At 45.5% G+C, this 109,779-nt stretch overlaps 1 protein-coding gene across 2 annotated transcripts; it reads left to right on the top strand.

Moving 5' to 3' along the window:
• Positions 1-8,943: 8,943 nt before the first annotated feature.
• Positions 8,944-87,586, top strand: GNPDA1 (glucosamine-6-phosphate deaminase 1). Of its 2 annotated transcripts, none has more exons than XM_073582136.1 (7): positions 8,944-9,097; positions 56,930-57,059; positions 57,449-57,550; positions 72,720-72,902; positions 75,980-76,164; positions 77,793-77,967; positions 86,608-87,586. In XM_073582136.1, the coding sequence occupies exons 2-7, from the start codon at positions 56,936-56,938 to the stop codon at positions 86,706-86,708; spliced, it is 870 nt and encodes a 289-aa protein (XP_073438237.1). In that variant the 5' UTR covers positions 8,944-9,097; positions 56,930-56,935; the 3' UTR covers positions 86,709-87,586. The 2 variants fall into 2 exon arrangements, with proteins under 2 accessions (XP_073438237.1, XP_073438938.1); XM_073582837.1 differs by lacking the exon at positions 8,944-9,097 and adding an exon at positions 24,697-24,715.
• The last annotated feature ends 22,193 nt before the right edge of the window (positions 87,587-109,779 follow it).

Raw genomic sequence — 109,779 nt, 5'->3', positions numbered from 1 at the left:
AAGAATTATTGAAGTTTTGATGTGAAGTATTTTATAATGTGCCTTATGAAAGTGTTAATAGTTATAAAACAGCTTTTATATAGAATTTAATTGATAGTAATAACAATTAGGAATGTTTTAATAAAGAGATGAAGGATTTGAATAAAGATGAAAATTTGAATGAAGATTGAAAATGCAGGTGACGAACCAGGCCTCAGTGGTTGTCAACTAGGGTTTAGAAGTCTAGAAGTAATAGAAAATGTGTTAATGATGATACTTGAACTGGTAGTGAGCTTACTGCCAATAGCACTTTAATTAGGTACTATATTTCGACATAGATAGTTAGTTAAATTGTTTGCAACGTTTAAGAGTGAGTGCCTCCCACATTGGGAAGTTTAGATAAGAATTGCTTATCAGCATACAAAAACTTTTGTATGTTCCTTTGTTTGTCTAACTTTGTTTCACTTGCAGCCCGCGGATGTGCTGTGTTTAATGGAGGGGTATGTGGCGCCCCTGAGTGTTCAGTCGCCACAGAGGTACTGCACCTCCTCCTGAGGTGTGGTACCCCACCATTCAGGTAAGTTGGACACACCTGACCAGACTCCAACACCTGCATCCCACACAACATGAAGCGTGCTGGGAGGCGGGTGGAGTTTAGTTGGCACCAAAAGAGCGTGAAGAGTTTGGAATTTAGTCAGTCTGACAGAGTCAGTAGAGGAGTGAAGATCCCCTGAGTGGGATGGATAAAGGAAGTGCTGCAGCCGACCTCAGTGACCTGGGTCCGCTGGCACAGGAAAAGACATTGATGGAAAGCCTGACTCTCTCCATAAGAAGGAAGGATTAGTACGGAACGTACGGAGAGGAGGACTAAGGATTAGGGTTAGAGTAGAACCCTTCCCAAGTTCACAGCGCAAGGCCGGGGTCCGGTCCCCGAGGTTGTATGGACACTGATGGTCCTACAACAGAAACCGGAGGAATAGGAAGCTGTAAATGCTCTATTCCCACATAAGACTCGGAGGCACAACAGCGACGTGTGAGCCAGAAGAGAAAGGCTACAGCTGTCTGCCATACGAGGGAATTCTAAAAAGAATAAGCGAGTGGAACTTCAGTGTAACACAGTACTGCAAGTACCTAAAACTAAGCGCTAGGAAGGAGACTACACAACCCATCTACCTAGAGAGATTCCTAAGTTGCTTCCAGGCTAGCCAGCTCCTGTGCCATCTGTAATCTGGACCCTGGACTGCATTTGCCAAGCAAAGTAAAGGTAAAGAAACGGCACCCAGTTGTGTCCTTGCCTTCTTCCTGCAAACTCTCCAGCACTGCTCCATCTCTGTGCCAAACACTACACCCTCTTCCTAAACACCTACCTTCTCATCTACTCTGCCCTGGGACTACAGCCCTGCCTGTGGAGGGCTACAACATCATTGCTGCACCACACTATCTGTCCCAGAGGATCTGTCTGCAGCGTCGGCTTAACACCTTCATTGCCGAACACCACAGGTGGCGTCACGAATCATTCACTCATAAACTTTATTCCATCACTCTTAACCCCTTTTACATGGGCGCCCAGGGCCACGGACCGGGTCACCGCTGCTGTGACATTCCCCTCTGAGAGAACGGCCAGGTACCGAGTACCCCACAGCCCTGGGAGGGCGACCCACTGTCACACACAGCGATCTCGCTGGTGACATCGCTGTTGAGTCACAAAACTTGTGACTCAGCAGCGATCTCGCTAGCGAGATTGCTATGTGTGACGGGGCCTTAACAGTCAAGACCTATGCCCACACTGCCACTGGCTGGCTTTGTGAAAAGGAAAATTTTACAGTTAAAACAACATTTTTCAGGGAAAAGAAATAATTTGTAATTCTCAAGGCCCAATGTTTGAACATTTCAATAAAAATTTTAATTTTTTCCCTCCACATTGCTTTAATTCCAGTGAAACACCTGAAGGGTTAATAAACTTCCTGAATGCGGTTTTGAGCACCTTGAGGGGTGCAGTTTTTAGAATGGTGTCACTACAAAGTCACTTCAAGTGTGATGTAGTCCCTAAAAAAATGGTTTGGTAAATTTTGTTGGAAAAGTGAGAAATTGCTGGTCAACTTTTATCCCTTATAACTTCCTAACAAAAAAGAAAGATGTTTCCACAATTGTGGTGATGTAAAGTAGACATGTGGGAAATGTTATTAATCATGTTGTGTGACATATCTCTGTAATTCAAGGGCATGAAAATTCACATATAAACGCAAGTCATATTGAAGAAATGTTACCACTGACATGACAATATGTCCCGATAAAATAATCTCAGAATCACCAGGATTTGTTGACGCGTTCCAGAGTTATAACCTCATAAAGTGACACTGGTCATATTTTAAAAATTAGGCTTGGTTATTAATGTACAAAGTGGCTCGGTCACTAAGGGGTTATATCTGGAGTAGGATGCGCCGAATTCATTCAGTTGTACAGCACCTAATGAATTTGGTGCACCTTCTCGGTGACGTGCGCCTCGCTAGAAACGACAAATCAGTCAGTTACCATGCCACATTCCGCCTCCTCCCTAGTAGAGTTGAGCAAATTTCTATGGGTCTCTGCTTATTTGGCAAGCTATAGTGCTTACCGAATAAGCTGCAGAGGGAACTCGGATACCTGGAGCGCGCCGGCTGAACAGCTGATCGCCTCCACAGCTGCATGTGTCGCGGCTGTTTCACTGTCACAGCACATGCATGGAGAGCCTGTGTGTTGGGCTCTCCATGCATGTGTTATGACTGTCATATCTATAGATATATCCATAGATATATATCTAATATATAAAGCTCAATGTGGGTGTGTATGTATGTGTGTATGTATGTATGTATGTATGTATGTCCGGGATTGGCATCCGCATCGTCACAGCTACAGCCACAAAATTTTGCACAGTCACACGTCTGGACCCCGAGAGTGTCATAGGCTATGTTGTGAGGCAAAATTTTAACCCGGCGCGTTCCAATTCACCAAACAATTTTGCCCCTATCTACATAATGGCGAAAAAGTGAAAGGCAAAGTGTTGGAGGCAAATTGACAGCTGCCAGATGTGAACAAGGGGGACTTAAAGAATGAGAGCGATGGCGCCAAAGAGTATATACCATACAGTTGCTAAGGTGGGGCCCTGACATGGGATACTCACCACACACGGGGATATGAACACACACACAAAATGCACCACACACTACCACGTGCTTCAACACATAGACCACCCTCAGCACACATTTCACCACACATACACCAACCTCACCACATAAAAGTCGAAACACAAAAGTCGCCACTCAAGACTCGCCACACTGTCCCAGAACTGTTTAAAAGATGAAAAATGAGCTGTGATTGGTTGCGATCAGCAACAGTTTTCTTTTTAGACAGTTGTGGTAATTTAGGCCTATTATTCTTATCATTTCTATGGTGTTATCGTCCTGCTGTAAAGCTGGAAATAACACAATTTATTACCGTGCCAACACAGACCACCCTCTGACACAGACTGCAGGGGGAGCCTAGTATCACACAGGATAGGATTAGATACACGGCTCAGCAGTCAGTATCACACAGGATAGGATTAGATACACAGCTCAGCAGTCAGTATCACACAGGATAGGATTAGACACATGGCTCAGCAGTCAGTATCACACAGAATAGGATTAGATACACAGCTCAGCAGTAAGTGTGTGCCGGAGATGGCGGTACCGTACACACTGCATACCGCCATCTCCGACGCCATACTTACATACTTACCTGACCGGGAGGAGCGTTGCTGCGGCGCTTTTCTTTGGCCGGAGACCGGGGCTGGAGTGCGGTCGGAATCGCGCATGCGCATAGCGCGATCCAGCGCCATTTTACTGAAGACACATTTGCAGTGTGTCTTCAGCAAAATGGCGCCGGACAGCGCTAAGGGCATGCACGATTCCGGCCGCACCCCTGTCCTGGCCTACAGTAGAACGCGACAGCGCTGGAGCACAGGAAAGAAGGGTGAGTATAAATGTTTTTTCTTTCGTATGTGTGTAGTTTAATAGGGGTGAGGAGACCATGCATACTAGGATATGGGGGTGAGAGGACCATGCATACCAGGATTGGGGGGTGAGGGGACCATGCATACCAGGAAAGGGGGGGGGGGGGTGAGGGGGACTATGTATACCAGGATTGGGGGGTGAGGGGGAGCATGTATACTAGGATAGGGGGATGAGAGCACCATGCATACTAGGATTGGGGGGTGAGGGGGACCATGCATACCAGGATAGGGGGTGAGAGGACCATGCATACCAGAAGATAAAGGGGTGAGAGGGCCATGCATACCAGGATAGGGGGTGAGAGGGCCATGCATACCAGGAAAGTGGGATGAGGAGACCATGCATACCATGAAAAGGGGGGTGAGGGGACCATGCATACTAGGATATGGGGGTGAGAGGACCATGCATACCATGAAAGGAGGGTGAGGGGACCATGCATACCAGGATTGTGGGGTAAGGGGACCATGCATTCCAGGTTTGGGGGGTGAGAGGACGATGCATGCCATGATAGGGGGGTGAAGGGACCATGCATACCAGGATAGGTGGGTGAGGGGATCATGCATACCAGGATTGGGGGGTGAGGGGACACATGTATACCAGGATAGGGGGGTGAGAGCACATGCATACCAGGATTGGGGGGGTGAGAGGACCATGCATACCAGGATTGAGGGGTGAGAGGACTATGCATACCAGGATTGGGGGATGAGGGGTACCATGCATACCAGGATTGAGGGGTGAGAGGACTATGCATACCAGGATTGGGGGATGAGGGGTACCATGCATACCAGGATTGGGGGATGAGGGATACCATGCATAAAAGGATTAGGGGATGAAGGGTACCATGCATTCCAGGATAGGAATGAGCGGTGCCATGCATACCAGGATAGGAGGGTGGCAGCACATACCAGGATGGGAAACCATATACCAATAAAAATGCTCACCACCCGGGCATAGAATGGGTTCAAAGCTAGTATCTATATAAATATGGATAAATCCATAGATAAATCCATAGATATATCCATCTACTATATAGTTGTCTCATTCTGTCTGTCCGTCTGTCTGTAACGGAAATCCTGCGTCGCTGATTGGTCGCGGACGGTCGGGCACGACCAATCAGCGACAAGCGCAGTCTGGCCGCGAATTGGCGCGGCATTCGAACAACGCACGCCACCGCTACCGTCGGGAGATCTCGACGGCTGCTGCGGGTCATCTCCTGCCGCACGGAGGTCAGTGGCAACGCAGCCGGGAGATGACCGGCGCAGCGCTCAATGTGCGGCTGGTACCCAGAGTCTGGAGGAGAGGAGACTGTCCTCCAGGCCCTGAGTACCATAAACCTGCAAAAAATTGAATTAAAATAAAAAATAGTGATATACTCACCTTCCGACGGCCCCTGGACTCTTTCCCTCCTCTCACCACGCGCTCGGCATCTTCCGGTCCCAGTAATCCTTTGCGCGAAAGACCGCTGATGACGTCGCACTCTTGCGAGAGTGACGTCATCTCCGGTCCTTCGCACTAAGCATTACTGGGACCGGAAGATGTCGGGAGCGTGGAGAGGAGACCGGGGGCCGTTGGAAGGTGAGAATTAGGCCGGTTTCACATTAGCGCATTTTATGCGCACGCACGGCCGGGGGTAGCTCCGCCCCCGAGCCGGCTCTCTGCCCGGCGTGCCCGCCCCTTGCCTGTAGCGCCGCCTCCTAGCGGACGGCGGCGCCTGCGATCGGCGCACCCTATCTTTAGCATAGGGTGCGCCGATCGTGCGCTAGTTGCGCTTTGACCTGCGCTGCGCACTTTTGACGGTGCGCCGTGCGCGCCAAAAACGAACTTTTCGGATTTTGGCGCGCACGGCGCACCGTCAAAAGTGCGCAGCGCAGGTCAAAGCGCAACTAGCGCACGGCCTGCGCACGATCGGCGCACCCTATGCTAAAGATAGGGTGCGCCGATCGCAGGCGCCGCCGTCCGCTAGGAGGCGGCGCTACAGGCAAGGGGCGGGCACGCCGGGCAGAGAGCCGGCTCGGGGGCGGAGCTACCCCCGGCCGTGCGTGCGCATAAAATGCGCTAATGTGAAACCGGCCTAACCTTTTTTTTTTTTTTTAATTTTTTTACATTCTTTTACTATTGATGCCGCATAGGCGGCCTCAATAGTAAAAAGTTGGTCACACTTGTCAAACACTATGTTTGACGAGTGTAACCAACCTGTCAATCACTTTTCCAAGTGACTCTACAGATCGCTTGGAAAATTGCTAGCATTCTGCAAGCTAAGAACGCTTGTGTTTTGTGGGAAAACACATGCAAATTCCACATGCGTTTTACCTGAGGCGGGGATTTGCGGAAACGCTGTGGACAATTCCGCATTTCTGCAATGTGGGCACTTACAGCACATGCGCACACCAGCTTCCTCCAAGACACTTTGCCAATGCAAATGGCTGCCAGCAGGGGGCGCTCCCCACTGTCTGCTGAGAGGACAGAAGAGAATGTATTGGGCTCTACACTGTGGGACGCCGTAGAGACAGGCTGAGGAGGCGGCACTAAGCGGAGAAAGGAAAACAAGCTCCAGAGGGCAGAACTGAGGACAGGCTGAGTGAGGAGGAGGAGGACGGCAGTGAGGGGAGGAAAGAGCACAAGGGAGGGAGGGCGGTAGGATTACTGAGGACTGGAGAAGGGCGGTACTGAGGTGGGGAGGGCGGCGCTGAGGAGGGCGGTACTGAGAAGGGCGGTACTGAGGTGGGGAGGGCGGCGCTGAGGAGGGCGGTACTGAGGACTGGAGAAGGGCGGTACTGAGGTGGGGAGGGCGGTGCTGAAGAGGACACACTTAGGAGGGCGGTACTGAGGAGAAGGGCGGTACTGAGGTGGGGAGGGCGGCGCTGAAGAGGACACACTGAGGAGAAGGGCGGTACTGAGGTGGGGAGGGCGGTGCTGAAGAGGACACACTGAGGAGAAGGGCGGTACTGAGGTGGGGAGGGCGGTGCTGAAGAGGACACTGAGGAGGGCGGTACTGAGGAGAAGGGCGGTACTGAGGTGGGGAGGGTGGTGCTGAAGAGGACACACTGAGGAGGGCGGTACTGAGGAGAAGGGCGGTACTGAGGTGGGGAGGGTGGTGCTGAAGAGGACACTGAGGAGGGCGGTACTGAGGAGAAGGGCGGTACTGAGGTGGGGAGGGTGGTGCTGAAGAGGACACACTGAGGAGGGCGGTACTGAGGAGAAGGGCGGTACTGAGGTGGGGAGGGCGGTGCTGAAGAGGACACACTGAGGAGAAGGGCGGTACTGAGGAGAAGGGCGGTAATGAGGTGGGGAGGGCGATATTGAGTAGGACAGGCTGAGGAGGAGGGCGGCGCTGAGGAGGACGGCACTGACAGAAGGGCGCGGGGCGGTGCTGAGGAGGGCGGTACTGACAGAAGGAAGCGGGGCGGTGCTGAGGAGGAGGGCGGTACTGACAGAAGGGCGCGGGTCGGTGCTGAGGAGGAGGGCGGTTCTGACAGAAGGGAGCGGGGCGGTGCTGAGGAGGGCGGTTCTGACAGAAGGGCGCGGGTCGGTGCTGAGGAGGAGGGCGGTTCTAACAGAAGGGAGCGGGGCGGTGCTGAGGAGGGCGGTACTGACAGAAGGGAGCGGGGTGGTGCTGAGGAGGGCGGTACTGACAAGGGCGCGGGGCGGTGCTGAGGAGGGCGGTACTGATAGAAGTGAGCGGGGCGGTGCTGAGGAGGGCGGCACTGACAGAAGGGCGCGGGTCGGTGCTTAGGAGGAGGGCGGTTCTGACAGAAGGGAGCGGGGCGGTGCTGAGGAGGAGGGCGGTTCTGACAGAAGGGAGCAGGGCGGTGCTGAGGAGGGCGGTACTGACAGAAGGGCGCGGGGCGGTGCTGAGGAGGAGGGCGGTACTGACAGAAGGGCGCGGGGCGGTGCTGAGGAGGAGGGCGGTTCTGACAGAAGGGAGCGGGGCGGTGCTGAGGAGGGCGGCACTGACAGAAGGGAGCGGGGCGGTGCTGAGGAGGGCGGTACTGACAGAAGGGCGCGGGGCGGTGCTGAGGAGGAGGGCGGTTCTGACAGAAGGGAGCGGGGCGGTGCTGAGGAGGAGGGCGGTTCTGACAGAAGGGAGCAGGGCGGTGCTGAGGAGGGCGGTACTGACAGAAGGGCGCGGGGCGGTGCTGAGGAGGAGGGCGGTACTGACAGAAGGGCGCGGGGCGGTGCTGAGGAGGAGGGCGGTTCTGACAGAAGGGAGCGGGGCGGTGCTGAGGAGGGCGGCACTGACAGAAGGGAGCGGGGCGGTGCTGAGGAGGGCGGCACTGACAGAAGGGAGCGGGGCGGTGCTGAGGAGGGCGGCACTGACAGAAGGGAGCGGGGCGGTGCTGAGGAGGGCGGTACTGACAGAAGGGAGCGGGGCGGTGCTGAGGAGGGCGGCACTGACAGAAGGGAGCGGGGCGGTGCTGAGGAGGGCGGCACTGACAGAAGGGAGCGGGGCGGTGCTGAGGAGGAGGGCGGTTCTGACAGAAGGGAGCGGGGCGGTGCTGAGGAGGGCGGCACTGACAGAAGGGAGCGGGGCGGTGCTGAGGAGGGCGGCACTGACAGAAGGGCGCGGGGCGGTGCTGAGGAGGGCGGCACTGACAGAAGGGCGCGGGGCGGTGCTGAGGAGGGCGGTACTGACAGAAGGGAGCGGGGCGGTGCTGAGGAGGGCGGTACTGACAGAAGGGAGCGGGGCGGTGCTGAGGAGGGCGGCACTGACAGAAGGGCGCGGGGCGGTGCTGAGGAGGGCGGTACTGACAGAAGGGAGCGGGGCGGTGCTGAGGAGGGCGGTACTGACAGAAGGGCGCGGGGCGGTGCTGAGGAGGGCGGTACTGACAGAAGGGAGCGGGGCGGTGCTGAGGAGGGCGGCACTGACAGAAGGGCGCGGGGCGGTGCTGAGGAGGGCGGTACTGACAGAAGGGAGCGGGGCGGTGCTGAGGAGGGCGGTACTGACAGAAGGGAGCGGGGCGGTGCTGAGGCAAGAAGGCGGGCAGGCTGAGGAGGAGGGCGGCGCTGAGGCAGGAAGGCGGACAGGACAGACTGAGGAGCTCATCACCAGCGGCAGGCCATCTGAGGCTCCCATTGCCCCGCGCTCCCCTGTGAGTATGGCTGACCCGCGGCTGTGCTGCGCTCAGTGCGCGCTGTGTAGTGTATGTGATGCACTTTGCATTATGTCTGCGCTGCTTATTGCTGCTTGGGGTTCACTACATAAGACAAGGTGCTTCCCTCTTCCCTCCTCATTGTAAGGCTGCATTATAGCGCTCATATTCTTGTCACTTACTCTTTAGTGTAGTGTTGCTTAGTAACAGAAGACCAAGGGAACTACCGCACACTAAAGGGTTAATCTCGGCACTCCCTCGCTGATCGGGGCTCTGATTGCTGGGCCCTCACTGATCTTGAGGATGGGACTGTTCCTCTGTGCCGTGGCTCCATACATTGTCTATGGGACTGCTGTACTCTGCACATAACGGAGTGCAGCACTTTCTCCAGTAGTCCAGTAGCGAACAGAGCTCTGATTACTCACACGTGTGGCCAGTGCTCTGTTGTGAGAGGTCATATCTGAGCAAGGTCCGGATTGATCAGCAAGTGATCGTCTCTCCTGTGAGTAATTACTCGGGATATTAGGAGTAACCATTTTCAGGAGTTGACCCCTTCTGGCGGCAGATGTGGTAGACTACAGCTGGGTGTCGGCCTCCAGTTAGTGTGCCGGGTACCCTCCTGAGAATGATGCCTATCAGAGCACACATTCAGTCTGTCTGCATCATTAGTCTGTGGCCTCATTGGCTCATACAGTTGTGTGTTTGTTTAAAAAAAAAAAAAAAAAAAAAGTTGCCTCCTTCCTGATTTCCTACTCTTTTGCAAGTTTGTCAAACTTAAATGTTTCAGATCACCAAACAAGTGTAAATATAAGACAAAGACAACGCAAGTAAGCACAAAATGCAGTTTTTAAAGGGAATCTGTCACCCTTTTTTGGACTATGAGCTGCTGGCACTGACATCAGGGGCTTATCTACAGCATTTTGTAATGCTGTAGATAAGCCCCCATTGTAACCTGAAAGAGAAGAAAAGAGAGTTAGATTATACTCACTGGGGGTCCGGTTCGGTCTGATGGGTGTCGCGGATCGGTCCGGCACCTCCCATCTTCATACCATGCCGTCCTCTTCTTCCCTTCCTGTCGTGGCGCAGGCGCACTGCTGTGCCCTGTTGAGGGCAGAACAGAATACTGTAGTGCGCAGGCGCAAGACCTCTCCCAACGCCTGCGCACTGCAGGACTCTGCTCTGCCCTCAACAGGGCACAGCAGTGCGCCTGCGCCACGACAGGAAGGGAAGAAGAGGACGGCATCGTATGAAGATGGGAGGCGCCGGACCGCGACACCCATCGGACCAGACCCCCAGTGAGTATAATCTAACTCTTTTCTTATCTTTCAGGTTACATCGGGGGCTTATCTACAGCATTACAGAATGCTGTAGATAAGCCCCTGATGTCAGTGCCAGCAGCTCATAGTCCAAAAAAGGGTGACAGATTCCCTTTAACCCCTTCATGATCCAGCCTATTTTGACCTTAATGACAGGGCCATTTTTTGCAATTCTGACCAGTGTCCCTTTATGAGGTCAGGAACGGATCCTAGCGATTCTGAGATTTTTTTTTCTTGACATATTGGGCTTCATGATAGTGGTAAATTTAGGTCAATAATTTTTGCGTTTATTTGTGAAAAAAAACAGAAATTTGGCAAAAAATTTTAAAAATTTTGAATTTATATTGTTAAACCAGAGAGATATGTGACCCAAAATAGTTAATAAATAACATTTCCCACATGTTTACTTTACATCAGCACAATTTTGGAAACAAAATTTTTTTTGTTAGGAAGTTATAAGGGTTAAAAGTTGACCAGCAACTTCTCATTTTTACAACAAAATTTACAAAACCATTTTTTTAGGGACCACCTCACATTTGAAGCCACTTTGAGGGGTCTATATGGCAGAAAATACCCAAAAGTGACACCATTCTAAAATCTGCACCCCTCAAGCTACTCAAAACTACATTAAAGAAGTTATTAACCCTTCAGGTGCTTCACAGGAGCTAAAGCAACGTGGAAGGAAAAAATGGACATTTTAATTTTTCCAACAAAAATTTTCTTTTAGCATCAATTTTTTCATTTTCAAAAGATTAAACTAAAAACTCCCCCTGAAGTGTGTACCTTAAGGATTAAGCTCCACTAATTAACATATGTGTTAAGATTAAAGTCTCTATGTGGGACAGAAAAGGGTGTATTACCTTTTAGACAGACATTTGGATAATGGCGTTGAAGTCCCAGGAACGCTGTTTGGCAGACAGGAAATCCAGAGGAATAGCTCATAAACTTTCCAAAACGAAATAGTTGCTAAATTCTTGGCTCCAAATGAGCAGGATTACTGATAGGAGACGTTGTCCTGGCCGGTGACTAACGTCTATCTGTAGCTCTGAAGCGGCCCGCCTGTGTGGAATACTGACGCCGCGTTAGGGAAGCCTGCAAGGTGCAGAGACGCTGCAGGGCCTTGCGTGACGTCACAGTCACGTGATGAATCACATGACAGGCTAGGGAGCGCTCAGGGGACTTGTTTGATAATCCTACGCGTTTCAGAATCTCGGATTCCTTCCTCAGGGATAGCCCCATAGAGCACAGATCCTTCTTATATATCCTGCATCACTTTGAAGAGACTTTATACATTAAAAGCATATAATTCGATTTCACTATTCAGACCGTTCAGGATCAGAGTATCCAATTCAAATATCCAACGGCTGCCAGCATATCCGAGGTTTATCTTTAAAAGAGCTAATAATTTGGGCAATTTAGTAGCACCTTCGATTTTAAATCCTACAGCGATCTCGAGCCTCCATTCACAGCAACACCCACATGGTTTTCTTCCCTGTGGGAAATGTGCTCCTTGTAAGAAATTAGGCATGAGAAAGCAGTTCACCGTTTTTAATTGATCCATAGAAGTGACGATTAAGGATTTCATCACGTGCAATACAATGGGGGTGATATATTGCATTACATGCCCTTGCGGTAAACTACATATAGGGCGCACTAAACGTCCGCTCCATGTTAGGATTGGAGAACATTTGCGGAATATTTGCAAAAAGTTTACAGGTCACCCCCTCTCTAACCATTTTTTGTTACATCATGGAGGTTCCATAAAAGGTATTAAATTTACCGGGATCAGAGTGGTTAATAAAAGCTGGAGAAAAGGTAATTTCATACATCAGATGTCCAGAGAAGAGAGCCGTTGGATATTTGAATTGGATGCTCTGATCCCGAACGGTCTGAATAGTGAAATGGAATTATTTGCTTTTAATGTATAAAGTCTCTTCAAAGTGATGCAGGATATATAAGAAGGATCTGTGCTCTATGGGGCTATCCCTGAGGAAGGAATCCGAGATTCTGAAACGCGTAGGATTATCAAACAAGTCCCCTGAGCGCTCCATAGCGCTCCCTAGCCTGTCACGTGATTCATCACGTGACTGTGACGTCACGCAAGGCCCTGCAGCGTTTCTGCACCTTGCAGGCTTCCCTAACGCGGCGTCTGTATTCCACACAGGCGGCCGCATCAGAGCTACAGATAGACGTTAGTCACCGGCCGGGACAACGTCTCCTATCAGTAATCCTGCTCATTTGGAGCCAAGAATTTAGCAACTATTTCGTGTTGGAAAGTTTGAGCTATTCCTCTGGATTTCCTGTCTCCAAACAGCATTCCTGGGACTTCAACGCCATTATCCAAATGTCTGTCTAAAAGGTAATACACCCTTTTCAGTCCCGCATAGAGACTTTAATCTTAACACATATTTTAATTAATCCTTTGGAGTTTAATCCTTAAGGTACACACTTCAGTGCGAGTTTTTAGTTTAATCTTTTAATTTATTTTAGTGGACAGCTTGAGTGGTTTTGTCTTTAAAACTTGCTGCTTTTGTGATATATCTGCCACGCGCAGCGCCGATTGTCTTTTTTCTAAGTTTTTCATTTTCACATGGGTAACAGGATAAAATGGATCCTAAAATTTGTTGGGCAATTTCTCTTGAGTACACTGATACCTCATATGTGGTCATAAACCACTGTTTGGGCGCACGGCAGGGCTCAGAAGGAAAGAGCGCCATTTGACTTTTTGAATGGAAAATATGCTTGAATATTTGCCATGTCGTGTTTGGAGAGTCCCTGTGTGCCTAAACATTGGAGCTCCCCCACAAGTGACCCCATTTTGAAAATTAGACCCCCAAAGGAACTTATCTAGATGCGTGGTGAGCACTTTGAACCCCCAAGTGCTTCACAGAAGTTTATAACGCAGAGCAGTGAAAATAGAAAATCATTTTTTTTTCCTCAAAAATGATTTTTTAGCCCACTATTTTTTATTTTCACAAGGCTAACAGGAGAAATTGGACCACAAAAGTTGTTGTGCAATTTGTCCTGAGTATGCTGGTACCCCATATGTGGGGGGGAACAACTGTTTGGGTGCATGGGAGAGCTCAGAAGGGAAGGAGCGCCATTTTGGAATGCAGACTTTGATGGAATGTTCTGCAGGCGTCATGTTGCGTTTGCAGAGCCCCTGATGTTCCTAAACAGTAGAAACCCCCCCTCCACCCACAAGTGACCCCATTTTGGAAACTAGAACCCTCATGGAGCTTATCTAGATGTGTAGTGAGCACTTTGAACCCCCAAGTGCTTCACAGAAGTTTATAAACGCAGAGCCATGAAGAGAAAATAGCTATTTTTTATTTTCCCAAGGGTAACAGGATAAATTGGACCCCAAAAGTTGTTGTCCAGTTTGTCCTGAGTACGCTGGTACCCCATATGTGAGGGGGAACCACTGTTTGGGCGCACGGCAGGGCTCAGAAGAGAAGGAGCGTCATTTGACTTTTTGAATGGAAAATTAGCTCCAATCGTTAGCGGACACCATGTCGTGTTTGGAGAGTCCCTGTGTGCCTAAACTTTAGAGCTCCCCCACAAATGACCCCATTTTGGAAACTAGACCCCCTATGGAACTTATCTAGATGCATGGTGAGCACTTTGAACCCCCAGGTGCTTCACAGAAGTTTATAACGCAGAGCCGTGAAAATAAAAATATATATTTTTTTCTTAAAAAAATGATTCTTTAGCCCGCAATTGTTTATTTTCACAAGGGTAACAGGAGAAATTGGACCCCAAAAGTTGTCCAGTTTGTCCTGAGTACACTGGTACCCCATATGTGGGGGGGTGAACGTCGGGGCTTGGAAGGGAAGTAGTGACGTTTTGAAATGCCGACTTGATGGAATGGTCTCCGGGCGTCATGTTGCGTTTGCAGAGCCCCTGATGTGCCTAAGCAGTGGAAACCCCCCACAAGTGACCCCATTTTGGAAACCATACCGCCCAAGGAACTTATCTAGATGTGTGGTGAGCAATTTGAACCCCCAAGTGCTTCACGGCAGAAGTTTATAACGCAGAGCCGTGAAAATAAAAAATCATATTTTTTCCACAAAAATAATTTTTTTAACCCCCAATTTTTATTTTCCCAAGGGTAACAGGAGACATTAGACCCCCAACATTGTTGTGCAATTTTTCCTGAGTACGCTGATACCCCATATGTGGGAGTAAACCACTGTTTGGGCACACGTCGGGGCTCAGAATGGAGGGTGCACTGTTTGACTTTTTGAACGCAAAAATTGGCTGGAATAAATGGTGGCGCCATGTCGCGTTTGGAGACCCTGTGATGTGCCTAAACAGTGGAAACCCCTCAATTCTAACTCCATCCCTAACCCTAATCCCAACACACCCCCAACGCTAATTCCAACGCTAATTCCAACCCTAATGGAAAAATAAAAATATTTTCTTTATTTTATTATTTGTCCCTACCTATGGGGGTGATAAAGGGGGGTTATTTATTTATTTTTTTTATTTTGATCACTGTGAGAGTACATCACAGTGATCAAAATAAATGAATCTGCAGCCTGCAGATTCTGGCAGGCGCACTGCGCATACGCCCGCCACTTTCCAAGATGGCGGCGCCCATGATCCGGGACAGCCAGAGGGACATAGGAGGTTCCCGGGGGATCGGAAGGCAGGCGGGAGCGTTGGGAAGGGGAGGGGGAGCAGATGATGATCGGCGCCAGAAAAGGTGCAATCCTCCCTAGGGTTAATACTGGACTCTGAGCGACAGCTCTGCCTCCTGCCAGAGAGCAAAATACTCAAGATAAGGGTCCTGGCTCATACAGCAGCCAGCAATGACACTGAGGAATGCAATGTCCCTGCTAGGCTCATTAACGTCATGTATACCAGCAGTAGGGTGGGCAGATTCACCTAAGACCTGTTTCACATTTCAGTTATTTGACGTCAGTCAAAATCCGCCAGGTTGTGAAAAAACGGATCCGTTTCCGTTGTTGGCACAAACGGATGGCACTGGATCCGTTTTTTGACGGATCCGCTTTTGCAGCTAGTTTCTGAAATTTTAAAGAACACGAGTCTGGGGAAAAATGGAGAGAGAGAGAAGATAGTCTTCCGGGCATGCTCAGTGTCAAAAGGCGGATCCATTGCCGGATTCCGTCAAACGGTTGGCAACGGATCCGCCGCCCATAGGCGACCATTATAGCGAATGGCGGATAGCGGCGGATCTGTTGCTATCCGCTATTTTGTTGACGATGACAAACGTTTCATTGTCCGTCCTCTGAAGTCAGTGGACGCCAACATTTTGGCGGATCCGTCAAAAAACATCCAACGAATGACCATCCATCAAAATCCGCCGCTAATGCAAGTCAATGGGAAAAAAAACAGATCCGCCAAAATAATGGCGGATCCGTTTTTTTTTTTTTTTGTAAAACGGCGGATTTTGACTGATATCAACAAATGGAAATGTGAAACAAGCCTAAGACTGCTGCAGTGGGAAGTTTTGTCGGCACAGAAATCATTGAAAGGACATTTGGAAGGAAAACTATATCTTTCCTTGGCCGTAAGAGATTCCCTAATCTGATGGACTGTAAAGAATCATCTGACATCAGGGGTCCTGTGGCAAAAACCAGTCGAGGACATTATCACAACCGACGTGAGTGGTACAGGTTGGGGAGCACACCTGAGATCCTACTCACTACAAAGAACCTGGTCCTCGCTAGAAAAGAATCACGGTTCGAATGTAAAAGAACTGTGGACAGTGGAAAAGGCCTTAAGACATTTTGTCCCCTTGCTTCGGGGCCACCATACCCGGGACATGATGGACAGTCGAGCAGTGGTAGCTTTTATCAACCACGGGGGGGACGAGATCCTGGGGCCTCATGGAGGTATCAGATCTACTATTCCAGTTAGCAGAACAACACCTGTTAACTCTCACGGCACTACATATAAGAGGCATCGAAAATATACAAGCAGACTTCTGAGTCGCAGAGAGTTGAGACGGGGGGAATGGTCCTTAAACCCTCAGGTCTTCCAACAAATAGTGCAGGCTTGGGGCAAACCAGAGAAAGACCTGTTTGCCACCTCACACAACAGGAAAGTCAGGAAGTTCTGCTCTCTAAATCCAAGGGAACATCCATTTGTGGTAGATGCCCTACAAATACCCTGGAAGTCATCCCTCGCCTACATGTCCAAGATGGCAATGATTCTGACAGTAATCCGGAAGATCAAAGAGGATCAAGCGAGAGTAATTCTCATAGCTCCGTTTTGGCCAAGAAGGCCATGGTTCTCCCTTTTAAGGTGATGTCACTTACAGATCCATGGATCTTGCCAGAGATTCTGGACCTGCTTATCCAAGGACCAGTGGGACACTCTCAGGTAAAGGGCTTCCATCTGGCAGCCTGGAATTTGAGAGGGAGCTACTGAGTCTCCAGGGATTCTCACCAAGTTTAGTCACCCTGTTGAAGAGTAGAAAACATATCACGTCCAGAATCTATGGTAGAACATGGAAAAAGTTTCTGGGGGAACCTTTAGGGGATGTAGCTCCGGTGGGACCTATCCTAGAATTTCTACTGGCGGGGTTGCAACTCGGGTTAGCAACTAGCACACTCAAAGATCAAATTTCAGCCTTGGGGGGGGGGGGGGCCCTATATAACTGCAATCTAGCATCCAATAGGTGGGTGTCCCGGTTCATAAAGTCTTGTAGTAGGTCTAAGCCGGTCATTGTCCCGAAGATCCCTCCCTGGGACTTGAATCTAGTCCTGGAGGCTTTAACCAGAGACCTGTTATGATTGAGTCACTGTAGGAGGCAAAAACAGGAATGCTAGCTAAGTCCAGAAAACCAGAGAAGTTGGCAACTATCAGATTGCAGACCCCTGAACCTATCAACACAACTAGCAGTAGCCGTGGGGGGTTCCTACGATGACCTAGACACCTCGATCACAGCCGGAGAGATACATAGGCCTAAAGAAGGAAAGGGGAAAATCTAACTGCCCCAGAGCAGACCCCAAAACAACAGGCAGCCCCCCACATATAATGACGGTGAAGCAAGATGAAAACACTTAGGCCGGTTTCACATTCGCGCTTTTGAGCGCAGCGATGGCCTGCGCACGGCCGCCGCTAAGCCCCGCCCCCTGCCCCGCCTCCACCGGTATCTCCGCCTCCGGGTGCATGACGTTGCATGCGTCGTGCGTCCCCTATCTTCATCACAGAGGGCGCAGGCCGTGCGCAGTCTGCGCACAGTCTGCGTTTGGCGGCGCATGCGTCCTTTTGACGGTGCGCCGAGCACAACCAAAATGCAACAGGTTGCGTTTGCACAAGGAAAGACTAGAAGCAATGGGATGAAGCTGAATGGGAGGAGACACAGATTAGATATTAGAAAAAACTTTTTGACAGTTAGAGTGATCAATGAGTGGAACAGGCTGCCACGAGAAGTGGTGAGTTCTCCTTCCATGGAAGTCTTCAAACAGAGGCTGGACAGACATCTAACTGGGATGATTTAGCGAATCCTGCTTTGAGCAGGGGGTTGGACCAGATGGCCCAGGAGGTCCCTTCCAACTCTACGATTCTATGATTCTATGATTCTTAAATACTGGAGTCTCCGTCTAGCCAGACGGGAATCCAGAATTTTCTCTACCTCATATTCCAAGTTACCTTCAACCAATACAGGGTCCGGAGGTGCCACTTCAGGCACAACTGGCTCAACAAACCTCTTCAACAAGGACTTATGGAACACATTATGGATCTTAAATGTGACAGGAAGAGCCAAACGAAAAGAGATCGGATTAATAATCTCCAAAATCTTGTAAGGTTCAATAAATCTAGGCTTAAACTTAGGAGAAGCCACCTTCATAGCAATATTTTTTGATGATAACCACACCATATCACCAATCTTAAACTGGGGACCAATGGTCCTATGTCGATTGGAAAACCGCTGGGCCTTTTCCTGGGAGAGAGATAACTTATCCACCACTTGGTCCCAGATCTGGTGCATTCTCTCCACCACAGTGTCAACACCTGGGCAGGCAGAGGGCTCCACCTGCCCTGAAGGAAATCGAGGATGAAACCCAAAGTTACAAAAAAAAGGTGACATCAAAGTGGCAGAACTAGCTCTATTATTTAAAGCAAATTCGGCCAAGGGCAAAAATGAAACCCAATCATCCTGATCAGCGGAAATAAAACATCTAAAATACGACTCCAAGGTCTGGTTTGTTCTCTCTGTCTGCCCATTGGTCTGAGGGTGAAAAGCAGAGGAGAAGGACAACTGAATTCCCAACTTGGAACAGAACGTCCTCCAAAATTTAGACACAAATTGAACTCCTCTGTCAGATACAATGTTCTCAGGAATCCCGTGCAAGCGAACCACCTGTTGCAAAAACAGGGGCACCAACTCAGAGGAAGATGGCAACTTAGGGAGTGGTACAAGATGAACCATCTTAGAGAACCTATCACAAATCACCCAAATAACAGTCATTCTTTGAGAGACCGGCATATCAGAGATGAAATCCATTGAAATATGGGTCCATGGCCTCCTGGGGACCGGCAAAGGCATCAACAACCCACTAGAGCGAGAACAAGATTTAGACCGGGAGCAAGTCCCACAGGACTGCACAAAATTCCTGACATCATGAGACAAGGTGGGCCACCAAAAAGAGCGACTCACCAGATCTCTAGTACCAAAAATACCCGGATGACCAGCCAATGCAGAGCAATGAACTTCAGACATCACTCTCTTCTTCCACTGGTCAGGAACATACAACTTTCCACTGGGGCAACGCTCAGGTTTGTCCTCCTGGAACTCTTGCAGAGCAAGTCTCAAATCGGGCGAGATGGCAGAAAGAACTACCCCTTCTCCTAAGATGGTAGCAGGCTTGGTCACCACAGGAGAATCGGCAAAGAAACTCCTAGAGAGGGCGTCTGCCTTGACATTCTTAGTTCCAGGAAGGAAAGAGACCACAAAATCAAAACGTGTAAAAAACAAGGCCCACCTAGCCTGTCTAGGGTTCAAGCGTTTAGCCGACTCTAGGTAAATCAAACTTTTGTGGTCAGTGAGGACCACAACTTGATGTTTGGCTCCCTCCAACCAATGTCTCCACTCCTCAAATGCCCATTTCATGGCCAACAGTTCCCGATTCCCCACATCATAGTTACGTTCAGATGGAGAGAACTTTCGGGAAAAGAAAGCACAGGGATTCATTTTAGATGTTACCGGATCCTTTTGGGACAACACTGCTCCTGCACCAATCTCAGAAGCATCCACCTCTACCTGAAACGGGAGTGAGAGATCAGGTTGCCGCAGAACCGGGGCGGAGGTAAATCTACGCTTCAGCTCCTGAAAGGAAGCAACTGCCTCCGGAGACCATTTCAACACATCCGCACCCTTCCTGGTCAGGTCAGTCAATGGTTTGGCAATACTAGAAAATTTTGCTATAAATTTCCAATAAAAATTGGCAAAACCCAAAAACTTCTGGAGGGCCTTCAAAGAAGTGGGCTGAACCCAATCATGAATGGCCTGTACCTTGGCCGGGTCCATTTCAATAGTTGACGGAGACAAAATAAATCCCAAAAAAGAAATCCTCTGTACTCCAAAAAGGCATTTTGATCCTTTGACATACAGAGAATTCTCTCTCAAGATCCGGAACACAGTCCGAATATGTTCCACATGAGCATCCCAATCCTTGGAGAAGATCAAAATAGATAGATAATCAAAAATTTATTGACAAAGTCTTGGAAAATATCGTTCATGAAGCACTGGAAGACAGAAGGGGCATTAGTGAGCCCAAAAGGCATCACCAGGTACTCAAAATGTCCCTCCGGAGTATTAAATGCCATCTTCCATTCATCCCCCTGCTTAATGCGGATAAGATTATACGCCCCCTGAGGTCAAGCTTGGTAAACCAGCAAGCACCTCTGACTCTAGAGAATAGATCCGAAATCAGGGGTAACGGATACTGATATTTAATAGTAATTTTATTGAGGGCACGATAATCAATACAAGGCCTTAAAGAACCATCCTTCTTGGCCACAAAAAAAAACCCGGCACCTAAGGGTGAAGAGGATGGTCTAATATGACCCTTCTCCAACGCCTCCTTAATATAGGACCGCATAGCCTCGTGCTCGGGTACAGATAAATTGAAGAGCCGACCCTTAGGAAATTTACACCCCGGGCTTAGTTCAATTGCACAGTCATAACTCCTATGAGGAGGCAAGGACGCAGACTCATTCTCACTAAATACATCATAGAAGTCCGCCAAATAGTCAGGAACCTCATGCGACTGAGGAGAGGTGGAAAAAACCGGAGCCTCACTAAAGGTACACTGGCAACCCCAACTCACCACAGACACAGACTTCCAATCCAAAACTGGATTATGAATCTGCAACCAGGGAAACCCCAGAACAATGGCATCATGCAGACCATGCAACACCAAAAATCTGCAATTTTCTTGATGGTCTGGGGCGACCCGCATGACCAACTGGGTCCAAAACTGAGGTTTATTTTTAGCCAGAGGGGTAGCATCAATCCCCCTCAAAGGGATAGGCGTCTGCAGAGGTGACAACGGAAATCCACAACGTTTAGCAAAATCCAAGTCCATTAGGTTTAGCGCTGCTCCCGAATCCACAAAAGCCTTGGCGGAAAATGTGGACAGGGAACAGATCAGAGTAATCGCCAAAAGAAACTTAGGCTGAACCCCACCAACAGAAAACGTGTGTGCAAAGCGTTTCTCACGTTTAGGACAAACAGAAATAATATGTGAGGCATCTCCACCGAAAAAACACAGCTTATTGCGCCTTCTGAATTCCTGACGTTGCGCCTTAGACAAAACTCTATCACATTGCATAGGTTCAGACGTCTGTTCAACCGGTGGCAACACCTCTCGTGTAATCCTGCGTTCACGTAAACGCCGATCAACCTGAATGGCTAAAGACATAGAATCGTCCAGACCAGAGGGAACAGGAAATCCCACCATAGTATCTTTTACGGCTTCTGACAAACCCTTCTGAGTAGTAAGGACCGCCCACTTTCGGAACTTTGACAGTACAACTCTGCAGATTCTCGACCCTGGTTCAGCGCTAACAGGGTCTTTTCAGCCTGATCAATAGCATTAGGTTCGTCGTACAGCAACCCCAAGGCTTGAAAAAATGCGTTCACATTAGTCAGAATAGGGTCATCTGGTTTCAAAGAAAACGCCCAATCCTGGGGATCGCCGCGCAGCAAAGAGATGACAATTTTAACCTGCTGCGCGGGGCTCCCTGACGAGTTAGGCTTCAAAGCAAAAAATAATTTACAATTATTTTTGAAACTCAAAAATTTAGATCGATCCCCAAAAAATACATCAGGTGTGGGGATCTTTGGTTCAACAGCATGTGAACGAGCAAGATAGGCGGAAATTCCTCGCACTTCAGCAGCGAGCTGCTCCACACGATCAGACACTTGCTTTATCTCCATTGAGAGAAAAAAAAAAAATTCCCCCTACGGCCTCAGAGATATAGAGGAAAGAATATACAAACTCCTTTTTTTTTTTTTTTTAAACAATTCTTTCCTGCTATTGAGTACCCCAGGATCTGCGGTTTGGGCGGGTGACTCTGTTATGATTGAGTCACCGTAGGAGGCAAAAACAGGAATGCTAGCTATCAGATTGCAGACCCCTGAACCTATCAACACAACTAGCAGTAGCCGTGGGGGGTTCCTACGATGACCTAGACCCCTCGATCACAGCCAGAGAGATACATAGGCCTAAAGAAGGAAAGGGGAAAATCTAACTGCCCCAGAGCAGACCCCAAAGCAATAGGCAGCCCCCCACATATAATGACGGTGAAGCAAGATGAAAACACTTACACAAACAGAAAGACAGGCTGAGCAAAGACGGGGCCCAGAAACTACCTAGATAGGAACGGATAGGAAGGCTTCTGTCTGCAATCTGCCAAAACCCTATCAGAGAAAAAAGCCAACAAGCTGATATAAAAATGGCCCTGAAGCAACTAAGCTTCAAAAACTAAATCAGCACTCAGGTACTTTCAGAAGACAGAGCTAACGGAACACTGCACACTCCAGCAGGGAGTGGCAGAATCCAAAAAGCAAGAAAAACAAATCTTAAATGCAAAAATGCAAAACAGAAAACTTAGCTTTAGGAGAGCAGGAATCAGACTGGAGTCCAAGAGTCCACAAAGAAATCACCCGCAGGGCAGAAAGGGCGTAGGCTGCCTTAAATCCAGTCAGTGACTCCACTCAGCCAATCGTCTTCATTAGTCCCAGGTGCCTGATAATCAGGCTCACTACCTTCCTTCACTAGAATAGGGAGTTCACCAGGCCTCAGTGACGGAGGGGAGAATGAACTCACAACAGAGACCCCTTTGAGCCATTGCAGGAGTTATCACCAAAGTTACTCACACTCAAAACAGTTTTGCTGGTAGCTTTACCATCGGCCCGTAGGGTGAGCGACTTACAGGCCCTGTCTATATGCCCTTCATATACTCAAATTTTTGAGGACAGGATAGTTCTAAAACCAGATTTGGCCTATCTCCCCAAGGTAGTCCTTAAGTTCCATAGGAGTCAAGAGATTACCTTGCCATCATTTTCTAATAATCCTAGGAATCCAGGGGGAGCATAAGTTCCATAGGTTAGATGTGAGGAGGTCCATGCTGCAATACATGTCCATGACTAGTCACTGGAAGAAAGATCAGTCCCTATTTGTAGCCTTCCAGGGTAGCAGAAAATGTTACCGGGTAGCTAAAAGTACCATTGCCAGATGTATCAGGGAGGCCATTAGTTTATTCTACTCTGCGAGTGGCGCTCCGGTTCCTGATAGCATCAAGGCTCACTCCACCAGAGCCGTGGCTACCTCCTGGGCAGAAAAGGCTGAGGTATCGATTAATCAGATTTGTAAAGCCGCTACCTGGTCCTCACCTTCGACCTTTTTCAAACACTACCGGCTAGATCTATCCTCTGCTGACCTAACCTATGGTAGAAGGGTGGTGCAAGCGGTGGTCCCTCCCTAAGGTGTTTCATTCTACAAAAGTCTCTCAGATGTGCTGTCATGGGGGGAAGGGAAAACGCCATCTTTACTTACCGGTAACCGGTTTTTCCGAAACCCATCACAGCACCCGTATATTCCCCCCCCTTATCACTCCTTTGGTGTGCGCTATAGTTTGTGTGTCTTAGTTGATATAATGTGGTGATGGTTTTCCCATGTGTACTAACCAGAGGGGCCTCTCATGCTTTGTAAACCAACTGAAGCGAGGGAGAGGTACCGCTCTTTTATCTTCAGTAGGGTTCCTGTCCTGACTGGACGGATCACCTCTCTCAGGTGTGCTGTCCTGGGTTCCGGAAAAACCGGCTACCGGTAAGTAACCTTGGTGTTTTTATTACGTTTTTTTTTTTTTTTTTTTTTTTTGGACTACCTCACATTTGAAGTGCGTTTAGTAGATTAATATAACAGAAAATACCCAGAAGTGACACCATTCTAAAAAAAAAACTGCACCCCTAAAGTCACCTTATACTGTTAATAACGGCGATCGCAACACTGAGGTCGGTAAAACTGACCCGAATCATGTTCTCTGGGGTCTCCGCTACCACCGGTACCTGAGACCCTGGAGAAATTCTGATGCTGGGGGGGCGCTACAACCTTAATTCTCGGCACCGTTAAAAAGCATTGCTGTGGTTTAAGTAGTACCCTTAACTGCCGCCGTTAAAAGGTGTATTAGCGGTCGTTAACTCAGGCTGGTTTCACATTAGCATTCGGCTGCGCTGTGTCCTGCGTACCCAATGTTAAAGATGGGTATGCAGGATGCATGCAGAAGTAGGTGGAGCTAAACGGAAGAAGTGCGCAGCTCAGCCGAACACTAATGTGAACCTAGCCTCACTTGGTGATCTGAAACATTTAAGAGTGACAAACATGCAAAAGAATAGGAAATAGGGGGAGCGATGGAAACACTTTTTCACACATCTGTACGTCCAGACCCCATTTTGTGGGAGATTTCGAACCTATACCCCAACAGGGACACAGAATGCTATGTGAAAGCACCCTAAGACTCATTCAAATGAGTGGGACAGTCATTGATATGTCTGCAGTGGATAAAGCTAATGCGGTTCCTTTAAAACAGGGGTGGGGCGCGCAGCTACTTTGCCTGTTTTTTGGCCGTGGGCCCTTTAATTCTTCAGAGGTGCGCACGGTATTGTGTCCGATCTGTGTGTCATAGAAGAATGACACCGCAGAGACTGCAATTCCTGGCATGCCACACTCCGGAAAGGCTTGGCTTGGTGAAAGGCTGTATGCTGCTGTAGGAGGAGCCGGCAAGAGAGCTAGCAAGATGGAGAGTAGAAAGTCTGCAGGTATGCTGCTAGGCTAGGAGGGCAGCCGGACTACTAGCCGAGCACAATCGGTGCCCTGCAGCGTGTAATGGAGCCGAGCCCCCGGTTCTGTAGCATGTGCTGAGGTAATTGTGGCAGTGACTGCTCGGAGCGGAGAGTGGCTGATCCACAGAAGAAGGGATCATCTGTACTCGGCACCTCCTTGCATCCCTGCTATCACTAAGGTCCTCCAGGGAAGGTCACGCTCCTGGTAGTAATTGGGGGGCACCTTATACTGCAGAGGAAATGGTGGTGGTGGTGATGATGGTGGAGGTCCTGCTGTAGCCACTGCATGGTCTCTAGTACAGCAATTCAGCTGCTCAGGTGTAATATTTACAAATGTGTTGGAAGCAAGCTACTAATATACAGGGATGTACCCTGCTACTGTGCAGGGATGTACCACCCTTGTGCTGTATACCTCAGGCCCTGTGTACCACCCATGTGCTTTATACCTCAGGTCCTGTGTACCATTCATGTGCTGTATACCTCAGGCACCGTGTACCACCCACATGCTGCATACCTCAGGTCCCCTGTACTTCCCATGTGCTGTATACCTCAGACCCCAGAAATTGGTTTAATCTGCAGGTTAGTAGTGTTCTGAACCTGCCTGGCTCCTGCATATAAAACCCCACAGCTGGAAGGAAATTAACTCTAATCCTCCCGGCAGTGTTCAGTCACGGCTTTGTAAATCTAGAGCAGCGGCTGTAACTGGGCCCCCCCCCACATACGGTTTCCAATGCAGAGCAGCTGTCAGTCAGTGTGGAAGGCTGCAGTTACAGCCACTGCTCTCATACACAGATGGTGACTGAATCCGAACGGCGCCACCTCCATGACATAAACCATAATGCTGCTGGGAAAATTAAAGTTTAGTGGGGTTCAGTGTGCAGGCGCCGGGCAGGATTCGCTCATGACTGACTGATGCAAACTTAGGCCTCTTTCACACTTCAGTTTTTTGCATCAGTTATAATCCGCCAAAAGGACGGATGGCGGATCCGTTGTAGTACTGATGACAACGGATGCCACCCGTCCGTTTTTTTGACGGATCCGACAAATGAAGAATTTTAAAGGAATCGCAGCCTGGAAAAGGAGAGAGAGAGAGAGAGACCCCCAGATTTCGGGTTAAAACTGTCTGGAGGATCCGCCACAGAAAAAAACGTTGCAAGGTCCGTTTTCAAATGTTTGAGGATGGTGACGGACAGCAACTTTTGGCGGATCCGCAAAAAAACGGATGCAACGGACGGCAATCCGTCACAATCCGCCAATAATGGAAGTCAATGGGGAAAAAAACGGATCCTCAAAAAATAATTGAGGATCCGTTTTTTTCAAAACCTGGCAGATTGTGACTGATTGTAAAAAACTGAAGTGTGAAAGAGGCCTTAGAAAACCAGTTGCGAGTAGCAACATCATCAATACCTCCCAACATTGCATGCCTCACCAAAGAAGTAATTCCAGCCATCACATTAGGTGGGAGTTATTTAAATGTTTGAATAAATATAGTTGGCTAATGTTTAAGTTGATGATTTTGTACGGCCCCCGAACGCTATTATAAAATTCCAAATGGCCCTTGGCAGAAAAAAGGTTACCCACCCCTGCTTTAAAAAATATACATTAAAGGATGGGGAGTGGGGTGTAAGAAAACACACATCTACACTTTCCTCCAACAGCATTCCTTCGCGATTGCTGCTGCATCCTCCACGTGCCTCTGGCATCAACATTTGACAGGGGACCACTATGGGACTGCTGCAACCAATCAGTTGCTCATCTGCTTTTGCCTTCACATTCTGGGCCAATTTCTGTTTGAATGAAAGGCTGCAGTCAATCAGTGGCTGTAGTGAGCGGAGTGAGGGTGAGTATAGGCATGGATCCCTCAATCAAATGCTGTCAAAATCCAATGACGTTCCTACAAAAATATGGGTGAATCCAAGCAGATCTTTAAAATGCAATATTTGGGGCTGAATATACAGTGTGTACTATTAGGAAAACTGTCTAGTGCAGACCTGGAAAAACTGCAGTCCACATCTAGCCATCTGGCCTGTGGACCGAGACAGCCAATGGGCTGAAACAATGGCCTATGTGCCGCACCGTGCTATCCGCTGTCACCGCTATCCGCATTCTCAGGATGCAGACGGTTGTGAATACATTGGTAGCGGATGGGGTTGCTGGCTCCATCTTCCACCAAAAGGCGTGTGAGGCAGCAGATGTGATGTGATTTCATCACGCTGCTGTTGACTTGGCGTGCAATAGCGGAGAAACTGAGGAACAGGGGAGAACTGAATATGGGGTGTGTGTGTGTTTTGTCCCCCACCCCCGCATGTGTATGGGATATTTGTATGTATATAGTAGGCTATGAGTGGGCACACACAGTATACAGTATGTGGGGAATCAACGTTAATATAAATAATTATGGTAATAATATTGTGAAGAATTAATTTGACTACTGGTTTGGCCCTCCAACAGTCACTGTCTCTCATATGGCCTCTTGGGAAAATTAATTGCCAACCACTGGTCTAGTGGATCACTAACCATGCGCCCTCTCTATGCCTCAACAGCAATTGTATAAGATAAGTGTCCATTCACTGGGACTGAAATCTGACGTACTGATAGGATTGCGTGCACAATAATATCTTAGAGGAAATGGTCATCTTGAATACTATTTGCCTGCAATTATAGAGTTAACCTGCAAGTAGATGGCTTAACAATGCTGCATGGTGCCTTAGCTCCTGCAAGTAGATGGCTTAACAATGCTGCATGGTGCTTTAGCTCCTGTTAGCCATACTTTTAGTAAGGCAGCTTGACCTCAATGTAACGCTATTTACCCACGTTTTTTTTTCTTGTTCTTCAAAAAACTCTTGCAAGCTGCTCTAGTCACATATGGTAATTCAAATCCAAGTATTTTTGGCCCTTCCAGGGTCCAGCATCTACTCACCACTGCTGCCCCGGTTTTTAGCAGTAAATTCTGTAGCTCTTGCTAGCTACCCACACAGAACACTCTAACCTTGTTGATTGGCACCAGCAATTTCAATTTTGCAGATAAACAAAGACGGGGGTATTGGGATAAGGCTATGTGTGCACGTTGAGTATTTGCTTGCAGAAATTTCTGCAAGGTTTCTGCATCTCTTGGCAGGAAAAACGCTATGGCAAAAAATGTGCGTTTTTGGAGCTAAATAAAGTTGTTGTTTTTTTTAATTGTGATGTAATTTCTCATGCTGATGCAGTGGCATCAGGGTAATGGGATTAGGGCTTGGTGTCAGCAGCTGTCATTGACACCAAGCACCACTAGGCTTAGTATTGAAAAGGTATAAGATGCTCCATACAACATACTGTACATCCCATATAATGCTGCACAAAGTTTAATAATGGCCCCATAAGATGCTCCATAGAATATGCCCCATATGCTGCTCCATAAAGGTTATGGCCCCATAAAATGCTTCATCGATTATGCCCCATAAGATGATCCATAGATTATTCCCCAATAAGACGCGCCATAGATTATCCCCCATATGCTGCCCCATAAGACGCTCCATAGATTATGCCCCATATGCTGCCCCATAAAATGCTCCATAGATTATGCCCCATATGCTGCCCCATAAGATGCTCCATAGATTATGCCCCATATGCTCCATAGATTATGCCCCATATGCTGCCCCATAAAATGCTCCATAGATTATGCTCCATAGATTATGCTCCATATGCTGCCCCATAAAATGCTCCTTAGATTATGCCAGGGCTGTGGAGTCGGAGTCGTGGAGTCAGAGTCGGTGCTCATTTTGGTGGAGTCGGTATAAAATCGACCAACTCCTAAAATATATAATAAATTGGGTACAGTACAATGCAGAATGTGCTGAATATTTTTTCATAGGAATTTGGGAAAGTTATGAAATGCCCTATAAATGGCTGTGCTATTCCTGATCTAAGGCTACATTCACACACAGCATTTTTGCTGCGTTTTTTGTGGATACGTTTTTCAGCTGCAAAAGCCGATCAGATTTTTAAATAACGCATCACCTGAAAGGTTTTTGAGCTCATATATAATGTTTTCAATATCAAAAGCAGATTAGAAATCTGCTCTATCTATCCATTTATCCATATCTGTCTCCATATCTTATCTGTACCAAAAAGAATGAAAGCTGGGTAGCACACAGACTAACACTTCCTGCCAGGCAAAGGAGGAGGAAAGAGCGTCTCAAACATCATTAACAAGATATTTTGTAAGTGACAAAGTTACTGTAACAATGACAGCAGATATGTCTAAAAGACAGCTCATACAGCTTATTGTGAAGGACGGTGTACCATTAACATTATTTGCACAACCAGCTTTTACAGCTCTTAATGGAGAAATGGCCCCCAAATGAGGAGGACGATTGGAGATCTGGGGTTTCTGATTGGGATTTAAGACAGCTGACTCCCTCTATCCCTGCTGGTGATTTTCTTCCTGTGCCTTCTGAGGTCTGATGTCTCCTGCTCTGTCCGTGCATGGTTCAGCTAAGTGGTTCATTTGCTATTCTGTTTGCATTTGATCTGTTTTTGTCTATCTCTGCTTTGTGCGGGTCAGCCAGCTCCGGCTGGGGCTGTGCTGAATCACCACCCATATGTTACTTCTTTTGCCAGTTTGTTTTGTCCCCTGTTATATTGGTCTCTTTTTGCTTTGCTTTCAGAATATACCAGAGTGCTGATATAATGGGGGCGAAGTCGTGCGACTTCAGTGTTTTTTGTGCATCAGGTGTGTTGGACCTTTTGCAGGGCTTTTTTGCGTGATTGCAGACAGTGTCTTTCCTTTCCTGTCCTGTCTAGTCAGTGTGGGCCCCATTATTTGCTCAGTCTATTTTCCTGTCTGCGCTTGTGTTTTCATCTTGTCTCACCGACAATATATGTTTGGGGGCTACCTATACCTTTGGGGTCTGCTCCGGGGCAGTTTAGATTTCCCCTTTCTTGCTTTAGGCTTAGTTAGCTCTCTGGCTGTGCCGAGGCATCTAGGATCATCATAGGTACGCTCCACGGCTACTGCTAGTTGTGCGGATAGGATCAGGGGTCTGCAATCCGCTTAGTTACCAACCTCTCTGGTTTTCTGTGGCTTAGCCTGGGCCTGCTATCCTCCTCGGTGACCCATTCATAACACTGCCCCATAAAATGCTCCATAGATTATGCCCCATATGCTGCACCATAAGACGCCCCATATGCTGCACCATAAGACGCCCCATATGCTGCACCATAAGACGCCCCATATGCTGCACCATAAGACGCCCCATATGCTGCACCATAAGACGCCCCATATGCTGCACCATAAGACGCCCCATATGCTGCCCCATATGCTGCACCATAAGATGCCCCATATGCTGCCACATATGCTGACCCATAACATGCTCCATAGATTATGCCCCACATGCTGCTCTATAAAAGTTATGGCCCCATATGCTGCTTTGAATAAAAAAAAATGTCTTGCTCACCTCTCGTCGCTGGGTGCCAGGTGCCGGTGTTCTGAGCAGGTGGGGACACCGGGGCGCTATGGGGGCCAGGTGCCGGTGTCACCGCTGGCTCAGGGCCCCAGCACCTGAGATATTCACCTGTCCCCGTTCCACCATCGCACGCCGCTCTGTCTTCCCGATCCTCTGTCAGTGACTGTTCAGGCAGAGGGCGCGCACTAACCAAGTCATTGCACCCTCTGACCTGAATGTCACAGGCAGAGGATAGAGCAGCGGTGGAATGGGGACAGGTGAATGTCGCATATACTTACACACTCCTGGCACGGTCTCTGCAGCCCCTGCTTCTCCCACGGTCTTCGGCAGATCTTCATTCCTTCAGCAGTCACGTAGTACCGCTCATTAAAGTCATGAATATGCGCATATTCATGACTTTATTGAGCGGTACCACGTGACCACTGAACACAGGCATCGGAGACCTTGGGAGAAGCAGGGGCTGCAGAAACCATGCCAGTAGGGGGGGTGAGTATGATCTGACTCCCCCGCTGACCCCCTGGCGTATATGACTCGAGGCACTTTCAGCCTTAAAAAATGGGCTGAATATCTCGGCTTATACTCGAGTATATACTATATACGGTAAACACAAACATATCTACACAAACCTACACACATTGTCACCAGCTTATGTAGGAGCGTTAACAGAACGAACCTACATATGCTGTAACCAAATGGCAACTGTTAATTTTAAAAGAAAAAATGAAGAAAATTGTGTGGGCTCCTGCATAACTTTAATAACCAGCAGAGGGAAAGCTGAGGGCTGATGTTAATAATCTGGGAAGGAGCCAATAGCCATAAGGGTTCCCAGGCTATTAATATCAGCTCATAGCTGTTTGCTTTACCTTTACTGGCTAGGTTACAGTGGGACCCCAGAAAAAAGTTGACAGAGGGTCCCCCTATAAAAATTTAACCAGCAAAGGCTACGCAAACAGCTGCGGGCTGATATTAATAGCCTAGGAAGGGGCCATGTATATTGGCCCCCTACCAGACTAAACATCTATAAGATGCGCCAAATCTGGCATTTAGCCTTGCTCTTCTCACTTGCCCTGTAGAGTTGGCAATTGGGGTTGATATTTGTGGGGTTGTCACCTTTGGATTGTCAGGTGACATCAAGCCCAAAGGCTAGTAATGGAGAGGCGTCAATAAGACACCTATCCATTAATAACCCTATAGTCCTATCGTATAAAAACACATTTATTTGAAATAATGACATATACTCCTTTAATGTATCTTAATTAAACCTTACTCGATGAACGCCCAATCTACCAAAACAATCGTCTCCTACAGCAAAAATAAAATAATAAATCACGATATTCCTCACCTGTCTGCAGAGAAGATAATCCATAATGTCCCACAACGATCCTGATGACTTTGAGAGCAGTCACTGATGTGACTGCTCTCAAAGACGGCCGGCGATAAACTGACAGGAGGTAATCGCTCCCGCAGTGTATCACTGAGCTGCCGTGAAAAAGTTCTCACGCAGCGGTGCCGTGGGAGCACCAGAGCTGATCAGCCGATGAACTCCAATGAACTCTCGTGGCAGTTCAGTGATACACTGCGGGAGCGATTACCTGCTGTCAGTGTATCGACGGGTAGAGCAGACACATCTCCCGATGTGACCGTTCTACATGTGATATTGCCGTGGGACACTTGGGATTACGTGGACTACGGTGGACAGGTGAGTATATGGTGGTTTATTTTACTTTTTTTTTCAAGGAGATGAGGGCATCGGAGATTCGGTGTTTGAGTATAATGGGTTCTTTATTTTTATTTCAATATGTACCGTATATACTCGTGTATAAGCCGAGATTTTCAGCCCATTTTTTTGGGCTGAAAGTCCCCCTCTCGGCTTATACACGAGTCATATACCGGGGGGTCAGAGATCATACTCGCCCCCTCCTGGCTTTTCTCTGCTGCCCTCCTGCTTGTTCCATGTTCTCAGCGCCCCTGCTCTTCCTGCTTCAGCGGTCACGTGGTACCGCTCATTAAACTCATGAATATGCGCATATTTATTACTTTAATGAGCGGTACCACGTGACCGCTGAAGCAGGAAGAGCCGAGAACATGGAACAAGCAGGGGCTGTGCTGCAGAGACGAGCGCCAGGAGGGGGGTGAGTATGAACGGGGGGGAGCCATATTCACCTGTCCCCGTTCCAGAGCCGGCAACGCTGATGAGCAGCAGGACGTTAGTATACAGTTTTTTTTTTGTTTGTTTTTTTTTGTAATGGAGGCAGCAGCAGCAACATGATGGGGCCACAACACACTGTGCAGCACTATCTGGGGCCACAACACACTGTGCAGCACTATCTGGGGCCACAACACACTGTGCAGCACTATCTGGGGCCACAACACACTGTGCAGCACTATCTGGGGCCACAACACACTGTGCAGCACTATCTTGGGCCACGGCACACTGTTGTGAGTTCATTTTCCCCTTCATTACTGAGGCCCGAGGAACTCCCTCTTCTGGTAAAGAAAGGTAGTGAGCCTGATTGTCAAACACCTGAGGCTGATGATTGTGACTGGAGTTACAGACTGGATATAATGCTGCCGACGCCCTTCTGCCCTGCGGGTGATTTCTCTGTGGGATCCTTGGAGACCAGTCTGAATTCCTGCTCCTCCAAAGCTAAGTTTGCTGCTCGGCCTTTTGCTTTTGTGCTTTGACTTTGTTTTTGCTTTGTTTTTCTGGATTTCTGCCATTCCCTGCTGGGGTGTGCTGAATTCATTTAGCTCTGTCTTCTGAAAATACCTGAGTGCTGATTCAGTTTTTGAAGCCTAGCTGCTTCAGGGCCTTTTTTCATATCAGCTGGTTGGCTTATGTCTTTGATAGGGTTTTTGCAGATTGCAGACAGCAGCCTTCCTTTCCTTTCCTATCTAGGTAGTTTTGGGGCCCCGTCTTTGCTCAGTCTATCTTTCTGTCTGTGTTAGTATTTTCATCTTGCTTCACCGTCATTATATGTTGGGGGCTGCCTATTGCTTTGGGGTCTGCTCTGGGGCAGTTTAGATTTCCCCTTTCTTTCTTTAGGCCTATGTATTTCTCCGGCTGTGATCGAGGGGTCTAGGGCATCGTAGGAACCCCCCACGGCTACTGCTAGTTGTGTTGATAGGTTCAGGGGTCTGCAATCTGATAGTTGCCAACTTCTCTGGTTTTCTGGACTTAGCTTGTATAAGTGCTTTTGCCTCCTACGGTGACTCATTCATAACAGCACACTGTGCAGCACTATCTGGGGCCACGGCACACTGTGCAGCACTATCTGGGGCCACGGCACACTGTGCAGCACTATCTGGGGCCACGGCACACTGTGCAGCACTATCTGGGGCCACGGCACACTGTGCAGCACTATCTGGGGCCACGGCACACTGTGCAGCACTATCTGGGGCCACGGCACACTGTGCAGCACTATCTGGGGCCACGGCACACTGTGCAGCACTATCTGGGGCCACGGCACACTGTGCAGCACTATCTGGGTCCGCGGCACACTGTGCACCCTTGCCTGGGTCCGCGGCACACTGTGCACCCTTGCCTGGGGCAGCGGCACACTGTGCACCCTTGCCTGGGGCAGCGGCACACTGTGCACCCTTGCCTGGGGCAGCGGCACACTGTGCACCCTTGCCTGGGGCAGCGGCACACTGTGCACCCTTGCCTGGGGCAGCGGCACACTGTGCACCCTTGCCTGGGGCAGCGGCACACTGTGCACCCTTGCCTGGGGCAGCGGCACACTGTGCACCCTTGCCTGGGGCAGCGGCACACTGTGCACCCTTGCCTGGGGCAGCGGCACACTGTGCACCCTTGCCTGGGGCAGCGGCACACTGTGCACCCTTGCCTGGGGCAGCGGCACACTGTGCACCCTTGCCTGGGGCAGCGGCACACTGTGCACCCTTGCCTGGGGCAGCGGCACACTGTGCACCCTTGCCTGGGGCCGCGGCACACTGTGCACCCTTGCCTGGGGCCGCGGCACACTGTGCACCCCTATCTGGGTCCACGGCACACTGTGCAGCACTATCTGGGTCCACCGCACACTGTGCAGCACTATCTGGGGCAGCGGCACACTGTGCACCCTTGCCTGGGGCCGCGGCACACTGTGCACCCTTGCCTGGGGCAGCGGCACACTGTGCACCCTTGCCTGGGTCCACGGCACACTGTGCACCCTTGCCTGGGTCCACGGCACACTGTGCAGCACTATCTGGGGCCACGGCACACTGTGCACCCTTGCCTGGGGCCACGGCACACTGTGCACCCTTGCCTGGGGCCGCGGCACACTGTGCACCCTTGCCTGGGGCCGCGGCACACTGTGCACCCTTGCCTGGGGCCGCGGCACACTGTGCACCCTTGCCTGGGGCCGCGGCACACTGTGCACCCTTGCCTGGGGCCGCGGCACACTGTGCACCCTTGCCTGGGGCAGCGGCACACTGTGCACCCTTGCCTGGGGCAGCGGCACACTGTGCACCCTTGCCTGGGGCAGCGGCACACTGTGCACCCTTGCCTGGGGCAGCGGCACACTGTGCACCCTTGCCTGGGGCAGCGGCACACTGTGCACCCTTGCCTGGGGCAGCGGCACACTGTGCACCCTTGCCTGGGGCAGCGGCACACTGTGCACCCTTGCCTGGGTCCACGGCACACTGTGCACCCTTGCCTGGGGCCACGGCACACTGTGCAGCACTATCTGGGGCCACGGCACACTGTGCAGCACTATCTGGGGCCACGGCACACTGTGCAGCACTATCTGGGGCCACCGCACACTGTGCACCCTTGCCTGGGGCCGCGGCACACTGTGCACCCTTGCCTGGGGCAGCGGCACACTGTGCACCCTTGCCTGGGGCAGCGGCACACTGTGCACCCTTGCCTGGGGCAGCGGCACACTGTGCACCCTTGCCTGGGGCAGCGGCACACTGTGCACCCTTGCCTGGGGCAGCGGCACACTGTGCACCCTTGCCTGGGGCAGCGGCACACTGTGCACCCTTGCCTGGGTCCACGGCACACTGTGCACCCTTGCCTGGGGCCACGGCACACTGTGCAGCACTATCTGGGGCCACGGCACACTGTGCAGCACTATCTGGGGCCACGGCACACTGTGCAGCACTATCTGGGGCCACCGCACACTGTGCACCCTTGCCTGGGGCCGCGGCACACTGTGCACCCTTGCCTGGGGCCGCGGCACACTGTGCACCCTTGCCTGGGGCCGCGGCACACTGTGCACCCTTGCCTGGGGCCGCGGCACACTGTGCACCCTTGCCTGGGGCCGCGGCACACTGTGCACCCTTGCCTGGGGCCGCGGCACACTGTGCACCCTTGCCTGGGTCCACGGCACACTGTGCACCCTTGCCTGGGTCCACGGCACACTGTGCAGCACTATCTGGGGCCACGGCACACTGTGCACCCTTGCCTGGGTCCACGGCACACTGTGCACCCTTGCCTGGGTCCACGGCACACTGTGCACCCTTGCCTGGGGCCACGGCACACTGTGCACCCTTGCCTGGGGCCGCGGCACACTGTGCACCCTTGCCTGGGTCCACGGCACACTGTGCAGCACTATCTGGGGCCGCGGCACACTGTGCAGCACTATCTGGGGCCACGGCACACTGTGCAGCACTATCTGGGGCCGCGGCACACTGTGCACCCTTGCCTGGGTCCACGGCACACTGTGCACCCTTGCCTGGGTCCGCGGCACACTGTGCACCCTTGCCTGGGGCCGCGGCACACTGTGCACCCTTGCCTGGGGCCGCGGCACACTGTGCACCCTTGCCTGGGGCCGCGGCACACTGTGCACCCTTGCCTGGGGCCGCGGCACACTGTGCACCCTTGCCTGGGGCCGCGGCACACTGTGCACCCTTGCCTGGGGCCGCGGCACACTGTGCACCCTTGCCTGGGGCCGCGGCACACTGTGCACCCTTGCCTGGGGCCGCGGCACACTGTGCACCCTTGCCTGGGGCCGCGGCACACTGTGCAGCACTATCTGGGGCAGCGGCACACTGTGCACCCTTGCCTGGGGCAGCGGCACACTGTGCACCCTTGCCTGGGTCCGCGGCACACTGTGCACCCTTGCCTGGGTCCACGGCACACTGTGCACCCTTGCCTGGGGCCGCGGCACACTGTGCACCCTTGCCTGGGGCAGCGGCACACTGTGCACCCTTGCCTGGGGCAGCGGCACACTGTGCACCCTTGCCTGGGTCCACGGCACACTGTGCACCCTTGCCTGGGTCCACGGCACACTGTGCACCCTTGCCTGGGTCCACGGCACACTGTGCACCCTTGCCTGGGGCCACGGCACACTGTGCACCCTTGCCTGGGGCCGCGGCACACTGTGCACCCTTGCCTGGGGCCACGGCACACTGTGCAGCACTATCTGGGGCCACGGCACACTGTGCAGCACTATCTGGGGCCACGGCACACTGTGCAGCACTATCTGGGGCCGCGGCACACTGTGCACCCTTGCCTGGGTCCACGGCACACTGTGCACCCTTGCCTGGGGCCGCGGCACACTGTGCAGCACTATCTGGGGCCGCGGCACACTGTGCAGCACTATCTGGGGCCGCGGCACACTGTGCAGCACTATCTGGGGCCGCGGCACACTGTGCACCCTTGCCTGGGGCCGCGGCACACTGTGCACCCTTGCCTGGGGCCGCGGCACACTGTGCACCCTTGCCTGGGGCCGCGGCACACTGTGCACCCTTGCCTGGGGCCGCGGCACACTGTGCACCCTTGCCTGGGGCCGCGGCACACTGTGCACCCTTGCCTGGGGCCGCGGCACACTGTGCACCCTTGCCTGGGGCCGCGGCACACTGTGCACCCTTGCCTGGGGCCGCGGCACACTGTGCACCCTTGCCTGGGGCCGCGGCACACTGTGCACCCTTGCCTGGGGCCACGCCTTATACGCGAGTCAATAAGTTTTCCCAGTTTTTTGTGACAAAATTAGGTGGGTTGGCTTATACACGAGTATATACAGTAATTATTTTACTTTTAACTGTGAGCACAGGCATCGGCTGATGAGACTACGTCTCCCATCAGTGGCACCTGCTGTGACTGTTATCAGAGACGGCAGACGTAGCCTGATGAGAGCAGTAGTCTCATCAGCCCACACCTGATGACCTGCGGTAATCTTTTTATTGCAGGTCACGCTGACAGCATGACCCCGCAGTGTTCTGACCGACCGGTCTTACCGGCGGTAGCGTTACCGCCAATAAGAACATCCGTGCCGGTGTTTCCCACACTGTCAAGTTATTCCATAGCGTTTTTGGCTCATTTCTGCATGGGAAAAGCGCATCAAAAATGCACTGTGTGCATACAGCCTAAAGCTGTATTTGGACTTGGGAAAGGTAAGTAATACTCTTGTTTGTTTTCTTTTCGTTTATTTTTCCCAGCTTCCAAAATAAACTTCTGAAAGAGGAAAATACCTCTTACTGACGTAGGACATAGGCTTGCATCATATGTTTTCTGGCATCTTTCCTGGCAGATGACTGATAATCAGCCTCTAACAGCTGGTGGTGGAGAGGAGCCTGCGGTCACTAGCCTATTAAACGCTGCCGTCAACCTGACAGCAGCATTTATTGCACGCTGGCAGGGGAAGCATGGCCCCCCCATCGCCATATCGCAGGGTGCAGATGGGTTGGCATGATGGCCAGGGTTCAGCTGAAGACATGTATGGTACAAGCGATCAAATGATCACAGGCTCAAGTACCCTAAGGGTGTGTGCAGACGCTGCGGAATCCGCTGCGGATTAATCAGCACGGATTTTGCAAAAACCGCAGATAAAACCGCAGGTCAAAAGACCTGCGGTTTAGCCTGCGGTTTGGTCCTGCGGATTCACCATCTCCACAATGGTGGAGATAGGAACCCGCTGCGGATTCCGCAGAAAGAATTGACATGTCAATTCTTTCTGCGGTCTCAAAACCGCAGGAAATCCCCGTGGATTTTTCCGCACCGTCTACACAGCGGTTTTTGTTTACCATTCATTTGAATGGTACTGTACCCCGCAGCTAAAACTGCTGCGGGTCCGCAGCGGCCAAACCGCTGCGGAACCGCAGTGGAATCCGCAGCGTGCGCACATACCCTAAGGGTATGTGAACACGATCAGGAATGGCTCAGTATTTGATGCATCTGAGGTCACTGGCAGGTCACCTGCGTTTTTGATGCGTTTTTTCATTGCATTGTTTTTTTGTTTTTTTGTTTTTTTTTTGTCATTTGAAATAAAGCTAACTGAAAGTTGGCTTCTGGGAATCAAAAAAAAAAATGACTTCCTGTTTGCAGAGATATTGTAGGCAAATTAATGATGTGTCTTACAGGATATCAGGACTCTTCAGACGACCACCCATTCCTGCTAATACATGTGGGGACAAATGACACCAAGATAGGACCTGGAAACTATATGCAGTGACTTTGAAAACTTAAGTAAGAAAGTGAAAGAAATGGGAATGCAGGTGGTCTCTTCCATCCTCCCAGTGTATGGCCATGGAACAAGGAGGTGGAATAAGATTCTGCAGGTGAACAACTGGCTACGCCGATGGTGCCGTCAGCAAGGATTTGGATTTGTGGATCACAGAGTGAATTACCTATACGATGGACTACTTGCTAGAGATGGGGTGCATCTTACGAAGACTGGAAAACATGTACTTGGAAGTCACCTTGCTACACTCATCAGGAGAGCTTTAAACTAGAACAATGTGTTAAGGAGAAGCAAAAGGCCAGAAAAAGCCATACACCTGACAAATACTATTGAGAACTCTGCTATCAGAAGTGGAAAGGAAGAACAAAGACAAAAAAAATCTAAATAATAAAAATATTATTGGAGGAAAAGAAACCAATGACAAACTAAAATGTTTCTGTACAAATGCACAAAGCATGGGCAACAAACAAGGAGAATTGGAACTACAAAGGCTAGTTTCACACTAGCGTTCAGGAGGGCTGCGGATGGCAGCCTACTTCCTCCTTTTTTCCTCCTTGAAGCTCCACCCACGCTCTGCCTACTGCCGCATGCGTCCAGCATTTCCCTGCGTACCTATCTTTAACATTGGGTACGCAGGGACATGCGTTGTATGCGGATGTGTCCGCATGTGGCGATTTGATGTGTGGTCACCGCACACGTCAAATCGCCGCATGCGGACGCATTCGCATACAACGCATGTCCCTGCGTACAAAATGTTAAAGATAGGTACGCAGGGAAACACTGGACGCATGCGGCAGTAGGCAGAGCATGGGTGGAGCTTCACGGAGGAAAAAAGGAGGAAGTAGGCTGCCATCCGCAGCCCTCCTCAACACAAGTGTGAAACCAGCCTAACACAGGAGAAGAAATATGATGTCATTGGAATCACTGAAACTTGGTGGGACGATGCACATGATTGGAATACAAGGATAGAAGGATACAACTTATTTGCAAGAAACGCAATGCGACACCTCCTCCTTGTTTATCAATTCTATGTTAGAAAAGCATATATCTGCACAGAGATTGAAGCTTCAGAGACTGGGAGTTCTGTGAAAACGGTTTGGGTAAGAATACAAGGAGAGCACGGAAAGGACACCATTGTAGGCATTTACTACAGGCCGCCTTGTGCAAGCTGAAGATATGGATGAACTCTTTATGCATCAAATGTCCAAGTTCTCCAAAAAATATGACATGGTGGTCATGGGAGATTTCAACTCTCCAGACATTTGTTGGGACTGTTTCTCAGGCAAAACTAACAGATCAAGGAAATTCTTATCCTCTCTTGCTGACAACTTTATCTTACAAAAGGTAGGGGAGAAAACAAGGGGTTTCTGCTACCTTGGATCTAATCCTTATAAACAGGGAGGAAATGGTTGAGGAGGTAAGGGCCCCGTCACACATAGCGACTCACCAGCGATCCCGACAACGATATCAACTTGTCAGGATCACTGGTGAGTCGCTACATGATCGCTGGTGAGCTATCAAACAGGCAGCTTCACCAGCGATCAGCACCAGCGACGCCGAGCGCGCGGCGTCGCTGTGTATGTTAGTTTCCAGCGCCTGTTGCAGCGAGCTGGTAACTAAGGTACACATCGGGTTTCTAAGCAGCGCGCGTCACTTAGAAACCCGATGTGTACCTTGGTTACCAGCTCCCTGCATCAGTGTGCTGGTAACTAAGGTACACTGATCGCTGGTCTCCCACCTGTCACACGCAGCGATGCTTGCTGGCCAGCGGGAGACCAGCGATCAAAAAAATGTCCAGGGCTTTCCAACAATGATCAGCGATACCGGCAGGAGGGCCGGTCGCTGATAGGTGTCACACACAGTGATCTCGCTGCTGAGATCGCTGTTGCGTCACAAAACTTGTGACTCAGCAGCGATCTCGCTAGCGAGATCCCTATGTGTGACGGGGGCTCAAGAGTGGCTGGGACCCTAGGAGGTAGTGACCATGCTATTTTAAAATTTTGGATAACTAGAGGAGGAAGACCTGTGAAGACTCAGACTTCAAGGTTAGATTTCAGAAAGGCAGATTTTAAGGGACTCGGAAAGAGAATCGGAGGGATCCAATGGCTGTATATCCTTAACCCCTTCACGACCTCCGCTGTAATAGTACAGCGGAGGTCGCTCCCCTTCCTTGATGTGGGCACTGGCGCTGAACCCACATCTTTACCAGGACAAGTCAGCTGTTTTGAACAGCTGACATGTACCCGCAATAGCCGCAGCGGAATCACTATCCGCCCACGGCTACTAACTAGTTAAATGCCGCTGTCCAACTCTGACAGCAGCATTTAATGCGTGCTTCCAGCCATTGGGCCAGAAATACGCACACCGGTGACCCCCGTCACGTGATCGGGGTCACCGGGGTGTTGGCATGACAACCTGAGGTCTCCTAGAGACCTCTATGGTTGTCAGTGCCAGATTGCTATGAGTGCCACCCGTGGTCACCGCAACATTGCATTAAATGTCAGATCGGCATGCAAAAATAAGTCCTCAACCTACCCAATATCACGAAAAATGGAGACACTACGGGTCTCGGAAAATGGCGCAATTTTTTTTTTTTAACAGGGTTTGGAATTTTTTTTCACCACTTAGCTAAAGAACCTAGACATGTTTGGTGTCTATGAACTCGAAATGGCCTGGAGAATCATAATGGCCTGTCAGTTTTAGCATTTAGTGAACCTAGTAAAAAAGCCAAACAAAAAACAAGTGTGGAATTGCACTTTTCTTGCAATTTCACCGCACTTCTAATTCTTTTCCCGTTTTCAAGTACACGTCATGGTAAAACCATTAGTGTCATTCAAAAGTACAACTCGTCCCGCAAAAAACAAGCGCTCACATGGCCATATTGACGGAAAAATAAAAGTTATGGCTCTGGGAAGAAGGGGAGCAAAAACGGATGAAAAATCGATAAAGGGCAGGGTCTTGAAGGTGTTAAGGACAAAAATGTCCAGGAAGGATGGGAAATCTTGAAAAATGAGATTCTCAAAGCACAATCATTAACAATTCCAAAAAGAGGGAAAAATACAAAGCATTTAAGGAAACCAGGATGGATGAACACAGAACTTAAACACATGCTAAAAAGGAAGAAAAAAAATGTTTATAAAATGGAAAGAGGGAGGCATATCTAAAGAAGAATATAATGCTGTCTGCAGAAACTGCAGGGCATGAATCAGATTTTCTAAAGCTGAGAATTAATTAAGAGATATCAAAAGCAATAAAAAAGGATTTTGGGGATATGTCAAAAGTAAAAGAAAAGTCAAAGATGCTATAGGATTTTTACAGGATGAGAAGGAAAAGAAACATCAACTGATCTTCACTGTCCTATTGAAGGAATAGAAGAATCCAGGATATATATAAACAGAAAGATGGCGAAGAAACACTTGGCTAACATAAATGAATTCAAGTTTCCAGGTCCAGATGAATTACACCCAGAGTACTGACGGAGATGGCAGAAGAAATTTTTGAACCACTCTCCATAATCTTTGAAAAGTCTTGGAGAAGAGGCGAAGTCCCAGAAGACTGGAGAAGAGCAAATCTTGTTCCTATCTTCAAAAAGGGCAAGAAGGTGGACTCAGGGAACTATAGGCCGGTGAGTCTGACTTCTATACCAGGAAAGATCTTTTAACAAATTATTAAACAACATGTATGTAAGTATCTGGATAAGAATTAAGTGATTAAACAGTCAGCATGGGTTTGTAACTAAGAAGTCATGTCAGACTAACTTAATTTCCTTCTATGACAGAATCATGCTGTAGATATAGTATATCTTGACTTCAGCAAAGCATTTGACAAAGTATCTCATACCATCCTTATTGAAAAAATGACTAAGTATGGAATGGATAAGGCAACTGTTAGGTGGATTCATAACTGGCTTAGTGATCGGACCCAAAGTTGTAAATAGCTGCACATCCAGTTGGAAGAATGTCTCAAGTGGGGTACCACAAGGTTCTGTCCTGAGCCCTGCCTGTATTGTTCAACATCTTTATCAATGATTTATATGAAAGAATTGAGGGTACACTGATTAAATTTGCTGATGACACAAAGCTAGGAGGGATAGCTAATACTAGAGAAAAGAGAGAGGATTCAAAAATATAAGTAAACTGGAGCAGTGGACAGCAACTAACAGAATGTTTGTTAAGAGGGAAAAATGCAAAGTACTACATCTGGACTATAAAAATGAAAAAAGCATATACAGACTGGGAGGAATAGGGCTAAGCAACAGCACATGTGAAAAAGACTTGTGTATACTAATAGATCATAACTGAACATGAGTCGACAGTGTGTAGCAGCAAAAAAGGCAAATGCAATTCTGGGATGTATTAACAGAAGCATACAATCTAGATCAGCTGAAGTTATTGCCCTCTACTCCTCTTTGGTCAGACCTCATCTGGAATAGTGTGTTCAGTTTTGGGCAACATATGTTAAAAAAGACATCAACAAACTGGAGCAAGTTCAGAGAAAAGCGACCAGAATGGTGACCGATCTGCAAATCATGTCCTATGAGGAACGGTTACAGGATTTGGAAATGTTTAGCTTGCAAAAAAGACTGAGAGGAGACTTTAATATCTGTCTACAAATATCTCAAGGGCTGTCACATTGTAGAAGGATTATCTTTATTCTCATTTGCACAAGGAAAGAATTGAAGCAATGGGATGAAACTGAATGGGAGGAGACACAGATTAGATATTAGAAAAAAATTTAACAGGGTGATCAATGAGTGGAACAGGCTGCCACGAGAGGTGGGGAGTTCTCCTTCCATGGAAGTCTTCAAACAGAGGCTGGACAGACATCTGTCTGGGATGATTTAGTGACTCCTGCTTTGAGCAGGGGGTTGGACCAGATGACCCAGGAGGTCCCTTCCAACTCTACCTTTCTATGATTCTGTGATATATTGGGGTATGTTCCCACGGTTAGTAAACGCTGCAGGTTAGACGCTGCATACATCCGCGGCGTCAAACCCGCAGCGACCAGATGTTACAGCGTAGTAGATGGGATTTCAAGAAATCCTATGCCCACTATGTGTGCACCAATGCCCGCGGCTCATCCGCAGAGACGGACATGCGGCGCGCCTTTCCAGACCGCAGCATGTCTATTTATGTAGCGGAGACGCTCTGCCTCCTCTACGTAAATTACCCATAGACTTTCATTAGATGTGGTAAAACCACATTATCTTCCTAGTCACATGCGTATTAAGTGCGGGAACGCAGCTTACTACGCATGTGTACTAATTTAAATTATGGTGAATCTTGTGACACAGCTGGAAGTACATGACACAGGAAGTGGAGGAAAGTACAGAGAGCTCACCTCCTTTTTTTAATAAATAAAAAAAAATGGCATGGGGTCCCCCTAGTGTAAGGGGGTGAAGAGGAAGGAGAGCCCAAAGGAGGTTACCTTCCCTGCTTCTTATCCCGAACCACTTAGCCAGACAGCAGGGTTGCCGGGGGGGGGGGGGGGGGAGACTCTCTGCCCTGGGCCGAGTGGACCATGTGACTGCAAGAGGCAGGGTGGATAAGGAAGGGGCGGTGGACCAGAAGGTGTGCAGTCAGCGGGGGCGAAAGCAGAGCGCGCCAGATGGGGAGTGCAACAGAGAGAAAGCAGGCTGCAGAACAGCGCTCCCAGAGAGAGAGAGAGGACTCCCCGTCAGTGTACTGATACTGAAATACGAGACATAATGAAAGCTGTATGCAAGTACGTGGACTTGGTAGCCTCCATGACCAGAGGAGACACTCCCCACCCCCGAGTGTGTCAGAGACTTCCCAGTGTGTGCAGCATCGTTCCTGTGGAGAAACTGTCAGTATATCATACAGAGACTTAAAGCAGGGGAGACTCGGGTTCACAGCTTCTTCCTGCTTTAACCTCTGAGGTCCCAGCTTCATCCAGAGGAGAGACTACAGAGACTGCAAGCACCGCTGTTGACGGTGCCAACATGGGAGAAAGAGACCCTGCAATCAAGCTTTCCCTGGACTGATAAGTTACAAGAATCCCAGCTTAACTGTTTCAACTCTGCAATGTGCAGCGCTGCTGCGGGGGACTCCTTTCCTCCAGGCCCCCGAATCCAAGATGGCGACGGGGGCCTTCGGGGGCCTGAGGAAGCTGGCTTCCTCAGTGCCTGCAAAGCGCAGGCATGAGGAAGCCTTCTGCAGTGCCTGTGTCAGATCGCTGATCTGTCACAGTGATCTGTGATGTGACAGATTAGCGATCTGTCACAGGACAGTGATGTCCCACCTGGGACTATTTAATAAAGTAAAAAAAAGTGTAAAAATAATTTTAAAAAAATCGCCAAATAAATTAGAAAAAAAAAAATATTCCCCCAATAAATCCATTTTTTGGAAATAAAAAAAAAAAACAATAAAAGTACACATATTAGGTATCGCCGCGTCCGTAACGACCCGCCCTATAAAACTGTCCCATTAGTTAACCCCTTTAGCGAACCCCTTAAAAAATAAAAAACGAAGCAAAAAATGATTTATTATCATACTGCCAAACAAATAGTGTAATAACGCGCGATCAAAAAGACGCATATAAATATCCATGGTTCCCCCTGAAAACGTCATCTTGTCCCGCAAAAAACGAGCCGCCACACAGCATCATCAGCGAAAAAATAAAAAAGTTATAGCTCGCAGAATAAAGCGATGCAAAAATTATTTTTTATATAAAATAGTTTTCATTGCATAAAACCGACAAAAACATAAAAAAATGACCTAAATGAGGTATCGCTGTAACCGTACTGACCCGAAGAATAAAACCGCTTTATCAATTTTACCGCACGTGGAACGGTGTAAACGCACCCCCCCAAAAGAAATTCATGAAACGCTGGTTTTTCTTCATTCTGCATCCCAAAAATCGGAATAAAAAGCGATCAAAAAATTTCACGTGCCCGAAAATGGTACCAATAAAAACGTCAACTCGTTCCGCAAAAAATAAGACCTCACATGACCCGGTGGGTCAAAATACGGAAAAATTATAGCTCTCAATATATGGTGATGCAAAAACTATTTTTACAATAAAAAGCGTCTTTTAGCGTGCGACAGCTGCCAAAAATAAAAACCGCCATAAATAGTAAATCAAACCCCCCGTTATCACCCCCTTAGTTAGGGAAAAATAATAAAATAAAAAAAATGTATTTATTTCCATTTTTCCATTAGGGTTAGGGCTAGGGTTAGGGCTAGGGGCATGTTGGGGTTCGGGTTGGAGTTAGAATTGGGGGTTTCCACTGTTTGGGCACATCAGGGGCTCTCCAAATGCAACATGGCGTCTGATCTCAATTCCAGCCAATTCTGAGTTGAAAAAGTCAAATGGTGCTCCTTCCCTTCCAAGCTCTGCCATGCGCCCAAACAGTGTTTTACCCCCACATGTAGGGTATCGGCCTACTCAGGACAAATTGCTAAACAATTTTTGGGGTCCAATTTCTCCTGTTACCCTTAGGAAAATAAAAAATTGGGGGCAAAAATATCATTTTTGTGGAAAAAAATGATTTTTTTATTTTCACGTCCGAGTGTTATAAACTTCTGTGAAGCACTTGGGGGTTCAAAGTGCTCACCACACATCTAGATAAGTTCCGTGGGGGGTCTAGTGTCCAAAATGGGGTCACTTGTGGGGAGTTTCAATAGTTTAGGTACATCAGGGGCTCTCCAAACGCACATGACACCCGCAGACCATTCCATCAAAGTCTGCATTCCAAAACGTCACTACTTCCCTTCCGAGCCCCGACGTGTGCCCATACAGTAGTTTTCTCCCACATATGGGGTATCAGCATACTCAGGACAAATTGGACAACAACTTTTAACCCCTTCCTGACATCCGACGTACTATCCCGTCCACGGTACCCGGGCCCGTATGACTGTGGACGGGATAGTACGTCTACCGCGATCAGCGGCGCCCACGTGGTGAGCGCCGCTGATCGCGGCCGGGTGTCAGCTGATTATCACAGCTGACACCCGACACGTTAACCCCTTGCACACCGCGATCAAACATGATCGCGGTGTACCGGGAGTTAAAGGGAAGCATCGGCAGGGAGGGGGCCCCCTCCGTGCTTCCCTGAGCCCCCCACGGCAGCGCAATGTGCAGCGCTGCTGCGGGGGGCTCCTATCCTCCAGGCCCCCGAATCCAAGATGGCGACGGAGGCCTTCGGGGACCTGAGGAAGCTGGCTTCCTCAGTGCCTGCAAAGCGCAGGCAAGAGGAAGTCTTCTTCAATGCCTGTGACAGATCGCTGATCTGTCACAGTGATCTGTGATGTGACAGATCAGCGATCTGTCACAGGACAGTGATGTCCCACCTGGGACTATGTAATAAAGTAAAAAAAAAAAGTAAAAAAAAATGTAAAAATAAATAAAAAAAAATCGCCAAATAAATTAGTAAAAAAAAAAAAAAAAATATTCCCCAATAAATTCATTTTTTGAAAATAATAAAAAAAACAATAAAAGTACACATATTAGGTATCGCCGCGTCCGTAACGACCTGCCCTATAAAACTGTCCCATTAGTTAACCCCTTTAGCGAACCCCTTAAAAAATAAAAATAAAAAACGAAGCAGAAAATAATGATTTATTATCATACCGCCAAACAAAAAGTGTAATAACGCGCGATCAAAAAGACGCATATAAATATCCATGGTACCACTGAAAACGTCATCTTGTCCCGCAAAAAACAAGCTGCCACACAGCACCATCAGCGAAAAAATAAAAAAGTTATAGCTCGCAGAATAAAGTGATGCAAAAATAATTATTTTTTATATAAAATAGTTTTCATTGCATAAAACCGACAAAACATAAAAAAACTACATAAATGAGGTATCGCTGTAACCGTACTGACCCAAAAAATAAAACCGCTTTATCAATTTTACCGCACGCGGAACGGTGTAAACGCACCCCCCCAAAAGAAATTCATGAAACGCTGGTTTTTGTTCATTCTGCGTCCCAAAAATCGGAATAAAAAGCGATCAAAAAATGTCACGTGCCCGAAAATGGTACCGATAAAAACGTCAACTCGTCTCGCAAGAAATAAGACCTCACATGACTCGGTGGGTCAAAATACGGAAAAATTATAGCTCTCAATATGTGGTGATGCAAAAACTATTTTTACAATAAAAAGCGTCTTTTAGCGTGCGACAGCTGCCAAACATAAAAACCGCCACAAATAGTAAATCAAACCCCCCGTTATCACCCCCTTAGTTAGGGAAAAATAATAAAATTAAAAAAATGTATTTATTTCCATTTTTCCATTAGGGCTAGGGTTAGGGCTAGGGCTGAGATGAGGGTTAGGGGTGTGTTGGGGTTCGGGTTGGAGTTAGAATTGGGGGTTTCCACTGTTTGGGCACATCAGGGGCTCTCCAAATGCAACATGGCGTCTGATCTCCATTTCAGCCTATTCTGAGTTGAAAAAGTCATATGGTGCTCCTTCCCTTCCAAGCTCTGCCATGCGCCCAAACAGTGTTTTACCCCCACATGTAGGGTATCAGCCTACTCAGGACAAATTGCAAAACAATTTTTGGGGTCCAATTTCTCCTGTTACCCTTAGGAAAATAAAAATTTGGGGGCAAAAATATCATTTTTGTGGAAAAAAATGATTTTTTTATTTTCACGTCCGAGCGTTATAAACTTCTGTGAAGCACTTGGGGGTTCAAAGTGCTCACCACACATCTAGATAAGTTCCGTGAGGGGGTCTAGTGTCCAAAATGGCGTCACTTGTGGGGAGTTTCAATAGTTTAGGTACATCAGGGGCTCTCCAAACGCACATGACACCCGCAGACCATTCCATCAAAGTCTGCATTCCAAAACGTCACTACTTCCCTTCCGAGCCCTGACGTGTGTCCATAGTTTTCTCCCACATATGGGGTGTCAGCGTACTCATGACAAATTGGACAACAACTTTTGGGGTCCAATTTCTCCTGTTACCCTTGGGAAAATGAAAAAATTGGGGACTAATTGATCATGTTTGTGGAAAAAATACGATTTTTTTATTTTCATGCCCGGGCATTATAAACTTCTGTGAAGCCCTTGGGGGTTCAAAGTGCTCACCTCACATCTAGGTAAGTTCCTTAGGGGGTCTAGTTTCCAAAATGGGGTCATTTGTGGGGGGTTTCCACTGTTTAGGTACATTAGGGGCTCTCCAAAGGCAACATGACACCCGCAGACCATTCCATCAATGTCTGCATTCCAAAACGTCACTACTTCCCTTCCGAGCCCTGACGTGTGTCCATAGTTTTCTCCCACATATGGGGTGTCAGCGTACTCATGACAAATTGGACAACAACTTTTGGGGTCCAATTTCTCCTGTTACCCTTGGGAAAATGAAAAAATTGGGGACTAATTGATCATGTTTGTGGAAAAAATACGATTTTTTTATTTTCATGCCCGGGCATTATAAACTTCTGTGAAGCCCTTGGGGGTTCAAAGTGCTCACCTCACATCTAGGTAAGTTCCTTAGGGGGTCTAGTTTCCAAAATGGGGTCATTTGTGGGGGGTTTCCACTGTTTAGGTACATTAGGGGCTCTCCAAAGGCAACATGACACCCGCAGACCATTCCATCAATGTCTGCATTCCAAAACGTCACTACTTCCCTTCCGAGCCCTGACGTGTGTCCATACAGTAGTTTTCTCCCACATATGGGGTGTCAGCGTACTCAGGACAAATTGGACAACAACTTTTGGGGTTCAATTTCTCCTGTTACCCTTGGGAAAATAAAAAAAATGGTGACTAAAAGATCATGTTTGTGGAAAAAATACGAATTTTTTATTTTCACGCCCGGGCGTTATAAACTTCTGTGAAGCACTGGGGGGTTCAAAGTGCTCACCACACATCTAGATAAATTCCTTGGGGGGTCTAGTTTACAAAATGGTGTCATTTGTGGGGGGTTTCCACTGTTTAGGTACATCAGGGGTTTTCCAATCGCGACATGGTGTCCGATCTCAATTTCAGCCAAAAACGTCAAATGGCGCTGCTTCCCTTCCGAGCTCTGCCATGCACCCAAATAGTGGTTTACCCCCACATGTGGGGTATCAGCATACTCAGGACAAATTGCACAATAACTTTTAGGGTCCTGTTACCCTTGGGAAAATAAAAATTGGGGTGAAAAGATCATTTTTGTGGAAAAAATGATTTTTTAATTGTACCGCTGTACGTTATAAACTTCTGTGAAGCCCTTGTGGGTTCAAAGTTCTCACCACATATCTAGATAAGTTCCTTGGGGGGTCTAGTTTCCAAAATGGGGTCACTTGTAGGGGGTTTCCACTGTTTAGGCACATCAGGGACTCTCCAAACGTGACATGGCGTCCGATCTGAATTCCAGCCAATTTTGCATTGAAAAAGTCAAACGGCGCGCCTTCCATTCTGAGCTCTGCCATGCGCCGAAACAGTCGTTCCCCCCCCCCCCCCCCACAAATCAGGTATCAGCGTACTCAGGACAAATTGCACAATAACTTTTGCAGTCCAATTTCTCCTGTTACCCTTGGCAAAATAAAAAAATTTGAACCTGAATTATTTTTTTTGTGAAAAAAAGTTAGATGTTCATTTCTTTTTAAATATTCAAAAAAATTCCTGTGACGCACCTAATGGGTTAATAAACTTCTTGAATGTGGTTTTGAGCACCTTAAGGGGTTCAGTTTTTAGAATGGTGTCACTTTTGGGTATTTTCTATCATATAGACCCCTCAAAGTGGCTTCAAATGTGATGTGGTCCTAAAAATAAAATGGTGTTGTAAAAATGAGAAATCGCTGGTCAACTTTTAACCCTTATAACTTCCTAACAAAAAAAAATTTTGGTTCCAAAATTGTGCTGATGTAAAGTAAACATGTGAGAAATGTTAGTTATCAAGTTTTTTGTGTGCCGTATCTCTGTGATTTAAGGGCATAAAAATTCAAAGTTGGAAAATTGCGAAATTTTCAAAATTTTCGCCAAATTTCCGTTTTTCTCACAAATAAACGCAAGTTATTTGAATGAAATTTTACCACTAACATGAAGTACAATATGTCACGAGAAAACAATGTCAGAATCACCGGGATCCATGGAAGCGTTCCAGAGTTATGACCTCATAAAGGTACAGTGGTCAGAATTGTAAAAATTGGCCCGGTCATGAACGTGCAAACCACCCTTGGGGGTGAAGGGGTTAATACCTTTCCCTAGCCTTTTTACTGTTTACTCTTTCACTTTTAACCCCCACTGCTTCTCCCTGCATGGAGAGTCTATTCCCTGTAAATAAACTCTTTAATTCTTGGTCTGTCTCTGATCCGTGGTGACATCATCAGTACCTGCAGCATTATTACACTATATTTGTTAACCAGCCAAGGAGAAAGTAGACAGCTGTGGCCTAGTATTCTCAGGCTGGCAAGACCCATAGATTTTGGCTCTCACAGCCTAAAAATAGCAGCCCGCAGCCGCCCCACAATTGGCACATCCAAAGATGCGCTAATTGTGGCACTTTACCCAGCTCTTTCCAGTTACCCTGTAGCGTTGGCAAGTGGGATAATATTTGTGGGGTTGATGTCACCTTTGGTGACATCAAGCCCACAGCTTAGTAATGGAGAGGTGTCTATAAGACACCTATCCATTACTAATCCTATAGTTACATGGTAAACAAAGACACAGCCAGAATAAAGTCTATAAATTTGAAATTATGACACTCCTTTTTAATAGATCTTAATTTAACCATACTGCATCGCTTAATTCCACCAAAGCCCTTGATCTCCTGTAAAAGAATTAAAATAAAAAAAAAATATACCATACCTGTCTTCCGAGAAGATATACATACTGTCCCACATTGAGTCCAGCTCTGCTACATCTGGATGCCTTTGGCTGAACAGTGGCAATATGCCATCACTCAGCCTGACATCCAGACACAGCTGAGCTTGAAGCTGATCACCGGAGATGTCCCCGGCAGTCACGTGCATGGCAGTTCTCGCGCTCAGTTCATCGCGAGAACTGCTGTGGACACGAACTTCCGGCTGTGGCACAAGGTGCATCTTTATTTAAATTGGTACACATACATAGTAAGCTGCATTCCTGTACTTACTATGCATGTGATTAGAAAGATAATGCAGTTTTACTGCATCTAATTTAATCTTATGGGCAATTTTCGCTGAGCGTCTCCGCTACATAAATTGACATGCTATAGTTTGGAAAGACACACCATGTGTCCATTTACGCAGGGAAGCCGGAGGCACCTTTGAACGCATAGTGGTGGGCATGGGACTTCTTGAAATCCCATCCACTATTCTGCAACATCTGAACGCTGCGGGTTTGACGCTGCGGATGGACGCAGCGTCCAACCTGCAGCGTTTACTTACTCTGGGAACATACCCTAAGGGACTAAAGTTAGAGTCACACATAGCGACTTACCAGCGATACCGATATCAAGGTGTCAGGATCCCTGGTAAGTCGCTATGTGATCGCTGGTGAGCTGTCACACAGACAGCTTCACCAGCGATCAGCGCAGCGATGCCGAGCCCCCGGCATCGCTTGCCATCCCTGTAAAAAATAGAATTAAAATAAAAAATATTGTTATTCTCACCTTCCGAAGTCCCGCGCAGCCATCCTGCCTCTCTCCGCGCTCCGGTCCCAGTAATCCTTTGCGAGAATGACCGCGAGAATGTCACGGTCTCGCGGGAGAGCGAAGTCTCGCTGCCATTCTCGCAAAGGATCACTGGGACCGGAGCGTGGAGAGCGGAAGGCTGCGCGGGACATCGGAAGGTGAGAATAACAATATTTTTTAATTTAATTCTATTTTTACAGCTGATCGCTGGTCTCCCGCCTGTCACACGCAGAGATGCGTGCTGGCCAACGGGAGACCAGCGACCAAAAAAATGTCCAGAGGTTTCTTACAGCTATCAGCGATACCGGCAGGGGGGCCGCTCGCTGATCGCTGTCACACACAGCTGTCTCGCTGGTGAGATCGCTGTTACGTCACAAAAGTTGTGACTCTGCAGCGATCTCGTTAGCAAGATTGCTATGTGTGACTCCCGCTTAACGATACAAAAGAAAGTGAGGGGAGAATATAAAAGTTCAAATCATCTTTCTCCCAATAAGAAAATATAATATATTTGATATGTCTTCATGCGGAACAGCCCGAATCACTAATTAACCCAAATGGTAAATGGTGTATCAAGAAAATAATCTAAACACCAGAATTGCGGTTTTTTGGAGTCTGCAACACTGCAAACAAAATACAGGAATGGTAGATCAAAACAGATCAACCCCAAAAATGGTAGACATCCAAGAAAAAAGCGACACACACAATTTTGCCGTATAACACTGCCGTTAATAACTAATGTTATCTAAACATCCTGCGACCAACTTCTCCAAGATCATTATCCAAGAGCAATTTGATTAACAATGCTTTTTTTCCTGCATGAGGGAACGTCGTGACATTACAAGGCAATAGTGATAACTAAGTGACTCTGAACAAAACATTGAATTTTTTGGTCAATGGTCAGGAAATTCCCCTGCTCGCAATTCCATTGAGAATCTGTTTTCAATCCTGAAAAAAAAAAAAAGGTGTACAAACAATCATCTCCAAACACTGATTAGACAAGAATGGGTTGCATCAGGAAGGTTTTGACTCAGAAGCTGATATCCAACTGCCAGGGCAAATTGCAGAAATCTTGAAAAATAAGGGTCAGCTCTGTAAATAATGAATCTTTTGCATAAACTTGATGTATTTGTCAAATGTTTAAAAACTTATGATACGTTTAGAACTTTACATCAGTAACCATAGAAACATCTGATTAAAGGGAATCTGTCACCCCATTTTTCGAGTATCAGCTGTCGGCACCACCCTCAGGGGCTTATCTACAGCATTCTGTAATGCTGTAGATAAGCCCCCGATGTAACCTGAAAGATAAGGAAAATGAGTTAAATTATACTTACCGGGGTGCGGTCCGTCCTTGGTCCGATGGGTGTAGCGTTCCGGTGCCTCCCATCTTCTAACGGTCATATCCTCTTCTTTGCTTCCTGTCGTGGCTCCTGTGTAGGCGCACTTCTCCCTGCACCTGCGCACTGCAGTACTCTGCTCTGCCCTCAACAGGGCAGAGCAGTGCGCCTGCGCAGGAGCCACGACAGGAAGCAAAGAAGAGGATATGACCTTTAGAAGATGGGTGTAGCGGTCCGGTGCCTCCCATCTTCTAACGGTCATATCCTCTTCTTTGCTTCCTGTCGTGTCTCCTGTGTAGGCGCACTTCTCCCTGCACCTGCGCACTGCAGTACTCTGCTCTGCCCTCAACAGGGCAGAGCAGTGCGCCTGCGCAGGAGCCACGATGGGAAGCAAAGAAGAGGATATGACCGTTAGAAGATGGTTGTAGCGGTCCGGTGCCTCCCATGTTCTAATGGTCATATCCTCTTCTTTGCTTCCCGTCGTGGCTCCTGCGCAGGCGCACTGCTCTGCCCTGTTGAGGGCAGAGCAGAGTACTGCAGTGCGCAGGGAGAAGTGCGCCTACACAGGAGCCACGACAGGAAGCAAAGAAGAAGATATGACCGTTAGAAGATGGGAGGCACCGGACCGCTACACCCATCGAACCAAGGACAAGACCGCACCCCGGTGAGTATAATTTAACTCATTTTCCTTATCTTTCAGGTTACATCAGGGTCTTATCTACAGCATTACAGAATGCTGTAGATAAGCCCCTGATGGCGGTGGCTGCATCTTATATGCGAAAAAATAGGTGACAGATTCCCTTTTAAACCTTGTTTATGTGAGATAGATGGACAAAGCATGCCTTCTCTGTAACACGCTTCTAGGCAGCAAATAGAAACTTTCAGACTAAAACATAATATCTTGAAATAGTCTGAAACTATTGTTAGAACTTTTTATACAGAAATTGAATGTAATCATTTCTAAGATGTATGACACCTTTAAGGTCAGCATTATAATCAGGTAGAATCTCTGCTTTATATTCAAATGGCATAAAAAATATTTTGCAATTTGGCTAATGGGATTGATCAAGGAACATAGGGGACTCCAAGCTATGAATCTGCTGTTTTCATTCACTAAGAGGCGGTGAGCTCATTACTCTTAAAATTTTTAAAACTATAACATTGTTCCTCCTGACTTCTCATACTTAAAGGGAACCTGTTACCAGAAAAGAACGCTGTTAATCTGCAGGTTAATAGTATTACTAATCTGTCCGGTGCCTGCACTTAGCCGGACGCTTGACTTTTATTCCTCCCCCTGCTCGGCAGCTTTCAAGTTTCAGTCACCGCTCTCGATTACAGAGCGGTGGCTATAACCACTCCTTTGACACCGGCTCTGCCCTAGTGACTAAAACCCAAGCGCTTCCTGGGGGGGGATTAAAGTTAATTTTCTCCCAGCAGCATTTGGCTATGTACGGGCATGTTAACTCTATTAACACCAAATCTGCAGGTTAATAGTGTTTTTTCTGGTACATGTTTCTTTTAAAATACTATATGTGCATGATTCTTGCTGGCTGTGCACAAGGTATTTATGATTACTTGAGTTATTGATTGGGGAATTAATCATTGAATTTCTGGCATGATGTCATGGGAAGACCAGAGATGCTCCAAATGAATCAAATATGTATTAAATATTACAACACTTGCACCTCCTAAATTTGTCACTTTTTACACAAGATGGCTTTGAAAAAAAAAAAAAAAAACTGGTGTTAAAAATGCCAGTCATAATGAACTCCATCCTGCGTGTACAAATCTGTTTTTCAGTTGGGACAGAACATTGTTACTCAGCACTAAAATTTTTTTTACTGTAATGCTGAGCGTAGCAACTTTACTGCAAAGGAAAAAACAAAACGGCGGCTGTAGAGATGGAGATCCTGAATCAGCATAAAACGAAATATTCTGTGGGTTTATCATTCCACCAGAAGCTGCAGGAAAAGTTAATAGGTCAGCTTTTTAGCTGCTTATGATTTGCTGTTTCTGACATGTCTACAGATTTATTACCAGGAAGCTGTTGTGTACAGATGAAGATCTCCGTGCATGCCACTAATGTTGTCACAAGTTCCCGAAATGTATTCAATACACACTTTGAAGCAACTGCTAATTTACCTTACATGACTTTAGCAATTGTGAAAAACTATGACCCTAATTTCAGCCATCTAATAAAACAAACGCCTAAGAAAAGGAAACCTTACCGCTGTTTCCACAAAGACTAACTTATTCATAATTTTATTATTCATCTCACATAGTAAATATCTTTTTTTTTGCATTTGGTCATCTTGCTACCTTACAAAAGTGAAATACACATGACTTTTTGATCAATAGTTTATCACAAAATAGTACCCATAAAAACTTCAGCTGGTTATACAAGAAGAACAAGCCAAAAAAATTGTAGCTCCTGGAATGCGACAAACAAGGAACAAAAATAGTCGTTAAAAGACACAGCCTAAATTGGCTTTAATCCTTAGTGTTTACAAGTATGATCCTTATAGGTGACAAATTCTTAGGTCTATGAAAAAAAGAAATAATCGGTAGGTAGTGGCAAACTACCTGCCTAGCATGAATCTTCTCCAGTTCAGAGCAGTCACAGACCACTCCTGCCGGTGATTCTGCGGCTTCTATTGATGTCCCGTCGACAGAGTGGCTGCTTTACTTCTGCTATGCTCTGTTGACTGGGTGTTGCTGCCAATATCATGCTGATTGGCAGCCAGTTATATGCTGCCTGACTGCGGGGAGCCAGCTGTCAATCAGCATGACGGGGCGCTGTAAAGCCTTGTTGACAGAGCAGAATGGAGGAAGAGCTGCTCTGAGATCAAATAAAGCAGTAGAATTGCTGCCGGGAGCGGTCTGTGATCACTCAGCCGGCAGCGGTCTGTGATCACTCAGCCGGCAGCAGGGTTGGACTGGTCCACCAGAGAACTGGAGAATCTTCCAGTGGGCCCTGGCTGCTTCTTCAGGATAGGTCATAGTGCAAACCTTGCAGCTGCTATGGGGCTCTTGAGTGAGGGAGAAAGGTGGGCCCTCAGAATCAAATCCTGTGGTGGGCCCAATGTTCTTCAGTCTGACACTGGCCGGCAGGGTAGGTCATTGGCAACGACCTGCCTATCCATTCTTGGACCCATGAGAAAAAAAATAAAATGGTTCTGGATAACCCCATTAAATTCAAAATTGGCCACAGTTTGTTCACTTATGATGCAGATGACTTGTATCCTGGATTTTGCCCTTTTATAGCCGGTGGCAGACTTTTTTTTTTTTTTTCACGATGAATTTATACCTTTGCCTTTAAAAAATACTTCCAGATGAATCACCATGGTAATGTAAATTCATTATTGTACAGCAGATGTGTTGCTTACATTTATGCCTCGTTCTTTGTAAATTATTTCTTACATATATGTCTTTTTTTTTTGTTAGGTAAAAATGAAACTCATAATTTTGGATGACTATGACCAGGCTAGTGAGTGGGCAGCGAAGTACATCAGAAATCGCATCATACATTTTAACCCAAGTGCTGAGAAGTATTTTACATTAGGCCTTCCTACTGGTAAGATGCTGTTGATTCCTTTTAGATCTTTTTGAGATTTAGCAAATGGCCAGTGTTATTTTTTATGATAAATATACAGATTGTATTAGGTTTGTGGGAGAAGGTGAGACTTCAAAGTATTGTAATGGTTTACAATGTCTTCTCCATATGCCATGGAGGGTATATGGGTAAAGTAATAATGGGGAGTCTACCGCTGAAGATCACAATTTTTTTTTTTTTTTTTTTTTTTTTTTTTTTTTTTAACATATCTGTCCATTTAAATCACATACTGTGGATTTAGTTGATGGGTGCTGCTTAATGTTTCCATATTTCATGCAATTGTATGGTAGGTTTTAGTAAGACTTTTAGCCTTTGATTTTCCATGGGTTCTCATCCTTGAAATATTGCAGGAAGCACACCGCTGGGATGCTACAAAAAGCTTATTGAATACCATAAGAATGGAGATCTTTCATTCAAGTATGTGAAAACATTCAACATGGATGAATATGTTGGTGAGTCTTAAATTAACCCCTTTTGACCTTAATGACCAAGCAAATTTTGCAATTCTGACCACTTTGAGGTTATAGCTCTAGAACACTTCAATGGATTCCACTGATTCTGAGATTTTTTTTGCGTGACATATTGTACTACATGTTGGGCTACTTTCACACATCAGGTTTTTTCTGACAGACAGGATCCGGCTATTTTTTAAAAAACCGGAACCAGCGAAATCTGCCACCGGAACCGTTTTTTTCTCATTGACTTGTATTAGCGCTGGATCGCACCGCATAGCCTCCCGTTTCTTCCGGTTTTCGACAGATCTGGCTAAAATTTTAATTCCGGCATCTGGAAAAAACATCTCCACTAACGTTTTTTTGTCTGCAGCGAAAAACCAGACAGCGCCGGATGCGGCGCTTCTGGCTTTTTGCTACAATGGATGTCTATGGGCGCCGGAATGTGCCGGATCCGGAAAAAGATGGATCCGGTTTTTAAGTCTGAGCATGCTCAGATCCAATTGGCCAGCCGGATCCGTTGTAAAACGGAAGGAACTGATGGAAAACTGATTAAATAGATCCGGATTTTTGCCAGATCCGCTAGATGGATCCGGCAGAAAAACGGATCCGTTTCATCAGTTTTCGACACTTTACGCCGGATCCTGACTGTCGGAAAAAACCTGAAGTGTGAAAGTAGCCTTAGGCCTCTTTCACACTTCCGTTTTTTACAATCAGTCACAATCCGCCAGGTTTTGGAAAAAACGGATCCGAAATTTTCTTTTGAGGATCCGTTTTTTTCCCCATTGAATTTCATTAGTGGCGGATCCTGACGGATTGCTGTCCGTTGCATCCGTTTTTGTGAGGATCCGCTGTGATGTTGCTGTCCGTTTCCATCCTCAAAGATTTTGAAACGGAGCTTGTAACGTTTTTTTTTTCCCAGCGGATCCTCCAGACACTGAATTAACCCGAACTCTCTCTCTCTCTCTTTCTCTTTCTCTTTCTCTCTCTCTCTCCTTCCCAGCCAGCGTTTCCTTTAAACTTCCTCATTTTCAGGATCCGTCTGAAAACGGATCCTGTGCCATCCGTTCACATCAGTTAAGAACGGATCCGCTTTTCTAACTTTTTGGCGGATTTGAACTGATGCAAAAAAACTGAAGTGTGAAAGAGGCCTTAGGTGTAAAATTTCTTCAATATGACTTTTTCAAGCTTAATTTTTGTGCCCTTTAAATCAGAGTTGTCACACAAAATGGTTAATAAATAACATTTCCCACATGTCAACTTTACATCAGCACAATTTTGGAAACATAATTTTTTTTTTTTTTTCGTTAGGAATTTGTAATTGTTAAAAGTTGACCAGCGATTTTCTCATTTTTTCCAACAAAATTTACAAAACTTTTTTTTGGGGCCACATCGCATTTGAACTAACTTTGAGGGGTCAATATAACATAAAATACCCAAAAGTGACACACCATTCTGCACCCCACAACGTGCGCATAACCACATTCAAGAAGTTTATTAACCCTTCTGGCGCCTCACAAGAACTAAAGGAAATGTGGAAGGAAAAAATGAAAATCTAACTTTTTTTTCACAAAAACATGTACTTTACACCCAAACTTTTTTATTTTCACAAGGGTATCGAGAGAAAATGGATCACAAAATTTGTTGTGCAATGTCTCCTAAGTACGACGATACCCCGCGTATGTGAGGGAAAGTCACCGTTTGGATGCATGGCAGGGCTCCGAAGAGAGGGACCAATAGGAAAAATCTCCTATTGTTGCCAGGTACCGGCTGGCAGATCTTTCTTCCAGGAAGATGACATGGAGGGTCGGGGGACAGAGCAGGAGGGTCTGGGGATGGCGGAGGGGAGGGGGAACCCCATTTCTCTCTCCTCTGGTATGCTAGATCATATCAGAGGAGAGAAATGAATGGAAAACTGGATTTTTTTTTTATTTATTTTTTTTTTATCGCCGGGCAAAAAAACAGACACTGGGCACGGTAAAAACCGTCCCAAATCATGTTCTCCGGGGTTTCGGCAACCAATGGTAGCGGAGAGCCCAGAGTTTTTCTGACACTAGGGCGCACTATAAAATTATTTATCAGTGTCATTAAAAAGCAGCCCTGAGGAATAAGCACCCTAAACTGTCAACGTTAAAAGGCATATTGGTGGTCGTTAAGGGGTTAAAGACATTCTTGGTAACTTTTGTGTGTGTAGTCTACTACATTTACGATGGAAATTATATGCAGATTTCCATTCTACCTTTGGCAGTTTGGGTAGTAATTTTTTCTAATCTTACATTAGCAAAGCCCATTACAATTTTTAACCCCTTCACTACATTTGTCTTTCTCTTTGATGCAGACTACGGCACGTAGTGGCATTTAACATTCTTGCAGCGGAAGCGCGTCACTAACTACGCCCATCGCTGCCCCTGTAACCTGATTGCGGGGTGGCAATGGGTTGGCATGACAACTGGGTGTCTGCAGGAGACCCCCATATTGTCATTGTCAACTTGCTATGAGTGCCGCCTCGTGGCAGTATGTACTGTACAATAGCGATCAGAAGATCGCAGCTTCAAGTCTCCTAAGGTGGTGACCATTGAAGCAAGTAAAGTGTGTGGGGGGGGCAATAAAAAATAAGTGTGTTTTTTTTTGCATATTTATTTAAAAATATATATATTTGGTATTGCTGCATTCAGAAATACTGATCAAAATATAAAATTAATGAAACCGATCAGTAAATGGAATAATAAAACCAATTTTTTTTTTTTCCCATTTGAATAAAGAACCTAGACATGTTTGCTATGACCTGGAGAATCATAATGGCAGGTCAGTTTTGGCATTTAGTAAACATGGTTAAAAAAAAAAAACTTTCCCCCATTAAAAATTTTAAAATTAATTAAAAAAAATTGGAAAAGGAAACGATAAAAAAAAGCATATGTAAAAGTACACTGGTTTTGCAATTTCACTGCACTTGGATTTTTTTTCCTTATAAATACTTCCATATAAATAAATCCAACAAAGCAAAAAATAGGAAGCCTATGCCAAATAGAATTAAAATTAATCAACTTTATTTATTACAGTTAAAAATACACTCCTAAACTTCATTTTCAGTGGAGATATACGTCACAAAAATGAACTGTTTAACAAGGAAAAAAAATGTTTTGAAGCGCCATAATAATAAATAGTTTTATAAACAACCAATCCACAAAATGAAGTTAATCTGCACAAGTCACAATTATGGCATACATATACACAAAAAGAGGGCTACATTTATGTACTCATCAACTAGTACCCAAGTGGGTCATGCACATTAATTTAAATATATATACCTGAAAGAAAGACATCTTTTCAACTAGTCAAAAAAAGTATCCAAGTGGCCAAGCCTACATAGGGTTAAATAAATGAGCTGCCATACAAAATAAAGACTCATACATTGGTGAATAACTAAACAGACTGCCGCACAGCTTAATTTAAAGGTGCTTTTAACTAGTGCAAAATGTAAATTGCAAAGTGCATTTGGCTGAGAATAATGGCTAAGCGGCCAATAAGCTGATAGCGCTGTTTATAAGGTAACATGTCCTTTTGAAATCAGCCTTTTCTTGGACCGTCCATGTTTGGCGGGCACATTCTATTGGACACCTCAGTAAATGCTTTCAAGTTATCGGCTATTCAGCCATTATGTCAAGCTAGTGCACACTGCAATTTGTATATTTTGTATAACTTTTTTGCTGGCGTACTATAGTGGGCATTTTAGCAAACACCATTAGTGTATTGGCTATTTAGCCATTTTTTCAGCCAATGCACTTTGCAATGTATATAATTTTGCACTAGTAAATAATACCTTTGAATTAAGCTGTGAGGTTGTCCGTCTTGCATTATATTTCTGCTGGCATATTATAATGGGCACTTTAGTAAACACTATCAGCGTATTGGCCACTTAGCCATTATTCTCAGCCAAATGCACTTTGCAGTTTATATTTTGCACTAGTTAAAAGCACAATTGCCAGGTGATTGCCAAGTCTCTGTTGCTGTGTACACACTTGAGAATCCTGGCATTTAGAACAGTTTGGGGAGAAACTGGCTGGGTGCAGGGCCAGACTAGTCACCTTTTTATTCGGTCGTCCATGACAGCACCACCTGAGAGAGGGGATCCGCCCTTCAGGAACAGGAAACCTACAGATACAAAAGGGCGGCACCTCTCCCACGCATCAGTTGGTTTCCTGTTCCTATAGGACGGGACTTCCTACAGATAGTCCATCATGGAGTCGTCGAGGGATTCCCAGGCCGGCTGACCGACCCAGGTAGCGGGGGGGTCTCCTACCTCGGTCAAGCTCGGGTCCCTGGATGCGCCACGGTGGGGCCGGGTAGGTCACCACGACAGTGGTTGGAGCAGGCGGAGCAGAGGGTCCGGTGGACAGCCGTCTCCATAGGGCCGGCACAAGGTATGTATGACCCCTGGAACCCCTCCTGTTGCATTCACCCGGTCTCCGCTTGCTCCTCTCTCTCTCTCGCCGGGGGCTGGCGGTCGCGCCTGTGCGGCGGGCGCAGGTCGGCGCATGTGGGGGCGGCAGGCATTCCGGAGCCGGGGGCGCCGTGCCGGCTCCTTTCCGCGCGCTCCCGCAATCTTGATCGCGCGGCGGAAGTGACGCAGCGGAAGGGGCGGGGCCGGGAACGCCGAAACCGGAAGTCGGGTGCCGGCCGGCTTTCCGGGATGCGCCGCCAGTGCTCGGCGGTCTGGGGCGGCGCGCGGTACCTGTGTGGGGGGGGGGGAGTCGCGGGGGGGGGAAGGATCCGGGGGGAGGTGCCGCGCCAGAGCCCTGCTGACTCGGACACTGTGGGAGGCATTAAAAGCAACGAGGCGCAGGAGCGCCCAGAGAAACAGGCCACAGTGAATTTACATGCGAGTGGCCAGCAGAAGAAGAAACGGACGGGCGAACAAAGCCACAGAAGTTCCTCCAGGCTAAAGGACCCTCCTGCCTCCCTCCGTGACCCGGTACCTGCCTCATCTGCATGGGTAAGAGATCTCCGTGAATGTACCCTGATGCAGTGTTTTATTTTGTTCTTTCGCAGGCAAGGAAAGCTACGGGGAAGCAGAAGCACAGGGAATGTGCCCTCTGTAATTGCCCTTTGCCAGACGGACACCCTAAAAAGTTGTCAGCCATGCGTGCGACAAACGGTAGGGGTTGGATAGGGGTACCCTAGGGGTAGATTGACAGGCCCTTACACTCTTCCCCGTCCATACAGGTGGCGGAAGAAACACCGGACTTCACCACAAGCCTGAGGGAGATAATCAGGACAGAAATGAAGGCCCTATCTAAAAAAGACTCCTCTAAGGGAAGAGATGTTAACCTCTCTGGTTCAGAGTCCTCGGCCGCACCTGGAATCGATATCTCCTCAGATTCCCGGCCTCCACTTCATCATCTTCAGAGGAAGACTCGAGCCGTTTCTGCTTTCCCTTAGACCAGATGGATAAGTTAGTTAAAGCAGTAAGGTCCACCATGGGGGTAGCAGACACAAAACCGGAACTTTCGGCACAGGACGTGATGTTCGGAGGCCTAGATCCCAGAAAGCGCAGATCCTTCCCGTTGAATGATAAAGTCCAGAACCTAATAGATAGAGAATGGAAAAAGCCTGAAAAAAGAGGTTCTTTGCCACCTGCCTTCAAACGAAGGTACCCGTTTGATGACCCAGTGGTAACCAAATGGGACAGGGCCCCTAAGCTGGACGCGGCAGTGGCCAAAGCCTCCAAAAAATCCTCCATACCTTACGATGACATGGCCTCCTTAAAAGACCCGCTAGATAAAAAAGCGGATTCTTTTCTGAAAGGAACATGGGAGATGTCAGCGGGTGCCTTGAGACCAGCGGTAGCGGCCACATGTACGGCCAGATCCTTGATGGTCTGGCTGGATCAGCTGGATTCCCAATTGAAGGATGGAACCTCAAGAGCATACATTCGAAAAGCTTTACCAGTTATCCAAAGTGCTGCTGCTTTTCTGGCTGATGCGTCAGCAGATTCTGCGAGGATGGCGGCTAGGACCGCAGGTTTATCCAACGCAGCTCGAAGGGCTCTCTGGTTGAAATGCTGGCCAGGAGACATCCAGGCCAGATCTCGACTCTGTTCCATTCCTTGTGAGGGCGAATACCTATTTGGGCCCGTCCTAGATGAACTTTTAGAAAAGGCCGGGGACGATAAAAAGAAGTTCCCCAGTCTGCCGAACCCCTCTTTTAGACGCCCCTTTACCAGGAAAGGATATTTCCGTAGGAGGCCGTCCAGGGATCAGGGCAGATGGGACGACAAAAGAAGGAGAGGTACTGGATTCATGTTCGGAGGAGGGGGGCGCCAGGAAGGTCCAGCACGGGACACTAAAAAGCCGCCCCAATGACTAGTTGCTCCGGTAGGGGGGAGACTAGCTGCCTTCTACCCGGCCTGGGCATTAATCTCTAATAGCAACTGGATACTGGGGGTGGTAACTGCGGGCCTGCGTCTAGAATTCTCCCGGGTTCCCCAAGATCGTTTTAAGGTCACTCCTCTTAGGTCATCCTCATCAGAACAGTCTGCCCTGGAAGCTGAAGTTCGGGATCTTTGCCATAAAAAGGTCCTAACTAAAGTTCCAGAGGAAGAAAGGGGGAAAGGTTTCTACTCCCCTTTGTTCCTGGTCCGCAAGCCAGACAGTTCCTTTAGGACCATAATAAATCTTAAATCCCTCAATGAATTCCTGGTCACACGTCCATTTAAGATGGAAACAATTAATTCAACAATAAAATTACTGTTTCAAAACTGCTTCATGGTGGTGTTAGATTTGAAAGATGCCTACTACCATATACCCATTCATGCAGATCATCAGAGTTTTCTCAGAGTGGCAGTGCAGTTAGATGGGTCAGTTCAACATTTCCAGTATGCGGCCCTCCCCTTTGGGGTGGCAGTCGCTCCCCGTGTGTTTACTAAAGTAGTAGCGGAAGTTATGGCCCATCTACGTGAATCAGACATTTTAGTAGTTCCCTACTTAGATGACTTCTTGATTGTAGGGAAAACGGCTAACCATTGTTTGCAACAGCTACAAAGGGCAAGGTCTGCCCTAGAACGGTTAGGACGGCTGCTTAACATTAAAAAATCTCGGTTACAGCCGATGAGAATCCAACAATTCTTGGGCCTCATCCTAGATTCCGAAAAACAGGAGTGCCGTCTGCCCCCGGAGAAGCTGGTTCGCCTACACTATCAGGTCCTGAACGCTTCCAATAACCCGACCATGTCCCTCAGGAAAGCCATGTCCCTTCTAGGTTCACTTTCCTCCTGTATCCCGGCGGTCCAGTGGGCCCAGTTTCATTCAAGAACTCTACAGGGCGAGGTCTTAAGGCATCAAAAAATACTTGGGGGTTACTTAGAGGGCCAGCTAACCTTGTCCCGAAACACAAGGGAGTCCCTAGAATGGTGGCTAGACGAGAATAAATTATCCAGAGGGGTTCCCTGGGAATATGACATATCCCGCATAATCACCACGGATGCTAGCCCTTCCGGTTGGGGGGCTCATATGGGGGAAATTCTGGTCCAGGGCCTATGGGAGCATAATCAGATAGAGATGTCATCCAACTTGAAAGAATTGACAGCAGTAGAGCTGGCGGCTAAAGAACTGCTTGTGTATCTACAGGGCCATCATGTGCGAGTGTTCTCCGACAATCTGGTCACCGTAGCGTATATCAACCACCAAGGCGGGACCCGTTCCAAATCCCTGATGAATGTAGCAGAACGGCTGTTCCAGCTAGCAGAGCAGCATTTCCTATCATTAACAGCTCTACATATAAAGGGGAAAGAAAACACCACGGCAGATTTCCTGAGCCGCAATCTCTTAAGGCAAAGAGAATGGTCCCTAAAAAACTCTATCTTCGACCTGATTGTACAGAAGTGGGGACTGCCAGAGATAGATCTCTTCGCCACCAAGGAAAACAGGAAAGTAAGGCAATTTTGCTCACTAAATCCCAGAGAAGACCCCCTGGCGGTAGACTCCTTGCTGATAAAGTGGGATTTCGGGCTATCCTATGCCTTCCCTCCCCTATCGCTATTACCTCTAGTGGTGAGGAAAATCAGGAGAGACAGAGCGAAAGTTATAGTGATCGCTCCGTTTTGGCCCAGGAGGGCTTGGTTCTCATGCCTCAGGACCATGTCAGTGTCCGATCCTTGGGTCCTGCCGGAGATCCCGGATCTCCTATCCCAGGGCCCAGTCTTTCATCCTCAAGTGGCTGGCCTACATCTGACGGCGTGGAGTTTGAACGGACACTGCTGAAAGATAAAGGCTTCTCCCCAAACCTGGTTGACACTCTACTTAAAAGTAGAAAGATCACTACTACCAAGATCTATGTCAGAATTTGGAAGAGATTCCTAAAGAACTCTAGAGTAGTCGCTGGGTGTTCGGCTCCTATAAATCAAATCTTAGAATTTCTTCAGAAAGGTCTAGAAATGGGGCTCTCCACTAGTACCCTCAAAGTACAAGCTTCAGCCTTGGGGGCCCTCTTTAGCTGCAACATCGCGGGTAATTACTGGGTCAGTAGATTCATCAAGGCAGCAGGTAGATCCAGGCCAGTGGTGAAGGATAGATTCATGCCATGGGACTTGAACCTAGTCCTCACAGCCATGACAGAAGCTCCATTCGAACCCATCTCATCAGCCTCTATAAAAAACCTGTCCCTCAAGGTAGCCTTCCTGGTAGCTCTAACCTCAGCTCGTAGAGTAAGCGACATCCAGGCATTATCTAGGCGTCCTCCTTATTTACAGTTTAAGGACGATAGGGTAATACTCAGACCTGACCCGGCGTACTTACCGAAGGTAGTTTCTAGCTTTCATAGAACACAGGAAATAGTCCTTCCATCCTTCCTCCCTAATCCAGCTAATGAGAAGGAAGAGAAATTACACACCTTAGATGTTAGAGAATGCCTTAAAGAATATCTGGCGGTTACTGACCCCTGGAAAAAGGAGAATGCCCTATTTATCTCCCATCAAGGTCCCAGGAAAGGCTGTAGAGTGTCAAAAAATACACTAGCTAGGTGGATTAGAGAGGCTATTTCAATTGCATACACCTCAAAGGGCAGACCGGCACCTGCAAAACTGAGGGCGCATTCCACCAGAGCCATGGCGTCCTCGTGGGCCGAGAGATCAGAAGTCTCCATTGACCAGATATGTAGGTGGCTACTTGGTCCTCTCCGAGCACCTTTTATAATCATTATAGGCTAGACTTGGGTGCTTCCACAGACCTCTCTTTTGGTATAAGGGTACTGCAGGCTGTAGTCCCTCCCTAAAATAGTTATTACTCTCTGTAAATCTCTCAGGTGGTGCTGTCATGGACGACCGAATAAAGTCTTAGTTACTCACCGGTTAACGGTATTTTTCGGAGTCCATGACAGCACCCGTATATTCCCCCCCCTTTTTGTAGTTTAAATTTGGATATGCACTTCTTTCTCTTATATGTACACTAGTAAGGAATAGTTGTATAAAAAACACTGTGTATAAATTTTGCTATTAACCATTGTGGTCCTCTTGTGCTCTGTAATCCAACTGATGCGTGGGAGAGGTGCCGCCCTTTTGTATCTGTAGGTTTCCTGTTCCTGAAGGGCGGATCCCCTCTCTCAGGTGGTGCTGTCATGGACTCCGAAAAATACCGTTAACCGGTGAGTAACTAAGACTTTCTCTACAGTCCCTGGCCAGGCATACAAACTATTTTCTTTGAAACTCCAAAGCTTTTCTGGAAAAAACACACCTGTCTGCAATTCTAATGCCCAGGCATTTATTCATCCCGCTCAGTTGTTCGGACAGAATGAATTGAGTAACCGATTCCCTTTAAGGCCTTCATACATATACTATACACTAAAGTTTTATGATGTTGTCGATTTAGACGGAACTGGCCAACCATCTTGTATATATGTCCATTTCTCTGTCTGTTTGTGGGAAAACAATTTAAGTTCAAAATGACTGATCCTTCTCTTGCAAAGTTCATTTTAATTAATAGATCATGGAATAAAAACAAGTTCCACAATTGGATGTGTTAAAAAAAAAAATAATAATAATAATCCTGTGCTGAGATAATCTTATAAATGTGTCTGACGATGGAGGAATGTGGTCTGACCATACCACAGCTCCTGGGCAGGAGGGAAGGAAAGGAGTATACAGACATTGCAGAAGGGGATCGCAGCTGATTCTTCCTGTGAGGCAAAACATTTTGCTGTCTGTTTATAACTAATATTTTATCTCAAAGAATGTTTTGTGATCTGTCTGCATACTCTTTTGTTCCCTCCCCTCCCCTTCCTGCCCAGGAGCCTTGGTATGATCAGACATTGTCTCTTTGCGGTAAGACACTGCCATTACACAGTACACAGCAGGGGCACATTTATAAAATTCTCACATTTATTTATTCCAAGATCTATTGATTGTTGATTAAAATTAACTATTTGTGGGGAAAACCCCTTTAAATGTCAAATCCTTTTGTGCGCCCTGGAGATTAGCTGTCAGGAAAGCGCACTGCTGCCATTCTGCATGAAGAACATACGCACGGTTGACTGTACAAAGTTTGCACAGGTCTAGTAAAGTGTCCTTGTTATGAATTCACCCCAGCCATCATATGACTTCTGCCACTTTGTTGTAGTCTTGTAACAGGGGCCAGGGTGATAGTCATGGCGAGGAGCTGTTGTTGCGGCACCCCCTGCCGCTCCGCTACGTAAACACAATGTCCATTCTGCTGTGTGCTGTGCATTGCACCCACCTGTGGGTTAGAGAACTCTTCAGACTGCAGAATTGCAGCATCCTTCAGCAGCACGCAAAGATTCTCAAAGTTCAGATTCATTTTCAACATAACTTTACTCAGCTCATCCAGTTTAGATACAGACACTGCACAGCAATCTTCACATGTTACGGTCTCTCCTTTCCCTGAGCTGTCCCTGGTCCTTCCTGACATGTGTTCCCGTAACATATCCTCCGGTGCCGCAGCTTCCTGAGTAGCCAGTCTCTTGTTCCTGGTGCTCCCCATCCATTTTTCCCATCCTGGGCAAAAGTAAAGGACGCCACTGCCAGTCCTTCTCAGACCGTGGGTCTCGGACGTCACGGAAGTTTCCCATAAGCCTAGTTGCTGTTTCTCTCATGCTGCCCAGATCTGCTCATACTCAAATGTCTGACCACCCGTAAGGCCTGAACTGATGAATCTCTGACATAACACAGCTCTGGTTAGCAACCTCACAGTTCACTGTCCTATCCACCACTGACTGCCTCAGGAAAAACTCTCCTCACCCTTTCGCTAGCTCCTCCTACTAGCTAACAGCCTATTGATTTAACTATTTCCTATCTTGGCTCAATCTAAACTCCTACTCTATAGTGCCCCCAACTGTTCTAAGCCCTATATTAGCCCTATTTCTATCCCTAACCCATAAAGGTACATAACTGACACAATGCATGAACATCAGTACATTGCTTGGCACAGTAATATACAATCAAACAATATCACATGTCATGACACTTTGCATACAAAATGTACCCAGTTTCACTAAGAAGGGACGCACAGGGGCGTCGGGCACAAATCCGTCTCCAGCAAACCCCTACACTCTTATGCGCGTTGACTTCAGCTCCATATGTCACTTGATGTACCGCCTCCTCAATACTGCCTTATTGAGGCAGCATCAGTGATGTGCTGCTTCATGTAGGTGTTTTGTGCCGTATAGAAAGCTTGGCGCCAGCAACTAGGTAACAATGGAGAGTAATGGTGAAACAGTATGATGCCTTTTCTGAAGCTTATACAAAACACATGCTCCAAAATTTTATTCGAGAGATGAAAACAAATGGCACACATCCTGATTCTGTTCGACCCTTTACAGCAAAGCTGATGTATGATCCAGAGAATACATGAATTGTCAGCCTATTGAGATTGCTCCAGTGGGTAGTGTGAAACAGTATGTCAAGACTTTGTTATATGGAGAATTACATAAAGATGCATACAAAATTCTTCAATAAAATGTTTATATTAAAATCCTAATTTAAATACTTGAATTTTTTTTTACCTTGTGTTCTCTTTAAGACTTGAAAAGCTGGCAAAAACAATAGCCTAGAGAACAAGATGTGAAACAGGATGTAAAGGACAATGCTCTCTGTAATTATTTCTGGATACTGTCTTAATGCTAAGCATCGCATGCTGCCAAATGTAAAAATCCTAATAACCTTAAAACAAATATTGCATCACATAGAAGCCATAGTCCGCAGCAACAAGACATCATTAATTGGGACTGAAGTTCAGCATATAGCTTAGGTTTTGCCAAACCTAGAAATTAACGCCACCTTTTATACACTTTCTTTTTTTTCTTTTTGTAATCTAAGTAACTTAAAATCTCTGAAGTGATTAGTTTAATAAAATACCTTTTTACAAGAAGTGAGTGAAATCAGGGGCGGACTCTGACAGCTTGGGACCCCTGTGGAAGAAATGTGTCCGGGCCCCCTCCCTGCCGGATATGCTGCTTATGATGAGGACAATCTGGTTTTGGGACCCCTGGAACCTCGCGCTCCAAGAAACAAACCAGATCACCCTCATTATTACTGCCCTGCAAGCAGGAGCATACATAGAAATCATAGGACCCCATAGAAAAATTTCTATTTGGGGCTCCCCACAACTTTAAAAAATATATATTTATATTTTTTTGCTGTAATGGAGATATGTGTATGTACATGCACAACTCTGCTCCATCCAGGGCAAGACTGTAGACCCCCGTTCTCAGAATCTCTGGGGGGGCCCAGTGATCGAATCCCCAGTTATCTGCATTTTATCCACAATCTGATGGATCACACATACATCGTGTATACACTGTACATACATATACAGTACACATACCATACATATACGCATACACAGTTCATGCATATACCGTACATACACTTATATACATAGTGTACACAAATATACATACACATTTACTGTATATACATACACATACCCACATATACTGTAGATGGATACACGCATAGATATACATATACAGTACACAGATGCACTCACACACTAATTTATGACCTCAACTGATCAGATGAGCCATGTAGAAGGTAGGCCTCATAGTTCAGAGATCAGCCGGAGAGGGCTTCAGAGACCAACGTGGGGGATGAAGACACAGCAGAGAGGACTGATATCAGCTCCCTGCTGCGGCCGTACTGTTCCGAGCAGTGAGCCTCCTCCCCTGACCTCTTCTCTGTGAGATGCTGTAGCCTGCAGGGAATGGAACAGTGGAGGGAGCAGAAGACATTAACCTTAATCCTGCTCTCCTCCACTGTTGTCCCCTGTGTGCTGTGCTGCTTGGGCCTCTGACTACAGGTGAGCACTCACCATTGGGACGCGCCATGCAGGACGACAGAGATAGCAGCCAGTGAGCGCTCTCATCAGTCTGGTGAGGAAAGTGTTCATTGGCCAGCGTTAGTGATGGGCGAGTAGCATCGTTGCTCAGATCTCCCCGAGCATGCTCGGGTGGTCTCCGAGTATTTTGGCATGCTCGGATATTTAGTTTACTTCATTTCAGCTGCATGATTTGCAACTTGTAGACAGGCTGAATACATGTGGGAATTCCCTAATAATCAGACATTCCACACATGTATTCAAGCTGTATAGCAGTCGCAAATCATGTAGCTGAGGCGATGAAAACTAAATCTCCGAGCACGCCAAAATACTCGGAGACCCGAGCAACGAGTATACTCGCTCATCACTAGCCAGTGTCTCTCTCTGCATGACATGCCCCCTTTTTGAACTCCTGCACTCTTCGCACCGCTCTCTTGCTGGCTCTGGGTATTCGCATGATTACAGGAGGGAGTGAGAGGGGCCTGATGCTGCATGACAAACTGGCCCCTCTCACTCCTGACCATAATCTCGGCTCATTGGCCCCATAGCGGCTGCATACTCTGCCAATATGGGCAGTATACCCCTGCCTGCAGGGCCTCCCTCCACCTTTGGGCCCCGGTGCAGTTGCATCGGAGGCATGTCTTCCCCTGAGTGAAATGCCTTTTTTTTTCTCCAGTACATCTAGGTATTTATACTTCCTAACCAGGCTTTTGTCAGTAAAAAAAAGCTGCAGACAAAAAGCAAGTTTTGCTGCATTTTTCACGATCTCGAAATTCAGCTTTGCTTCCATTATACAACTATGAACAATGCAAGGTGTTAAGCTACCAATGCAAGGCATATGTGACACCATAAAACCTCTTTGGGGGAAAAAAGGGTAATTCGATCAAATTATTTAGTGGGAAAAGATTTTTATGCTTGAAAGGCACCATGCTGAGTAAAGTTCATATGATTTTATGAAAATACACCATTACAAACGTAAAAACCAGCAGGGGGGAGTTGAAGTTGAATTGGTCAGTCATAGTTTACCTAACACATACATAGTACATGGAATAGGTCGGGCATTGTTTACTTTCACACATCGCTCTGGCATTAAAAGGTCAGGCTTTGCTTACTTTAAGGCATATCACTAATTTAATAAACTGTACTAATCCTAACTGCCATTAACAGGTGAGGAAATCAATAACAACAAAAATAAATGAACCTCAAATCCTGCTGTCCTTCTTTTTTTTTTTTTTTTTTTTTTTTTCCACCCCACGAAGTACACTGCAAAAACTAATGGCAACATTTTTGCTACTGTTTTGTACTTATTGCTTTCTATGGGTGAAAAAAAACACTGAAAGAATTGACATGCTGCAGTTTTCAAAAGAGCAGTTTAACAATTTTGGTCAGGAAAAAACAAACCAATGTGTGCATTAGTGATGTGCGAACGTGCTCGGATAAGGTGCTAACCGAGTGTCTTCGGCGTGGTCGAAAAATATGTTCAATTCCCCATGACTGCATGTGTTACCGCTGTCTTAACCACGAGACATGCAGTCATATTTTTCGAGCACGCCGAAGACGCTCAGCACCTGTGCGTGTTCGGATAACGCCTTATCCCAGCACGTTCGCTCATCACGAGCGTGCATGAGACTTCTGAAATCTCATAGCTTTTGCTGGTACTGTAAAAAGCTGCTTTTAATTTGCATAAAAAAGCAACATGTGAACATGGCCTTGCCTGGTTCACAAGCAAATATCGGCTATGTTAAAGTTTATTTAACGTTTTTCAACTTTTTGAAAAAATGTGGAATATATATACTGCACATGTGTGGAGCTATATAAAATATTTTTTTTCTGGCTTTGACCTATAGGATTACCCAGGGAGCACCCTGAGAGCTATCATTCCTTTATGTGGAATAACTTATTTAAGCACATTGATATAATTCCTGAGAATGCTCACATCTTGGATGGAAACGCTCCAGATCTTCAGACTGAATGTAATTTATTTGAAGAAAAAATTAAGGCTGCTGGTGGAATAGAACTATTTGTTGGAGGTAAGAAAATGAATCCGCTTGCCATTGATTATGGTAATGAGACTGGAAAGGGTGAATTAGTGGAATTTTTCAAGTATTATATGTATTCACATGGAAAGGCTAAGCATTCAACATATTATGTGCATACATTTAGTACGCTAGAGTGTTAACAGGAAAAATGCTGCATAAAATACTCACAATTTTTGTGTCTTGGTCCATTTTTTTTTTGTGTAAAGGTTTAAAAAAAAAAAAAAACTGCCAATTTGGTGGGGTCCAGGTCCTGAGACCCCCAATAATTGATCAAAAACACTGCTCTGATGCACCTTATTCTGGAAAGTATGCGGTGTTTTTGATGGAGGTGTCCAAGACTTATACAGATGACCACAGGCCATCTCTACTGTATATCAGATTGGTAGAGGTCCAACACCCATCACCCCTACTGTGGGTTGAATAGCTGTTTGTAGCTCTCCACAGCAATTGCATTCAATGTACAGAGCCAGAACAGCAACCCCTTTCCCCTACATATGACATACATTTACGTCACATGCCAGCTCCACTTCATTTATGTGAGCTTAGGCACTGAGCTTGCCCCATGTCTGCAGACACTGGCTGTGTTAGGCTAGTTTCATACTAGCGTTCCGCAGAGCCTCAGAGGACTGCGTAGTTCCCCCATTAGGCTCCGCCCACTGCTGCACCTCTTCCTTCACCTCCCCCTACGTCGGCATGTGTCCTGTGTACTCTATCTTTAACATTGTGATTGGCTGTTCAGTTCTCAACAGCCAATCACAAAGATCATAGCTGTGGGTGGGCCACGAAACCCATTATGATGACGAGTCCCCCTGCATTTAGTCAAAGTGGTCACATGGATGACCTGACGTGTATGTATACCTCATACATTGGGGAAGTCCTTCTCTTCCATGATGTACAGTGGGTATGGAATGTATTCAGACCCCTTTAAATTTTCACTCCGTTTCATTGCAGCCATTTGGTAAATTCAAAAAAGTTCATTTTTTTTTTTTTCTCATTATTGTACACTCTGCACCCCCCATCTTGACTGGAAAATAAAACAAATGTAGAAGTTTTGCAAATGTATTAAAAAAGAAACTGAAATATCACATGGTCATAAGTATTCAGACCCTTTTCTCAGACACTCATATGTAAGTAACATCCTGTACATTTCCTTGTGATCCTCCTTGAGAGATGGTTCTACTCCTTCATTGGAGTCCAGCTGTGTTTAAACTGATAGAACTTGATTTGTAAAGGCACACACCTGTCTATATAAGACCTCACAGTGCATGTGAGACCGAATAAGAATCATGAGGTCAAAGGAACTGGCCAAGGAGTTCAGACAGAATTGTGGCAAGGCACAGATCTGGCCAAGGTGGCAAAAGATTTTCTGCAGTACTCAAGATTCCTAAGAGCACAGTGGCCTCCATAATCCTTAAATGGAAGAGGTTTGGGACCACCAGAAGTCTTCCTAGACATGGCCGTCCAGCCAAACTGAGCAATCGTGGGAGAAGAGCCTTGGTGAGAGAGGTAAAGAAGAACCCCAAGATCACTGTGGCTGAGATACAGAGATACAGTAGGGAGTTGGGAGAAAGTTCCACAAAGTCAGCTATCACTGCAGCCCTCCACCAGTCGGGCCTTTATGGCAGCGTAGCCGACGGAAGCCTCTCCTCAGGGACAGAACGACTGGTTGCAATTGAAGGAAACCTGAATGCTGCCAAGTACAGAGATATCCTGGATGAAAACCTCTTCCAGAGTGCTCTGGACCTCAGACTTGGCTGAAAATTCACCTTCCAACAAGACAATGACCCTAAGCACACAGCTAAAATAACAAAGGAGTGGCTTCAGTGCAACGCTGTGACCATTCTTGACTGGCCTAGCCAGAGCCCTGACCTAAACCCAATTGAGCATCTCTGGAGAGACCTGAAAATGGCTGTCCACCAATGTTCACCATCCAACCTGACGGAACTGGAGAGAATCTGCAAAGAAGAATGGCAGAGGATCCCCAAATCCAGGTGTGAAAAACTTGTTGCATCATTCCCAAGAAGACTCATGGCTGTACTAGCTCAAAAGGGTGTTTCTACTCAATACTGAGCAAACGGTCTGAATACTTATGACCATGTGATGTTTCAGGTTTGTTTGTTTTTTTAATAAACTTGGAAAAAATGTCTACAATTGTTTTTTTTTTGTTTTTTGTTTTTTTTGTTTTGTTTTTTTTTCAGTCAAGATGGGGTGCAGAGTGTACATTAATGAGAGAAAAATGCTCTCTTTTGAATTTACCTAATGGCTGCAACGAAACAGAGTGAAATTTAAAGGGGTCTGAATACTTTCTGTGCCCATTGTATAAATGCATCTAATGTTGTGAATGAATTAAGTTATTTAACTCCTTATCTTTGTAGACCCTTTTTTTTTGCCATTTTGTAGAAATAGAGTGTATGCTAATCGGTTACAAGTCCAGCTGGTTGGTATATTGCTTATTTAAATCTCCAGCTTCTCCCTCAAAGCACGCCACTTGCTTCCTGTGACTGATGGGTCACTAATTTTTCAGTGACTTGCCTTATCTGACAGAAACCAGTAAGTCAGAGACAATAGGTAGGCAGCAGGCAGGAAATGGGGAGAGAAGCGGGAGAGCTGTACGTGCATTGACCCACCTTGCTGCACTTGTCTCATTAATATACAATTTCAGCTATGGATTTCTGCTAAACTGATTTGTACAAGCAAGTTAAGCACATTTTTATATACGTGTCATTAACTTGGGGCATAAACTCTTCATGACAGGATCCCTTTAAGTTTGCATCAAAATTGCTATTTGTTTCTGCCATTTGACTTGATTATGGATGATCTGTACTCTGTCCGGCTTCTGATGAGCTTATAAGGGTGTGGAGCCGGTTTGGCTTATAGTTTGGGCCTTGCTGTAGCAAGGAAGACAGGATATGCAATGTTGTGTTCTGTAACTTTTTTTTTTTTTTTGTAATGAAACTTTTACAGTTGTAGCTGTTTTATTAAAATGTAGTATGCATATAACTTTTATACAGTCACACAGGTTTGTACTGAACAGCTTAGTACAGGCTTTTTTTTTTTTTTTTTTATAGGAATCGGGCCTGATGGTCACATAGCTTTTAATGAACCGGGGTCCAGTCTGGTATCCAGAACTAGAGTGAAGACATTGGCTATGGACACTATATTGGCAAATGCACGTTTTTTTGATAACAATCTCTCAAAAGTTCCCACGATGGCTCTTACTGTTGGCGTGGGAACAGTGATGGATTCAAAAGAGGTAATGTAACTTTACCAGATGGGTCCTTTCCATGAAAGTAGAAATAATATGCAAGGTGTTTTTTTGTTTTCTTTTCTTTTTTTTCCCCACATAGATGTACACTGGGGATAATGATTATTTGATACTCTGCTGATTTTGCAAGTTTTCCCACCTATAAAGAATGGAGAGGTCTGTAATTTTTATCATATGTACACTTGAACTGTGAGAGACAGAATCTAAAATTAAAAAACAGAAAATTACATTGTATGATTTTTACATACTTATTTCATGCAATAAATGCAGTTTAATTATTTGATCACCTACAAACCAGCAAGAATTCTGGCTCCCACAGACCTGTTAATTTTTCTTTAAGAAGCCCTCCTACTCTTCACTCATTACTTGTATTAATTGCATCTGTTTGAAGGTGTGGACAGGTATCTTTTATACAGGTAATTGGTTCAATCACACTCCAACCCCTCAACCATGGCCAAGACCAAAGAGTCCTGGAATTACCTAGTCAGTCTCCAGATCTGAACCCAATAGAAAATCTTTTGAAGGGAGCCAAAACTCAGTATTGCCTGGTAACATCCCCAAAACCTGAAAGATCTGTATGAAGGAGTGGGCCAAAATCCCTGCTGCAGTGTGTGCAAACGTGGTTAAGAACTATAGGAAACTTTGACCTCTATAATTGCAAACAAAGGTTTCTGTACCAAAAAAGTTATGTTATTCTATTGTAGCAAATACTTACTTCATGCAATAAAATGCAACTTAATTATGTAAAAATCATACAATATGATTTTTCTGTTTATTTTTAAATTCTGCCTCTGTTGGTGTACCTATGATAAAAATTAGACCTCTCCATTCTTTGTAGGTAGGAAAACGTTCAAAATCGGCAGTGTATCAAATGCTTATTTTCCCCACTAAAAATTAATTAAACATTAAAAACCTTCAGAAAACAAACTGACAAGTAAATGATAAACTTTTTGTACATGGTGTTCTGAGGCTATAGAGCAGGGATCTCAAAGTCAGCCAGGTTAATGGAGGACCCACAAAAAATTTGAGTAAGAAGGGCCACATTATTTGTGGGAGAATTACTTTTTTTTTCCCGTGATGCCATTATCCTACTACATGACTTCTTGATGACCCATTTTATCTTACATTTATATAATGCACAATTTGTACTGGCCAATTTTTTATTTTTTTTGAGACCCAATCTGCCCCATACAGTAATATAGTTTTACAATTGGCCTCATATAGTAATTCTGTCCTCCATCCTGTAATGTCTCCTGTCCTGTAATATCCTCAAGCTTGTAATGATGCATCTTGTCCTGTGCTAATGTACCTCAACCTGGTGAACACCGCGGCGTTTGTCATTGACGTCATGTGCTGTCGTGCCGTGCCACTGACGTCAGGCTGCTGGCCTGTGATTGGCCATTGGCTGGTATTTGTATTGTGGTGCAGATAGCTTGTCTCTGTGCCGCAATACATTTCAATTGAATGTGCGTCCGATGACGTACATTCAATTGAAAAGCACGGATGTCGGTGGCTCTCTGATTGTTGGATGCAATTGTCTGAGGGCCGAACAGTGGAACTAGCTATGTATGTAGTTAAAATTTATATATTTTATATATTTTTTTTTTTTTCCATAGGTAATGATACTCATCACTGGGGCACATAAGGCCTTTGCCCTATACAAGGCTATAGAAGAAGGAGTAAACCACATGTGGACAGTATCTGCCTTCCAGCAGCACCCAAGTACCGTGTTTGTTTGTGATGAGGATGCAACGCTGGAGCTCCGAGTAAAGACAGTAAAATATTTTAAAGGTATATCCTTATCCCACAGCATTATATTATACATTTTATTTAAGATGATGCATTTTACTAACTTATTACCATCAATATACACAGTTGTTTGAATAATTAGCTCTGTATTTTAATAGTTCCTTTTAATTTTCCGAGTATTAGAACTTATTTGCTATACTAAAACGTAGCTAACTTGCCAATGGTTATATGTACATATGTCAGGTTTGTGGAAAATGTAACTGGCAAATTGATCTGAATTTAGCATGCAAGAAATCCATTCCCATGATTGAGAAACAACGCTTTAATAAACATCCATAGACATATCTGGCATCACAAAATGCAATAAAACCATAGTTTATCCCACTGTGTGTTGAGGAGATCAGCAGATCCCACCGCTGCCACCAATTTTTAAAGGGTACACAACTCTGCAGCCTTCAATCGTCAGGACAATAACAGAATTGATTAACAAGTGATGGATGAGGCTGCCTCTGTTTTCCCTACTAGGTCAGTTATACGGAACTAACAGTGAGCGTTTGGTATATACACCTCTGATTCCAACTCATGGGATGTATGCGATCGTATCGGGCTGTGTAAAACTGATATGTCGTATGTATTTGTTACATACCCAGATACGAAAACTGCTAACTCCACAATAACAAAAGGAACTATTAGCTGCCACCACCAATCGTTTATACAGGACTATTGGGCACCCATTAAGGTAGCATATGGCTTCTGGGGTGTGGTTTACAGAGGAACGGTGCTGTTAAGTTTTATATATTTAAACCCCTTCACCCCCAAGCCGCTTTATTCCTTCCTAAGTAGACCAGTTTTACAATTCTGACCAGCGTCCCTTTAAGGTAATAATTCTTGAACATTTCAACGGATCCCACTGATTCTGAGACTGTTTTTTTTTTTTTTTTTTTCCTCGTGACTTATTGTACTTCATGATAGCGGTAAAATTTGTTCAATATGACTTGTGTTTATTTGTTAACATATTGGAATTTTGGTGAAAATTTGGGAGAACTTCGCACTTTAAGACTTAACTGATTTCAAAAGGCCTAAAAATCATATCACACAGTAGTTACTAAATAAACATCTACCACATGTCTACTTTACATCAGTGTATGTATTTTATTTTTGGCCAATTGCAGCGATCAGCGGCACGGGGGTGTGAAGTCCAGGGATGGTCTGCTTTTCAGAGACCGTACAGTGACAACAACTAGTGATGCAATACATGTACTGCGGTTTGTAGAGGCGCACATGTATGGTGGATGTCATGAAGGGGTTAATGTAGTGAAACATTAAAAACTATGCAAATTTGCTGTCCCTATAATTGTATGGTTGCACTCAATTGCATTAAGGCATGTCAATGTGAAACACATGAAGTGTGAATAGCGTAATGGCTTTTGAAATTTAGGAAAAACAAATGAGATGCTTAGAACAAAATTGGGCTCACATTTTTTGGCCAATTCACTGTCAAGGTAATCTCATGGATCAAATGGGTCCCTGACCTAACTGCCTAGTGTGAGCATTTACCTCTGGCTAATAACTTGGTAAAGCCTATATTTATAGGAAGGTCAGAACCAGGTGTGATTGGATGTATTTAAAACCACAGCATGGTGAAGGGCGGAGTGCTCAGTCACAAAGCTAGCATCCCAATAACAGAAAACTGACGACACATCAAGAACTAGTCTGAACAAGTGCATACCAATAAACAGCTTACATATCAAAATGAGGAAATGGTTGCACTCAATTGCATTAAGGCATGTCAATGTGAAATACATGAAATGTGAAATAGCGTAATGGCTTTTGAAACTTAGGAAAAACACATGAGATGCTTAGAACAAAATTTGGCCAAAAAATGTGAGCCCATTCAACAACGTCAAGGTAATCTCAAGGATCGAAGGGGTCCCTGACCTAACTGCTTAGTGTGAACACTTACGTCTGGCCAGACCACATATTACCACCACATAGTGACTGAATACTACAATACTGATCGTTAATTTAAAAAAACACTATCCTAATATCCCCATAAGTGCTATTATACACAGGAGATCTGTGCTAAGTATGCAGTGTCCGTTGTACAGGTAATATAGTGATCACTGCTGACATTGTACACAGGCCCTCTGTATATAGTATACAGTGTATAGTGTCAGTGTACAGGTAACACACTGACTCTCACCAATGAAGTCTCTAGTTGAAAGTCCTTCATCTTTGCTTTTCATCTTCATACAGCACAGACCGCCATCACTTCTTCCAGCCAGGACTCATGTCTGCAGGAAATAACTTATCTAGATCACCACTTGCAGAGCACATTAGTTAATTTTTTCCAAGCTTCTACACTAAACCAGATGAAGTAAAAAAAGGGGACAGTGTCGCTCTGCACAGTAACAAGACTGCCCCCCATTTAAAACAGTATCCTCAAAAAATAAAGTACATGACTGAAATAATATCCCTTAATTAGTCCCTAGGGTAATGATATCCCCCGTCCTGGCTCCCTTGTGCCTCATTCCTGGCTCCATCCATTTGTTATCCCATCCTGCCCTCAAGAATATCCATTCTCCCCATGTAACGCCCCATTCTGCACCATATGATCTCGCCATCCTGCCCCATATGTCTCCATCCGGCCCTAGGTTTAGTTACTGCACTGGCAGAATGCTGCCGCTGGGGCCCGGTGAGCAGAAAAGAGAGGCCCCAATGCGGAATATGAATTCGTAGATACCAAACATGTATAGGTTTTTTATTAGTTAAGTGGTGAAAAGAAAATTCAAAGATTGTATTAAAAAAAATCACCATTTTCAGAGACTCATAGCGTCTCCTATTTGTTGTGATCTTGGGTTGGGTGAGGGCTTATTTATTTTGTGCGGCGATCTGATGTTTTAATTGATGCCATTTTGGTGTAAATACGATCTTTTGATCTCGCGTTATTGCATTTTATTGCAATGTTGCAGCAACCAAAAAAACGTAATTCTGGCCCTTTTTATTTATTTTTCTCGCTATGCCATTTACCGATCCGATTATTTTTATATATTGACTAACTGAAAAGCCCGGCGTTGCCTGGGCATAGTAACCAACTGTGTTTAGTTATAACAAATTAGAATGATTATATTGCACATAAAAACATTTCACATCATATATTCAACACTACAGATTTGCAACACTAATTAACTAAACGATTACCCAAGTATTGATAGTATTTTATTTTCAACTCATTCAAGAGCCTTTTGATAAACAACATGTGTATCTGTGTATCTAACCCTATCATGTGTGATACCGTCTGCTGAGCTGTGTACCTAATCCTCTCCTGTGTGATACTTTCTGCTGAGCTGTGTATCTAACCCTATCCTGTGTGATACTTTCTGCTGAGCTGTGTATCTAATCCTATCGTGTTACTGACTGCTCCGCCGTGTATCTAATCCTATCCTGTGTGATACTGACTGCTGAGCAGTGTATCTAATCCTATCCTGTGTGATACCGTCTGCTGAGCCGTGTATCTAACCCTATTGTTCTGTCCAGCTATATAATTGCTGTCTAGAAGGTCTAGTCATTTTTTTTATGTCTTCGATTATTACAGACATTGTATTTTTGTATGTATTAATCCTTCATATATTTCAAACTGTAAGGTAACAGCACCACCTGCTGGCCGTTTAATGCATAGATTCTAGTTTAATTTGCAATGTATTGTGGGACTGTTCCTGTTACATCATAGTCTTGTTTATGACACCTGTGAGGGGAACAGCAGCCTTTATTCCTCCACGTGTCTTAGGAGAAACTACACCATTCGTGTTCTTCATGCTTCTTAAACAGTCTGCTGTAAGCATAGTTGGTAAGCACTATTTAGGTGTTATAATCCTGTGTTTATAGCGTTTGTTGTATTAAATAGGTAATCATCAGCTATGTATTACCTCATGGTACTGTGTATTGCAGACTATCTGTATTTTATGCTCTGTGCAGTTATATATTCTGAAATGCTCCTGTTATTGCATCCTATAGTTTCACCCTTTCCTGTCACATCTGCAATCAATAAAAGAAGGTTACAATTTTACAGCCTCTTTTCTTAAAGAAGACAGGGGGTTTAGCTACATGTCTCATTGCACACCCTGCTAATGTGTATGAGGACAATGTGATACTGACTGCTGAGCCGTGTACCTAATCCTATCGTGTATTACTGACTGCTCAGCCGTGTATCTAATACTATTCTGTGTGATACTGTGTGCTGAGCTGTGTATCTAATCCTATCCTGTGTGATACTGACTGCTGAGCCATGTGTCTAATCCTCTCCTGTGTGATACTGACTGCTGAGCCGTGTATCTAATCCTATCCTGTGTGATACTGACTGCTGAGCCGTGTATCTCATCCTCTCCTGTGTGATACTGTCTGCTGAGCCGTGTATCTAATCCTCTCCTGTGTGATACTGACTGCTGAGCCGTGTATCTAATACTATTCTGTGTGATACTGACTGCTCAGCTGTGTATCTAATTCTATCCTATGTGATACTGACTGCTGAGCCATGTGTCTAATCCTATCCTGTGTGATACTGACTGCTGAGCCATGTATCTAATCCTATCCTGTGTAATACTGGGCTCCCCCTGCAGTCTGTGTCAGAAGGTGGTCTGTGTTGGCACGGTAATAAATTGTGTTATTTCCAGCTTTACAGAAGGATGATAACATAATAGAAATGATAAGAATAATAGGCAAAATTGTTTGGTGAATTAGAACTCGCGGGGTTAAAATTTCGCCTCACAACATAGCCTATGACGCTCTCGGGGTCCAGACGTGTGACTCTGCAAAATTTTGTGGCTGTAGCTGCGATGGTGCAAATGCGAATCCCGGACATAGACACATACATAAACACACACTTTGAGCTTTATATATTAGATTGGGCGATTTTTGAATGAGGCGATAACAAATATGCCTATTCTACATTTTTTTTTTTTTGTTTTGTTTTGAATGGGGCGATTTGATCTTTTATATATAATAATAATATTTTAAACTTTTTTGTGTTTGTTTTCCTTGCTTCAATAGCCTCCATGGGAGACTAGAAGCTGTGATCATCAGATGTTCTATGTAGCAGAAATGCTCATTTGCTATGAGCGTCAACCGCTAGGCAGCGCTCATAGCAATCCAGCAATGACAACCACAGGGGTTTCCTGCAGACCCCACGTTGTCATGCAAACCCATCGGCAACCCGTGGTCAGGTGACACAGGCGGGGTTAATGGCACGTTTCCATGTTAAATGCCGCTGTCAGTTTGACAGCGTCATTTAACATGTTAACGGCCGGGGGTGGATCGCGATTCCACCCACAGCTATTAGGGGAACATAACCGCTGAAATTATACCAGAGCTAGGAAACTAATTAAAACATAACCTTTAATAAGTTTAACTAAAATTTAGTAGCCAATAAATATCCAGAAATTGGTTTGATCTCCCCAACATAAATTCATTCTCTTCATTTTTCGGCCATCATTGAAGAGAAAGAGGCGGGGGTGGGGGGGCCTGATGGAATAAGGTTAGTATAAATCCCTATATTACTCCTTGTGCCCCTGCTTTTCTCCCTCCCTGACAAGGGCAGTATCCAAGTGTTGGCCTGTTCCTCAGTTGCCCAAATGACCAGTGTAGCCTCCCAAAGCGTTTCTCCCCCTGATCATCGGGGGGAAATAAGAATAAGCTATGTGGGTACTTGCAGTGGCAAGTAAAGCCTGGCTAGCTGACTATTTGTGTCAGTGCCCCTGTCTAGGGAAAAATTGGTCTCTTCCCTTCATAATGCATGTTGTCCTTGTTAATAGATCAGTGGGAGGTCCCAGTGTTCATGCGGCGTCTGACGTCCCATTCCCATTACAGCTGATTGGTCCCCTTGATTGCAGTGCCTGCACTGCAATCTGTGCTGCATATAGACCCTCAGCATATTACTCCATGCTTAGACTTCCGGTATGCTTTCTACGGCATGTGCCCGTGGAACACATCGCCAATTGCGCATATCTGTCTCCAAATGCCGGTCTCTTACTGGTAGGAGGTATATCATATCATCCGGTTCTCTACCGCCCTGTGAACCGCACCATGCTTGTCATGGAGCGCAGGTCCTGCATCCAGATCATGCATCCATTTTCTATTAAGTGACATGATCGCCGCATCTGTTCAATAGTTTCCATCCAAATCCCATTCAGGCTATTATATAAAATGGATATCTTGGAAGACCTATGGGATATGCACGTTTATATGGGATCATCCCTATTGGTAAAATAGGTAGGATAATTCCATTACTCCAAAACATAAGTGTAGCCTGAATTTCTCAGTTAATGTTTATTAAAAGAGAATGAAGTCCTCATGCTGGATTTCACCGTAAATACAGTCCAGTATTATCATAGAACAGGGGTATAATTTGTTGACCCCTTAAATCTGTTTTAATTCAGCCTAGCCTCCCAAACCAACACGACATTACAAATACCAAACTTACATTGGATAACCAATTAACACAGTCAGGGGAGAGAAGTAAAAGGATAAAAAGGGGTGGGGGTAACGGGACAATATTTCAAATGAATCAAGGGAAGGAAAAAATGAGTAGGTATATGGATAATCTATTTCCCTCCCCGTACTCTGCGTAGATAACAATCATAGAAAATAGCTATAATTCAACTGTTCTTTCAGTCCGGGAGGTTGCTATGCGTCTAGCAAGTACCCACATATTTTATTCTTATTTCATCCCTGACGAACCCCATGAACAGGGGGAGAAACGCATTGGGAGGTTACCCTGGTCATTCAGGCAATTGAGGAACGGCTCACACTTGGGTACTGTCCTTGTTAGGGCGGGGGAAAAGCAGGGGCACGACAAGGAGGAATATAGGGATTTATATTAATCTGGCCCCCCCGCCTCTTTTTCTGTTCAGTGATGGCCAAAAAATGGCAATAATGAATTTACGTTGGTGAGATCAAACCAATTGTTAACTTGAGCACAGTTACACATGAGCACTTGCACTTTGTGAGGATGATGTTTTGTTATCTTGGATATTGGCTACTAAATTTTAGGTAAACTTATTAAGGGTTATGTTTTTCATTTTTTTTCCTAGCCCAGCTGTAATTTCATTGTACCTCATTGGTTAGGCTTATGTAGATCAGATAGCTTCTGATTCTTTGCTGTTCATTGGCACACAACAGCTGAGCAGAGGTGCGGGCTCATTGCTGGAGACCACACCAAACAGGGGGAGGCGTCCAATGTCGGATAGATCAGTCATTGGACGTTAAGGGGTTAACTAACCTCGCCCCCTACTACCGGGGCTGTACCTGAACACTATGACCTTTCACTAACCTGTACCTATATTGTCCTGGGTTTATAGTGCCCACCACTGCACTGTTCCCAGTCCTTATCTATATCCTGACCTATGCCTTATGTCCTAAATCTTACCCTTATACTTACTCTATTCTTAGTACAATAACACATTGAGTTGCACATCATATTGCGTCACTCGCATAACCAACATAAATTTGTTGACATTAGTGCCCGTCACGTTATACGTACTTGAAATACATTTTTAGCGCACATTGGCACACCCAGCTTATTAGAGAGTAAGAAGAGTATGATTCTCCCTGACACACTCTAACAGCATAATTACCAGGGGAATGCAAACAACCCGAACATTAAGATTCCAGTCATGTTCTGGATGTTTCTTTTCACCTACTGCTAGTGGTTTTGCTTTCTGCTGTGTTTTTAGATGCATAACCGGACATGCTTAGAATGGCACAATCTTTCCATTTAATATGACGCTTCTCGATTTGGCCTTTCCTCCTGATAATTGTGAATAAAATGGTTGTCACGATTCCCTTGTGACCTGTGTGACACTTTCAGTACTGAATGGACATTATCAGACTTTGTAGAAGCATGCACACAACTGGTAACACCTAGTCTTCAAGTCATAAATTGCTAGGAGGGACATCCTGAAATATAATGCTATAAAAAAAACCTGCAGAATTTTTTAATGAACAAAAGTATTTACTAAAACATGTTGGAAGAGCTGACAATTAATTCTTTGTCAGATTTTTACCTTTTGCGTCCCATCAATTTCCTCGTAGATTGAGTTTGCAAGAAGGATCCTCACTCCTTTCATTTGCACAAGGAAAGACTAGAAGCAATGGGATGAAACTGAATGGGAGGAGACACAGATTAGATATTAGAAAAAAACTTTTTGACAGAGTGATCAATGAGTGGAACAGGCTGCCACGAGAGGTGGTGAGTTCTCCTTCAGTGGAAGACTTCAAACAGAGGCTGGACAGACATCTGTCTGGGATGATTTAGCAAATCCTGCTTTGAGCAGGGGGTTGGACCACATAGCCCAGGAGGTCCCTTCCAACTCTACGATTCTATGATTCCTCTTGTTTGTATTGTTGGAATAAGTTATTGCTGTGTAATGTCTTGTATAGTTTGTACTTGACTCCCTCTGATTTGTAAAGTGCTTTTGAAATATGTTGGCACTATAGAAATACAATTATCTATAGAGAAAACTACATGTGGTAAACCCATTGTGAAGGGACCATCGTTCACGTGGCGTCGCTACATAAACAATTGTCGCTTGTCGGCAAACTATTTTTGTTCTTGTGAGCAGTTTTGCAAACTATTCTATTCCTTACTTCTATCTCCACGGATTAATGCCTTTGTCCTCCTTGTTACAGGTTTATTACATGTTCACAATAAATTGGTTGATCCTCTGTACAGCATGAAGGAAAAAGGAACTGGAACTGAACGGACCCCAAAGAAACCATACAGTGACTGAGCAGGACAGTGACGCGATGAAGGATCAGACTGGATAACTTTACTACTTGAAGAACCTGGTCTGCTACCTAACAGTCAAGAGGCAGATAGCCCCATTGTGCCTTGGTGGACCAGTATTATTTCATACCTTTTTAGACTGTATATTTGACAACTTGTTCAATCTGCTGGACAACTTTGTGTGCTTTCTTCAGATGCGTAAAGTCCTAAGGCTGGTTTTACATGAGCATGTTATCGCACCCACAATAACCTTACTCCATATCTAATAACCAGAGTAATCGTATCGCAGAGATGTATGATGCAGTTATTTTGGGTAACTCGGCTGGGGTTTGTTGTGTAATACAGCTGCAAAAATACAAATGTATTTCATGTGAAACTTGCCCCACACATCACTTAGTGTATGTGCACACGTTGCGGATTCGTCTGCGGATCCCCAGCAGTTTTCCATGTGGTGTACAGTACCATGTTATCCTATGGAAAACAACAACCGCTGTGCACATGCTGCGGAAAAATCCACGTGGAAACGCAGCGGTTTATTTTCCGCAGCATGTCAATTCTTTGTGCGGATTCCGCAGACTTTTTACACCTATTCCATTATAGGGATCCGCAGGCGAAATCCGCAGTAAAACGCAGGCATTTTGACATGCTGATTCCGCGCGGAAAAATCCACACATGAATTTGCAACATGTGCACATGCCCTGAAACTCTGAATATAGCCTTTTACAAGCCTAGACGTATTTGGGTGCAAAATGAATTGCAAAGGTTTTGTATTCTAGAATTTCTAGAGTTCCTAAATGTATATGATGTTAATGTTGCAGTTTTGTATGAAATGCTCAGGGGGAGTCCCCAAACAGAAACTGATTAAATATTGATGCAAACAAGTCTCTATGGCATGTGTTTGTTTTTTTGTATTTTATTACTTTTTTCTATCATGTAGCACACCCAACAGATATGAATTTAAACACTTTCTTCCATTACCATATGCTAATGACGCTCTGCTGCGAGCGTGAACCAAGTGTCAGTGCACCGTGCTTCCGATCACCGCACAGGCGCGGAGGAGACGGAGAAAGTAACTTCTTACTTGTTTCAATATGCCAAAAAATGTGAGGGACGAGTTGTACTTTTCAATGTCACTATTGATTTTTTACCATATAGTGTACTAGAAAATGGAAAAAAATTGCTAAAGTGCAGTTCCACAATTGTTTAACTTTTTTTTTTTTTTACTAAATGCTAAAACTGAACTGGCTCCAATGATCCAATGAGTGGGATTTGTGATGTGCTTCCTGTAAGCTTGAGTTAAATGCCGCTGTCAGAGATTGACAGCAGCATTTTTTAACATTGTAACAACTGTGGGTGGATCGTGATTCCACCCACTGCTGCTGGGGGCACATGACAGCTAATCAAATCAGCTGTCATGTGGTAGAAAAGGTGCAAGTTCATCACCGGAGCCTGCACCAAATACCGGGACAAAACCTATGATGTGTGTGTGTATATACAGTGCCTACAAGTAGTATTCAACCCCCTGCAGATTTAGCAGGTTTACACATTCGGAATTAACTTGGCATTGTGACATTTGGACTGTAGATCAGCCTGGAAGTGTGAAATGCACTGCAGCAAAAAAGAATGTTATTTCTTTGTTTAATTTTTTTTTAAATTGTGAAAAGTTTATTCAGAGGGTCATTTATTATTCAACCCCTCAAACCACCAGAATTCTGTTTGGTTCCCCTAAAGTATTAAGAAGTATTTCAGGCACAAAGAACAATGAGCTTCACATGTTTGGATTAATTATCTCTTTTTCCAGCCTTTTCTGACTATTTAAGACCTTCCCCAAACTTGTGAACAGCACTCATACATGGTCAACATGGGAAAGACAAAGGAGCATTCCAAGGCCATCAGAGACAAGATCGTGGAGGGTCACAAGGCTGGCAAAGGGTACAAAACCCTTTCCAAGGAGTTGGGCCTACCTGTCTCCACTGTTGGGAGCATCATCCGGAAGTGGAAGGCTTATGGAACTACTGTTAGCCTTCCACGGCCTGGACAGCCTTTGAAAGTTTCCTCCCGTGCCGAGGCCAGGCTTGTCCGAAGAGTCAAGGCTAACCCAAGGACAACAAGGAAGGAGCTCCGGGAAGATCTCATGGCAGTGGGGACATTGGTTTCAGTCAATACCATAAGTAACGTACTCCACCGCAATGGTCTCCATTCCAGACGAGCCCATAAGGTACCTTTACTTTCAAAGCGTCATGTCAAGGCTCGCCTACAGTTTGCTCATGATCACTTGGAAGACTCTGAGACAGACTGGTTCAAGGTTCTCTGGTCTGATGAGGCCAAGATCGAGATCTTTGATGCCAACCACACACGTGACGTTTGGAGACTGGATGGCACTGCATACGACCCCAAGAATACCATCCCTACAGTCAAGCATGGTGGTGGCAGCATCATGCTGTGGGGCTGTTTCTCAGCCAAGGGGCCTGGCCATCTGGTCCGCATCCATGGGAAGATGGATAGCACGGCCTACCTGGAGATTTTGGCCAAGAACCTCCGCTCCTCCATCAAGGATCTTAAGATGGGTCGTCATTTCATCTTCCAACAAGACAACGACCCAAAGCACACAGCCAAGAAAACCAAGGCCTGGTTCAAGAGGGAAAAAATCAAGGTGTTGGAGTGGCCTAGTCAGTCTCCTGACCTTAACCCAATTGAAAACTTGTGGAAGGAGCTCAAGATTAAAGTCCACATGAGACACCCAAAGAACCTAGATAACTTGGAGAAGATCTGCATGGAGGAGTGGGCCAAGATAACTCCAGAGACCTGTGCCGGCCTGATCAGGTCTTATAAAAGACGATTATTAGCTGTAATTGCAAACAAGGGTTATTCCACAAAATATTAAACCTAGGGGTTGAATAATAATTGACCCACACTTTTATGTTTAAAATTGATTAAAATTTAACTGAGCAACATAACTTTTTGGTTTGTAAGATTTATGCATCTGTTAATAAATCCTGCTCTTGTGTGAAGTTTGAAGGCTCTAACTTATTTGCATCTTATCAAACCTGCTAAATCTGCAGGGGGTTGAATACTACTTGTAGGCACTGTAGGTTGTAAAGGGGTTAAAACAATAAGAGAAAAACTTGTAATGCACTCAGTGGCCAGTCTTGCTCACCGAATAAATTGTGTATAGCAAGAAAATTATACAAGTGTTAAATATCTGACGCTTGGCCCTCCAAATTAGGTTTTTATATGGATGAAAGTAATGGCTCATGTAGACGAAAGTATTTTCGAGGACGATCCGACAAAACATTGGGTCGCACTCGGATCGATGTTCTATAGGGCAGTGTATAATTTGTGGTAGCGATGTGAGGTTATTGTACAAGTGAGTTAATATTGAGCTGCTTGTTGAAACCCTGAGGTGTACTGTCCCAATGTGTTTGACCGTACCACCGTCCCGTCCCAGGCCAAAAATCCACTATGCCTCAGGTTGCAGGACCACCCAATCCCAGTTGTGCTCCCACCTTATTGAAGCCCATGAAATTTCAATGAGGCAGTTCCCCACCACCACATTTCAAGTGCTGACGTCACTGAGGCTGCAGGGAGTCCCCGTAATTTAATACAACGAATTAACCCCTTAAATTAACCCCTACAACTCCATAATTTTACCCACAAACACTCATCTAATTAATAGTGATAGACATTACAAAAAAAACATGAAATGAAATGGTTAACTATATGTAAACCATGTGTCCTTTCATGTCGGGCAGGAGCATAATTATACAAAAGCCGGCAAATGTTTCTGCGGCTATTCTGCTATGATGAACTGTATGAATGTCAAATATATGTATAAATGTGTCTCTATGACATGTATAAAATATACCGGGTGAGTCATAAAGGACGGACGTTTTTAAACTAATCATAAAATCGTTAAATATTTATTAAATATAAATGTATTCACAGATTTGGTTACGTATACTGACAAATATTTGACAAATTCAAGTGTGGAAAACAACATCTGCCATGTGGTGGCCATTATCAGTGATGCATTTCCAAAGGCGTTCTTGGAAGTTGGCATCAACACGTTCCAACACAACTCTGTCGATTTGGGCAACTTCCACTCGAATAGCTTCCTTCAGTTCTTGTAATGATCGAGGCTTAAGCTTGTATACACGTGATTTGAGGTGACCCCATAAGTAATAATCGCACATGGACAGGTCTGGGGACCTAGGAGGCCAATTAATATCGCCAAACCTGGAAATGATGCGACCAGGGAAGAGAGGGCGAAGAACGTTCATTGTTGCTCCGGCTGTGTGGGCCGTTGCCCCATCTTGTTGAAACCGCACACTAGAGATGGGGATATGTTGCCGTCGTAACTCAGGAACAAAGAAGTTATTTATCATGGCGATATAACGTTGTGAGTTCACGGTAACAGTATTGCCATTATCGCCTTCGAAAAAGTACGGACCGATCACGCCATATTTGCCCATAGCGCACCACACCGTTACCTTAGGGCTGTGCAGCGGTCGTTCATGTAATTCTTTCGGATTTTCATAGGCCCAATAACGGCAGTTCTGCTGATTAACCATGCCATTGACATGGAAATGAGCTTCATCACTCATGAATAAAATAAGGTTGTCGTTTTGCTCAATAATTGCTTCCATCTCATGTGCGAACTTCAGTCGCGCTGCGTAATCCCCGCGCTCCAACTGTTGCACAATGGCCAATTTATAGGGGTGGAAATGCAGGTCTAAATGCAAAATACGCCTTACTGTACGATTACTGAGGGCAAGTTCTAAAGAATGTTTCCGAGCAGATCGACTCGGACTACGCAGCATGGCTTGCCTGACGCTTTCCACATTTTCAGGGGTACGTGCCGTTCGTGGAGCCCCCGGTGGTCGTTTGTTCATTAGTGTACCTCGTGTACGGAGTGCTTCAACCCAACGTAGGATAGTGTTACGAGCGGGAACAGCTTGATTTCTGTGAATATTGAAATGACGCCGAAACTCACGCTGAACGGCTGTGATACACTCATTATTCTTGACAAAACTGTCGTACGCAAAAACGCGATGTTCTATCGTCCACGGCACCATAGCTTAAACTGAAACTAAAATAAAAACAATGCTTTCACCTCACAAACATAACCCCGCCTCCCGCACATCTCCACCTGGTGGTGAGTTATAGCCACTTCAAATACATCCGTCCTTTGACTCACCCGGTATATGTGTGTCTAGATCTATTAATTCGTTTGTGTGGGGAAACCTGTCATTGGGCTCCATTATATGTCCGTTTTGCTATCCAGTGAGAAAATCTCGCCAGACGGATGTCAAAAGGATGCTTACATGCGATTAAAATCGCATCAATGAAGAAAAATCGCATCAAAAACGCATCACTGGTTAAGATACCTTTGTGCGATTTCGGACCGTTAAAATAGGACCGATTTTTTTTTTTTTTTTTTTTTTTTTTTTTTTTTTTTTTTTTTTTTTTATTCGTTGTGTGTGACTCCAGCCTAAGAGAATACTCAGTAATAATACACTCAACAGCCATATTGTGGCTAGCAGCCATCTTGGAAAAACTCAACTAACTTTGCTAAAAGAGCTGAAACTTTTCCCAGAATAGAGGTATAAAATTAGAGATGAGCGAAAATGTTCAAAAAAGGATTGTGCCATATTTGTGCCAAATTTGTTTGGCATTCGGATTAGTGATTGAAAACACAAGCACAATTTTATAAAATGGGTAACATTCGTTAAAAAGTGCGGGAAAATATTTGCGTTGCCCTAAAGTATTTTCAGCACTTTGGCTAGGATAGAGGTGGTGTATGATGAGCGTGGGGCACGTGTTTGAGGGTAGGGGTTGGGGAGAGATCAGAGGAGCAACATACTTGTAATTTTTTTTTTTTTCTTTTTTACTAACTGTACGTACATTCCGGATAGCCAATCAGGGTGTAGGAAATATTCACAATGTCCAGACACAATAGGCTTGTCATTGGCTGCTTAAATCGCATATGTCTCTCTATATAAAGAGCGGACATTTTTGTTTTAGCGCCATTTTGTCAATATAACAGCAAAGAGAGGCTTTTCCTGATGCTGGGCCTGGGAGATAGATTTTAGCTAGGCGGTTGTTTCTAAGTCATAAAGTTTAGATAGTGTCCAGTGTGGCTGTGAAATTGACCTTCCAGCAGATTTTTTTTTTTTTTTGTGCCATGAGTGAGGTCGACCGACAAAGACAGCAGGGCACATTTCATCAAAGTGTGTTGGGCACTGCTCCAATTCTGCTTCATGCATGAGTAGCCCTTTCAAAATCTTATTTTTTTCAGTTATTAAATGTGATTCAGCAATCCACATCCCACCTTGTCATTTAGTGGTGGTGCAATTGTTCTTTGTGCAGAGCTGTTGCACAGTTTATAAAAAAAAAAAAAAAAAAAATTCTGTGACAAACATGGTGCAGCAGTCTAGATCAGAGTTTGAAATTGTTGTGCAGCATATCTTCTGGTTATACAAGCATCATTCACACTAAGTAAGAGAAAAAAGATTTTTTTTTTTTTTTTTAACTTGATAAAGTAGGGGAGATCTCAGTTTGAAATTGTTTGGAGCATATCTTCTTTGTCATACAGGCCTCATCCACACTGAAACCTTTCTTTCTTCTATTACTAGCGTCTTACAGTAGGAAATCTACTTTTTATAATTATTTGGAGCCTATCTTTGTTACACAGGCCTCATCCACACTGAAACAATTCTTTCTTCTGTGACTAATGAGATATAGTAGGGGAGATATCAGTTTGAAATTGTTTGGAGTATATCTTCTTTGCCATACAGACCTCATCCACACTGAAACCGTTCTGTCTTCTGTTCCGTCATACAGTAGATCTAATTTTTATAAACAAATCTAATTTTTTTTTATGCTAATGCTCTGCTCCTACCAAACTATCTCCGCAAAATGACTGGGAAAACGCGATGTCGTGGTGGAAGGGGAATTTGGCTTGGTGTATGTGGGGTAGGTGGTAATGTTAGTGAAAGCATTATTTAACCAACAACATCATGTCCTATACAAACACAACTGACAACTTCTGATCCTGGACGGACTATTCTACTGCCTTTCTTTGGCAGCCGCACAGCGGTATGCCTTGTTGAAGAGGCCCAGAAAGAGCATGTGCTCTAGTGGATGGCAAGTGCAGCTACAAGTGGCCTCTCCTCTTCCTCCACCTCAACATCATACCCAGTACCCTTGCTTGCCCCAGCGTCACAACTCTCCAACCGCCCAATTAACTGTAGGGAACCACAGATGGCTGTTCACAAATTCTATGCCATGGGCATCAGAAGTGTACTCTCAAGCTTCACAGAGTCTAGCGGAGGAAATATCTGCACTGATAACCAAAATTTTTTTAGTTTAGATCCAAGGCAGGACGAAGTAGGGTCCAAGCAGCATCTTGACCCTCATCACCAGACGTTAACCCTTGGGGCGGGAGGTGAGCCTGATGAGACTCCGATATCTGAGGCTCACGCGAACTGTATTGTGATGTCAGGGAAGGAAGATGAGGAGGGTGACTCTTAAAGCAAGGAATGTGATAACACAGAGGATAATGATGAGGTTATTGGCGTGAACACAGAGGCACGCAGCTGAGTAGGTGATCTGAGGAGGTGGGGAAGAACATGAGATTACGTTGCACCATATGGCGCAGACACAGAGTGATGCAGCCACGACGAGCACTGTATCCTGAGACACAACTGTGGCTGAGGCCAGGGGCATTCGCAGGACCGCAGCTCACAGGTGTGGCAAGGGTTGCCTAGCCTAGGCTATTTTTTTATTTTTTTGACACTGCAAAGGATGAGCCAACTCACTGAGTAGAGGGAAAAAGTGCAATAATTTGACTGCGCATGTGAAGGTTCAAGCATGTAGTAATCAACATGTTACTCTGGCAATCCAACTGTGCTAAAATGCGGACCAGCGAACCTTAACAACCATCAGCCACCCAATCAACTGCATCTGCTGCGGCTTCTTCCTCCTCTCTTAGGCTGTGTGCACACGCTACGGAATCTGCTGCGGATTGATCCGCGCGGATTTTGCAAAATCCTGCGGTTTATCATCTCCACAATGGAGGAGATGGTAAACCGTTGCGGAATCCGCAGAAAGAATTGACATGCAATTCTTTCTGCGGATTTGAAACCGCATCAGTGTCTGCACAGCGGTTTTCAATTCCCATAGGGAATAATGGTTCTGTACACTGCAGCAGAAACTGCTGCGGATCCGCAGGGCCAAATCCGCTGCGGCCTGCAGCAGAATCCACAGCGTGTGCACACAGCCTTACTGTGCCAAGTATTGTCATGCTGGTCTCGGACCACAGAACATCCGATTCTTTACTTGCTCCAGTCAGGCTGAGAGAGCCCATCAGCTGTAATGGAAGCGAACATGCCTGATGATTTTGACCGATCTCGGAGAATGAGCACAGCGCAACTTTATCAATCCACTGTATCATCTCTGCCTACACCTCACTCGTGGTCCAGCAGTTTGTCCGGTTCACTGAACTCCACCCTCTCAGCACTGCAGCCAGCCCACGGTCCCGCAGTTGTGGTCATGTAAAAGATTGTTTCCACCTACACATGACAAAGCTAAAAGGTTGAACTCCACCATCTCCGATCTGTTGGCCACGGAAATGCTGCCTTTCCGCCTGGTAGATACAGACGGTTTCTGAAAGATGATGGCCGTCGCAGTCCCCCAGTACCAGTTGCCCACTCGCCACTACTTCTCTAAGATTGCTGTGCCTGTGCTACTCAGGCATGTTGCAAACAACGTCACCCATTCCTAGACTAAATCGATGTCTGCCAAGGTGCATTACACCACAAACGCTTGGACGGGTAAGCATGGCCAAGGGTGTTGCATCTCGCTGACTGGGCATTGGGTGACTCTGGTGGCTGTGGGGACAGGTGGGGGCTGCTCCACAAGTCTTGGAATCCCCAAGGCTTGCAGGACATACCTCTGTATTTCACACTTCCTCCACTGCTTCTGCCTCCTCCTTTAGGGCCTCCATCTGTACCATCAACCTCTGCCTTAACGAACCATGCGATCCAATAGTGCAGAGCGAATACCCACCAACTTCGTACTGAACAGCCAGGGCTCACCGCAATCAGGTTTTGTTAAAATTGATATTCCTTGGAAACTGCAGTCATACAGCTGAAGAGTTGTGGACAGCTCTCCAGGATGAGTTTGATCAGTGGCTGTCTCCACTAAACCTGGATCCAGGGAAGGCCATGTCAAATAACAGTGCAAACCTGGTGGCTTGCTGAGGCAAACACACACACAAGCCTTGCATGGCTCACGTCCTCATCTTGGTGGTACAGCTGTATGCTCACTTCCGCCTTTAGCACCCCTCAGGTCATGGACTTGCATCGATACAGAGGTCATTGTCCATGCCAGTTAACAGGTTGATATGCCATGTGCCGACACGGTGGAATTCCACTCTCTACATGTTGCAGTGACTGTGGCAGCAGCAATGAGCCCTGACGCAGTATGTCATGTCATACATATAGCCTGGGTCAACAGGCCTCAGATTAAGGACCTTTGAACCCTTCTGCACAGTTTTGAAATGGCTACTAAGATGGTTAGCGCTGACAATTCTGTCATCAGTATCATTATTCCGGTCATCTACATTCTGGAGCAGACTTTAAATAGAATGCGAAAGGAGGTGGTGGACCCAGAAGAAGAAAAGGAGCAGAAGAGGATGAGGAAGGGATAACATTGTCTCAAAGTTCCAGATAGTCGTCACAGGCGGGTACCAAGGGAGCGTGGATTACTGCGATCGAGGGGGGATGATGATACCAGGCAAACTGTTAGTGAAGGTGCAATAGCCAAGGAACAAATGGAGGAGGAAGAGGTGATGGGCGAGCAATTGTTAGGAAATGAAGAGGATAATCATCCCCTCTCTGTTGTTTGTGGTTGGCGGGGGGGAGGGGGACGGAGGAAACAAGCCTCGATGTTGCCCAGCCACCAACACAGCATGGGCTTGTACCTCATGAAAGAGCCAGACATATGAGTGCCTTCTTGCTGCACGATCTGCAACATGATCCCGCATAGTCATGATTCAAAATAGTACTGACTACTGGGTTGCTACGCTGCTAGATCCACATTATAATAGTAAATTTTGCCAGATGCTTTATGCCCTTGAAAGAAACTCGTGAATGCTGGAGTATCAAAACATGCTTTTACACATAAGGAAAAGATAGGGGAAGAAACCTCCAGCCATGAAATAAAAAAAAAAAAATATTTTTTGTAAAAAAAAAAATGAAAAAACTTTTCTCATGAATTTGAGAAAATTGTTTTGATACTGCTGATAAACCAACAGCTTTCATATTAACTGCATCCGATATATGCTTTCTTATGCTGTTTTTCAAAGGTCCGGTGGTACAACCTGTGTATTGGATATTGCATTGTTTGATTTCAATGATATACTGTAAATAACACCTGCTGTATTGCAATTTATAAAATTATTAATAGAAAAGTGATAGTTTAAAATTTTTGTTTATTGTGAACTACATGTGAACATGCTTTGTAGGGAGCATGTCCGCATCTAAAATAACCCTTTGTGGATAGCCAGGTAGACTGATGTGAGGATGTTTCATTGGAAAAATAACTGGGTGAAAGAATATTCCCAAGTGTAGGTGCTATTGGGGCAACAAAACGTACGTCAGTTTTTTTTTCAAGATATCAGTAAGTTTAGGATCTTCATTTAATATCGGCAGATATTTATGTATGATAATAATTTCTGTGTACTGGGAACTATACTGAGTGGAAAAAGTAAATTATTAGTGTTATTGGTTTTGGGTTTATCTGATAGATTCTGTTTATTTTTTTCGCAGCTGTATCAGCTTTTCTAAGAGCACAATTGGAGTAGACTCTATGTTGTAATCTATGAATCGTTTTATTAGCCTCTATATTATAAGTTGATGACAGGGAAGAATTTATTTTCATCCTAATAAGTTTGCCAAATGGGATATTATTAATTACATGGGGTGGATGGCAAGAACTTGCTTCCAATATGGAGTTGCTATCTGTGGATTTTTTAAAAGGAGAAATGATAGACCCTGTATTTATGTTTCCATTTAAAATGATATCAAGATAGTTAATAGACATTGCAGATTTGTAAGTAAAGGATACATTAAATTCATTGTCATTGATGTATGCAATGGGTTTATGAGCTTCTATCTCAGAACCCTTCCAAATAATGACATCGTCTACATAACGATCATAAAAATCAATCAGGTTGTGAAAAATATTTTTTTTTCAGAATACAAGAAAATTTCCTTCCAAACTGCGACCACTAAGTTAGCAAGGGAGGGTGAGAATTTCCCTCCCAAGCTAACTCCTTTGGTCTGTAGAAATAAGGTACCTGCAAATGAAAAATAATTCTGAGTAAGTAAGAATAAGACTGCTAATACTAAAAATTCCTGTATCACTTTTTTCTATGAACTATATTTGATAGTTGATGCCACTTCGGTGGTGTCAGGCCCTAATTATTTTAAATTTGAAGACTCATGATTGGCTCTCCATCTGGTGGGTTGGCTGTATTGGAAGACGTCTCGGTACCAATTATACTATTACTATTACTATTATACTCTTGTTAAATTGATGCCACTTTGGTGGTGTCTGCCATTAATTGTTGGAAATGTGAACACTCCTGGTTGGGTCTACATCTGCTGTTTTGGCTGTAGTGGAAGACCTGTCGGTCCCTATTATACTATTTCTACTCTTGTGAAACTGATGCCACTTTGGTGGTGTCAGGCACTAATTTTTTTAAAGACTCCTGATTAGGTCTCCATCTGCTGGGGTGGCTGTAGTGCAACAGACGTCACTCACCATTATACTATTTCTACTCTGGTGAAAGTGATGCAACATAGGTGGTGTCTGCAACTAATTATTGGAAATGTAAATGTCACGGTTCCACCTCTCAGGGTGTCTGGGATGCAGTTAATGAGAGCTCAGTCGTCCAATCTAGTACAGGGGTGTGCTGAGCTGTCAGTGTGTTGATTGACAGCTCTACTATCCAATCTGAGACTGGGAGGCGTCAGCCATTCCAGGTGATTGCCATGCTGCTTAAGGCTGGTTTAACATTAGCGTTTGGAGGCACAGCGGACGCTCGCCGTGAAGCTCCGCCCCCTGCTGCACATCCTCCGGTCAGCTCCACCTATGGGCGCATGCCACTGCATGCGGCCTGCGTACCCTATCTTTAGCATTGGGTACGCAGGCCGTGTGCAGGTATGCTTTTGCCGCTGCATGCGTCCTTTTGACGGTGCGGCGACCTGCGCTAAACGCAGGTACCTTTTTCTTCCTCTGATAAAGTACTGATAATTACGATGCTCTCCTTTGAGAATCAGGTGCTATCAACATTGGCGTTCATTGACTGTGGGTTTTGTGCTAACTTTATAGATTCGGGACTGGTTCTGAAGTTAGGGTTAGGGACAGTTCATTTAGAAAGACCCATTCAAGTCATCACCCTTGACAAGACACCGTTTAGCTCACAATTTGGTCAAGAAAGCAACGGTGGATTTCACTCTTCAAGTGGGAGCACTCGACTGGGAATCCATCTCCTGTTTTGTGTTGGATAATTTACCTGCTGGATTGGTACTGGGGGTTTCCATGGTTGCAGATTCACAATCCTGTTATTGATTGGTATCAAAAAGATATTGTGAAATGGAGCCCCAAGTGTTACGAAAAATGTCTAAAAAGTGTACAATTATGCTTCTCTAGTCTGAAGAGTCTTCAGGGGTACCTGAAGGACTTTGGAGATGTGTTCTTGGAAAAAGAGGCAGAGATACTACCTCCCCATCATACCTATAATTGTGCTACTGATCTTATTTCTAGCGCCAAATTGCCAAAAGCTCGCCTCTACAATTTGTTGGGGCCTGAATCGTCCGCCATGAAAGAATATATTAACGAAAGTTTACGGAAATGTCATATCCGTCCTTTCTCCTCCCTTATAGCTGATGGATTTTTCTTTGTTAAAAAGAAAGATGGGGGTCTCCCTCTTTGCCTTCATTTACGAGAACTACACAAGATCACGGTTAAAAATACTTACCACGTCCACTCATCTCTGAGCTATATAGTCAGCTTCTGAGGGCCAGGGTATTTTCTAAACTTGATCTTAGTGGGGCTTACAATTTGATACGCATCCGGAAGGATGATGAGTGGAAAACAGTGTTTTTAATGTCTGAGTGTGTTTTTGAACACCTTGTCATGCCTTTTGGATTACCTAATGCACCTGCTGTTTCAAAATTTTATGAATATTTTCTCTGATTGCATTGGAAGATATGTTGTGATTTACCTTCATGACATTCTAATTTTCTCACCAGATTTGGACACTCACCTGGAATATGTCTGTGTTGTGTTACAGAGACTGAGGGAGAACTCTTTGCTAAATTAGAGAATTTTTTTTTTCTGTTTAGGAGATCTCCTTCTTGGGGTTTATCCTGTCAGCAGAAGGGTTTAAGATGGCCCCTGGGAAGGTGCAGGCCATAACTTCACCTGCCAGGAGTGTAGACTACTGGCCCATTTAGAAGAAAATGTGCAGGGTCTGGAAGAAAGAATTGCATCTTTGAAACTCATCAAAGAAAATGAAGACTTCCTAAACAGAACAAAAGCATCTCTACTGGTCACAGAAGGTGAAGAAAGTGTCAAAGAACCTCCAAAAGCAGACGAGTGGAAGCATGTGACTAAAAGAAGCAAGAAGACCATGGAGACAACACCAACCACACAACTGAGAAACATATAACAAGGCCTTGTGGAGGACGAAATTGCACACCTAAGGATGAAGCACTACCAGCAAGCAAAGAAGAAAAAGGCACACAGCAACACCCAGAATTGACAACAAAAAGTACAGCCAAGAAGCGAAGAAGAGTGGTAGTGGTGGGAGACTCACTACTGAGGCACAGAAGCAGCCATCTGCAGACCAGACATAACCGCAAGAGAAGTATGCTGCCTCCCAGGTGCAAAGATCAAGGATGTGACCGATAGGATACCAAAGCTCATCAGTTCCAAGGACGTCCACACATTTCTTATGATACATGTTGGCACCAATGACATGGCAAGGAAGGACCTACCGACAATCTGCAAGGACTTTCAAGAGTTGGGGAGGAAAGTAAAGGAACTGGATGCACAGGTAGTTTTTTCTTCTATCCTTCCAGTAGACGGGCATGGCACCAGGAGAAGGAACAGGATCCTTGATGCGAACAACTGGGTAAGACAATGGTGCAGTCAACAAGGATTCGGATTCCTGGACCACTGTGTGAATTACCTGTACGACAGACTCCTCACCAGAGACGGACTACACCTCAACAAACCTGGGAAACACATTCGCCAGAAGATTCGCTACACTCATCAGGAGGGCGGTAAATTAGATGAAGAGGGGACGGGAAGAAAAATATTAGACTCGAACATGAAGCCAGAAAATATACTACTGAACGATATGAGGTGTGGCAAAGAAGACCCAAGACAACATACTCAGAAGGGAGGTAAGAAAATTTCTAAAACAATCCACGGGGAGGAGATTGGAACAAAACAAAATCCTCTAAACTGCATGCTCGAAAACGCCAGAAAGAAGCCTGGCAAACAAGATGGAAGAAGTAGAAGCAGAAATATCTACAGGCAAATAGGACATAGTGGGAATAACCGACACATGGTTAGATGAAAGCTATGAGTGGGCAGTTAACTTACAGGGTTATAGTCTGTTTAGAAAGGATCGTAATAATCGGAGAGGAGGAGTTTGTCTTTATGTAAAGTCTTGTTTAAAATTCATTTTAAGAGAGGATATTAGTGAAGGAAATGAGGATCTCGAGTCCATATGGGTTGAAATACATGGAGGGAAAAATAGTAACAAAATTCTCATTGGGATCTGTTACAAACCCCTAAATATAACAGAAATCATGGAACGTCTACTAAGGCAGATAGATGAAGCTGCAACCTATATTGAGGTCCTTGTTATGGGAGACTTTAATTACACAGATATTAGCTGAGAAACAGAGACCTGCGAAACCCTTAAAGTCAACAGGTTTCTGCTAATAGCCAAGAATAAATATCTTTCACAATTGGTGCAGAATCCAACCAGAGGAGCAGCATTTTTAGACCTAATACTATCTAACAGACCTGACAGAAAAACAAATCTGCAGGTCGTCGGCCAGCTAGGAAATAGCGACCACAATATTGTAGTTTCACTTGTCTTTCGCTAGGAGGACTTGTCAGGGAATCACAAAAACACTGAACTATAGGAAGGCAAAGTGTGACCAGCTAAGGCTAGTTTCAGACTAGCGTTCAGGAGGGCTGCGGATGGCCGTCTACTTCCTCCTTCTTTCCTCCATGAAGCTCCGCCCACGCTCCGCCTACTGCCGCATGTGGTCAGTGTTTCCCTGCATACCTATCTTTAACATTGGGTACACAGGGTCATGCGTTGTATGCGGATGCGTCTGCATGTGGCGATTTGACGTGTGCGGTGACCCCACGAAAACAAGAAATTTTGAGTAGATCTGGGGATTTATTCTGATGGAATATAGGCTGAACTGGATGGACAATTGTCCTTTTCATTATTCCAGGTGATTGCCATGCTACTTAACTGAGCTGCTTCTCCCAGACCTCTGCCAGACGTACAGTGCCTTGCAAAAATATTCGGCTCCCTGGAACTTTTCATCCTTTTCCCACATATTATGCTTCAAACATAAAGATACGAAATGTAAATTTTTGGTGAAGAATCAACAACAAGTCGGACACAATTGTGAAGTTTTCATATAATTCTGGTAAGCAAATGAACGTAGATTGTTGTTCCACCTGTGTCTCCGCTGTTGCATATAGTTCACTTGCTTACTGTAAAAAAAAGTCCTTACTGAGAGCTGGAGGAGCCGGGAAAACACTGTAGACATTTCTTCTTTTTAAGCTGAGGCTGAAGTATATTCAGAGATATGCAACCTAACAGTTCATAGAAGTCGTTGAGACAAAGCATGCGGACACTCGCAGGTGTTCAGACAAGCAAAGTAACACTGGGATATTTGGCGTTGGTCGAGCCTGGCGGTGGACTGTCGATGGTGTGGCCCAGAACAACAGTATCAGGGGCTTTTTATACATGGTTTAGACAAAGAAAGCTGCACCTTGCAGCAAAGGGCATATGCATGATATCCAAGTGTTTTAGAACAAAGCATTCAGTGCATTGCGAAAGTATTTGGCTCCCTGGAACTTTTCAACCTTTTCCCACATATCATGCTTCAAACATAAAGATACCAAATGTAAATTTTTGGTGAAGAATCAACAAGTGGGACACAATTGTGAAGTTGAACGAAATTTATTGGTTATTTTTATATTTTTGTGGAAATTCAAAAACTGAAAAGTGGGGCGTGCAATATTATTCGGCCCCTTTAACTTAATACTTTGTTGCGCCACCTTTTGCTGCGATTACAGCTGCAAGTCGCTTGGAGTATGTCTCTATCAGTTTTGTACAGACACAGAAACAATGACAAAACAATTATATAAACAGGAATATATTAGTTAATGTACAATGAGGAATCAGGATAAACTCTGGGTCTACAGTCCAAGCTAATCCTAGTTGGGGGGCAAACACTGTATTAGGCGGGAACAGTCTCTTAGAACTTCCACGGCTTTCTAGACCCTGGCAAGGGTTGCTGCTCTGTCTCACTAGCTGCACATTTTCCTGACACTCTATCAGCTCTATCTGGGCTGCTTTAGGATCAGTCGGACTCAGTCTGGCTCGTAGCCATCCTTATGTCCACACCCGATACCGTAAGTCTCTGTTGAAAGTGATGGCCTGTCTCACAGTTCTCCTCTGATCACCAGCCCAGGCTTGGGACTCTGGCTGGATATTCTCAGGACTTCTTCAGTACTTGACCGCTGACAAATGTCTCCTTGGTCCATATCGATGGGGGCTGGTCCTCGGCTGTTGACCGGCATTGTCTGGGTCGGGAACCTTGACCATCATTATTCGGGTCTTCAGTGCTTGACTTTTGACAGGTGAAGTCTGGACTTTGACTGGCGTAGCACTGGTCTTTGGTGCTTGACCATCGTTGTCTGATACTGGCCCTTGCTGGTACACATGGCTGTGGCTGTAGTTGCAGCAGGAACAAGTGTTACTTCTCTGCTTTTGATATGCTGGCCTTTTGAATCCAAGGCTGGTTTTGTCGCTATCACTCAGAGCACTGGCTAATTCCATCTCTCCTACAACTTCTCTCCTTCAGATCAGTTACACAAGGTTTTGTTCAGGTCTCAAAGCTGCACGATATTGCAGCGTTTTATCCCCTACGCCCAGTTCTCCTACACAGGAAAAGTTACAGAATCCAATCTGTAGACAGATTCTGTGCAGTCCATTAGCAAATACAGCGCTGGCAAAAATTAAGAGACCACTTCCAAATGTTCAGTTTGTCTGATTGTTCTCTTTATAGGTATATTTTTGAGCAAAATGTAAATTGTTCTATTAGTCTATAAACTTCTGACATGTCTCTGAATTTCCAAGCAATACATTTTGTATTTTTTTTCTGAAAAGGAGAAATGGTCAAAAAAAAAAAAAAAAAAAAATACAGTGCTTTCAGCCCTCAAATAATGCAAAGAAAAAAAGTTCATAATCATTTAGAAACAACAATACTAATGTTTTAACCCAGGAAGAGTTCAGAAATCAATATTTTGTGGAATAACCATGATTTGTAAAAACAGCTTTCAAGCGTCTTGGCATGCTTACCACCATTCTTTCACTCTGCTTCTGGCAGAAAAATTTAAGCAGTTCTTCTTTGTTTGATGGCTTGTGACTATCCATCATCCTCTTGTTACATTCCAGAGGTTTTCAATGGGGTTCAGGTCGGGAGAATGGGCTGCCCATGAAAGGGTTTTTATGTGGTGGTCTCTTGAATTTTGCCAAAGCTGTATATAGCTGCATTTTTTTATGTGGGTGCTAAAAAAATTGAATATATTTTGATCCATAAAGTATTATGTGCGTTAAGGTCCTTTTTTGTGTTATATAGCATATCCTAAAATCATTGAAACATTTGCTTGGGCTAAATTTCTCAGCCATACACTATACCGTAGTGTTGAGTAAATTTCTGTGATCTCTGCACTATTCTGTAGTGTGTAGTAAATTTCTGTGATCTCCGTGAACAAAAGCTTTTAAAATTTTGTAGACCTCCATTTCTCAGACTTACAGTGTTACGTGGTTTGTGAATATTTCTGTGATCTCTAAAACTGAGAAAGCGCATTGATACATTTTTCTGGATTGAATTTGATTGTCATTGGAGATGAGTGAACTTTTTCAGAAAACGTTTGCCAATCTCAAATTTGGTACGAACGTAACACATTAGGATTCATGTTTGGTTTCCCAAGCATTTTTACTCTAATGCAGCAAAATTTGGTTACAGTTCGGTAAATCATTGTGTTTCCAGTAATGCTTTTGTTATGACTTTGGCTAAGATAGTGGTGCTGTATGATGAGTGGGAGGGATATGTTTGATGAGGGGAATGGGTGTGGAGAGGTTAGAGGAGCGGCGGACTCCTTTTTTTCCCCTTAACTTTGTGTGGCGATTCCGGCAGCCAATCAGGGCCAAGAAACTATCCACAACGTCCCAAGGGCTGTTGTCATTGGCTGCCAAAGTCACGTCCCTCTCCATAAAAAAACGGACATGTTGTTTTGGTGCCATTTTGTCAGTGTAGCAGTGCAGAGAGGCTGCTCCTTTACTTACAGTTTGTCTGGTACCATGAGCTCCCCTCCATCGCTGTAATCCACCCTACCATGACACCCTCCTGTGTGACGACAGTCCAAAACATAGAGATATTGTTATCCCCACCACCTTCTCCCGCAGACTAGTCGAAGTGTGCTCCAGCATGTAGATGACCGGAATAGTGATGCTGCTGACAGCAACATCTTACTAGCCATTTCAGAATTGTGCAGAAGGGTGCAGAGGTGTCATGATCTGCTGTTTGTAGTTCAGAGGTAAATCTGGACAGCCTCACTCTGAGACTCCGGGAGTCTTTTTATAGCCTCATTGTGGGCTCACTCCTTGTCACTTATACTCAGACCCTTGGCCGAGTGTGTGACCCTGGTGTGCTTTGTGACTGTGATACTTTCTGCTTGCTTGGTTTTGATCCGGTTCTGTCCCTGTTACGAGTTATGCCTGTTCCTTTTGTACTGCTCTGATATTCCTGGGTATGACTCTTTTGCTTTGGACCTGACTATTCTCTGACTGCCCCCTTGTACTGTGTTGCTATCTCTGTGCATTATTCATTGCTTACGTTTTGACTATTCTCTGCTTGTCCCCCTGGTACCGCGCCGCCCTCTCTGTGAATGACCCTCCGTTTGTCTGATCTGAGTTTCCCTAGCCTGTACTCCAGGATTCCTGTTATAGAACTCTATTGCCATCTCCAGCAGCAGGACGCTAAGCCACGCCCCCTGTGGTCACATGATCGTAGGTCCTGGTGCTGCTAAACTACTTTCAGTGTCGCAGGTCCTGGTGTCAGAATTTTCCCTGCAGTATCGGACCCCGGGTCCCCCCGTAGTCTGAGTGAGTTATCCTGTTCAGCCGCAGCAGTCCGCCGGCGCTGACAGGATCCTGATAAGAGGTCCTTCGTTTGTGCGCACTCCGGAAGCATGATTTCCTATACGTTCGTACTGCGTTGGGCCAGACTATACAAAAAGTCGCTGCAACATTTGCAGAGTGGAATTCCAGTATGTTGGCATAGTGTATATCAACTGGTTAAACATTAGCCCGAAAGACCTCTGTAGCGATGCAAATTGATGACACGCGGGGTTTGGACGCCAGAAATGGGCCCACAGCTACTGTGCTTTCTGCAGCAGCACATCCAGGCTGAGATAGTGGCATAGAAATTTCTGTACCACCATGTTGAGGACGTGAGCCATGCAAATGGTATCGTATGTGAGGCTGCCCCAGTGTAGGCCTGCACCTTTATCACACATGGCCTTCCCTGCAAGATGAGTGGAACAGGCTGCCACGAGAGATGGTGAATTCTACTTCTTCAGAGGTTGGACAGACATGACCACATGACCCAGGAGGTCCCTTCCAACTCTACCATTCTATAAAGATTCTACATCTGGGCAAGAAAAACACAAATTACATTTACAGAATTATTATTATTATTATTATTATTATTATTATTATTATTACAGTGCCATTTATTCTATGGCGCTTTACAAGTGAGGGGGGTATACATAATAAATACAAGTACAATAATCTTAATACAAGTCACGACTGGTACAGGAGGAGAGAGGACCCTGTCCACAAGGGCTCACAATCTACAAGGAATAGAACTAAGCAACAACACGTGTGAATAAGACTTGGGTATACTAATAGATCACAGATCGCACATGAGTCAACAGTGTGATGTAGCAGCAAAATAGGCAAACACAGTTCTGGGATGTATTAATAAAAGAATAGAGTCTAGATAACGTGAAGTAATTATCCCCCTCAACTCCTCCTTGGTCAGCCCTCATCTGAAATACTGTGTCCAGTTCTGGGTACATTTTAAAAAACACATTGAAAAACTGAAGCAAGTTCAGAGAAGAGCTACTAGGATGGTGAGCGGACTGCAAAGTATGTCCTACGAGGAATGATTGAAGGGTCTGGCAATGTTTAGTCTGCAATAAATAAGGCTATGAGGAGACTTAATAGCTGTTTACAAATATTTGTAGAGATGTCACAGTGTAGCGGGATCATCATTATTCTCATTTGCACATGGAAAAACAATAAGAAATGGAATGAAACTGAAAGGGACAAGATACAGATTAGATATAAAAAACTTTATGACAATGAGGGTGATCAATGAGTGGAATAGGCTGCCACGAGAGACAGTGCGTTCTCCTTCAATGGAAGTTTTCACACAAAGGCTGGGCAGACATCTATCTGAGATGGTTTTGATAGGAACTGAAGGAGTTAAATTGAGTTCTGTCTATGTTGCATTCTCTTGTTTAAAACCTTATCTGTTCTTCGAGGAGATGTCTCAGACATCTCCCTTGTGAACCAAGGTCAAATACCTCTGCTTTTTCGCCTAAGTGACTTTCTTTGTAGAAAACAAGTTGTAAAATCATTTGTACTGCGCATGTCTGTAAAATGTTTAAATTCTTTACTATAAAAGACGGAAGCCTAACTGATAAGCCAGAGGCGTCTTGATAGGCATCCCGAGTGGTATTATACAGCCGTGTCTGTGTTATCCTTCTCGACGGAGCAATTGATTAGAGACATATGGTGCTTCACACCTAAGAACATCGGTCCTTCAGATGAAAGAGTAATCTGAGGGATCCCGACAGTTTCCTGGCGCCCGAAACAGGGACCTGATATAGGCACCTCTCCAAGACTACCCGATCTACAGACCACTCCAGTTACTGATGAAATTGTGAACAGCAGACCTAAACACCTGGCCAGGTAAGAGATCAATTTTTCTCTTCTCTGCTCTTCATAATCTATCATTATAACTAAGGTCCGTATAAAGGGGAATCTAGTAGAGGAGGGGGCCGTAAAATCAGGTCCATATAAGAACTCTGAGGAAATCGGGTGTGACACGCATATGTAATTTCTGCTCGAATGAGAGGTTACTGTAGGTTCTGTCTGTGCACAGCTATTTTTAGAAAAAGAGCTGATGCAAATCAAAATGGGAGAGGTCTGACATTACGGAATATAAGGCTGGGTGAACAGTTCATACTGCGCAGCCCGGACGGACAAGTTTTTCACAATAGACGATTCCGCACTAGAAATAGAGGAGGTTGTTGAATGGCTACTTTGATTTGAAAGGTTGTGAAAAGTAGACAAATAAGCTGCACAGTAGGTATTCGTTCAAAGAGTGGTGATATTGCCTAACTGGGCCATGTGACAGCGTCCTTTCGGGGAGGTCACCGCCTAAGCTTAAATCAACACCCTTTACGAATAAACCTTGTGACAGATAAGAGTGTGACCGAATGAGCACAGGACCGTGAAATGAGCCTGTGACAGGATATGACTGAAGAACCCCAGTAGATGGACACTTTGTTTACAATCCTGTGTGTTGTGGGAGTATTTCTGTTCGGATGCTACATAGCATATAAGTACACGAAACACGTAGTACACCGAGGAACAGACACTCCATTTAGCCTGTTAGCACCTTAGGAAGAAGGTAACGAGGTATAGTAGAGCCTAGTCTTGAGCTTACCCAATACACCACCTAAGGCAGGGGACTAACAGGAAGACAACAAGAGAGACAGGATAAGAATAAAAGATAAGATGGGGAACAGTCAGGGAAAGATACCTGAAGAAGGAAATCGGTTATGTGATATAATTGAGGATAGATATGGAAGTAGTGCAGCAAAGAACCTGGAAAAAGTATTAATCAAATCCAAAGTGCAAGATAGGCAGGCTGTGTGAATCCTTGTATATATGTCTATGAGAACCTCTGAATAAGATGAGAGATGAGTAATTGAGTATAAAAAAAAAAAAAAAAAAAATCAGTGAATGAGCACGTATGAATGAATCATCACACATCGTTTTGTGTCAAGAGATTTGTGACCTTTCTAGTTGTGGTGGAATCCCGGACAGATGCGTTATAGATATTTCAAATCTACATCTGAGACTGAATGAATTGAGTAATGATATAGTTCGTGTTACATGTGGCATTACATTGTAAAGTTTCCTGAATGCATTTGGCCAGAAAAAGGGCAAGGCATGGTTAATCTCATTATACAGTTATCTGCCCTTACAGTGAAATCCCGTGATTTTGAGTTTCTTTGTAGAAATTGATTTTGATAAGTCTAAAGAACTACAGAATTCTGTGAAGGACGACGCTGCATTCTGATGGGAGGGGGGAAGGATGGAGCTGCGTAGTTTTTCTTCTCCCTTCGCTCTTATCTCTGCTGAGTGTGAGCTGTGCTCAAAATTCTCTGTAATTCTATCCGTAAGGTACACGCTGAAAGATTTGTGCATTTTAAAGCAACAGTACTTAATTGAAGATTGGAAGTTAAAAAGTAAGATATGGTGCCTAATTTAGAAGGGAATTGTAAGTGATTGCTTGGTCATTAATGTGTTTGAACCTGCTTCTAGTTGTGTGATTGATTTGTATAGCAAATTGTGTCAAATTACAAGAGACAGA

The sequence above is a fragment of the Dendrobates tinctorius genome, unplaced genomic scaffold, assembly GCF_039654945.1.
Source record: "Dendrobates tinctorius isolate UK_male_01 unplaced genomic scaffold, ASM3965494v1 ptg000001l, whole genome shotgun sequence".
NCBI classification, from domain to species: Eukaryota; Metazoa; Chordata; class Amphibia; order Anura; family Dendrobatidae; genus Dendrobates; species Dendrobates tinctorius.
Note: the sequence above shows the minus strand (reverse complement) of the source record. Positions and strands in the feature narration are given on the sequence as shown.

Coding starts and splice junctions, on each gene's coding strand:
- GNPDA1 (XM_073582136.1), top strand. CDS start 56,936: ATGAAACTCATAATTTTGGATGACTATGACCAGGCTAGTGAGTGGGCA. Junction 57,060..57,448: donor TACATTAGGCCTTCCTACTG/GTAAGATGCTGT, acceptor GAAATATTGCAG/GAAGCACACCGCTGGGATGC. Junction 76,165..77,792: donor CAGTGATGGATTCAAAAGAG/GTAATGTAACTT, acceptor TTTTTTCCATAG/GTAATGATACTCATCACTGG.